Raw genomic sequence first — 144,179 nt, forward strand, 5'->3', positions numbered from 1 at the left:
GAGTTACAGAGAAACGCCACACTCTGAGACTAATTTAGGAGTCCTTTATTGCCGGCGACTGAGAGACAGCTAGAGCCTTCTTTAGAGGCACATCTTGGAGATCAGGTCGGCCAGTTTCCATAGTCTCTAAAAGTTCTTGGCAGTCATGGACAGGTGTGGTAAGGTCTGGATCAGGGAGCAAAGTAGCTGGATTTAAACACCCTGTGGGAGAGAAAGTTAAATGAGGCTGATATAACAGTAAACTCTGATACTGCAGGATGCGAGCATTCGACATCCATTTGCCAGAGGCACTTCACAGCAAAGTCTCTATGGCATGAGGAGCCGTAAGGGTTAAATTCTGGCTCAGAGTCAGTTTATCAGCCTCCTGGACCAGGCTTGCCATTGCCGCTACAGCTCACAGACAACTTGGCCACCCGGAGGCCACAGGGTCCAGTCTCTTAGACAAATAGGCCACTGGGCATTGCCATGGTCCCAAAGTCTGAGTGAGTACCCCTTTAGCGACTCCCTGGCTTTCACGGACAAAACAGTGAAATGGTTTTGAGCTATTTGGAAGGGTGAGAGCAGGAGCCTCAGTTAATGCCTTTGTCAAGTTTAGAAAAGCCTGTTCTTCTTTCTCATTCCAAACTAGCGGGCCATTACCTCCAGTAGCAGTGTACAGGGGCTTGGCGATTTCTGCAAACCCTAATATCCATACGCGACAGTATCCTACGGCCCCCAGGAATTCACGTACCTGTCTTTTGGTGGTGGGAGTGGGGATTTGCAGGATGGCTTTCATTCAAGCACTGGTGAGTGCACTTTTTCCCTTGTTTATCTCATACCCCAGGTAGGAAACTCTGGCAAGACAAAGCTGGGCATTCTTGGCCGAGACCTGATACCCGAGTTCCTGAGGGAGGTAAAGTAGGTCCCTAGTATGTTTCCAGGCAGCTGTCAGTAGTTTCAGCAGCCAATAACAGGTGGTCTAAGTCCTGTAGAAGAGTACAGTTAGGGTGACTGGCCCGGAATGGTATAAGATCCTGTTGGAGGGCTTCCCCAAAAAGGGTGGGGGGATTTTTAAAAGCCTGGGGTAACCAAATCCAAGTTAATTGGGTGGTGTCTCCTGAGCCAGGATCTGTCCATTCAAAAGCAAAGACAGGTTGGCTTTTGGGGGCCAGAGGAATAGCAAAGAAAGCATCCTTTAAGTCAAGGACAGTGTACATTGTATGTTCTGGTAGGAGCAGGCTGAGTAAGTATAAGGGTTAGGGACAGTTGGATGGATGGTAACTGTCCGCTTGTTAACATCCCACAAATCCTGTACAGGCTGGTAATCATTTGTTCTGGGTTTCTGGACTGGCAAAAAGGGAGTATTCCAGGCGGGCTGACATGGTGTGAGTATACCAGCTTGTAATAGTCACTGAATATGGGGATTGATTCCCTCTCTAGCCCGCTGACTCAGGATATTGTTTACCTGGACTGGCAGGGTGGTGGCCAGGAGTTCTACAACTACTAGTGGATGGTGCTTTGCCAGTCCTGGGGGATTTGGCTCCGCCCAGACTCAGGGAAGGAGAGTCTGTAAATCCAGTAGGAGAGGATTAGTTGTATTTCCCAGCAGTTGTGAGGGTGAAACTAAGAGATATTCCTCTGACAGAGGGGGTGTTGTGTCCCCTAACGTGAGGTGAGCTTGTTGGTCCGAGAAGGAGATGGATGCCTGTAGCTTATGAAGTAGGTCTCCTCTGAGGAGGGGGAAGGGGCACTCTGGGGCTACAAGAAACGAGTGGGTTACTCTTTTCTGTCCCAAACTCACCTCTCGTGAGTGGGTGACAGGATATTCCTGAACAGCTCCCGTAGCCCCTTACACAGCTCGCTTTTTATTAGAGACACTGCCCAAGGGTGTCTGCAGTATCAAGTGTTCTGCCCCGGTGTCAATTAGGAAGCATACAGGCTGGCCCCCCACTGGGGCGGTCACCAAGGGCTCCTGGGGGCCAAGGGAAAGGGAGCCCCGGCCCCATGAGTCATCAGATTCCTCTGCAGCGGGAAGGGTGAGGACCTTTTTCTCTTCCAGTTTTTCTTCTGGCTTTAATGGGCATTCCATTTTCCAGTGTCCAGTCTGCTTGCAATAAGCACACTGGTTTCTTTGTAGGGGAGCCCGCTCACTTTTTGGCCTTTCTGGCGGGGACCCAGGGTCCCCTGTGATGGGGGCCCTTCTGTCTTGGCTTCTTGGATGGCAGCCACTAAGATTTTTGTGTGTCTTTTTGATGCTTTGTCAGCAGCCCTTTCAGCTGCCCGAGCTGCCTGTTTTTGCTTTTCAACCTCTCAATTGTCAAAAACTTTCTGAGCTATTTCTGAAAGTTGGCTGGTGTTCATTCCAGCAAATCCCTACAGCTTTTGTAATTTTCTTCTAATATCAGGGGCTGCCTGAGCCACAAATGCCAAATTAATAGCACGGCTATTCTTGGGAGCCACCAGGTCAAAAGGGGTATAAGTCCGATAGGCCTCTTGGAGGCATTCTAGGAGCACTCCTGGTGACTCATCGGGCCCCGGACCACTTCAATTGCCTTAGATTCATGGGTTTTCGAGTGGCTCCCTTGATACCTGCAAGGAGATACCAATGGAAATTATCCAAAGCTCTCTTCCCACTTGAGGAGTTTGGATCCCAATCAGGCCAGGTAGAGGGAAAAACCTCCTCAAGGAGGTCTTGGGCTTCCTCCTCTGGTCTACTGGCTGATGTAAGGAAATACTTTCTGGCCTCTCTTTGGATATGGTCCCTCTCTTCAGAAGTGAACAGGTTTAAAAGGAGTTGCTGACAGTCATCCCAGGTGAGCTGGTGGGTCCAGAGCATGTACTCCATCAGTGAGGTCAAGACTTGGGGCTTTTCAGAGAAGGGGAGATTATGAGCCTTCTAGTTGTACAGGTCAGAAGTAGAGAAGGGGACATAAACTAAAAATGGAGCAGAACACTCACTGCCCGGGGGGATTTGGGCCTCTCTTAGTGGGAGGAGGGGGGCCACCTCCTCTGGCCGAGGCTGTAATTGGGTGGCTATAGGCAGAGAGGCCACAGGGGATGTAGTCGAGGAGACAAGGGAAGATTCTGGGGGAGCAGGAGGGTTACAGGGCGGCAGACATGGGTGAAGAAAACTTTCCTCTTCTTCAGAAGGAGGCAGTACAGGAGGAGCCGAGGGAGCAGAGGGTCGGGCCAAAAGTGTGGTCCGGCTCAAAAGGACCTTGGAGGTGGGATCATGAATGGTGCATGAGCAGAGCCATGGAGGAGGGCTCCGGACCAAATCTAGCCATTGATCAATGTAGGGAAACTGATCGGGGTGTCTGGGAGTTCCAACAACAACCCGCTACACACCCTGAACAGTTGTGAGATTCAGTGACCCTTCTGGGGGCCACCCGGTGCCAAACTTTGGCCATTCTACTTCACAGAGTGTCCAGAGTCTGCCTTTTTTAAGGTGGACTCCGTAATCATCTGAGAAGCCTACAGAGAAATTTTGCAACATATATTGGAGAGGGCTGCAATCTCTACGGGGCCGGGAAGAAGAGTTTCCCATTCTGGAGGCAAATTAACAAGGTTTAAGCAGAAATATTAAACTCAGCATGGATAGAGATATTCCTGGTCTGGGGGCTGCTGAATTAGAAGAACAGAAGTATTATAACCAGAAGAAGTAGGAAAACAGCTATGGCCAACGCTTCGTTGCCACATAAGGCCTGTCTTCTCAAGCTTTGGGATCTGGGGAGAGGACAAGAGGCGGATCCGAGGGATCCTCAGCCAGTGGGACCTAGGGGACGCCCACCTTCTTCTTCTTGACTTATGGCCCAAATATCTTTGGTGTTTCCACTACTCAAAGGCAAAAAGTTTGAACTCGGCCCTTTCTTTCAAGGGTTTAAGAAGGGAGAACAGAGCCAAGTCTTGGAGGCACTGGACTTGCTGCGACACAGGGAAACGAGACATGCGGGGTAAAGGATGCGGATGAGGAGGAAAGGGGCTACTCGGATCTACCCAAAGGTTGGCGAGTAGCCATGGAGGGGTAAAATAAGAGTCCAGATGGAGTAAAGCAGTATGGGCGTAGGTTTATCTGCACAGTGCCTTATTTAAGGGCATGGGAAAAGTTACAGGCTGACAGAAAAGGTGAGCAAGGAGGTCAGCAGGGTGGCTATGCTGGATCCACCACTAGTCTAAGGAGGAGGTGGACCAGTCATTGGGGCGTGGGGTATGGCAATCCAAACACCAGCAATCTTTATGGTGCCAGAAATTGCGAAGAGGCGAATGTCTTCCATACCCTTTCCTGTAACAACACCTGATTTGTTTCTGACAGAAAAGACAGGACTGGGATGGCCAGCCCAAATGACTGATGAGAGATTTGACCTCCCGGGATAGAAGATCTGTACTGAGGACCTTGAAGAAGTCCTTGCCCAGTCGTCTTGGGCGGTGTCGACGACCTGACATACGAAATTTAGACAGACACCAAACAGGACAATAGACACTGGGGTATAGAAACAAGTATGGCAATTTTTATAGACAGACAAGGGGAGTGGGTCCCATGATGGGATCAGTCATGTGCCCTCCTGGCTGCTCCCCTTGTGGGGACTTAGGCTCCTCCTGGCATTGGCAGGCTGGTATAAACCCCTGGCTCAGATTGAGCTATGCCTGATGCTGCCCTAAGTTTTATGAGGTCGCCACGGAACTGCAGGTGAGGGCCCTCTCAAACTCCATAGCTTTCGCCATGGAGCTACAACCTGGAAATTCAAGCACAAGCCCTTGAACTCCACATTTACTCACTCACACAGAGTTTATTACAATTTTTTATATCCGTTTAAAACCGAGGTCTCCTAGAGACCTGAACGAGAGAAGGAGAAGAGATAGAGAGAGACTAGACTTAATAGAGAAGCCTGACAGAAACCAGGACACTGTCCTCCAGCATCCTAGAGTGTGGACAGAGTCTGAGGGAGAAACCTCGTCAGGGCCATTTCCCTCCCACGGAGACAGAGTCAGATCTGACTTACCTTCCCGGGACCCGAGACTGAGTACTCAGGAGTTGAATTTGGTTGGGCATACCAGCAGTTGATCTGTTCACCTCTGGAAGACGGTGGCCTACAGGGCCCTGGAGCATCTTCAGGTGGTGCCTCTCCTATAAGCCCCCCGTTGCTCCTGGGGATCCCGAAACGAGTCCGGCCCTCACCCGGTGGCGGATCTCGCTGGGGCCTCCAAAATGTCATAACCGAGCGAGTTATAGAGAAATGCCACACTCTGAGACTAATTCAGGAGTCCTTTATTGCCGGCGACTGAGAGACAGCTAGAGTTCAAAAATTCTCTCGGCCCTGAAGAAGGGCCTAGATTTCTTTTTATACCTTGGTCTAAAAAGGGGAGGAGGAGCCTAGCTGAAGCAATTTTACAGAAGCAGAACAAGCAAAAAGTTAAAAGATAAATGGTTACAGAAACAGTTACAGAAAAAATAAACAGTTCCAGATGCAGGGGCTTAAACTATCACGAGGAGATAAATGCAGGGGCTTTGGGTACCATCAACCGAGTGTGTTCCCAGGGGCTGCTGGTACAGCTTGCCTCAGTATCTTATCAGTAATTGGATTCCTGGATGTGCTTGGAGTCAGCTTGCACCAGTTATGTCCTTAAGGGAGGGGGATAAGGGGCTGCAAGTGAATAAACCAAAATGGAGTCTGTCTGGCTCTCTCAGCTAAGTGAGAGTCAATCAGGTTAAAACAAGGTAAGGTATCGCAAGATTACTTTGGGCCCAAACAGATAATTCAGCATAATGTTTTCATCACAGTGTCAGCTGATTAGCAACCTAATTCCATCTGTCTCCTTAAAATCTCTTTGCCATATAACCCAAGAAATTAAAAAATTCCAGGGATTAGAACGTTCATACCTTTGGGGAAACATTCTCCCTATTATATAACCATTCTGAGGCTCCTACTAAATCATAAGCTAAAACTTATGATGATTATCTGGGTCCATCATCCTTGGGGGGCATTTCAATCACAATCTTTCTTTTCCCAACTATGCAGAAAATGATTAACAGCAGGCCAAGGTTGTTCAAACCCTGTACCTTCTAGATGAAAGCTGGTTTTCAGAACTGGGCCTTGCCCAGGCCCCTGGGATATAACGTTTGAGCTGTTGGGATATTCTGCCTGATTAGATTGTTTTTGTATTCCTGATTCCTTGGGCCACACTGAACCGGTGTTACCAGATAACTTTATCCTGTGTGATTCATGGTGAATGCCTGTTTTTGCTGTGAGAGGGCTGGAGTCTGAATAGATAAAGTCAGTCATGCAGGCCCCACACATCTATGTGAATAATCCCCAATAAAAACTCTGGACTCAAAGCTTCGACATCTCTCCTGGTTGGCAACACTTTGAACATGTTGTCACACACAGATGCTGGGAGAATGCACCATGTCCTTGTTTGACTTTACTAGAGGAGACACTTGAAAAATGCTCCTGGTTTTTTCTGGATTTCTCCTATACTCCTTTTTCCCTTTGCTGATCCCAAAGTGTATCCTTTTACTGTAATAAACCATAAGCCTGAATATAACAGCTTTTACGTCTTGTGAGTCTTTCTAGTGATTTGTTGAGCCCGAGAGTGGTCTTGGGGAACCCCACCAACACCAGTATTGTGAGACTGCAGAAAGTTGCGTTGGGCTGTCTCTTAGCATCAGCTTTCTGCTTGCCTTCTCATTCTCTTGGCCCCATTCTACTTATAAGTCAGCAAACTCCTTAAGGATAAAGTGCTGCTATCAGTCTCCACTTCATCTCTATTCTTTCTGAATTTTGACTCCTTAATCCTAGCTTCCTTTGTACCTTGAACTTCATTTTTTTTCTTCCAAATTTTATAAGACTGTAAAAATTCTGCTCAGGTAACATGCTTCCTGGTGGTTTATTTTTATTCAGTTTCTCAGTTTGTTTGCACTGATGAAAAATTGACCAATGTAGAGCAAAACAATGCAGAATATTGGACTCACCACAAGACATTTCTCTTTTCTATCAGATAACATCCACTCAAGTATTGTCTTCCTGCTGCTCTCTGATGACCTTTGGCTGATTTTGTTAGATGGGTTTATCTGATACAAGCTTGTCCTTCATAGGTGAGATCACATATCTCTCTATTCCTATCTATTTCTGCTTGTAATTTGACCAGTTCATTCCTGAGCTCATTCATTTCTTGTAATTCCTTTCAAATCTTGCCAGTATCAGAGCTAAATACACTCTACTACCATTCAACTGTCTACCCTTTTTCCCTAAAAGAACAAGATCATTAGCTTCATAATCTGTGCCCCTATTTACCTTTCATGACAGTTTTCTTCCTGCATTCTCAAATTGCAGTTTTCAACCTTACATCTAATTCCTTATTCAATGCCACATAATTTTAGGTTTATCCAGAGTAGTAACGCATTCCTGATACCAATTTCTGGCTTAACAGAATAAAAGTTGATTACTCACTTGTGCTACATGTTGCTTTTGATTTGATTGAGATATAGCTTTGTTACACATAATTACTCACAAAACAAGGGTGATGACAGCTGTTCACTCTTATAGTTTCACTATACAAAATGCCTTCTTTTTTTACTTTTGTTGACAATTTTGGTCATAGTATATTGGTTATAACTAGTCACATGGCAAAGCCTAACTGTAAGGGGGCTGGGAAATATAATCTATGTTCCTGAAAGGAAAAGAACTTGGATATTGGTGAGCACTAGTAAAGTGCACCTCGGTAGCTGACATTTATTGAGTACCTATTTACGGCAGACTCAGTGCCACGAGACCAATATATGGTCATTTTATTATATTCTTTTTTGTGTATGTTTTTGAGATGGAGTCTTGCTCTGTCGCCAGGCTGGAGTGCAGTGGTGCGATCTCAGCTCACTGCAACCTCTGCCTCCCTGGTTCAAGTGAGTCCCCTGCCTCAGCCTCCTGAGTAGCTGGGGCTACAGGCGTGTGTCTTCACTCCCGGCTAACTTTTTTGTATTTTAGTAGAGATGCGGTTTCACTATGTTGGCCAGGATGGTCTTGATCTCCTGACCTCGTGATCTGCCCGCCTCAGGCTCCCAAAGTGCTGGGATTAGAGACGTGAGCCACCGTGCCCAGCCTGTTATATTCTTATAAAAACTGTATAGCATAGCTATTAATAATTTTACAAGGCTGATGTAGATTTAGTGTTTGCCTACAGGTCACACAGCTAGTTAGTGCGGCAGCCCGGGTTTGAATCCAGAGTCTGACTCATTCTAACTCTCTGTATTTCCCTCTTGTGCATAAAACATTTGTGCTGTAAATATTTGTTGAATGCATAAATATTGTGTTATGGTAGTTGATATAGTTTCATTCAGTTTTCTATTGGGAAAATATTGTTATTTCAGAACTTTATTTGTGAGGGACATCATTAGAGAAATATGTCATGTGTCATATGTCATCTCTCATCTCTGAAATATGTCATCTATCATGTCTTTAAAAACTGCTAGCTCAAAAGGGCTACATTCTGTAATTGGTTATTCACGTCTATCCATGTATCATGTTAATTATCATCATCATTGTAGTTATCTCCCTTTTCATGTCTATGACTTTAGAAGAGGAATCTGCCTTCTGTAGCAAATATGTCTATTAGTTTGAGTTGTAGGTTGCAAAAGTAGGTACAGTAAAGAACTACTCATTCTGCTTAATAAAAATAAAGTATGTATTTTATAGATTTAATTGATATACTTCATATGGGATTTTCAATATCAGTAGTATGGTATTACATTAAATTATGATTGGCACCATGCATATTTTAGTAGTAAAATCATAAAGTTATTTTGCTTAAGAAATTGGTCTTGGAAGAAAACACCTTTTGTGTCATTTAGTTGTATATGCTGTGTGGGGCAAGACTGTGTCTTATAAAAATATCTTAAATCTCTCATTTTCATGGAATGTGAACTTAAATCTTATGTATGTGAGAGATGTGAACTGACACATAATACCTAGGACTGTTTCCCCTAAACATTTATAATTTATGTCAAAGAACAGTTGTCCTATTATACAATACAAAATATGGTATATTGGTATATAAATATGAAATCATAAATTAAGATGAAATGCATTATTCATATATTAGGAAGAGAGTAGATTGCCTATTATGTGCCAGACACTGCAAGCTGCTATAGGGTGATGCTTCATATCTGTTTAAAAGAAATTGGTAAGTTTACATAACCTGAATTTAAAAATGGATACTTTTGCTCCCAATTTTTATGTCATTATGAGCAATCCCTGCATGGTAGTACCTCCTAAGCTTCTAAAATGAATAAGAAATGCTTCTAAAGGATGAGAATATTAAGTTTAAAGAAAGGTGAGGGAAGTTTCTGTGAAATTAATCTTATGTCAAGAACGTCCTTGGGAGGAAAAATGGAAAATCACTGCTGCTATCACCCTTCCAGTTATAAAAAGAGGTTCATCATTTTGGAGTTAACTTGCAATGAAGAGTCTTAATTAGCAGGTGTTTTGTATAACCATTTTTTTTTTACAGAAAAATGTTTGTAACTTTGTGTGTTTTCCCTCTGAGATGAATGTGCTTTCTCTGCTAATTTTGGAGCCCTGCTGGTTCCTTTTCATCATTCAAATAGGACACCGCAGAGAGTGGCTGTCAATAAAAGAGCAATTTGTCTTTTAAACAGAATACACATAACAGCTCCTTTGCTGTCATAGCTATTGATTGTAACTTGAAGGGTTTGCCCCTCTTTTCAAGAGTCTTAAGATCATTGCTTCATATTGTTAACAAGGTTAAATTCCACTCAATTCCTTTTGCATAACTCAGACCGACATACAAGATTGAAAGCTGGCCAGGCGCGGTGGCTCACGCTTGTAATCCCAGCACTTTGGGATGCCGAGGCGGGCGGATCACGAGGTCAGGAGATTGAGACCACGGTGAAACCCCGTGTCTACTAAAAATACAAAAAATTAGCCGGGCGTGGTGGCGGGCGCCTGTAGTCCCAGCTACTCGGAGAGGCTGAGGCAGGAGAATGGCGTGAACCCGGGAGGCGGAGTTTGCAGTGAGCCGAGATCACGCCACTGCACTCCAGCCTGGGCGACAGAGCGAGACTCTGTCTCAAAAAAAAAAAAAAAAAGATTGAAAGCTAAATTTTTTACTTCTTGATGTTGCATTTCATAGTTATTAAGAAATTATACATAAAGAGAAACTTGAGTTATCTTTGTAGGTTGTTATTGCAACGGGTTTTTTTGTTTACAAAGTTAGTTTTAAATTACAAACTCAATTTTAGAAGGGCCATTTTGGTATTGACATATATTTTAAGAAAAGGCATAAGAGCTTCTGATTTGCAAATAAGTCAGAGATAGTGAGGTAATGCTGTGATAATGAACAATCTCTAGAACTTAGGGACTTAAAGTAGCAAAGGCTTATTTCTTGCCCACGTAGCATGTCCATCCTAAGCTACCTCAGAGCTTCCTTCACGTCCTTCTTATTCCAGGACCAAGGACAATGTAACCATCATCTGAAACATTTCAAGTTGCATGTCAGAGAAAAGTAAAATGTAATACAGATAAACTGGTTTTTAAGGCTTTCCTCTGGTAGTGATACACAACACTCCTGCTCACATCTTCACGGGCCAAAGAGAGTCACATGGCTATGCCAAAATTCAAGTGCATACAAAAGTTTAATTCTGCCATGTGCTCAGGAGAAGAATCAAAATATTTGTTAATAGTCCTAAAGTCTACCACAGAAATCATATACACATTTTGGTATATTTTAAGAATGTGTATTTTTGGAGAATTTTGTGATTTAGAAAATTTTTTCTAGGTTCTTTATATTATCTCAATTTATGGCAGAAATATTTAGAATTTATCTAAAGAAGTCTAAATGCACATGGACTATAATAAACTTTTTTGACAAAGTAGCATCTGTGTAATGTCCTGACAACCAGACCTTCTAATCTGGATATCATTACCTTGTTGTAGTTACTCATACGGTTAATCTTCTTTTGATGACAAACTAATTCTTGAAGGAAAGCTTTAACTTGGAACTTTAATGACCACAGATAATTAACTGAGAGTCATTAAACATAGAGTCTACCATGGAAACCATGCATAGTTTCTTGAATTAATTAATTTGATATAAGCCTCAAATAATAACACAAGTTAAGGCTAGTCTTGTTTAAAACTTCAATTCTTATAAATCCCAAATTGCAAATTCAAAATCCTCTCCTGACTGCAAATATTTCAGTGCTGTTATATAACTGTTCTGTGGGTATTATGCTATTATACAATTGTTAAGTTTAGCCTAAAGCTCCCTCCTTGCATATTTTAAGTTTAGCGCAAAGGCTTCTCCATAGGTAGTGAACCACAAACTAACTGGATGTGTTAACATACTCTTGTGCCAATCACTGACGTTCAGCCAATCAAGGATGGACAACTGTTCAAACCACGTTCAAATAAGGCAAACAAACACTGAACTATAACTGACCCAGCTGTCTCTATTCCTCAGTTCTGTCTTCTATACACCACTTTCCTTTTTCTGTTTATAAATCTTCCTCCACGCAGCTGACCAAGCTGGAGTATCTGAATCTGCTGTAATTCAGGGCCCTGCCCAATTCACAAATCACTCTTTACTCAATTAAACTCGGTTGGATTTAATTTGTCTAAATATTTTCTTTTAACACAGTTTTCCTAAAATTGATATCATTTTCCTATTGAAAAAAGCTTTAAATCTAGTTCAGTGGTTCTTGAATTTGTTGAACATTAGAATATCCAAAGTAACATACTAAACCTTTTTTATGGGTTTGTAGCTCAGGAAATGCCCAATGAGGGGATTTGGGAGGAAGCCTGAAATGTGTGTTACTCTGGAGATGATAATAAAATAGTATCTTCCAATAAATATGTCAAATATTTTTGTAGATATAATGTACTAACTAATTATTGGGTGGTCACTCTTGTAAATAGAGAAAATGAAGCTCAGTCAGGTGGCAAGCATGGAGATTAGGAAAGTCAGTGAGACAGAGGTTATCCTTTGTTTTTACTAATAGTGTGATTTTGGACGAATTAGAGTTTTTTCTTTAAAGGTACATGACAGAAGTAAGTAATATATGTAATATATTTCTTGGCACACAGACTTTAAATGATATTGGCTTATATTGTGATTGATCTTTTGGTTTATTATTATTTTTGCAACTTTTGCTCCTGATATTATCTTAATTGAGCTTTATGTAAGTTTTGACATTAAATTTAAGTTTCATAAATAGTAAAAGAAAGATGTCAGAATTATGAGTTCTTTTTCTTTTCTTTTTAAAAAATGTTCCAGGATACAAGAACCCTTTGGCTTCTGGGTTGATGCTAATTAAAATGAACTTTTTGGAAAGTCATTTTTCAGGTTATTTTGACATTATATTTCAAAATAGTTTGAGAGTTTTAGGGGGAAAATCTTTTAAGATTGTGCCATTAAAAACATTTTCTATTTAATGTTTACCATTATGGTTTGGTTTTTTTTTTTTTGAGGTGGAGTCTCGCTCTGTCACCCAGGCTGGAGTTCAGTGGCGCAATCTTGAGTCACTGCAACCTCTGCCTCCTGGGTTCAAGCGATTCTCTTGCTTCAGCCTCCCGAGTAGCTGGGATTAAGGCATACACCACCATGCCTGGCTAATTTTTTTGTGTCTACTTTTAGTAGAGACGGGGTTTTGCCATGTTGGTCAGGCTGGTCTCGAACTCCTGACCTCAGGTGATCCACCAGCGTGGGCCTCCCAAAGTGCTGAGATTACAGGCATGAGCCACAGCACCTGGCCAAAGGTGGCATTTTAAAAATCTTTTTTATTGTACGTATTTAAGATGTAAAACACGATGTTTTAATAGACATCTACTTAATGTAATGATTATTGCAGTAAAGCAAACTAACGTTTTCATTCCTTATATGGTTACCATTTTGTATGCTCATGGTAAAAGAACCTAAAATCTACTGTCAGCAAATTTTCAGCATATATTACAGTATCATTAACAATAGTAATCATTCTGCACATTAGCCCTTTTCATCCTGTATAACTCCAACTTTGTAACTGTAAGGGGGAAGATAATTTCCTTTCCTTCCTTCTGAAGGATTGATAACTTGAGTCTATAAAACAAACTGATAATAGACAGATTAGCGGAAAAAAAGCACACAAATTTATTATGTGCACGACAGTCCTGCAAAATATGAAAACTTAATGAAAGTGCCAGATGGCTCAAGTTTTCGTACTATCCTTAGGTCATAGAAAGAATAGGGGCTTGAAGCACTGCAGGACAGTTTATGGGAGGGAGATAGAAGGAAAGGCATGGAGCAAAGGTGGTCTTGTTATACAGATGAAACTTCACAGGTAGCAGCTCTCAAAGAGCATGTGGTTGCCTTTGGTACAAGTTTCTTTGTCAGACCCTTAGTCTCCTTTTCCTGTGAGATAATTATTCCAAGATCTAAGGAGGGGAGTGTTCATAAAAGGCCTGTTTGCCTCTGCTGTTTATTTCACTTTACTAATGTGAATTTCCTCTGCAGATACAAATCTGCCCCACAAATAGACAGCCTTTCAGCTATTCTTGTGTTTGCAACCCCTTTGAATAGCCATCTTGAAATATGCTAAGACATATACTTTGGGGTAAAATATTTTGTATTTTGTTCATAATTGTGCATTTTTTTATATTAAGATAATTTATGCATTCCCTCATGGAGCTTATAAATGGGATGAGGCAGTTGTAGAAGTTTGATGGTGTTTTATCAAATGTATTAAAAATTTACATGATTTTAAAAATATCTCTTGATAGATGGGGGAGAAAAAATAAGTCTGTTTTTTTGTCATTAGAAATGATATTCTTTAGGCTGGGCATGGTGACTCACACCTGTAATTCCAGCATTTTGGGAGGTCAAGGTGGGCAGATCACTTGTGCCCAGTAATTCAAGACCAGCCTGGGCAACATGGCAAAACCCTGTCTCTACAAAAAATACAAAAATAGCCAGGTGTGGTGGTGTGCACCTGCAGTCCCAGATACTCAGGAGACTGAGGTGGGAGAATCACCTGAGTCTGGGAAGTTGAGGCTGCAGTGAGCCATGGTTGTGCCACTGCCATCTAGCCTGAGTGTTGCAGTCAGACCTTGTCATAACATAATATAACATAACATTACATTATTTAGATAAGCTTCTTCAGACACTTACTTTACAGCTCAAGAAATGGAGGCCTAGGGCATTTAAGTCACTTGCCTAAACAAGAAAAGGTAAAGAAAATGGAAGGTAATAGGAGCATAATAGCTAAGTCACTGAAATCAGGCATTTTTCTCAAATACTAATAGATTGGCTATAAAAGAAACCAAAATATTTCACCCCAAAATATTTTCATGATATCCTTGGGGTATCGCTTTGCCAGCCCAAAACCTCTGTGACCCGTGGCATCTTCTGCATGAGTATTGCTCACGCCCATTGGGCTTGTTCCACCCACTCGGTCTGGCAGGCTGTGGTTGGCTTGTGCTACTGGCCCAGATGCCATGCCTCCCAATCGCAAGCCAGGCACGGAACAGTGAGGGGTGTGTGCACAAGTGCAGGGTCCAGCCACTGTGCAAAGTCAGGTGTGCCAGCTGCAATAGGGTGGGCAGTTCCAGGCACCCATACAGCTGCTGACAGTCAGAGGCTACATCTGGACGAGATGTACTACACGAGGCTTCCATTGTGGGCACTCACATCTGGATGAGGGGAATGCAGTGGTACCCAGAAGCTTGGAGATGCCAGGAACGACAGAGCCACAAAGAGGATGTCACAGCCCTGTCTTGGGGAGCCCCTAGGTCTGAGGTCCATGAAGGGCAGCATCTCTTCTCTCCTTCTCATTGCCCACAGTGTGTTGGGCCAGGGGGTGGAGGGCAAAGTTTCAGCCCTGTTTTTGTTACAGCCCTTTCAATCACGCCATTCAGCAGGTCCCATGTTCTTGTCCCGCATCCAGGAAGAATGAGGTACGCAGACAACTGGAGAGTGAGTAAGGTGGAAAGAAGCTTCATTGAGCGACAGCTCTCAGGAGACCCAAAGTGGGTACCGCAGGCAGGTCATCCCAATGAGTGTCCAGCTCTCAGCAGAGGAGACTGACAGTGGGTAGCTCCTTTCCATAGGCAGGTTGTCCTGATGAGTCAAGGAGACCCGACATGGGTAGCTCTTTTCCATAGGCAGGTTGTCCTGATGAGTCGAGAAGACCTGACATGGGTAGCTCCCTCCTGCTGCTGGTAGTCCTGGTGAGTCAAAGAGACCTGAAGTGGGTAGTTCTTTCCCGCATCTGGTGGTCCTGATGTCTGTCTGAGTCTGACTCAGTCTGTTCTTTTTATGGGCTCAGAAGGGATAAAGTGTGTGCTGATTGGTCCATGGGTAGCCATGAGTGGGCCCAGAAAAAGCACCATAATTTCTCAGTCCAGGTCACTGACTTCACCCAGAACTAGCAGTCCAGCCCACAGGCTTCAGGCTGGCCCTGGCTTGAAGGTGGGGTTTCACTGGAGACCCGCTCCTTTCCACCCAGGAATCTGTCTGCCTCCAGCTATAAACATGCCATTCATGGCACCCAGCCTGTTTGCACCAAGGGGCACCTGCAGCCCCATGCAGAGCTGCCCTTAGTGCCCCCAGGCCTCCCTCCCGCACTTGTCAATGACCAAAGTCTTGTGGGGGCCCAGGTGGCAAGGGGGCTGCTGTGTCAGCACTGCCCTGAGCACGCACACACCCAGCAAGTTTGCAACAGTGCACGGACTTGGTTACAACTTTGCTCCAAAATCAAAGTGGGCACCGGGAGCAGGGAGAGGCCAGGGAGTGGGAGCAGGCACTTTTGAGCCTGCAGGGGCTGGGGGGCTTCCTGGGCCCCGGAGAACACAGGGATGCTGAGGTCTGGAGACATGGCTGGGTGGTTGTGGCTGGCGTGGGAGCATGGGGCTCCTGCCCTGCCAACTCGGTAGGGGGCGGGGCTCCTGCCTCTTCCTGGCTCGCTCTGGCCCCAGAGCACACAACCCAGCCACAGCTCACCGGCTGCAGCCAGCCTCTTACAGCAGCTCCTCCAAATAGGCTGCTGCTGCCATCAATATGGCTGAACTAAACAAGCAACTTCAGGTCTCTCTGATTACTTCCCCTTCCCTTAACCCTTTGTCTCTTTCAAAGCACAGAATGAGGCTGTTCTCTTCAGTTCCCTTTTCTACCTGGAAATCCCCCAAAACAAACACAGTTGCCTTCCTTGTCCTCCCTGAAATCTCATCTATCTCAGAAAGACGACTGAGGAATACAACCACACCTGGATGGACCTGTTACAAGATACTGCCTGCCTCTCAGGCTCGTTCTAATTTCAAAGAGAATAATTTACAAGTTAATTTCTGTACCCTGGGCCTACTCATTGTCCCTAATAATCATTCACTGCTCCTCAAAGAGTTGTCTACATTCCCCATCTTCCATCCCCTATGAGGAAGGGTATATAAGCTTTTATACTCCATTTGATTATTGGATAATCATTATCTTACCCTGTGATTCGCCCCATGCAATGCACATTAAAATGAATTTCGTATGCCTTTTCTCCTATTAATTTGCCTTTTGTCAACTGGTTTTCAGCAAAACTGCAGAGGGGGACATGGATGTTTTTCCTTGGCCCCTACTGCTAACTTGCTAAAATTTGTTTTATCAGAAAGAATCTGAATATATGCATACGAACTCTCATCAATGATTATGGTTTTTCACTAGTCTAAATATGATTGTTTACCATATAATATAGCTGCAATAGCATGCTCATTTGAAATAAAATCTTTAACATGTTGAAATAGAATAGAACAATACTATAAAGTTAAATAATTTTCATACGTGTAAGAGCTTGAGGAAAGCAGGCTTAATTGGAAATTATGGAAATTTTCTAAGATTTTGAAGAGATGTGGTGGTGAAAGATGCTGGCTTTCCTTTTAGCTGTCACTTCAAAATATATAGCTCTCTCTTACCTATCCACAGATGCAGTACTAGATCTAACACTAAGAAGCCACACTTAAAGTCATAAAATGAACAAAAAGGTGCTAGAGATGGACTGAGAGAGAAAACTGAAATAGGGCAGAGAGAGGGAGGAAAACAGAGGCAAGAGATTGATTGCCTGATGAAATTGATGAGAGTCAGGAAACCACAGGCAAGCCTTAAAGTGGGTGTATGTCTGTGTGAGAAGTGTTGATGAAAAAAGCCAAACTTTGTAAAATATTTAAAGAGGTTTATTCTGAGCCGAATGTGAGTGACCATGGCCCGAGGCACAGTCTCAAGAGCTCCTGACACCATGTGCCCAGAATGGTTGGGTTACGGCTTGGTTTTATACATTTTAGAGAGATGTAATTCACCAATCAATACATGTGAGGTATATATTGGTTCAGCCCAGAAAGGTGGGACAACTCGAAGCACAGGTGCTGAGGTGCTTACAGGTCATAGGTAGATTCAAAGATTTCCTGACCCGCAATGGATTGAGAGTTAAGTTATTACCTAAAGACCTGGAATCAATAGAAAGGAGTGTCTGTCAAAAGATAAGGCATTATGGAGTTCAAGGTTCTTATTACATAGATGAAATCTTATAGAGGACCAACCTTAGAGAAAATAGATGGTCTATTTAGACCTTTAAAAGGTTCCATACTCTCAGTTAATCTCTTTACAGTTGGGAGGGCCTGGAAAATGAGAGATCTATTTATATTAATATAGATTCTTTACAGATGTGTATTTCCCCCCACAGAAGACAGTTTTGCGGGACCATTTGAAAATAATGGCAAATAAACATATTTGAGGTAAAATATTTTGATTTCCTTCTTTATCTGTCCTGTGATGTTAGACTAGAGTCAGGTTGGAATTCGGTATCTTATTGATACAAAGAGTCTGTTTTGTCAGTCTTAAGATCTCTGTTTTAAGATATGCAGACACCTGAGAGTAAGACAGAGTAGAATTTTATTGAGCTACAGAAAGAAAGCTGTCAGCCAACTAATGCTGATCAGTTGCACCTGAACTCCAAAAGGAAGCGAGTAGAAAGAAGCATGTCTGACCCTCTCTTTGCTGTCATGGCCTGACCAACCTTTTCAGGTTTCCTTGGGTTTGCTTGGCTCAGAGTGAGATCCATTCAGTCAGTTGAGGGGCTTCAAATTTTATTTTTGATTTACAGAGGTATTGCCAGAGACAGATCAACTAGTCATGAAAGATCAAAAGGGAGTTTATGAATAAGTAATTCAAAATAAAAGCTGTTGGAACTTTAAACTATTTTGAGCCTTAAAGGAATGTGATTATGGGACCTTAGTCATGTGACAAGCAGCTGTAACATAGGCAGCTGTAACTTTTGTTCCTCTGATTATAGATTAGGCTTTTGTTTATCTACATTGTTTTGCAAAATGTCGTAAAAGACTAAAGGGTGCCAGAGAAGACCTCCTTCCCTTTTCACTGTTGATTTTCATTATAGATTAACTTCCTTTCGTTTCTTTTATACAAAGGCCTCAAAACTATCACATCATATTGTCTATGATGGAATCTTAAATATATTCTTAAATTAGAAAAGGAAAACAACTGTAACTAATCAAATTGCTGTAACTCATAAACCAGCCTTTTGTGAAAAATGTTGTAATCTTGTCATTTCTTTGTTTTCTGCCTATATAAGCAAGACTTTAAGTTGTCAGCTTTGGAGCACTTACCTTGCTTCTTTGGAGTCTGTTAGTCAAATGGCTATTCTCAGCTTTGCAATTGAATAAACTCTTTTAAACTGGGTTCTGATTATTATTTCAGGTTGAAAGGAAGAAGCAAAAACAGCAGGCTAGAAGAATTCCTAACAGGAAACAATATCTGGGTATTGAAAGAGGTGCAGTTGGAGAAAGATATGGACGGCTGTCAGTTGTGTGTGTATCTGGAGTTTTCTAGGTCAGGAGTTTATTTCTCAATGAACATATGTACAGGGGTTTAATGGTTCTGGTCTATCTTTTAGAATATAGCTGATTAGTTATTTATTTTGTCCTAGAAATATCTACATATGTTTTAATCTTGGAAGAGACCTAAAATATTTTTAGTGGTAAACAAATACATTTACTGCTAAAAGTGCAAAAATCACACACTCTGACTTTCCTAAGGTCACAGAATCTTTGGCTATAGAACTGGGGACGCCCACCAGGTTTCCTAACACCACATCCAGAACACTTTTTTCATTCTACTTTTCATAATATTGCTTGTCTTTAAAATATTTTTTTTAGAAGTAGAAAAAAGTATGGAATATTGAAATGAATACTGAATGTGTAAGATGCTGTGAAATGTGATAAATGTATTATGAAAAGAACTATTATTTACTTTTTGTTCATGCTTTTTCACTTTTTCATCTTTTGTTTTAGAATCAGGAGTTAGATGTGCAGATTTGTTACAAAGATATATTGTGTGATGCTGAGATTTGAAGTGTGAATGAATCTGTCACCCAGATAGTGAACATAGTAACCAAAAGTTAGTTTTTCAACCCTTGCTTCCCTACCTTCCTCCTGGTCTTGTATTCCTCAGTGTCTATTATTCCCATCTTTATGTCTATGTGTATCCAATGTTTAACTCCTACTTGTAAGTGAGAATATGTGGTATTTGGTTTTCTCTTCCTGAATTAATTCATTTAGTATTATGGCTTCTAGCTGCATCCACGTTGCTACAAAGGACATGATTTTGTTCTTTTTTTATGGCTGCAAATTTATTTCAATTACAATTTTATTATCTATGGAATAGGTACCCTAATACTCATATATGAGCATGAGTATTTGGAGGAATTAAGGAGGTAAGGGAGATGTTAGAAAAGAAAAATAGCTCAGAGCAGTCTGAGCTATGTCAGGCATGAAAAAATTTTCAGGTCCAGAAATACATGAGAGTGGGACTTTACTTATAGCCCCCCACCCCCATATCCTCACACATGCATGGGTGTTTAAAGAATTTCTGTTTTTGATTAGCTGCCTCACCCGTTATCTTTATGTTCCTGGAATTTGTGATGCAAATAATGATGTATAGCCAATCAATAGCTTCTGTAAATTCTTGGTAAACAATTTAGGAACTGCATCTTCTTTTCCTTTAAAAAATCACCTTTTTTTTTTTTTTTTTTTTTTTTTTTTTGAGACAGGGTCTTGCCCTGTAACCCAGTCTGGAGTGCAGCAGCACAATCACAGCTCACTGCAGCTTCAACATCTTGGGCTCAAGCCATTCTCCTACCTTATCCTCCTGAGTAGCTGGGACCACAGCTGCACAACCATACCTCGGTCATTTTTTTTGTAAAGATGGGTTCTCCCTGTGTTGCCTGGGCTGGTCTTAAACTCCTGGGCTCAAGAAATCCTCCTGGGCATCTCAAAGTGCTGAGATTGCAGGTGTGAGCCACTGCACGCGGCTTTAAAACCTGCTTGTCACTGTTGTTAATCAGAGTGTGTTTTCAAGGCTACTTAAATTTATGCTCCCAGGTTGCAATTATCAGGCTTGACCCAAATAAACTCTCTGCTTATATTGATCTTGCCTCAGCTTCTTCCTTTTAGTTGGCATGATATTTAACATTGTGTCTGGCATATAGTAAGTACTTCATAAATGGTAGCTGTTGTTAATTTTTTGTATTTGCTCTGTGTCAGAACTGCTGTTTGATTTCTTATTGTAGCAGCTGACAGAACAAAAGCATTCATCCTTCTTGGATTTGCATTTTGCAGTGTAAGCAGGTGGTAAATATATGCCTTCAGGCATCCCCCTTGGGTACATAAACCTATATTCCTGGCCTGAGTTCAGTTCCATAGATTTTATCTCCCAGAGATATTTGGAGAGATAAATATATAACAACAAAGAAATAAAGAAGAGTTTCTTCCATAGACAAGTTTAGAACTGCATTTGGAGAACAGTGACAGCTATCCAGTACTCCCTTGGGCTAACTGACTTAGAAAAGACATTAAAAGGAAAATAAATGAAATTGAGAAATTTCAGTAATTATTTCTAGAAATTCCTCTACATCATAGACCACTAGTTGGCAAATGATTCTGTTAGAAAGATAGAATGGAGGAAGACATTGTGATACAGAAACCTGTAGCTGTCCCTTCGAAATTCACTCTTTCCTTACTAATAGAAATAGGAGAATATTGGCTGACTTTCCTTATAGTTCATGATGGCCATTTGACACCATTCTTTCCAGTAAGATATATGTGAAAATTATACTTCTGTAGGGGCAGGAAAAATAATAATTTTGGACAGGAGCTATGGCTCATGTCTGTATTCCCAACACTCTGAGAGGCCAAGGTGGGAGGATCATTTGAGCAAGGAGTTTGAAATAAGCCTGGGCAACATGGTGAGACCCCGTTTATACCAAAATTTTAAAAAAGTAGCCAGATGTGGTGGGACATTCCTGTACTCCCAGATAGTGTGGAGGCTCAGGAGGGAGGATCATTTGAGCCCAGGAGATTGAGGCTGCAGTGAGCCATAATTATGCCACTGCACTATAGCCCAGGTGACAGTGACACCCCATCTCAAATAATAATAATAATTTTCTCTCTACTAAATTCTCAACTGAGAACACTGTAACAAAAGGCAGTTTAATAAGAGAAAAACACAATTTTATTTACATCTATACCTCGTATATGCATGTATAAGCTAAAAATAAAATTCTAAGCCCCTTAGCTGACTGAAGGGACCGTCTCTTGGCCAAGGGAACCTCAAAGTAGATTTGAAAACTGTGTTCTAGGCCATGATGAGATGGGAAGGTTGGACATGCCTCATTATACCCCACTGCTTGCTTATTGCAATTAGGCTTTCTTCACTAAGGCCTAAACAAAAAGTAGCCCTTTCAAAAGACTCCACCACTAATATCCACCAACTGCCTGGTGCTGCCCCTCCTTTTTTTACCTGTTAAGAGACCACTGACCGTTGGAGGAGTTCTGGCCAGTCTATGAAGGATGCCCAATAAGAGTTTTTGTGTCCTCTCCTTTATTTTTTGATGTCAGAGGGCTGAAAACTCCACCCTCAGATCACTGCTGGTTTTTGAACATGGAGACTCGTGAAGCTGTATTGCACATGTGCACACACATGCACACACACACACACATTTCTCCTTTCATAAATATTTATGACTCCTCCTATTGCTTACTGAATATGTATATGTGGCCACCCTACTCAGCGTAAATCCCTGTTCCCTTTGACCTTTCCTCAAAGTATCTGTTTCTGGCTTCTGGCTGGAGGCTATGCTTCCCAGTTATCAGAATGGCCACCGGCAAGCTATAATCTTCTATAAGAAACAAAGTCTCCTCTTCTCCTTTTCTACATTTATAAGTTGTGTTTTTCTTTTAAGCTAACACATGGGAGATACCTAGGAGAAAATGAGGTGGCTTAGAATTCAGGCTTGAAACCATTTTCAGCTAAAGACAAATGGAATTGTCACAATATACCCCAACAGACTGACCAAATGGACTTTCTGTGGCTACAATGAGACAAAGCAAAAAAAAAAAAAAAAAAACCCTAAAACAAACAAACAAACAAACAAACAAAAAACTCCAGAATTTCATGGCTAGTAGGATGAAGGATTGTTCATGTATCCTGTTGTCGTTAATTTACATAAGGTTTCTTTTCCGTAATTAAACAGAAACCAGCTCCTGAAAAACATTGCCAAAACAACTATAATTGAAAAATTTTCCAACCAATACTAATAAATCACTGGACTCCAACTGTCAGTGCCCTTTCCTTGCCTTGTGGTCCTGCCAGCACTCTGATTGGACAAAGACCGTTTTTATCACATTCTTTATTGATAAGTGACCATAGACCTTAAGCCAGTTTCAGTCAGCTTGTAGAGACTATGCCCACATTCTTTTTGCCCTAGAGTTTACCTTTTGACATAAACAATCAAATCCCAGCTGAAACCTCACCTCCAAGTCAAAATGGAATGTATGTTACATACAAGTTTATCCAATTTTCAAGCACATGACTTCCCCTATAAATATTCATAGAACTTTCCCAACCGTGCTCAGTATGTATGTATTTAAGACTGACTCTGTGAGAGTTTTTTGGTGGGCAGGTCTATGCAAACCAACCCCAAAGTCCCAGGAAGCTGAGAGGCTGAAGAAAGAGGCTGATAAATCTGGTATGTAGAAACATTTAATAGGGACTTAGAAACAGAAGCCACACCTGTGGCTTGTGCAGCAGTGAGGCAAAATGATGGGTTCCCACACTATTAGCCCCCAGACCCAGAGGGATTTATCTATTACAGGGGAGATTACATGTAGAGGAGAGGCACACATGCTTCAGAGGGAATGGGTAGAAATTTGCCCTAATAGCAGGATTTATGTTAAGTACTTGCTCTTACACAAGGGACAACAGATAAATTGGAAACCTCAGAGGCCTTCCAGAACTGGGGTTAATCAGAAGCCAACATGGCAGATTAGCATCCAAAATGGAGTTGCTTTAGCTTCCAGATTCCACTCCCCTAATTTGACTTTTATAGTCTCACACCCTCTCATCTTCTGTTATGGTCTCTGAGCCTTTAGGGAGAGTATTTGATAGGATATAGGTTTAGTAGAAGTGTATTGGTGATGGTACACAGATCAGGCCCGGTGGGGTTCCAAATGAAGAAGATTCATAGGCTATTGAATCACCTCTAGTCTTCAGAATATCATGCCTTCAGTTTCTTAGAAGAAGTAAAACAATGAGAGATACATACTATTAATAATTAGAATAGTAGAAATATAATGCACACAAGGATTATAATTGAAAGGATTTGTATGCCAGTTTTTAAAGAGCATGAAGAAAACTAAAACCCAGCTCTTTTTTAGAGACCTCTTGTAGCCAGCAAATAGTTCAGAATTTAGCCTAAATTGTAGGCAAATAATAAAAATTCATAAACAATGATCAGGACCTAGAATCCAATTTTTTCTCTCTCCAATTTCTTCATTTCTACCAAGGATAAATTATGGCAGGAACAATTTATTTGCAAAATTTTAGTCTTGTTATAGTGAGACATAATAGACCAGCTCCCCTTTCCTTCTGTGAAGCATGTGCTTTAAAATTTTCCCAAAAGTCACATTTCCCTAATTTTGGTGTTTCAATTTTTTCTCTTCTATAGTTCAGTGAGTGGGAGGGAGTGGTGCCAGTGGCTTCTCTCCTGTTGTTTGGCAAGCAGGAAAGAATGTTACTGCTCTTTTACTCCCGATGCTCACGGCTCGGCAAGCAGGAGCATTACAGGTCTTTTGCTTCGACGAGTTCCAGGTTCTTGTCCTGCAACCAAGAAAAATAAGATATGCAGACACCTGAGAGTGAGTAAGACAGAGTAGAATTTTATTGAGCCACAGAAAGAAAGCTGTCAGCCACACAAGTGGAATGAAAGTGGGTAGCTGTCTGTGAGGCTGAGTCCAGGGTTTTTATGGGCTTAGAAGGGGTGAGTGTGTACTGATTCATCTGTGTATGGTCTTGAAAAAATCACTTTTCAATTGGCTAAAAGGCATCATTCAGAAGGAACCAATTGAGAGTGGGTAAGATGGGAATAGAAGTTCTCACTCTGGTCATGGACTCTATCTGGAACTGGCAGCTCAGTTTTCAGGCTTTAAACTGTCTTTGGCTTAAAGGTTAGGTTTCACTGGGAATCCATCTCTGTCTGCCTATGAATGTGTCTGTCTCCTGCCGCTATCAATCCCCCATCTGAAGAGGTACATCTAGCTGTTAGGATAGGGACAATGACCATTCTAACTGCGTCATACTGACAGGGAGCATTGTTTTGGGAAAATGGCAGTCATTCAGAGACCTATAAGTGTCCCTGATAAAAAGGGAGCCATCATCTAAGGCTCCATTTGCATGACCCTTTGGAGTTTGATGGCCTTTAGGCAAGAAGAAACAAATTTTACAAGGAGGTTAAGTATGCATGGACTAAATATAAGTATTATACAAAGAGGAGCTAAAAGGGAACATTTAGTGCCAGAGATAAAAGAATAAAGTAGACTAATTATTCTGAAAACAATGTTGTGGCCAGAACTGTTTCACCCTTGTGAAGGAAGCTAAATCTTGTATGGGGGAGGACAGTTACATTTTAGAAGAGAGATAGTCGTTTAAGGGAGTAGATAATCCCATGGCTGTTCAGGATTAAGGGGTCCTTGGCAAAGACACCTTATAGTGAGGAACAGAATGAAGATAAGAACAGCAATCATAGACAGGAGTATAAAGAGGATATCCATGGAAGGTTAATTATAAACACTTACCTTTTATGATTTTTAGCTTGAGGTCTCTGATTTCTGCACACTGGTGCTTTCAGTGCTCTTCTGGGTCAACAGAGGTAATTCCGTCAGTTCCCCAGGCCTTTGCTTGAGTGTAATGAACCTATTCCAGTGACCTTGACTGCTGAAGGAGCAGAAAGAAGTACAGTGTAATGTTCCTCCCACTTTAGGCATACTGGAATATTAATATTTGAAGAGGAAACAGAAGTTATTCATCTAAGCATTGCCATTTCTAGCCAGAATTTTGAGGGAAGGCTCTGGGTTTGGAGTTAATAATTTAGTTTTACATTTCATATTTGCCATTTTGTAGTTTTATGATTTGGGGTAGATTATTTAACTTTCTCACATAAAATATATTTTACCTAACCTGCTAAACCTTACCTTATTTATTTATTTATATTTTTGAGACATGGTCTCATTCTGTAATTGATCCTGGAGTGCAGCGGTATGATCATAGCTCACTGCAGGCTCCACTTCCCAGGCTCAGGTGATCCTCCCACCTCAGGCTCCTGAGCAGCTGGGACTACAGGTGCACACCACCCACACCCAGCTAATTTTTTTATTCTTTGTAGAGATGGGTTTTCTCCATGTTGCCCAGGCTGGTATCAAACTCTTGGGCTCAAGTTATCTGCTTACCTCAGCCTTCTAAAGTGCTGGGATTATAGGTATGAGCCACCACACTCAGCCTAGTCTGAACTTTCTTATATATAGAATGCTAAGGAGAGCTGATGTGCTGTTTATCTTTCAGAATGGAATTAATAGATGAGAACCCTTTATATGAAAATACGCAAACAGAAGGACAAAAAGTTACTTCTGTACCCTCTGTAGTCCCTTAAGGCAATAACTTATTTTTTGTTTGCTTTACTAGGAATTTATATTCTAACAGTTCCTCCTTATTGGCCATTAGTAAAATTCCCAGGAGTCTATTTCAGGGCTTCAGTCAATCAAGTACTTATTAAGAACTTACATATTCTTAGTATTTTTGTATTAGACATTACGATTTTATGTTCCACTTAGAAGATTAAGAATAATAGGTCTAAACATACTGTAGCACATACACTTCTTTGTTCTGAAAGGCCTAACCAATCATTTGTTACTGTTTCTCTGTTTTTGTCTTGTGTAATAAAAACACCTAAAAATAAACACATAAACAAACAGAAACCAGTATTAGATCCTTCCATTGCAAGGAAGTAAATACTTAATCAAGATAGTAACTGCTTCTTAAAATGGCAGGTATATGTCATGTGCTCACACTCCTACCTTGCCTTAAGTTGTTCATTCTCAGAAGTAAATGAAAAGCCAGCCAAGGTCTCAGATTTAATATCAATATTCTATTTAGACTCAAATATGTGTACCTTGGGTCCAAGTAGGCACATCTAAGCCTATGTATTTTCTTTTATAAAATGATCATATTGCAACTCTTTGCTTTCATATTATGTATTTCAGAAATAACAAAAACATCAGATAATGACTTTCCAATGTTTTTTCCTGATGAAAAATGTCTGGATTTATGGAACTCACTTTAGTTTCCATATCTACATATCTAGCTATGTAACAAAAATGTGTCACACATATATGACTTGGAAATTAGATGTGTTAAATATGAGGCTGCTTTCTGGTTTGCTATTTTATCTTAATAGTATATAGACATACTCTCATAAATCTTTAAATTTTATTTTTATTTACTTATTTATTTTGATACAGGGTCCAGCTCTGTCACCCATGCTAGATTGCATTGCACAATCATGGCTCACTGTGGCCTCGAACTCCTGGGTTCAAATGATCCTCCCACCTCAGCCTCTGGATCAGCTAGGACTATAGGTATGTGTCACCATGTCCAGCTAAATTTTGTATTAATTTTGTAGAGGCGGGGTCTCGCTATGTTGCCCAGGCCAGTTTCCAACTCCTGGCCACAAGTTTTCCTCCTACCTTGGCCTCCCAAAGTGCTAGAATTACAGGCAGAAGTCACGGTGCTTGGCCCACTTATAAATTCTTAGGTGAGTTATGGGGGAAAGTGTTATTGTCTCAGTTGATGTAGGGAAATCCACATGCAATCTAAGACCTCAATGGGATATTAAACTTAACCTTATTCTCAATATGAAACCAGCCCAATTGTCACATATAAATGATATTTACGGATTTTTGAAAAAAATAGAAATTGATCCTCCCAGTCTTAAGACATGAAATTTACATTTGTGTCATCTGAGTTCCTTCCTCAGGAAACTGACCAGATCACAATATCCAGACAATGAGAAGCCAGCCCCTTCATTTGCTTCCTTATCACTCCCTAATTCCTTTCCATAGGTAGCTATCCCTTCCCCCACATAGCTCTTCTTTTCCCCACTATATAAACCTCTCAATTTTAGCTAGTCCAGGAGATGAATTTGAGACTTATTTTCCTTTCTCCTGGTTGGTGTCACCTAAATAAAAAGACTTCTTCCCTGGCAATACTTGTTGTCTCGATAACTGGTTTTCTGTGCGGTAAGCAACAGGACCTAGGTGAAATCCCTGGAGTTTCAGTAACAGATACTTGCACCACTCTCAGAAACTTCCTTAGGTTTTCTTGAGAAAAACTGAAGGGAACACATATATGAATCTGCCTTACAGAATCCAAGAAAATGGCATTTATCTTGTTTGTCTACAATGTCTGAAGCTGAGGTCAAAGAATTGAACTTTTATGAAAGTAACAAGATTTTCCTCTCCACTTTTGTAGCACTCTTCATTTCTTTTTCAATTAGGTACCCTCTCCCACTCTATTACTTTAATATTCCTCCCTTAACATAATTGATGAGTTGAGAAGTTGATATAGAGTAGGGATGGGACTCAGCACTTACCAGACCTGGCCCTTTCACCCTCACACATGCATTTTTTCCATACCCACCAATTATCACAGCTTACACCACCACCTCTACTGGAGCCATTCCCGATGATCACAAGACCTTGAAAAAACTAAGATAAGCAGCACCCTACCATAAATATTAAGGGAGTTAAAACGCAGCTTCCCACCACAACCCTTGCTCAGAGGAGTTGACCCTATTGCCCACATGCACACAAGAGCAGAAGAATGACCTATCTTTGTGCCTGGCTGCATTATAATACCAAAATCCACACCCAGGGAGAGGCTTATCTGCCATTTTGTGATAATGTAGTGTATGTACTAACATGATTTCTCACTGTGCTTGTGTACCCTGAGCTCCATCCTGCACATGTAATGATTGTCACATACCTCATACATATTCATGTCACCTTTCTAAAAACACAGCAAAGGCCTGCCCTTAGCGAGCTGACTGGAGAACTCATGTGCCTACCTTGGCTCCCTGGTATTGGAACATAAGCCACTAATAAAGGGCCTTGTCTGGGAAACTTGCTTGGCTTTGTGTCAATTTCTATTGCACAGGAGCCTAAGAACCTGTGGTCAGTAACTGAGGCACCTGTAAACATACTCTATTGTTCCTCCAGTTTTTCCTTTCTTCCCAGCAATGGATTCAGACAGGATATATTAGTGGCTCTGTTTAACCAAAAACTACTCAGTTTTTCTCTATACCCTTATGAGGATTAAATGAATGGAGATAAATCATGTCTACAGTGGAATCAAAAGTTCTCAAACTTGCCTGTTCAGGATAACTCTTTCTTATAGAAGCCAGTTTTTTCATATTTTTTTTATTTCTGCTCTCCTCTTCCCACACCTTCTACCTCTAATTTCTATTCACTTTATTTTTATAGAATTTTCTTTCTCCTATGTAGTTCTGTGAAGGGGGTCTGTAGCGGATATAATCAATATTTAGTACATGATTAATTTTGTCTTTGCTGAGTTTTGTTTTTTTTTTTAACAGCAAGCTTATCCTTAATTTGCTGAGTTCTTGCCTATATTTTGTTATGTCCCAAATGTGCTGAAGTCTCCTATCACTCCTACAACTGCAAAAGACACATCATTTTATAGTTTCATCCTTTTTTTTTTTCCCTACATTGTAGAGACTACAGAAGATGAATATACTGCATTTTTTTCTGAAATTTCTAACCTAACTTATTGTCCTTTTTTCGGTTTTCACATTCTATGAAAGTCATGCATACATGTAGTTTGAAAAGTTGTAGTTTACACTGAAGACTTAAACCAACAGTCTAATGTCCCACCCATCTCCAACTTTAATTCCCTCTTCCTAGAAATAACCACTCAGTTTTTTTACCTGTTTTCTCTAACATCAACATCCATCTTTCTAAATACAATTTTGGTCCTATTTTTTTGTTTTAGATATTACATACTGATATCTTTCTCTGGAAGAGAACTATGTAACTCAGATACGTTCCTCTTCCAATATTCTAACCCTTTATGTCCTCCAATTTTCCCCCATATAACATACTATTTGCTTAGAGTAGTATGTATAGAGATTTTTATTATGAGTACGTAATTTGTACTCACATTTAAACCACAAAATGTACCATTAGTATATTCCCTTTTCTATGATTTTTAGTTGTCTTGAAGTTAATAATTGCATCATTTCCTCATTTTCCAGTTTTTTTTATGTTCTGATTAATTCTAAAAATAGCCTCTGGAATTGTTAATTTTCTCTAAAGTACATTCAAAAAATTATTTTGTCCTTTTCCTTCCTGCCTGCCTTTTTGTCTTCCCCCCTTCCATGTTTTCTATCCCTCCCTCCTTTCTTCTTTAATTTTTCTGGAATTATACACCTTTGATTCCTTCACACTCCTTCTTTGGACCGCAGTATTCTCTCTCATGGTGTGCTGCATAAATCACACTTGGATGTCACTTCACCAGTAACCTTGGAGATTTCCTTAACCTCTCATCTGTGATGATGCAATGTCCTATTCTCTGCCTTGGTCTGGAGTAGTTATTTCTAGAACGTTGCTGGGAAGGGTATATGAGAAATATATATTTTTTGATATTTTATTTATAAGGTATCTTTACTTTCTCTCAAAATCTTCAAAGCAGTACCCTAGTTTCTTCTAGCTTCAGTATTGCCTCAGAGAAGTCCAATGATATGCTGATTCCTGGTCCTTTGCATGATATATGATCTTTTTTAGTCATGATTTCTTCAATGTTAATTTGTGTTGTAGTGCATATTAGTAATTCGTTCCTTTTTATTGCTTAACACGATTCCATTGTATTGTTTTGTTTATCCACTCATCAGTTGATGGGAATTTAGATTGATTGTATGAATTTCGCTTCTGCAAATGTTTATATACATGACTGTGTGAACATACAGTTTTGTATTTCTTAGGCAGATAACTAGGAGTGGAACTGCCAGGTAATATGTTAAATGTAGGTTTAAATTTTTAAGAAACTGCCAAACTGTTTTTCAAAGTAGTTGTACCACTTTACGTTCCCACCAGCAATGCATAAGGGTCTCAATTTTTCACATCTTTGCCAATACTTACACTGTAAGTCTTTTTCAATTTTAACTATGCTAGTGTGCATGAGGAGGTATCTTATAGTTTTCATTTGCATTTCTTGATGACTAATTCTGTTGAGCATTTTCTCATGTGCTGCTTATCATATTTCATAATGTGTCTATTAAAATATTTTGGCCATTCTTATTATCAAGTTGTAAGAGTTTTTTATAGAGTCTGGATTTAAGTCCTTACTAAGATATGCGATTGGCAAATATGTTCTCTCAGCTGTAGCTTGTCTTTTCATTTTCTTAATGAAGAGCAAAAGTTGTAAATTTTGATGATGCTTAACATCAATTTTTATTTAATATATCATGCTTTGATGTTATATTCGAGAAATCTTTTCCTAATACAAAATTATAAAATTTGCTGGGTGTGGTGGGTCACCCCTGTAATCCCAGCACTTTTGGAGGCTGAGGCGGGAGGATTGCTTGAGGGTAGAAGTTGGGGAGCAGCCTGGGCAAAAAAGTGAGACCCTATCTCCACAAAAAATTAAAAGTTAGCAGAGCTAAAGTTGGGAAGATCACTTGAGCCTAGGAGGTCTAGGCTGCAGTGAGCTGTGATCATACCACTGCACTACAGCCTGGCAGATAAAGTGAGCCCCTGCCTTGAAAGAAAAAAAAGAAAAATTATACAATTTTTTCCTGATGTTTTCTTTGGTAAGTTTTTTTTTTCACATTTTGTACTTATTTTTAAGTCTGTTATGTATTTTGAGATTAGTTTCTTATGTGGTATGAAGTGTGGGTCTAAAATAAATTCATCGTTTTGTATGTGGATATCCAGTTGTCTCAGTAGAAATTGTTGAAAATGCTATCCTTTTCCCATTTAATTATCTTGGCACTTTTGTTGAAAATCAATTGACCTTTCATTTAAGGATTTATTTTGGGTCTCTATTCTGTTCCATCGATCTACATGTTTATTTTTATAACAATACCGCACACACTCTCAAATACTTCAGCTTCATAGGGTATTATAAAATTGATTATGGTAAGTCCTCCAGCTTTTCTCTTCTGTTTCAAAATTACTTTGTTCATTTAAGGTCTTTTGCTTTTCCAAATCAAGTTTAGGGTCAGCCTATGAATGTCTGCCAAAAATATGGGATTTTCATAAGGATTGAAACTGTAGATCCATTTGGGGAGAATTAACATCTTAACAATATGGATTACTTCTGCCCATTAATATGAAATGTCTCCCATTTATTTTAATATTTAATTTATCTCAGCAATATTTTATAGTTTTCAGTATACAGAGTTTTCACAACTTTTGTTACATGTATTACAAAGTATTCTACTCTTTTTAATGATGTTGTATTGTTTTCAAAACAAATACAACAAAACAAAAACAAAACATTGTATTGTTTTCTTAATTTTAATTTTGAACTTCTGTTTCTAGTATATAGAAATTCAGTTGGTTTTGCTGTATCAATGTTACATCTTGAAAAATCTGTTAAAATTTTTTTTTATTAATTCTAGTAGTTATTTTGTAAATTCCTGAGGATTTTCTACATGAGGAATGATGTCTTCTGCCAATAAAAAAAGAAAAGTTTACTTCTTCCTTTTTAATCTAGAGGAATTTACTTTCTATTTCTTGCTTTATTGTACTCGCTAGAACTTATAGTACAATATTAAATGGAAGTAGTGAGAATGGATATACTTGTCTGGTTCTTGATCTTAGGGCAAAAATGTTGTCTTTTATTCTATGTATTTTTTATAGGCTATAGGTTTTATGTAGATACATTTTAATTGGTTGAAGATGTTTCTTTTTATTCCTATTTTACCGAAAGTGTTTATCATGATTAGATGTTGGAATTTGTCAAATGTTCTCTCTGCATTTATAGAGATGACCTTGTGGATCTTGTGTTTTTTGTTCTTTATTCCAATATGGTGCGTTAATTAATGAATATTTGATTTTTTTGCGTAATCCATGAGAAGTAAAACGATGTTATATTAATCTTAAATTTCTGGGATAAATGACACTTGGTCATGGTGTGTAATTCTTTTTAATATATTGGTGATCTAAAATCTATTTTGTGGCTGGGTGCAGTGGCTCATGCCTGTAATCCCAGCACTTTGGGAGGCTGAGGTGGGTAGATCATCTGAGGTCAGGAGTTCGAAACCAGCCTGAACAATATGGTGAAACCCTGTCTCTATTAAAAATAAAAATTTAGCCAGGTGTGGTGGTGGGTGTCCATAATCCCAGCTACTCGGGAGGCTGAGACAGGGGAATTGCTTGAACCTGGGAGGCAGAGGTTGCGGTGAGCTGAGATGATGCCACTGCACTCCAGCCTGGGCAACTGAGCAAGACTCCGTCTCAAAAACACAGATAAACAAAAAATCTATTTTGCTCAAGATATTTATATGTATACTCATGAAGGATATTTTTCTCTAGTTTTTATTTTGCATGATTTTACCCCCTAGCTTTAGAATAAAGGTAATATTGGCCTCTTAGAATGAGTTGGTAAATATTCCCTCTTCCTCAATTTTTTTCTTCTCAAACTTTATTTATTGGAGATTAGACCTCCTGAACTAATATTCTAAACTTATTATCTCATTTCTCTTATGCTTATCTTATTTTTGTTATTGTCATAAAATACATATAATGTAACGTTTTCCCTTTTAACTATTTTGTGTATGGTTCAGTTTAAATACATTCACACTGTAGTGCATTCATCACCATCATGCATTTCCAGAACATTATTTTCCCAAGCTGAAATGCCCTATGCATTAAACAATAACTTCCCATTCTCCTCACCCCAACCATGGCAACCACCATTCTACTTTCTGTCTCCGTGATTTGTACCTGTGTGCCCTATGCACCTCATGTAAGTGGGATCATATAATATTTGTCCTGTTGTGACTGGCTTATTACACTCAGCATAATGTTTTCAAGATTCATCCATATTGTAGCATGCATCAGCATTTCCTTCCTTTTTAAGGCTCAATAATATTCTATTTTATGTTTATCCCACGTTTGTTTATTCATCCATGGACGTGTGGGTTGCTATAACCGTTTGTCTATTGTGGATTATGCTATAATGACCGTGAGTATACAAAAATCCGTTCAAGTTCTAGCTTTCAATTTTTTGGGGTGTATGCCCAGAAGCGGAATTGCTGAATTATATGGTAAACTTTTGAATTTTTGAGGAATTACAACATCATTTGTTACATTTATTACAAAGTGACTGTACTGTTTTACATTCCCAGCAGCAACACACAAGAGTTTCAATTCCTCGGCATCATGCCAACCATTTTTTTTTTCTTTGAGAAATGGTATCCTTCTATTACCCAGGCTGGAGTGCAGTGGTGCAATCTCAGCTCACTGCAACCTCTGCAGCCAGGGCTCAAGTGATCCTCCCACCTCAGCCTCTTGAGTAGCTGGGACTATAGGCATGCGCCACCATGCCTGGCTATTTTTTTTTTTTTTTTTTTTTTTTTTTTTTTTTTTTTTTGTAGAGAGCAGGTTTCACTACATTGCCCAGGCTGGTCACAAACTCCTGGGCTCACGTGATCTGCCAGCCTTGGCCTCCCAAGGTGCTAGATTATAGGCATGCACCACTGTGTTCAACCTCCAACCATTTTTTTAAAATTAATGATTGACATTTGAATGGATGTGAAATGGTATCTCAGTATGGTTTCGATTTGTATTTTGCTATTGATTAGTGATGTTGAGCATCTTTTAATGTGCTTTCTGCCATTTGTGTATCATTTTTGGAAAAATGTTTATTTATTTGCCCATTTTTTAGTTAGGTTTGTTGTTAATTCTTTGAGATTTTTCAAAGTTACATATTTAGATCTGTTATTGCAACTTTTATTTCAGCTAAAATTTAAACATATAAATATATATAGTTTTGCTATTTTCTATCCTGTCCACCTCCTATGGTGCAACATTTTCTATCTCTACAGGACAATGAGTTAGAGGTTAATAATATTGTATTTATTCTTTGTATTGCCTATATTAACTAGGCTATGATTCCCTTTAAAGATTTTTATTTTGGACTCTATTTTTTATGTTATCACTACCAATGATTTTAAGATCTATAATTTTCTGTTTATATTTAACAGCGAGTCTCTAAATACATTAATTTAAATTGACATACATATTTGGCCAACTGATAGGCTTTGTTTTGGGTGATCTTAATAGTCACTATCATTGGAGGATGCCTCCCTCCCTATACCAGACTTTATCTGATTTTTATCTTTTTTTAGAACCATTTTCCTACAGGGGAATCTTCTTTTCTGCTTCTGAGGAAGGAGCCTTGAGTCTGGAGCAGAGTTATAAACCTAGCTGCATGTGCTCTTGGAGATGAGTCATCTCACTATTTAGAATTCAGATTTTCACTCAGTATCTGTATTTTGATTACATGTCTTGCCTTTAGCTGTGTCTGATTTTCCTGAGTCTAAGGATTTTTTTTTTTTAAATAGAACTTCCTTCTTCTGCCAGGTATGTGGGAGACGTGATTCCCAGTGCACAGGATAGTGAGAATGTCTGGAGTTCTATCTCTCTCTTCTTTTTTTAAATATGGAATTTGAGTCAAGCCACCAGCTTTTAGCCCAATTTGGCATACATTAGTGGTTCCGCCATTGGCTGAATATTAGAAGTGTCTTGAAGATTTGAAGGAAAACAATATCCAACAAACAAAAAGGTGGAAAAGATAGAAAAAAGAAGGGGAAATCATCATTTACTAGCCAGAGATTCTGGTAGATAGCAGGTTTTTTTTTTTTTTAGAAACACCTGATGTGACTGTACAGGGTTTGGAATGGCTGCCTTTCTTTTCATCTCTAAGCCTTCCATAGTCCCTGTCTTACAGCATCTCCTGCCACTGTTCACTTTTATAATGAGGATCTAGCCACATTTTTGCTGTTTCAATAACACTCTATGTCTAAGCTTTTATAGGGGATGGTGGGGAGAAAATTGTTGCCATTGTTTTCCTTTTGATTTGAATCTCATGATTAAGATTTCTGAATTCTGCTTCCTTGCCTTCTTCAAGAATCTATTAAAATATCCGAATTTTTGCTTTTTTTCTAACCATCTGATTTTAAATAGCAGCACTCAATTTCTTGTTTTTCCCTTCATTCTGTGCTTCATTTTTCTCCATAGGGTGTTTGTTAATTTTAAAATACTACAGTTTATACTTTATTTCTTAATTTATCTTCCCTTGCTTCTTCCAGTCAAGTAAATGTTCTATGAACCAGGAATTTATATTGGTTCCATTCCCAGTTTTTCCTCCAGATTCCCAAAGAAACCTAGGTATAATTCTATGTTTAATAAAAAGTTGTTTACTCAAGAAATAAGTGAATGAGTTAACATATAGTAATATTTCAAAATATGTGAGAACAGTAGAGAAAAACATAAATATAACACTCGACATTTTATTTCTCAGCTTTTGATAGATCAAACAGACCCCTAAAATTAGGGAGATAGTAGGTATCTGAATAAGATTAGTACTAAATTATTTTATGTTTCCAACGGTAAAAATAATATGAAAGATTAATAAAATCTTTATAGCTAATATAAAAAAATTTAAAAATAATAACAGAAGTAGAATCGAACCTACAAATACTTGAAAACGAAACAAAAATAAAACCCCTTCCTAAACAATTCTTAGTCAATGCAAATAATGATGAAATATCTGATTTTAAACTTCTTAAGTATGTGTCTCTATGGATTTGACTAAAATAAAAAGTAAAATAATAAAATAACTTCTTAAGTAAAACTATAAGCAAACAAAAACTCTACATTTTGTCAGTAATAAATAATATCACAATCACCTTATTTGACCCAGGGACTTTGTATTATAAAATCAGCCAGAAGAAAAAAGCACTTGCAAGTGTATTGAAATTCCTTGAAAACATAGAGATACAGTAGCTTCCAAACAACCAAGGAATCTCAATATAAAATAAAAATATATTTAAGTACAAATATGTTGGAAAAGTTTAAAAGTATATTTTTCGCATGTATTCCTTTAAAATATTTATAAATTCTTTACCATTGTATTCGAGTGTGTTTTCTTATTACATCTCATACTTAGTATTTCAATAAAAACATTTTCTCTAAGGCTAGTGATAAAATCAAGTTAATATCTTTTCATAGACTTTTATTCACTTTTCATGTTATGAATCTCCTTTTGTTGTTAAGAAAAGTACCCACCTGCGGTTCCGAAGAGCCACAACTCTCATCTTCAAACAGGTCAATGCTCTAAGCAATAATCCCACAACTGGAGACAATGTATAAGGCAATAAACTCCTGTTTCATAAACAGTGAGCCCTGAAAGCTGAGTGTTTATGACAGCAGGAGCTTTACTGCTGAATGACTTTTTCTACTACTCTGGAAATATTGTGGAAGTGAACAGAGCAAGATTATCATTGCAAAGATATAAAGATTTTAAAATTTTTACTCTTTTTGCAGAATTTGAAGATAAATAGAATTGATAAGCAAGAAAGTATGTTTATTGCATACAAGAATTGTGTAAGCTATTTACTGAGTATCAAAGGCAGGCCTTTGGATCCGCTCTGGTGAGAGTAGGTCACTCAAAACAATGCCACTGGATTTAGGAGCATTCTCTACTGCCTAGAAAATATTAAATAAGGAAAAAAAATAAATAGGCAAATAATGTGTGCACCAAATGGTGGATCACACTGTTCATGAAAAAAATATATGTTAGCTGGGCGTGGTGGCTCATGCCTGTAATCCCAGCACTTTGGGAGGCCGAGGCGGGCAGATCACGAGGTCAGGAGTTCGAGACCAGCCTGGCCAACATCATGAAACCCCATCTCTACTAAAAATACCAAAAGTCAGCCGGGAGTGGTGGCGGGTGGCTGTAATCCCAGCTACTTGGGAGGCTGAGGCAGGAGAATCACTTGAACCTGGCAGGCAGAGGTTGCAGTGAGATGAGACTGTGCCACTGCACTACAGCCCAGGTGACAGTGAGAGACTCTGTCTCAAGAAAAAAGGAAAAATATATATGTTGATAACTTTTTGCTTTTAAAAGTAATAATGCTTATTGGGGTAAATACAAAAATAGAAGAAAAATTTTAAAACTGTGTATACAATCATGACCCAAAGACTTTTCCCATTTTAAAGTGTCTCTTTTTAATATTTTATTTTAACTTATTTCTTTTTATTATTTTTATTTACAAATATAGAGTTGGAGTCTCACCATATTGCCCAGGCTGGTCTCCAACTCCTGGCCTCAAGTGATCCTCCCGCCTCAGCCTCCCAATGTAAACTGGGATTACAGGTGTGAGCCACTGTCCCTGGCCTGTTTTCAGTATTTTTCAACATGTGTATATGTCTTGAAACTTTAATTTTTAAGTTATTATTGAAATTCTTGTTCATTTTAATTTAAAGCTGCCTTAACTCCATAAGATGATTGAAAGACTCTTCTCCAAATGTCTCAAATCAGAAGAAAGTACTGTTGAAAGTGTCAGTTGTATTCTTCTCCACACTTTTCTGTACACATGAATAATCATATATATACATAAATGTGGATATGTAAACAACTTTATTTGTGAAATAGGCAAAATTTTAAATCTGTACACTGTTTACAAAAATTTAAATTCTCATTTTTTTTTACTTATTATTGATAGGAATTGATATGAGCATTTCACATTACTATATGGTATCAATAATTGTCATTTTTAATAGTTGTACTAACATTCTATTGAAAGAAAATGCCAAAATGTAAATAGTATTTACTTACTGTTATATACTTGGATTATTTGAATTTTTAAGCATGTAAGTTATATTTTGACAAACAACTTTTTGGAATTAATTTTTTTAAATATTTGAATTGGAGTTAATGAAAGAAAACTCTTATCCTTTAGCATAAAGTTGCTTTTCGAGTGTGTTATACTATTTTTATATGCCCACAGCAATATGTCAGAGTCATTAAAACTTAATCATTGGAGACTTGTAAACATAGAAATGACAATGTTATTCACAATTTAGATGAAAGAACTAGTAGGCAGAACTAGTTAGAAATTGAGTGCAGCATTTAAGGCAAGAAAAACTATGTGAAAACCTAAAAATATTTAATAGCACAAGCAATTATTTATGTACACACACACACACATATGCACACACGTGTTGTTTGTTTTTTTGAGGCAGATTCTCACTCTGTCACCAAAGCTGGAGTGCAGTGGCATGATCATGGCTCACTGCAGCCTCAACCTCCCAGGCTGAAGAGATCCTTCCACTTCAGCCTCCCAAGTAGCGGTGACTAAGGTGTATGCCATCACTCTCGGCTAAATGTTTTTTTTAAATAAAGATGGGTTTCCACTATGTTGCCCAGGCTGCTCTGGACCTCCTGGGCTTGAGTGATGCTCCTTGTGCCTTGGCCTCTCAAAGTGTTAGGATTACAGGTATGAGCAACTGTGCCCAGCCTAAATTATATATTTTTAAATACTCTGTTCTAAGAATTGTCCTAAGTCTCTGGCAGGTTCTTGAGACAAGGTCCAGATACTCTCTTCTGAATATATATAATTAAAATAGTTTATATACATACAAGTGAACTTGACATATTTAGAGCATAATGGGGAAAACTTGGTCAAAATGACTTCATTTTCAGGCTTGATGACTAAGTGAATGATAATATTATTTATTTCACCCTTTTTCTTGCTCTGTTGTTGCAACATTCCCCTCCTTCCTCCATCATTCTTAGCACCATCTCAACTAAATGACTCTTACTCATTTTTCAGGACTAGGAAAAATGTCTATTCATCCAGGAAACCTTCCATGACCTAACCACATTTAATACAATGCTGCTCTTTGGTGCTTTCTTATTCCCTAAACAGACAGAAGGGTGATGTCTTTTATTTACTTATTAAATTTCAGTACTAAATTCTTCTGTTAGTAATTCTAAGTTCTATTGTTCCTATACTTCTGAAGGAAAAGAGTGGCAAATCAGAAGAGAAGAATTGCAAGCATAAGAAAGCCAAACCATCCTGACATTCATAGGTTTCAGTCATTTCCTTAGAAGCATTTTTCCCTCAATCATCTCTTCAATGACAAGGTCCAGTGTAGAATAGCAGCTTGCCAGCTTGACATGTACTTATTCTTTGCCTTCCTCACTCTCTCAATTAACAAGTTCCTGTTATTTTGCTCTTCCATCAAGTCATAGACAATACTATTATGTGGTTGAATTAATTTAATGTCATGCAAGGTCATAAATGGCTGTAGAAGTGTCATCTTATATCGATTTATGCACCATTTGCCATGAGCTTGACTCAAAAAATTCACTTACTGCTGTTTCACTTCATTTGGAAGAATCATAACTGCTTAGATCTTTTAGAATGGATAGTCTCTTAGGAAATAGACTGAGGTATATTTTTGAAATTCAGTGCTATAAAACATATAAACTAAATCATAATGTAGTTCTGTCTAAAAATGATTTGTTTTCCTTGAAAAAAGCTATTCTTCATAGTTAGAAAACAAAGAAACTGTTTTATTCTACCACTTAGTTGATTCTACATAAGTTTCATAGGTGTAATATACGGGCATTTTGCATGTGGCCAGTGCTCTTATGGGCTTTTCCCACAATCATAATTTATTTTTGGCTAAATTTTCTAACTTAATCATGACAACATTCTGAAATTATTAGAAATCTCATGAAAATAAATTTATTTCTTTATTTCTTTATTTATGTTTTTAAAGTTTCCTCTCAAGAAAAGAAAATGTTTTATTTTTGACAATATGTGTACATATTATATGTTCACATCTTTGCCATTATCTTATTTGGACACTGAGACAATATCTTATTTTCAATCAATTCTAGATGTCAAAATATGTGAATTCACATTCTATTAGGAAATAGAAAAGTAAAAATGTAAAAATTCTTTAAAATAAAGACTCACTTTTTTCTAGCTTCTGTGTTTTCTATCTTAACAATGTCATCTTGCTCTATAAATGTTCACAAAAATATAATTAACATTATTAATTTTTCTTTGTTTCTAGGTGAGAGTTGTTTTACAGGCACTTTCAAACCTAGGGACATTGGAAAAATTTACAATATTTGTTTTGTAAAATTTTCTTAAAATATGTTCAGCACCCAGCTCAACAATATATTCTCTATGAATTTCTTCCCAAACTGTTTAGCTAATATTGAGTTCTGGCTTCTCTGAAGTTGAGGGTGCCAACTTCTTCCTTTGTATCATCTACATTAGGGATCTGTACAGTTTCTGTAAAGGGCTAGTTATTAAGGGTTTTGGGGATGATATGGTTTTGTTGTAACCATTCCACCTTTACATTGGACGTGAAATCAGCATATGTAAGTCCATGAGCATGATTGTGTTCCTGTAACACTTTATTTAGAAAAACAGGTGGTGGGCTGGATTTGGACAATAGGCCATAGTTTACAGACCTGTGGTCTATAGCAAACACTAGTAATGAGAATACCCCCAGTGGCTAGATGGGTAGCATGAATGCAGCAAGCCAGGTGCATTCCTTTGACAGATTAATTTGTTTTGTCTATTAAGGAGGTGGAGCTTCTATAAGAAAAATATGTGCTTTCCTGATTTTTATAAATAGATGTGTTAGTTCATTTTGCATTTGTTATAAAGGAATACCTGAAGGTGGGCAATTTATAAAGAAAAGAGGTTTATTTGGGTGACAGTTGTGCAGGCTCTATAAGAAGCATGGTTCCAGCATCTGCTTCTGTTGAGGACCTCAGGAAGCTTCCAATCAGGACAGAAGGCAAAAGGGAGCTGACATGTCATGAGGGAGGGAGCAAGAAAGGTGGGAAGTGCCACACTCTTTGAAACAATCAGCTTTTGTGTGAACTAATTGAGCAAGAACTTATTGCCACAGGGAGGGCACCAAGCCATTTATGTGGGATCCACCCCTAGGATTCAAACACCTCCCACTAGGCTCCTCCTCCAACACTGGGGGTGGCATTTCAACATGATATTTGGCAGGGGAAAATATTCAAACTATATCAAGAGATTTTTATTGTGTTTTCTCACTTCTGATAGAAAGAGGCATAAGAAATATTTAATTATTTTTCACTTTACTACATAAATAAGGACAATGTCACAATAGACTCTATGCTTTGATATAGGTAGAACAGCAAGGAGTAGTGAGGACCGTGAAATAGAAATAACGCCATATGGGAGAGAGGCACAATGTTTCAGACATTCCAATTTTTCAAATTTAAAAAATTATATTAAAAATTCTCCCAAATTTAAGTCTTGTAAATAATTTTAAACATTATACAGGTCAAGAAAGTGTGGTTTGTATAGAACATTTCTACAGGCTAAAGTTGAACCAACTATTGGCAGGATTGGTCTGACAGCACACGGCATAAAAATAGTGTGTGAGAAACAGATGCCGGTTTACTAGTTTACTATGCTCTGTTGGGGGTCATGTGTTAGATAACTGAAAAAATATAAAGCCTGTTAAATTAAAAAGACTAGAAATATCAAGTATCTCATTTTCTCTTATAGACACAAACTAGTTTATCAGTTGATCATTGGCCAGAAAGATGTCTAAAGGGCTTCTTTGATCAGAACCTATGTTATTCAATTATTATCACTAGAGGAGTCCTTTGTAGTGGTTTTGTTTGGTAGCACTTTACCTGCTTATTCTTTAATATATGCCTATCAGCTATTTGAGCAGATAAGATCTAGTTGATAATCACAAGTGCTATTTATAAAAAAAAAATAAAACATCTCCAAACCTATCCAACTGTGGTTAATAGTGAATGTTGGTGGCCCTGTGTGGTGGCTCATGCCTGTAATCTCAGCACTTTGGGAAGCTGAGGCAGGCAGATCATCTGAGGTCAGGAGTTTGAGACCAGCCTGGCCAACGTGGTGAAACCCTGTCTCTACTAAAAACACAAAAATTAGCCAGGTGTGTTGGTGGGTGCCTGTAATCCCAGCTACTCAGGAGGCTAAGGCAGGAGAATCTCTTGAACCCGGGGGGTGGAGATTGCAGTGAGCTGAGATTGTGCCACTGCACTACAGCCTGGGTGACACAGTAAGACTCTGTCTGAAAAAAATATAGTGAATGTTGGCTTAGCCATAGCATGACGTTGGGTGCTGATAGTTTGACCACAGTTCAATAATTAAAGTCCCAAGATTCTCATTTTTTTGAAGAGGGACTGGGCAGGGGCTATCTTGACTTGTGCATTAGATGAGAAATAGGATGATGAAGGTTCTATTGGACATAATGAAAAGAAGAATCCTCATCTTGGATAACAGGAGGCCCTAAGGATGGAGGAACATCTGTTCAAAGCTTAAGACCAAGTTGATGCAGAAAGCAAATGTAGAAAGAAGAGACAAGAAAATGACCATATTGAGTATGTTGATAGACTTGAGAGAAAAGGTGGATACTAAAGTTAGGTAAAAAAAAAGTATTAGAAGATCAGGATTAAGGAGCAGATGAACTGTGAGTGAAGGTAAAACTCAAATGAGTCTAGAATTTGCCCCAGATAATACACAAAGATTTATTGTCTTATGGGGAAAGATATAGACATAAGAATTAATGTTTAAAGGTAAAAATCATTCACTATGAGCCTAGTGAATTCTGTGGCAGGGATTTAAAAATGGTTACTTCATCAGTTTCCTAAACCATTATCCCTTCAAATGTTAATGGAGAGAAATGAGCCATGCCCGAAACCCAGGCATTAGTAGCCAATTGTAATGAGGAACTCACCATGAAGCATTCTTCACTGGGAGAATTCTTCCTGGAAATTTCTAAGTACTTTAACATATTTGTAAGCAAGAAAGCAACACCACTGAGAGCAGTTACCAGATGCTAGTGAGGCTCAGGGAGAGCTGGAGTGATGATGGCAGTGTTGCAGCTCTGCAGTCAAGGCAGACAAGATACAGGAATATTTTACTCTTTGAATTTAATCTAATTAAGAAAGATTAATTTTGTTCTAATTGTTTCCCCATTGTAAGAAGTTAACTACAACTCAACTCAATCCAAGGTAGATTTGGCACAGCTTTTGGATGAGTTCCTTATTTCATATGCCTAGTAGCAACATCACTGGATGATGTCTCAATTATATTGCAGGAGGGATGTGTGACTGTTATAGACTAAATTTGGGCACAGCTATTCATAGTTCATAAGTCTTTGGAAGGTCTAATAATTTGTGTAAAGTGAATATATTAACACAGTGAAATTCTCTGAGCGTCTTCTTATGCACTGTATTCGTATCCACAGGTTTTTAAGTATATTTTCTTTCCTCCCTTTCTCTTTCTCTTTTCTTTTCTCAGCAGCAATAGCTATGATCCAAATATGGCAGGCACATTTCTTTGAACACGCGAATTCACAAGCATAGTTAGTGATGAATGACAATATTGAAAGAAGAGTTTATTTTTTTAAATGCCCACTAAAGACAGATGATTAAAAACTTCAATATGATTTAACATAAATTTTTCAAAGCTATATTTTGAAAATACTCGTACATTTAAATAAGAAGCTCTAAAACACCACAAGAAGCCTTGTAATATTTTACATAGCTGCAAATGCATATATTATTTGAAGTCAAATTAAGCCATAAAATATAAATGTTAAATTGTAAAGGAAGCATAAAATTCCATCCTAGATTGATTGTATAATATCTTAGCGGAAGACAGAGGTATGTGATCCAGGTTCTGATGAAAACAAAGATTTTTGGTTTTGATAAAGATTCTTTACTGATCAAACTTAGGCTCCTGAAGCTTCTCCTAGGTCCATCTGTGCCCTTCAGGTTCAGTAAGAGCCCTGCTAAGTCATTTTAGGAAGAAACTTTCCCATTCTCAATACTTGATTGGATTTTCAACCCTAGCCTTCCCCAGGTGATGTTTGGTCTCCCTGGCTTGCCTTAAGCAAGAATGCTGTTAGGTTGGTTTGACAAGAGTCCCCCAAACTAAAAGCATTGATGTTTGCTTATAGTAATTTTCTATCCACTCACCCTCTCTCCCACTACTCCCGAATCCTCTATTCCTTGGTTATAAATTCCCACTTGCCCATGCTGTACTCAAAATTGAGCCAAATCTGTCTCCGTGATTGCAAAATCTCATTGAGCTCTGTGCTTATTGTAATGGGGCTGAACAAACTGTGCCTTGCCATGCTTTAAAAAATATCACTGAATATATATATATATAAAATATATATTATAAATATATTTAAATATATTATAAATATATAATATATAAAAAATATATAATACATTATATATTATATATTATTATATTACATATAATATGTATTATAATATATATTATAATATTACATATATAATATGTATTATAATATATATTATAATAATATATTTTATATTATAATATATATTATAATATATAATTATATTATATATTATATATTATAATATATAATATATAATATATAATTATATTATATATTATATATTATAATATATAATATATATTATATATAATAATTATATTATATTATATGTTATTATATCATTATATTATGTATTATAATATATATTATAATATATATTATAAAATATATAACATATTACATATTATTATTATATATTATAAAATATATTATATATTATAATATATATTATAAAATATAAAATATATTATATATTATAATATATATTATAAAATATAAAATATATTATATATTATATATTATAATATATAATAAAATATAAAATATATAATATATTATAATATATTATATATTATAAAATATATAATATATTATATATTATAAAATATATAATATATTATATATATTATAAAATATATAATATATTATATATTATAAAATATATTATATATATTATAAAATATATTATATATTATATTATATATAACATAATACATAATATCATTTTATAATATATATTACTATATATTATATTATTATATATTATAATAATATATATTATATATTAATAATATAATATATATTACCTTATATATATTATATATTATTATAAAAATATATAATATATATTATATATTTTTATATATATATATATATATTTTTTTGAGATGGAGTCTCGCTCAGTCGCCCAGGCTGGAGTGCAGTGGCACGATCTCGGCTCACTGCAAGCTCGGCCTCCCGGGTTCACGCCATTCTCCTGCCTCAGCCTCCCGAGTAGCTGGGATTACAGGTGCCCGCCACTACACCCAGCTAATTTTTTTGTATTTTTAGTAGAGATGGGGTTTCACCATGTTAGCAAGGATTGTCTCTATCTCCTGACCTCGTGATCCACCCGTCTCGGCCTCCCAAAGTGTTGGGATTACAGGCATGAGCCACTGCACCCAGCCCACTGAATATATTTTTTAACACCTGCAAGATTAACAAACAAGTGGAATCATAGTGTAGACCATTTTGAAATTATAAGAATAAATAGTCTACAGAAAATCTGTGCATGATCAGAGATTATTTTTCTCGGTGTTGTAAATTGGTTTTGAATTATGCTAAGTATGTTACAGACTTTTCCATTTTTTGTTTTCCCCACCTACATGGTCTAATTAGAATACAAATTATCAACAGTGAAGAGGAAACCAATTTATTGTGTATTATAGAGGTATGGAAAAGATAGTGTATCATTAATCACCCATCTACGTGTTTTTTACCTCTTGTCTAGATAAGGAATTTCTCAGAAGAAAAACTTTTTTCAAAGGGTATCTGTGGCTTGGAAGGCATTGAAAACCTATTCGTTTGACTTATTCTCATAGGGAAAATTGTCAAGGTTGAATTCTGTCTCAAAGCATCTTTTCAGAATCAAGATATTCCCTGAAGAAGCCTCAAGGGGGAATAACCCATTTGGCCCCATCCAGCAGAGATAAACCTTTTCTTAACATTAAAAGTAGGCTTTTTATTTAATGGGTAATTTTTCTTAAAACTTGGAGCATTTCACCTACTATTTTACCTTTAAAAACACCCTTACAAAGAGGGTTGCCAAATTTAGCAATAGTACAGGATGCCCAATTAAATTATTCATAATTGTCTGTGTGTATGCTGAATGTGATAAAATATTCTATAAGCCACATTTCTACTAAAAATTATTAATGTGAAATAAATTATGTCTTTAACTTTCATACATCTTTCTTCATTTGTTGATTTCTGTCTCCTTAATAGTTCCTTATTTTTCAAAATTTGCTTATAAAAGTTTATGCAGTTACATGTGTTCCATTTACATTGTAATGTATCTTCTACAGTAGTCACATTCAATTTATTTTATTCCATTGCCCATTAAATATTTATCAATAAGGAGACACCTCAATATTAGCATTATGAGCCAGTATACTGAATATGCCCTGGTTTAAAGTGAATAACACTGAAAATTGCTCTATAAATTTGATTTATTAATACACATAATACCACCTTTCATGACATAATTTGTTTTTCCATTCTGTGGAATTACAGTGCATCTCTTGATCAATGACCGTATTAAATGGTGTCCACCAACAAAAAAGAACACCATCAATTTTTATTCCTATCTTCTTTTACATGACACATAGAAATAAATACTCTTCCTTCTAGCATGTTATCAAATGGAATTATCATGTGCGATTTTGATAAAACTACAGTGTTTCAAGTAAACTCAAGTGTCTCTCAACTATATTTGTTAAAGAGAACAAATGGATTTTTAATGGAAGAAATTGAAAAATATTGAATGGCGCACAAACACAAAAATACTTTGCTAAGTTTTAATCGTAAAATTCCTGAAAAAGGAGAAAAATTTTATGATAATAATGTCAATGTCAATTAAAAGGACATCAGATATTCTTTGAGCCACATTACACAAGATATGGGCAGGACAACAAACACCTTCCATAGAATGAATCAGGCTTTGTTTCAATTGTGAATGAACACGTCGTCTGCCTGTTTACATAAACATCCACCACAATTTTATTATCTTCACCAAAAGCAATACAAATTTTCTCATTAACTTCTAACTCAATATGAGAGTCTCCACAAATATTTGCTATTGTTCTGGAGTCTCATAGGGATAAGATTTTGTTCACAATATCCTTATAAGAAGCCTTCTTCAGAAGAAAAAATATTACACTACCAAAATAAATAATGACTTCTGCATTATTATTACTTGTACCCTTGAATGTGCCAAAAAAGTGAGCCATTTAGATATTTAATAACATCTGTAATAGTAAATGGGGCTATCATCCTTTTCTGTTTCAGTACATTTCTTTCTGGCAGTTGAAAACTTGATTGCAAATTTGGAATTAAAAATATTTCTGGTAGCAGTACATCCAAACAGTCTCTTGAGCTGAAAGGCTGATAATATTATATAGTGCAGAAAGTTATTATTGTATCTTCTTTGCCTGAATTAAACTATCAAAAATTCTAATTTTGGTAAGGATGTGAGCAAGATGGTGGAATAGGAGGTTCCTTGATCACAACCCACCCCCGCAGCAATAATTTTTCAGCTGTTTATAGACACAAATGTTCGGTGGAGTTTGGGGATTCAGGTAGAAGGTTATAAAAACATGGTAGAGCTCAAGACCTAGAAGGGGCTGGGCACAATGGGTCATGCCTATAATTCTAACACTTTGGGAAGCTGAAGCAGGAGGATTGCTTGAGCTCAGGAGTTCAAGACCAGCCTGGGCAACATAGCAAGACCCTGTTCCTATTTAAAAAATTACACACACACACACACATACACACACACACACACACACACACACACACCTAGAAGGGCTCTTTTGAGAAGACAGACCTGTGCCCAGGTGGCCGGATCACCAACTGTGGTGTTAGCTCCAGATCCAGAAATGGCCCTATCCCACTGTGAACATAGCTACAGCCAGGTTTTGTCTTGGTCTTGTTACCAAAACCATCTACCAAGAAACCTGGGAGGAGTCACTCTCATTTCTGCCTCTGGTGACAGAACTGCTGATGTCAGTACCAACTGAGGACCCTGAAAAGGCAACTTGGCTCCTGACACTTTTAGCTGAAGTTTGAAAGCAGTCCTGCCCATAAAGGGTCCAGGAGAAAGATATTCTTGTTTGAGTCCCTGAGGCATACTTGCTAATCTTGGCAACAGAGCAGATCCCAAAATGGCCATATAAATGATTCCAGCCCCTCTTAGATGTGGTCTTCTGAGAGCAGTCCTGCTTGTATGGGTACATGCCAGGAGACACATTTGTCCCATGCCCTAGAAAGCAGGCCTGCAGACCTTGGTCCCAGCTGTGGACCCTGAAGCAACCCTGTAACTTTGTTCCAGCCCCTCTCAGCCATACTACAGCAAATACTGCCTGCCCAAAGATCCACTGAGTGACATAACATAAACCCTCATAAAGTACCTGGAGGAAGACACACCTGTGTGCACACCTAGTAACAGTCTAACTGTCTGCAGACCCTCATTCCAGCACCAGCCCTACTGACCAAGGTCCTATAGGCAGTTTAGCTCACTCAGTCCAGAGAGGATTCACTCCCACTTGAGCCCCCGGCAACAGTCCTGACAACTGCAGAACCCACTATGAACCCGGCAGCAGCCATGTGACCTGATTCTAACACTACTCAACCACAGTACCAAAGGCAATCCCAGTATGCTAAGGACATGACAGAATAAAGTCTTTACCTTCCAAAAGCAGTGTTTGAAGATTGAAAGGAATGTTATTTCCCTTCAGATGCACAGACATTAATGCAAGTCTATGTGGATAACAAACCATCATTTGAAATTAGACAATAAAAGGAACAACAAGAAAATTAAAAAGAAGAAAACATAAGGAACCCATGGGACACCATGAGGCATATGAATATACAAATTATGGGAGTCCCAGAGGAGAAGAGAGAAAAAGGCAAAAAAAAAAAAAAAAAAAAAAAGTTATTTAATGAAATACTGGGTAAAACCTTCCTAAATTTTGAGAGTAATACGGACATCCGGTTTCATGAAGCTCAAAAGATCTGAAGCATGATAAACTCAGATAAGTATATCCTGAACACATTATATTCATTTGTTAAAAAAAGAGAGAGAATCTTGAAAGCTGCAAGAGAAAAGAGATTTGTCACATGCAAGGAAACCCCTATGAGGCCATCAGCAGACTTCTCAGCAGGAGCCTTGCAAGCCAAGAGGAAATGAGATGATATATTTAAAGTACTGAGAGAGAAAGAACTGCCAACTAAGAATACTACATCTCACAAAGCTGTCCTTCAAAAATATAGATAAAGACATTCCTAGAGAAACATAATCTGAGGTAGTTCACCACAAGGACACCTCCATTACAGAAATGCTAAAGGGAGCTCTTTGAGTTGAAATAAAAAAATGCCAAGTAACAACATGAAAACATATGTAAGTATAAAACTCATTAGCAAAGGTAAATGTATGCTCAAATTCAGATTACTGTAGTCCTGTAAGGGTAATATATAAATAACTTTTTATATTACTATAAAAATTCAAAGACAAAAGTATTAAAAATAACTATAGCTATAGTAATTTGTTAATGGATACACATTATAAAATCATGTAAACTGTGATATCAATAGCATGAAATATGGGGGAGGAGTAAAAGTGGAGTTTTGCATGTGATTGAAGTTAAGTTGTTTTCAACTTGAAATAGAATGTTCTAAGTGTAAAATAATTTATGTAAGCCCCAACATAGCCACCAAGACAAAAACCTCTCATAGATACACAAAGGATAAAAGAAAAAAGACTACAAACATATTATTATAAAAAAATCAAATAACACAGAAAGCAAGAAAGGAAGAAAGGAACAAAGGAACTACAAAACTGAAAACAACAAAATTGCAATAATAAGTCTCTATCAATAATTACTTTAAATGTAAATAGATTATGTTCTCCAATCAAAAGACACAAAGTAATTGAATAAATACATAATAAGATTCATGAATATGCTGCCTATAAGAGAGACTCACGTAAACTTAAGGACACACATTGGCTAAAAGTGAAAAAACAGAAAAAAAAATTCCATGAAAATGGTAAGCAAAGAGTGCAGGGGTTACTATATATATATTATATATAGTAAATATATTTATATATTTTATATATATTATATATAGTAAATATATTTATATATTTTATATATATTATATATTAAATATATTTATATATTTTATATATATTATATATAGTAAATATATTTATATATTTTATATATATTATATATAGTAAATATATTTATATATTTTATATATATATAAAAAATAATTGACGTTCAGTCAAAATTTGTCACAAGACACAAAGAAGGTCATTACACAATGATGAAGTGATCAGTGTATCAAGAGGAGAATATGACAATTATGAATATATGTGCACCCAACATTTTAGCACCTAAATATATAAAACTGATATTAACAGAGCTGAAGAGAAAAATAGCAATACAGTAATTGCTACAGTAATTGCTTAAGAGATACAGAGAAAATAAAAAAAAAAATAGGGAGGCTATTACTCCTCTGGCTCTTCTTCCATATTATCTCCCGGTTAGAAGAGTGTGGAACCAAAAATTTAAACTCTGAAAAGGTAATGGCTTTGGAGGAGGAGCTAGAGAAGTGAGTAAATTATAAAGAAGTACAGCAGTAGCTTTAGCTGTCAATAAGTTTATTTGCTCTGGCATTGGCAAAGTCAATAACAATCTTTGTTGGTGTCAGTGAATAGGCATTTTTTTCAAAGAAGACAAACATATGACCAACAGGTCCATGAAAAAGTCCTCAATATGCAAATCAAAATAACAATACGATATTATCTCGCACTGTTAAGATGGTCATTATAAAGAAATAGAAGGGATAACAAGTGTTGGCAAGGGGGTGGAGAAAAAGGAACCCTGCCATTGTAAACTGTTTGTAGAAATGTCAACTAGTACAGACATTATTTAAAAAAAAAGTATGAGAGGTTCCTAAAAAAATTTAAAAAGCAGAAGTACCATAGGATCTAGCAACCCCACTTCTGGATAAATATCCAAAGGAAATGAAATCAGCATCTCAAGTACATATCTTCTTCCATACTCACTGAAGCATTGCTTATAATAGCCAAGATATGTAAATAACTCATTGAAGCAGAGTAAAATGGTGTTTGCCAGGAAATGAGGAATGGGGAAATCAGGAGATGTTTGTCAAAGGGTGTTAATTTATGACTTTTTGGTATTAGTTGAATAAATCAGACATCTCATATGACTAGCTGTTAGTATATGCTGGTTTATATCTTACTTTCTACCATTTTTGATATTGAATGATATTAAATGAACAATTGCATATTGTACAAATTGCTTCAAAATAATTTTTCCTTGTTTAATAAATTACCACCTCTTAGGTTATTTGTCCAAACATTTACACTTTTTTTTTGGCATTGGGGGTTCAAATACGCACAACTTTAGGAGTCCAATGTGCTGTCTATTACACTACAGAGGCACCTTCAAATATATACAATTTAAAAAAAGCTAACGGTAATTTCCAGAAGAAATGAAGAAATTAAATTTGCTCATCTCACAGTGTATAGGCCAGTCTGTAACTCACAAGTCGAACTCATAAATAAATGTAAACGGGGGTTGAACTGTCGAAAGACTGGGAATATGTGAATGAATGAATAGAATTCACACCTGATGTAAAAAATGAATTTCCCATTTGCCTGCAAGGGAGACCTGTTCTTGGAAGGCACAGCTTTGTTGATTTTATGTAAGGTTTTGGGAAGGTCAGTGTTCTGGAATTGTCGCATTTTCAGGAGCAGAAGTGTTTAGAGATTGACAGACTTGCAGCCGTGTTAGTAAGGTCTTGGGAGAAAGACCACTCTTTATGGCTGACTTTCAGTAACGCAGTTGCAGGAGCGAATTACTCATTGGCTGACTTTCAGAAGTTTGGGACTATAACTGATTTGCTAACTTTCCAAACTACAGTTACTATTGTGAGGCTGCCGCTGATTGGCTGATTTTCAGAGCAGGTTTACTAATCTGAGGTTATCTCTAAAGATGCTTTCTTGTTCAGAACCTAGGATTTTAGCCAAAAGAATAGTCTTTTTCTTTCTTAAATATGAAAAATTAGTACATTTAATTCTCATTCCTTCATTTTGGTCTTCCCACAGCCAAGTGTGCAGGAGAGATCACAAGGAATTGTTCAAATTTTTATTCTCAGTGGTATGATATTCACCTAGTGTTGCCATGTTTTAAGTAATTTAAACTCTAATTGCTACAGTCTAAAAATATCTCTAACTGCTGACTTTTTTAAAAATTTAACATAAGGGCCGAATAGAGGGCATTTAAAGCATTCTGACAAAGTCAACATAGGATACAGGAAAACATCATTAATTATACAGCATGTCCTGTGTATATACAGGATGTTCTGCAACACTACTTACAAAGTTATTTCTCTAATTAGGTTTTATGTATATATGGGGAGCACATCGTAATGGTATTCTGAATACAAAAATGTCCAAACACAGATTGACACCTGCTTCAAACTTTTCGTCTTAATGTCACAGTTATGTTTTTTAGATTTTTAATCAGAATTTTAAGAAATGTCCTCTATTTCAGGAGATAAACACATAAGCACCAGCAAAGCTGATGCAGAAGGTCATTAGTCTCCAAGCAATTGTAAGCTTTTTGATCCTGGATAAGAATAACAAAAAATTAACACTGGAAGAGACAGGAGAAATTTGAGGCCCAGATAAGTGAAATAATCTCTGCTCAGGATCATATTGTTAATATTAGAGTTAGGGCTGAGTTTGGATTCCTGGTGTCCTGGCTGTCATTCCAGGTTGCTTCTTCATGCTGTAGTTTAGTGAATGCCATGGACTTGACAGTTAGTCCTAGTTCAAAACTTTCTACTTCCTGAATATGGGCAAGTTATTTAATGTCCTTGAGCTTCAATTTCCTGTCAGCAAAATAGGAATAATTATGTTTTCCTCATAAGGTTTGTTGTATAAATTGAGATAAATTACATGTTGTACCACTTGAAACAGTGCTTGGTATATAATCTATATTCAATAAATTTTAGCTATCATTGTTATTTCTTTGTATCATATCACACTATTGTATAAGAAATCATATGACAAAGATAATGACTCTATGGCAGTTGAGTTTATGTGTGTAACCATCTTTCCATTTATGGTAGTAAGGTCTGTTACACACATTTATCTGAAAACCATCTGAATCTGAGAATAATTATTTGCCTACTTTTGGGGGGCTATCGGGGAGGTGGACAGGGTCTTACTCTGTCTCTCAGGCTGGAGCGCAGTGGTGCCATCATGGCTCACTACAGCCTCGACTTCCTGGGCTCAGGTGATTCTCCCAACTCAACCTCATAGGTAGCTGGGACTACAGTTACATGGCACCATGCCCGGCTAATTTTTTATATTTTTTGTAGAGACAGCATTTTGCCACGTTGCCAAGGATGATCTCGAACTCCTGGGCTCAAGTAATCTGCCTGCCTTGGACTCCCAAAGTGCTAGCATTACAGGCATAAGTCACAGCATCCAGCCACCTATGTATTTTTATTTATTTATTTTAATTGACACATTGCAATTGTATATATTTATGGGACACAAAAAATTTTATGCTGTGCTTTATTTAATGCATTCCTATGTTGTATAATAATGATCTAATCAGTTCCTGATGCTTGTTCTAATTCATGGGTGTACAATCTTTTGGCTTCCCTGTGCCACACTGGAAGAAGAATTGTCTTGGGCCACACATACAATACACTACCACTAACCATAGCTTATGAGCTACTAAAAAAAAAATCACAAAAAAACTCATAATGTTTTAAGAAAGTTTATGAATTTGTATTGGGCTGCATTCAAAGCCATCCTGAGCCACATGTGACCCATGGGCTGTGGGTTGGACAAGTGGCTCCACAATCCCCTAAGGTCTTGGACTCCTCCACTGGGTACTCAGCATTTGATGCTGCAAAGAGGAAGGGAGAGAGATCGTGAATGAGTGTGCTGGTTTTGAAAAACAAGGCCTGAGAGTGGCATTTATCATTTTTGAAATGTTCTCATGCAGAGAGTACCGATAAATGTAGTCAAGTTGTGAGCCCACAGGGGTAAGAGAAATAGAGAATTTGGAGAGCATGGCCAACACCAACAGAGAGACTGTAACATGTTGATTTATATGAGACAAATAGGAGGATCTGAATAACCTACAGATCGTTTATTTGCACCTAATAGCATGAGTTAATTGGCTATGTGTCATCATTCCATAAAACAGATGAAGAAACTGAGGACATAAGTGAATTATTCAGCATTACCCACTGAGACAAGGACATAACAATTCTTTTCCAGGCACTATGAAATTAAATCTAATGTTCTTGATTCTATATCCATGCAAATACTTGGACTAGAACCCTAGATTAATGTTTCAGTAGAAAGGTATTTAAATTAATTGGGGTAACTAACTTGCCAGTCATTGAAAACCCTTCTTATGTTTTTAATTGTTTCAAAATTAAACTTTGATTCTACATCATTATTTTTTGGAGGCAACAAGACAGATTTTACGGGTCCATTATTTTTCAGATTATTCTTAACTGCTTTTCTAGGGCTAAAAGATTAATTTGCATTTGTTTTTTAAATAAAATTTTAGTTTGGTAAGCAAAATGTCCCATTTTTCTAAACCTCATTAGCTCTGTGAATATTCATAATGCCTTAATATTTCTTTTAAATTCTGTGCTTACTTAATTAAATAATATTTTTCTTGAGGAATTTTCTGAAAGCAGCAATACTATGCCCTAACATATTAATGAATTTTATGCAAGTGTTTTGTGTATGTTTAAATCTTTTAAGCTATTATTTAAGCAAAACTTAGATTATAAATAACAGCAATATTTATTATAAAAAAGCAATAATTTCTGAAATGGGAATACTGGATATTTTTATACAGATTATCTCAATGATACTTTTAATGAATAAACTTGGAACTTGGTGAGCAAAAGCCTGTAGACGTTATTTTAACCTTCAGTTTTTCTTTTATTAACACTGGATAATCAGAGGACATTTGCTTTTAGCTAATGTATATTTACTGGACTTTTTGAAAGGTACTGAGGATAAAGGCCAATAACTCAAACTCCTAGTGAGACCAATTTCATTCCTGTTAGGTTTTTTTATGTTTCTGCTGAATAAATGTTTGTCATATGAGTAGATATAAATTTACCGATTAGAATTAGCATTCATTTCCAAAGCCAGTTAAACTTTCATATTGATATTGTTAAAGAAAAAATATTGAATGACATTTGTTACACATAGTAAGACAGGCATTATTCAGGATGATTGCAACAGGTAAAAGGACCATTGCAACAGAATTTTTCAGTGGGAGAAAGAGATTGGGTTCAGTTCCTCATACAGTATGGCCAAGTAGGAATTTATAGCTAAGAAACAGGGTGGATCCACAGGTCAGAGGATGAGAAATTGTGAAGAGGAAACATCAAGGGGTAGGCATGCGGAAGTCAAAATAAAAGTGTAGAGATGAATCTCTAATATTTTATTTGACATGAAAGAATTGCAGTTTGAACCATAGATACAGACTGGAAACTCTTTGGTATATCTGAAGAGCAAAGAGAAAGTTGGGGGTTTTATAAAAAAGGAGTAATGTTACGTGTGGTCCCGAGAGAAAGTTCATTGGTATTAGTAAAACTTTGGGGGTGGGGGGTGGCAAGCTCTAATTGGTAGGCAGTGGTGGTGAGCAAAATTAGTCCTAGAGTTTCAGCAAATTATCTCAGCAGCTATAGATAAAATTGGTTTCAGGTCAACACAGGCAATTTCAGCCATCATATGTGCAGAGAATTACATTTCTAGAGCAATGTTATGTACTCTGAGTGCTTTTTCCCACCTGATTTAGTTGGGTATGAGAAGAATGACCCAATTCAGATCATCAACTGTCACAGGGTGTTTTGGCTAAACTGACCTAACAAGATTGTTGCTGAAGGCTGACCTGGGAGATCAGACATCATCTGGGGGATGATGGAGGATGAGGAAACTGATCATATAGTGAGAGTGATCAGATATGAAGGGTGGGGTGAGGGGTTCATGTTAAACTGATTTAACAGAGTTCTTGCTAAAACTGTATTTTTAAGGCAGTGCACAGATGGGCCTACAAGAAGGTCTAGGAGCATGACTAAGTAAAGAATCTTTTTCAGTACTTTACAATAAAGTTTCAGTTTATACTAAGTTCTTCTTGCATTTATCCAACCAGGCTAAGCTAGTTGTCCTTTCATAAATGTCACCATCTTGATTTTCTGACCTATGATTAGGGAATGAGCTTTCAAAATAAATTTCTTTAATATTTTTTTCAAGTGGCTTCTTTTTTTTTCCTTTTCTTTTCTTTCCTATAGAGCTGGAAAGAGGAAAGAGCGATAGAAATTAGAGCATACTCTCTATCTTTTTGTTCTTTTAAAAATTTAGATGTGTAGTAGGTCACCAAAGTTAAAACAGCCATTCACTGTTTTAAGCAAATCTATCTTATGTTTAACTGATTTTTTTTAAGGTGGAGTGCTTCAAGCCAGAAGTCTTAGTTTCCACCCTTTTTTCTACAAAGAAATCATGTAAAGATGAAAACCACAGTATCTTTTGTATAGAATTGTCACTGACAATCCCTTTTTACATGTTATAAGATCATCAAAAGGTGCCAAGTTTACCAGATAAAATAGAGCATTCTCAGTTACATTTTTATTTCCTCTGAGCAACGAATAATGTTTTAGTGCAAATAGGTGCTGACAGTTGCTGTTTATCTGAAATTCAAGTGTAACTGAGCACTCTGTATTTTTATTTGTTTAATCTGGTAGCCCTAAAGCATACTGTTCTCTCTTTCTCAGTCCCACTTCTCAAATTTTGGAGTAAGGAACTGGACTGACACAGTTTAGGTCATGTGTCCTTTTTGAGATTCAAGGTCCACTGCCCGGACAAGGAGTTACATTTTTTTTTTTAGAGAAATAATAACTGGTCTTGGGTTAGATACGTAGACAAACAGAAGAGGACCTAAGCAGGTTTAGAGTTGGGCATATACGGAAGATAGCAACATAGTTATGATGGTGTTCTGAGCTCTGGTTTCTAGCTGTTGCTATGACTCACTCTTGTTTGTCTTCTTGAGTTTTCTCAAGTACCTTAGCTCCTTAAATTCATTATTAAAGCTGCTTCAAAATGGTTACCTCTAATTTGTGACCAAAAAATCTTAACTACATTATTCTTAGTGGTAATTTCAGATACTATAGAAATATTTATTGTAACAATATCTGCCTAATAAGAACATTGATTGTTTTATTTTAAAATGTTAGCATGTTGGAGCTTACCAGGGCTTTCACTATACTTCCCCTCTATTCAATCAAAGACTCAGGATTTGACAGTGCATCCAATTAGAGGAAAATAATCTTGACACTATGCAAATCTGGTAAAAAGCAACACTGGAGAAGAAAGGATGGTAAATCCTGTTCATCTACTGCTCTTTGGTAAAGGATATGGATTCCTCTTGTCAAAGTGAAATAATTGAAAGGATCAGAATCAAGTATAAAAGAATTTATTTAATTGCAAAGTTAGGATAGCCATATGGGAAACACAGACTCCAAAGGAATGGAGTCAGTGCTTCAAACCTGAAAAGTTAAGCTCTTGCTTACATAGGCAGAAAACAAAAAAAATGTAATAAGATTACAACATTTTCCATAGAAGGCTGGTTTATGAGTTACAGCAATTTGGCTGGTTAAAGCTGTTTTTTTTTTTTTTAACATCTTTTTTTGGTTCAATTTAAAGAGTCTATTTAACATTCCATCTTAGACAATATGATAGTTGTGAGGTTTTTGTGTAAGAGAAGGGGAAAGTTAATCTATAATGAAGATCAACGCTTAAGAGGGAAAGGGCCTTCCCTGGTGCCCTTTAGTCTTATAACATTTTACAAAACAGTGTAGATAAACAAAAGGCTGATCTATAATCGGAGAAATAAAGGTTACAGCTGCCTATCACATGACTCAAGACCCATATTTTCATTCCCTTAAGTCTCAAAATAATTTGAAGTTCCAACAGCTTTAATTTTTAATTACTTGACACTCTTCAGTCATTTGAAGGACATGTCTTCCTTTTCTGTCTAAGATTGTTATCATTGAAAAACAATACATCCAGACAGAAGAAATATGTTTTATACAAAATATTTGGAAACCACTATCTTACAGAGCATACTGCTCTGTATGTTTTGTAGACACAAATGAAGAGGAAGCTAGTCCCTGACTTTGTGATGTACAGAAATTACCATATAGAAAACAAACTTTTAAAAAGCTTTTCCTTTTATATAAGTCATGAAATTTAAAACCTAGATCCTTGAAAGGGTGGATTATTTCCCTAGAATATCAGAGGAAGTGAGACCATTTTTTCTGGCCACTGACAACAAGTTGTAATTTACAGAGCTAGAGATGAGAGAGCTAGCCTTTGTAGCCATTTTACATTTAATGCTCAGTTATATGAAGTTACATGCTTCAAACTCGCATACATAATATGCTATTATAGACTGTAGTTCAGATGTTGTTTACATGAGTGAAATAAAGAAAAATCTGTCATTCTGTATTACTCAGTACCTTGCTGGTAGTCACAAGAAGAAACAATTAGAAGCATAGAAATACTGTAAGACTTTTGTAATTCCTGCTATTAAGAAGTCAGTTTAAAACCAATGATTTTGATTTTTATTAATAGAATAAATAAATCTAGTAGTTGGCATCACCTAGAGCTAAATGAATTAAATAGATTTGTTTTTAATCTGCTGTTATGAGTAAGGACATTAGATATATTTCACTTTGATGCTTTTGTTAACTGCAAAAATCTTTGTCAGTATTTTACAATAAAGTCTCAATTTATACTAAGTTCTTGCATTTATACTATACTATATACTGTATAGTATATATACTTCTTTTTTTTTTTTTTTTTTTGAGACAGAGTCTCAATGTTTCCCCCAGGATGGACTGCAGTGGCGCTATCTCGGGTCACTGCAAGCTCCGCCTCCCAGGTTCATGCCATTCTTCTGCCTCAGCCTCCCGAGTAGCTGGGACTACAGGCGCCTGCCACCACGCCCGGCTAATTTTTTTGTATTTTTAGTAGAGATGGGGTTCTGCACTATAAATCTGAGAGCTTTTAAAGAGTAAGTTTTTAAAGTAGTGTTCTATGGAAGTGTGGGGGCCAAAGGAAAACTTCTCCTTTGCTCTCTGAAGGTTCACTGAAAAATCAACTGACAAAAGGCAGATTAATTGGAGAAAAGGCATACAGATGTATTAATGTGCACATGGGGGAGAACAATAAAATGACTGCCCCAACCGCCCTAGTGGGGCCCAGATACTTATATATAGCCTTATTTCAGAGGGGGTGGGGAATATATGTAATTTTCTTGAGGGGCCATAAGTTATTACTAGGGAGAATGAATGAATTAAGGAACAGAGATTAACCTGTAAATACTTCTCTTTGGAAATTGAATGAGACTAAGAGACATATTATCTTGTGAGAGTCTATTGAGGTGTGGTTACATTCTTGGTTTTCTTTTCTCCAACAGATAATGAGATAACAGGGAGGGTGTATTAATCTGTTCTTACACTGCTGTAAAGAGCTACCTGAGAATGGGTAATTTATGAAGAAAAGAGATTTAACTGACTCACAGTTCCACGGGCTTAACAGGAAGCATGACTGGGAAGCCTCAGGAAACTTACAATCATGGCAGAAGGCAAAGGGAAGCAAACACCTTCTTCACATGGCAGCAGGAGAGAGAGTGAAGGGGGAAGTTCCACACACTTATAGGCCATCAGATCTCATGAGAACTTACTCACTATCATGAGAACAGCAAGGGGGAAGTCCACCACCGTGATCCAGTCAACTCCCACCAGGCCCCTGCTCCAATATGATATGAGATTTGGGAAGGGACACAAATCCAAACCATGTCAGAGAAGAAAAAGCAATTGTTATCTTTGTAGGGTGGAGAGGGAAGGATCTGATCTTTATGTAAATAGGGGAAAAGCCTCTTCCAGTGTGTACTGATTTTTAAGGGTCTTTAATTCAAAATACTCATTATACCTGGGAGCCATATTTTGGTGTGAACTTCCCCATGCTCCTTCAGAAGACAAAATTTTAAATTGCAAACCTTCAATTAAATTTCCAATTAAAATTCCGAACCCTAAAATGGGTGGATCATACTCAGTATGTTTAAATTTTCTTCTAAATTAAAGATAATATATTCAAAGCAGCTTAATGACCACAAACTGGCTAATTTTAAATAATCATCAGCAAATTGAATGATTATGTATTTTCTGTATAGTTTCTCTCAACACAAACACAAATCACTCTTTTAGTCTTCTGTCTATTCTAATGAAAAACATGACTCTACTAGATTTAAATTGTTAACAACAAACAATTTTTTTCCTCAAAAAAAGGTTTTCTGTATTTTAGTGTCCATTTTCTAGCAGACTGACATCAACCCTAATATACTCTTCATTTGTTAATTCATTCATTCAACAGATATTTATTGAATGATACTGATACTGTGCCAGGTCCTGAATGGATATATGAAAATAGAAAAAATATCAAGCAGGATGCATTCTCTACACTTATTGAAGGTATTGGTGGTACTGGGATTTAGAAATGTACAACATAAATTAGCTTTTAATTTTTTAAAAAATATGAAATCTAAGCTGTGGTTTATATTAGCAGAGAGATTTAATAAGAAACCTATGTGAACAGCTGGGAAAATTTTCCTCCAAGTCATAGCCAGAGCTTCATATCCAAAGGATTGGCAGTGTAGGACAGATTTTGAGATAAAATAGAAAAAATAAAATAGCTGGGGAACCTGCATTTTGGCTGGCCAAGAAGCAGTGCCAACACATATGGCCACTTCTGAAGGACTAAGAAATTTTAAAAAAGGGACGAGAATTCTGTTCGTTTGACCCTCTTAGTGCTCACTGTATGTGAAAAACAAGTATATATTTATCTTGGCTCAACAGTATTTTGTGCTGCTTGACGAGGTCAAAGGATTACAGTGTTCACTGATGGAACTTTGTGAAACTGTTTACATCCCAAATCACAAGTAATTGGCCCTACTAATTGGTCTAGAGTTGCCACGTTATTTTCTGTGCACAGTAGGTGGCATATTTTTAAAGCAATGCACACAGATTAATGAGGGATTTTATTTTCATCTGGTTATGCTTCCATGCGTCGGAAATCTGGCAGAATCTCTTTGAAATTCTCTTCCTGTTGAGGCGATTAGCTAAAACAACTTTAGAGACAAATGTTAGCCCATATTTATCTTTTGTGAGGCGTGATGGAGAAGCCAGCAGATGTTTCAGTTCAATAGTCCTAGGCATTGAAAGAATGGGCTGAGGAAGAGAGAGCCAAGTCAATATTGTACAAGCTAGAGAGAATATTATTAACTATTTACTCTTCTAATTTTATATATTTAAGATAAATTCTTCAAGTTTAGATTCACTGGTAGGCATATTCTTGGCATTTAAAGAAGGCACTTCATTGTGAGAATGAACAGTATGTGTAAGGTCATTCAAACTGATGAAATACAGTTAAATTTAGATTTAACTCTCTTTTATTTCTCACCACTTTTAGAGAAGGTATACTTTCCAAATTTAAAAATGTGCAAACTGAGTTGAACCAATTTGCTAGTGATAATAAAGGACAGTAGATTCAGGAAAATGATAGCGGTTAAAAATTCAGAATTAAAATTGACACTGCCTACCTTGAATCTGAATTATTTAACTTACTAACTGTTGTAGCCTTGGAAAAATTCTCTAACCTCTTTAAACATCTACTATTATCATCTTAAAATACTGAAGTTATTACTACTCAGTGAGATGACGGATGAGAAGTATATACCACAGTGTCTGCCCACAAACAGTGAAAAGATCCTGTTGGAGCATTCATCATTTGGTTCAATTTAAAGAAGTCACGTTTCTAAATTTAGGAATTTATTAATCATCTGAATTAAGATTCTCTCTTATGAGACTACCTTTCTCATGGACACAACAACAGGTTATTATTTATTCATTTCGTGTTGAATATCACATCATTGATGATTGGTAAATCGAGAACATGATTAAATGGGAATGGTGAGAATGAGCGTCCTAGCCTTGTTCTTGATCTGAGGAAATAATTTTGTCTTTCACCATTAAGTATGTAAGTTTAATGTAGACTCCCCTTTTTAGTTTATTGGTCACTCTAGAGATTATAATGCACATTCTTAAGATTTGTTATGTTTCTAAAATTACTATTTTTTTTGGAAAATTTTTGGAATACCTTATTAATTTTTAATCCTTTCTCTTTAAAAGTTATTTTACAAAACTATATACTTAAAACCCCAAAATATTATTATTGTTGTTTTACAGCCAGTATTTATTTAGACTAATTCAGATTAATCGATATAACCTGTGTTATACCTCTACATTTCCCTGAAGAGTACTATTTAGTATTTAGTATTTTTCTTAACTTGGGTCTTTCCATATCACGTCTCTCAATTTTGATGTAAAATTGTTATAATACAGTTATCCCCATTCAGTGGTTCGAAGACATCATTCTATAGTCTTCCAGCTACAATGATTTCTGTTGAGAAGTCAGCAGTTTGTGTGCTATTCTGCTATTCGTGAAGTAATATATGTTTATGTTTTACTTTGGTTTCACTTAATTTTTTTGTCTTTCATATTAATAAATTTTCTAGAATATTTATGGTTCTTATGATTTTATATGTATCTTGTGCAAGGTGTTTTTTTTTTTTTTTTTTTGAGATGGAGTCTTGCTCTGTTGCTGCGTAGGCTGGAGTGCAGTGGTGCAATGTCAGCTCACTGCAACTTCTGCCTCCTGGGTTCAAGCCATTCTCCTACCTCAGCCTCCCGATTAGCTGGGACTACAGGCATGTGCCACCATGCCTGGCTAATTTTTGTATTTTTAGTAGAGATGGGGCTCCACCATGTTGGCCTGGCTGGTCTCAAACTCTTCACCTCAGGTGATCCACCCATTTTGGCCTCCCAGAGTGCTGGGATTATAGGCACGAGCCACCGCACCTGGCCTATAATGCTTCTTGAATCTATAGTTAATATATTTAGTTGATATCTTTTAAAAGTTATCTTCTTACTAACTTTGTAACTAATATCTTTCAACAGTTTTTGAAAATGGTTAGCAATTATGCCCAATACCTTTGTCTTCATTCCTTCCAATATGATAGGCCATTTTTCCATGTCGCTAAGTCCATTTTGTTTTTTACTTTATTTCATCTTTTTGAGACATCTCTTTCTCTTCAATCTCTGTATTTTGACTTACTTTTCAGTTTAATATTCTTCTTTTTATTTTATTTTTGTCTGCTGGTAATCTCATTCATTGTATATCTAATTTAGTTATTTTGTCATTTCTAGAGTTTTCATTTGGGCCTGTTTGATCATTTCTCCCTCTTGTCTTTTAAATAGTGAGGGCCTTCATTCTATGACTTCAAGGAAGTGAATTTGGCCATGTGAGCTTAGAGATGACCCTAAGCCTCAGATGAAAATGCAGCCCTGGCTCTCAGCCTGTAAGACTATTTGTAGAAGATCCAGATAAGAAGTCTCCAGACTTCTAATCTACAGGAACTTGGATAATATGTGCGTGTGTTTTAAAGCTTCTAATTTTGTGGTGTTTAGTTGTAAAGCAACAGAAAACCAATACACTCACCATGTCAATCATAAGTACAATTAATAAATAGTGAAACTGAATAAATCTTAACAAGGCAGTCAAGTACTAGTAAAGAATATTTGCATTGCACAAAGGTAACTGCTTGCTAAGCCATGTTCCTTCAAGTGCTGCAGTAACTTTATGGGAGACCATTTTTAAAAAATCATCCATCCTGGTGCATAGCTTTTTATAACAAACAAATTCCATAAAGCCCACCTGCCAATAAGGAAGAGCCGTGCTAATATTTTAAGACAAACAGAAGGGAAGATGTTGAGTTTTCTAGATAAGGAAATCCAAGATTTGAGGACTGTTACCATTCCTAATTCTGGAGAACAATGAGGAAAGAAAAGAAATAGAGAAGTTTCAGTTGTGTGACTCATCTCTTAAAAGGGAAGTCCAGATTGTTTTTCCCCAAATCTAATTGAAGCCACCCATAGCAGAAACCTTATTATTGTCCCAGAGAAAGTGTTTATAATTAACAATGTTCTGCTTCTCTTTCCAGACGCTAAAATAGCAATATCTTTTAATAATTATGCCTGTGGTTTTTGAAATATTGTTATTTGTAGTTTCTGTCTGGTAGCCTCATTAAGTTAAATTACGTAACTTATATAACCTCCTTTTTTTGTCTCTCCAGACAGAAATACTGATTGCTTCTTTCCCCAGATGGCTGAGTAATCTCTATTTCACTTTGCTTAACATTGTATTGCATTTTTCAAATGGATATAAATGTAAATGGAGGTAATGATTGTGAGAAAAGATGTTGCCTGAAAGATTTAAAACAAAAGAAGAAATATAGGCTTGGCATCCATATAGACAGAATAACACTGAAGTCACTAAAATCTAAGGAAATGACAGTTCAAAGCTGCAGAAAAAATTGGGATTTAAAGGAGGGATGCCTAGTGTGCATTTGGTCTTCTTAAAGACCGAGGTCTGTAACTTCTGCAGCTGTGCCTTGGCAAACTTGTTCCTGAAAAACGATTATTTATTAGTGAAAATAAGTTTGAAGAACATTTCACAACAAATGATGCTTTGATCAAACTAGCTCTTCACTCTGAAAATCTTTAGAAGGCTGAGCCAGACTCATGCATCGATAAAATGATCGAATAAATAGATGTTAATATTGGTAGTAGCAGGGTGTGATTCCAGAGACTCTCACATAATTTTCGCAAGAGCATCCTGTTAAAAAAGAATGGCTCCTACTCATGTCTGTGGAAGAATATTATCTTCCATAAAATTAAAAGGTTAACTGTAGGTTCGTTAACAGCTTCATTAAAGGTCTGACACTAGCTTTAAATCCAAATAAAGACACCCTCAACTGCCTGAAAGTCAGAGTAATCAGTCTCACAATGAGAAAGCAAAATATCTAATTGCATCTTTAATGAAATGAATCATGTGACCCCTTATTCATCCTTGATAGTTACAAGTGCTAAGAAGGAAATCTGAACTAAGAAATAGAAACAAAAAAAGACAATGACAAGAGTATGACTTGAATACACTGCCTCTTTTTAGAAATCAGTGTTTTTGTATTCACTGGGTTGTAGGTATATCTGGAGCTAATGGGTGTGTGTGTGTGTGTCGGTATGTATGTCGGTGTGTATTTTTTTTTAAAGGGAGCTATATGGTTAGACCTAAAATATTATAATATATACCTCTTAGTTAAGTATTTATGTGCGATTTATATTATTACATAAAAAATTTATACTTGTGCAACTTACATTATATGAGAATTCCAGAATAAAGTTTAAGCAGTGTGGAAGTGTAAAGAGCAAGAATCCCCATTGGTCATTTAATGCTTTTTTCCTTAAAAAAATTTATCTCTTTTTTCTTTCTTTTTCTTTTCTTCCTTTTTTTTTCTTTGTTACCTTCAAGTTCCTAGTGCAGCTCTAACCCATTCTTTTAAAATATGTATAACATGCTATGGGTGGTGGCCCATGCCTGTAATCCCAGCACTTTGGGAGACCAAGACAAGAGGATCACTTGGGCCCAAGAGTTTGAGATTAGACTTGGTACCATAGTGATACCTCGTTTGTACAAATAATAAAAAAATTAGCCAGGCATGGTGGAGCTTGGGCAATTGAGGCTGCAGTGACAGAGTGAGCAACAGAGTGAGACCCCATCTCAAAAAAAATAAAATAAAGTATTTGTAGCAGGCTTATTAGCTTTTGTCTTTTTTTTTTTTTTTTTTCCCTGAAACGAAGTCTCACTCTGTCACCCAGGCTGGAGTGCAGTGGCCCAATATCTGCTCACTGCAACATCTGCCTCTCTGGTTCAAACGATTCTCCTGCCTCAACCACCCGAGTAGCTGGGACTACAGGCACGCACCACCATGTCGGGCTAATTTTTGTATTTTTAGTAGAGATGGGGTTTTGCCATGTTGCCTAGGCTAGTCTTGAACTCCTAACCTCAGGTAATCCATTCGCCTCGGCCTCCCAAAGGACTGGGATTACAGGAGTGAGTCACTGCACCCGGCCCCATTAGGTTTTGTCTAATGTCTTTTTTTTCTTTCTTGTAGATTCTATACTTTGAAAGTATGTAGCCAATAATCTTGCACATAATTGCTTATTAGTTTAATGCAAATTATTCTATTTCATTTTTTGAGTATCCTAATCCTTTTATTTGTTGCATCTTCTACTTCTACTAATGGTATTGTGTTTCATTACATATTTTAAAAAAATTTTCTGTGAGCTTATTTTTAAGCACACATTTTTTTTTCTTATAGGATTCTATATGATGTCTGTTTTTGAAGTATCATGCTAGAACAATTTCTACTTTGATTTTGTCCGGGGGCATCATTTGTTTGGAACAAGTTTTTAATAATGGTTTTTGACTTGGTATTTCTTTACAACAACAGGGTAGAGTATATTTGGACTCTAAACTCTGTGGAGTATGATTTCACTTGTCCATGGGATAATTTCTTTCTACTCAGATTGACGAGAAACATTAGATTTATTGTATACTTTTTTGGGTTCATATATCAAATTATTGATTTATTCTTTATCCAGAATTACATCCATCCAGCAGTCTTGATTTTTTCAGAGACTTAAGTTGTAACTCCATACTTCCTGTGTATCTGAGCCTTAATCTCCTATTCCTGGAGGAATTGAAGATTGAAACCTAAAATATATAGCGATCCTATGAGGTAGATGCATTTATCATTCCATTTTACATTTGAGGAAACTGAGGTTTAGAGTTTACTTAAGGTACTTAAATCACATAGCTGGTAAGTAGTGAAACTAGAATTTGAGTCTAGAAAATCTAAATTCAGGTCTGGATTTATAATAACTCTGTAATACTGCCTCTGTATCTTCTCTTATCCTCTTGAAGCTAAAATTATAATTTCAGTGTTCAGTAAGCATACCACCACCATTTTAGATAGACTTTCGTACACTATAAGAATAACATATCTAAATAATTTCAATAAAAAGAAAAGCCAAAACCTATTTATTTTCAATTAACTCTTGATTATCTATCAACTGACCGTCAGTGATATCAAGGTCTATTTTTTTCCCTTATCTGGACTGGGGCAGAGCCATTTTGGGGATGGTCAAATGAAAAGGAATTCAAAGCAGTGTCACAGGTCTCCGAATGTATATCTCCTATCAAATAATGGTAATTCTAGCATTAATACTATTGGATCAGGAACTATACTTAGAGTACAGTCAAATAATATATTTCAATAACTCTTTTCCACATGAATAAAGCAAAACCTGAGAATATTAAGTGACTTCACAAATTTGTGCAACTAGTAAGTAGGGGTTCCAATAATCAAATCTTATGTAGTATTCAATTACTTAATTCAATAAGTACTTATTAAGAACCTATCAAATGTCAAGGACATTTCTATATAAATGAAACTGAAAAAATTTCTTGCCCTTTTAGAGTTTACCTTTTATTGGAGATATATAAGTGGATAAGTTAAATGTATTTTATGTCCACTAGCAATAAATTCTGTGAAAAAAAACATGTAAAATGGAAAAGGAGAATAGGGAGAGTTTGAAGAAAGGTGGGATGGAGGTGTGTAGGTTACAATTTTAAATAAGCTGGTCAGGAAGGTACTCGCCAAGAATTGAAGGAAGTGAGAGAATGAAGCATGTGGGGGTCTCTGTCTTTGATGGTTTGTGTGTAAACTTGGCTAGGGTATGGTGCCAAGTTGCTTTTTTAAACACCAGTCTAGATATTGTTGTGAAATTTGTGTTTGTTTTTAGATGTGATTAATTTTTAAATCAGTAGACATATGTAAAGCAGATTAACTATCATAATGTGGATGGACCTTAGCCAATCAGTTAAAGGCCTTTAGAGAAAAAACTGTGCTCCCTTGAATAAGAAGGAATTCTGTCTCCAGACCGCAACATAGAAATTCTGCTTGTCTCCAACCTATGAACTTAAAGACTGCAGCATCAACTTTTTTTTAGAATTTCCAGCCTGTCCTATGAGCATCAGACTTTCCTGCCTTCCAAATGACTTGAGACATTTCCTTCAAATAAATCTCTTATCTATTATCTATCTGTCTGTCTATCTATCTATCTATCTATCTATCTATCTATCTATCTATCATCTATCTATCTATCTATCATCTATCTATCTATCTATCTATCTATCTATCTATCTATCTATCATCTATCATCTATCATCTCTCTATCCTAATGGTTCTTTTTTCTGTTTTTCAGAATCCTAATACAGTACTGCTATGGCCTGAAATATGTCCCTCAAAATTCATTTGTTGAAATTTAATGGCCAATGATGATAGTGTTAAGAAGTGGATTCTTTAGAAGGTAATTAAATCATGAGTGTAGGACACTCATGGAAAGGATTAAAGCCCATATAAAAGGGCTTGAGAGAGTGTGCTCACGGCCATCTTGGTGAGGTCTTCATCATACACCTAACGCTGACACCTTGATCATGTGCTTCCCAGCCTCCAAAGCTGTATTATTTGTAAATTATCCAGTCTCAGGTCTATTTTTATAGCAGCACAAATGAACTAAGATATTTTGTTCAATTGATTCACTCAATAATATCTTATTTTTTAGGTTTAATAGGTGTGAGCTGCCATATTAAGGACTCGTAATGCAATGTTGAATAAAAAAGTGACATGAACCTTGACCACATGGATTTTCAAAATAACAATGAGGACAGACAGAATAAATAAGATAATCATAAAAGAATAAAATATTAAGACTGTGACAAGTGTTTGAAGGAAAGGAATTGCTGTCATTAGGGTAAAGGATAGATATAGCTTGATCTAACTGTGGACAGTGGTAGATCAGGGAAAGTTTCCCTTCAAAGTACAATCTGAGCTCATATCTGAAGGAAGAATCGAGCTAAATTAAGACTATTGAGAGCTAGGGTTTGGATCATGATGCTAAGACTCAGAAATAAAGTATGTTTTGGGTATAGAAATACAAGAAAATATGATGATCAAATGATCATCTGTCATATGATAATCAAAATATATGCAAAAGTCATTGGCAGGAGGATGTATGATTTGAGAAGCAGAATGAAGGCATGTGTGTCTAAAACCAGAGGTCAAGGAGCAATGTGGTATGAAATAGGATTTATAAGGGTGAATAAAGGCCAGACCAGGCGGGGTCAGTACCTTTATTGCTACTGACTTATGGTTGGGTAGTTGCTATGGGCCAAATGTTGGCATGTCCCCAAAATGTAACTTAACTGCCAATGTGTTAGTGTTAAGAGGAAGGGCCTTTAGGAGGTGAAGTCATGAGCAAAAAGCACTCATGAATGGCATTAGTGCCCTTATAAAAGGAATACAAGGGAACCATTTGCTTCTTTTGCCGTCTTCCATCCTGTGAAGGCACAAGAGGAAGGCACTATTTTGGAAGCAGAGAGCACGTCCGCACTAGACACTGAATCTGCTGGCTCCTTGATCTTGAATTTCCCAGCCTCCAAAACTGTGAGAAATAAATTTCTGTTGCTTACAACTAACCCAGTCTAAGTATTTTGTTGTAGCAGCAGGAATAGACTAAGACAATAATCTACTAACATTGTCAAAATATGTTCACCTGTAGTTTTCTTATTTTATTTTCATACCATCCATCTGATACAGATAGTTTAAACTAGAGTTGACAGATGGAGTCACAGGTTCAATTTAATGCCCAAGGTCCCAAAACAAGTTAATGTTGGAATGGGGAACCAAATATTATGAATTCCCATGCTGGGTAAATTATCCCAGGCCATGCTGAAAATTTAATTTGATTTCCAGATCTCTTCCTTCTTACTTGATTTTTGGCAATGATATTTGATTGTGCATCTAAAACCAAATAGCAAGTACATGAAATTGGTGTAGTTTTGTAGACTAGAGATTTCAGACCCTTGTCTTTTTGTCTGGTACTTTGGGTTTAATGTTAAACCACTATCAATAGAAACTGCAGCAATTTTTACTGATATGCTGAAACCAAAATTTTTAAATAATTATATATTTTTTCAGTTCTTTATATTATTTTAAATTATTGTTGTATTTAATACAACTGTGAGACTCAAGGAGCTTGATTATACTCTGTAACTGTGAATCTCTCTTTATATATTTATTTATGTAAATGTTCCAATGAGATTGCCTTCACACAATGTGATAAATTCCATATACGTGAAATGTCTTCAAAAACTAAGAAATATTTGTGGGAATTCTTTGAAAGTATTTAACAAGACCAACTTGTGCTGGTTCAATATTATCCTTTTGTGATAAAAATGATTCCAAACCTAAGCTCTAAGAATCATTCCTCTGCAAGTCCAACATTATATGCTAGCTCTAATTTAGCACGGGAGGTAGATTTATAGGGGAATTGTGTATGGCATTATAGGGAAATTTCTCACTCACTTAGTATCAGCTAGAAAGTTTTCCAAAATACAATCAATATTCATAAATGCTTACATACACAGTACACATTTGGCTCAATTTAATCCACATTCCTGTCAAACAGAGAATTCCCAGAATAAAATAAAGCAATAATACCAAGACCAATTATGCCATGGGGGCTTTAATATCTCAGAAAACTTTCAGACACATATTTCTATAATTTAATAATTATTAACACGATATAAAATTCATATATTCATATTGAGTATTTCTAAAATAACTTTAAATAGTATTTGTTCTTTAAATACATGTAATACTTTGTGTTAAAAAATAATAAAATGTATATTTTACAAATCTCTAGCCCTTCTTTTGCTCAATAATATTTTCATAGGAACTGTTTTATTTGAGGTGGTGCTTTGTGATTATTTTGTTCTACTTCCCTGTACCTTTTAATAGTACCTCTCAGCACTAATAAATAGCCATTTCATTTGGTGTTTTTAAAATTTGATATATAAAACCTTACAACAAATTCCAGTCCCAACCCACTCCTAATTATATCCCTAAATATTTCAATTTATTTGATGGCCAGAATCTCTTGGAATACTAGTTACATAATTCTGTGTGGCAAATAGGGGAGCAGTCAGGGAAGTATCTCTTAATACCTGTTGTCCTATTTTTAAAGTGGTCTGTAACAGGTCTTAAGCCACAAGAAATGGAAATACCTTCATTCTATAGATAGAGACATGAGGGACTTAACAAAAACTTTTAACCAAAAGATTAAAAGAAAAAAAAGCAGAGATAGGCTAGTCATGACAGTTTTATAAATGCTCTGTACTTAAACATGTTAATTAGAGATATACATCAAATGTGTTTTAGTATTAGTGAAGGGGTTATGAATGTATAGGTTAATGAAGACATAAAAACAGCTTGTTATAACAAAAAAGGGTGCAGTGAACATCTCTTTTCATAGGGGTATATACAGCATTTTGGGAAATACACAGAAGATGCAATACTAAAACTTTCATTGTTAGAGTATGTGGTTGCAGACATAAGCAGGAAGGAGAGCACCCCCGCACCCCACCCCAAGGAATGTCATGTGATCATCAGGTGATGGTCAGGCAGTTGCTAAACTGTCTCTCTGAAATGATAATTTGTTGCAGCTGGCATCAGGGGAAGACAATATTCCAAGAGAGAAAAAATACCCAGAGTTGGTGATCAGCAGTTTCCCAATAAGATCTCAGGAGTTGGGTGAGCAGGTTCAAGCATGTGTACTGAGAGGCAAAATGGCAAATGTATGACTTTCCTCTGGAGGCATTGGACTGGTACAGGAAAATCACCCCTAGAGAACACGTGCACAACCTCAGTAAATGCAATATGCATGTAGTCACCTTCCCAAGTGCTGACTGACACTGGGCTTGGGTCAGGTGAGCAACAGCCTGCCTCAAGGGAGGAGAAACACAAATCCCAGAACCAAGCCAATTATAAAAATCCCAAGCCAAAGGCTGGATGGGGCACTTGTATCTCTCCAGTTACCAGCATGGCCCTTCTTCAAAGTGCATGAAACAGCCTTTGCAAAAATCATAACTGCGGAAATTATGACAGTGAAAGAGATCAGACCTAACCAACCCATCTTGCTTCTAACCTCTAAGTTGTCTTGGTGCATTCCTGGGCATAGGCCGAATTACCCTTGGGAAGGAATTTATGGATTAATCTCTGAAACAAAATTGATAATAGCTCTTTCCTGAAAAAAATAAAACCTTTCTTGCTGGGGGATGAGCCTGGCTTTGTAGGACTAACAAATTGCTAGAAGATTAGAGGTTATGGTTTAGGGGCCACGCAGCCTCTGGCTGCAAAAGTCTGAACCTCTGCAAATTGCTCCTGGGACTAACATCACTGTTGTAAAACCTAAAATCAGTACTTATTTTGCAAGACCCTGCATTCTGATGCAGCAGATGACACCACCCAGACCAATAATCTGGCTCAACCAGTTCTGCAATCCCACCCAGGAACAGAAGTGAGCAAGAAGATCTCACTTCAACACTTTATGATTTCATTCTCAACCCAACCAATCAGCACTCCCTACTTCCCAAGTCAATATCTGCTAAATTATCCTTAAAAACTTCAGTCCCTGAGTTATCAGGGAGACTGATTTGAGTCATGATAAAACTCTCATCTCCCGCACAGCTGGCTCTGTGTGAATTACTCTTTCTCCATTGCAATTCCTCTGTCTTGATAAATTGGCTCTGTCTAGGCAGTGGGCCAGATGAACCCATTGAGTGGTTACATGTACTTCGTTCCCTTTTGCTCCTGCTCTAAAATTTGCCTCAGTCTCTCCCTCTGCCTTAAACCTATTTCTGCCCCTCGGCCAGATTCTTCCCTTCAAAGAAGCAAGCATTCAAGTTTGCTGCAGATTCGTATGGATTCACTGCTGGTTACATCATCATTGAAATAAAAATTTAGTTTCTATTAAAATTTAAAACATCTGCTTTGCAGAAGACACTGTCAAGACAATCAAAACACAGATTAGAAAAAATATTTTTGCAAAATACATATCTCAGAAAAATAATTTGTATTCAAAAATACAAAGAACATTTAAATCTCAACATTATGTAAACAAAAACTCAATTAAAAAGAGCAAAATATCTGAACCGACAGTTCACCAAAAAAGGTGTAAAGAGAACACATAAGCATATAATTTTTTTCATCATTTGTCTTTAGATAATTACAAATTACAACAATAAAAAGGTACCACTGTAGGTTGAAAAGAATGTCTAAAATCCAAAAATTCTTATTATATCAATTGCTTACAGTCACTCTGATTCATTGCTGGTGAGAATGCAAAATATTATAATCACTTTGGAAGACAGTTCAGCAGTTTCCTACAAGGCTAAACATAGTACTACCATACAATACAGCAATCATGCTCCCAGGTATTTACCCAATTGATTTGAAAATGTTTTTCTGGCTGGGCGCAGTGGCTCATACCTGTAATCCCAGGACTTTGAGAGGCCAAGGCAGGTGGATCACAAGGTTAGGAGATCGAGACCTTCTTGGTAACATGGTGAAACCCTGTCTCTACCAAAAATACAAAAAATTAGCCAGGTATAGTGGCATGTGCCTGTAGTCCCAGGTACTTGGTAGGCTGAGGCAGGAGAATCACTTGAACCTGGGAGGCGGAGGTTGCAGTGAGCCGAGATCGCACCACTGAACTCCAGACTGGGTGACAGAGCGAGACTCCATCTCAAAAAAAAAAAAAAAAAAAAGTGTTTTTCTGCGCAAAAATATGCATATGGATGTATATAGCACCTTTTTTTCCCCATGATCATTAAAAACTGAAAGCAACTAAGATATATTTCAATAAGTGAATTTTTATAAACACACTGTGGTATATCTGTAATGCCTAAGGTTCTTGCTTAGCCATGCCAAAAGATTGGTGTGGCGGCTGACCATGGCAAGTGATTAGAGACACAGAACCAGAGCGAGAAAAAGCTGTAAGCTTTGTTAAGCAGAGTGAAAGTACAAAGCTTCCACAGCGTGGAAGGGGTCCCGAATGGGTAGCCACTGTTGGTTTTGGGTGATTGCCTTTTAAACTTTTTAAGGCGGGAGATACGTGATGCGAGAAGCTTGTTACAAGAGCGAGAAACAAAGGCAGTAAATTATTTTGTGACCTGTCTTCGATTTTGAGGAAAACCTGAATTGCAATTTAGGTTTTATCTACTTTATGACTTTGCAGCAGCATGGTAAAGGAGATAAGATCTTACAGGACTTCACAAAGTATGTTTACAAGGAATTGGAATTGGGAGTATAGATAAGGTCCACTAGTCACAGAAAAACAGGCAGTTAACATTCCTTTTACTTTAGTTTCGGGGGAGGGGGAAAGGAGAGAGGACATAGGGAAACTTACAACAAAATTTTCACTGTTTATAGCTTTCTTGGGGGAGAAAACACATGCACAAATCCTGGTGTTAGGAATATTTTAAGCATGTATCTTCAATATTATTCATCCAGGACTAAAGTAAGTCCTGATGCAGGAAATGAGTGAGTTTCACAGCTTTCTGAGCCCCTGCTCGACCCAGGAAGCCCAGCTGGCACCTCCTCTCAGTCCCACCTCTAAACAGGACACCCCAACTGCTGTTGGGAACTGGGCGACAGTCATCCTGGCTACTTCCTGCTGGTTAGGGGCGAAGAAGGGGCCTTGCAGTTTGGTGTCCTCCAGACGGGAACGTTCTAGGCTAATCGAGGGACCAGCGGGTCAATCCACGGGTCGTCGGTAGAAGCCATGAGTTGAGCTCATTTGAAGTTCCATTTGTAAAATCATTTGTAGCTTGATGGCTTCAATCCTGGAGGGAACAAATTTGACAAAGAGGTTAAAAATGCAAGGCCCAAAGGCGTGTAATAGTAGGATGGCTGTCACAGGTCCTAGAAAGGGGAGGAGCAAAGGTATCCATTGGTTAAACTTATTCCAGGGTCCTGAGTGTTCAAGCTCCTTTTTCCTACTTTCTATCCGTTCTTTTATTTTTTTGACCTTTGCAGTAATGATTCCCAACTGGTTAACGAAATAGCAACATGAACTGGGAGTTAGAGTGCAGAGGAATGCAGAAGAAGACATCTTCGAGGTCCAAAACAGTGAACAACAATAAAAAGGTACCACTGTAGATTCTTCCTCTGGTATTTGAGAGAGCAGCGTATAAGGGTTGGGTACAGCAGGATATAAATGAATTACTGCCTCATTGATGATTCTGAGGTCTTGCACTAGTATCCACTGACCATTTGGTTTTTGTATTCCTAGGATTGGGGAGTTGCAAGGACTGCTGCATTTTGTTACTAATCCTTGAGTTTTTAAATGTCTAACAATATCCCATAATCCTTTGTGAGCTTCAGGCTTTAAGGGATATTGCCTTTGATAAGGAAAAGTGGTGGGGTCTTTTAGCCTGATTTGAACTGGATGGGCATTCTTTGCCCTTCCGAATTGTCCTTCCAAGGCCCAGACTTCAGAGTTGATTCCTTCGTCAAGGAGGGTACAACAAATGGGTAATTTGTTCCCCATATTCATGTAGATAGTAGCCCCAGCTTTGGCTAATATGTCCTGCCCTAATAAGGGTGTGGGACTTTTAGGCATAACAAGAAAGGCATGTGAAAAGAGCAAAGCCTCCTAATTGCAGCTGAGGAGGCGAGAGAAATACCTGGTTACAGTGTGTCCTAAGATTCCTTGGATAGTAACGGACTTTGAGGACAGTCGTTCAGGACAGGAGATTAAAACTGAGAAGGCCGCGCCAGTGTCCAGGAGGAAGTCCACTTCCTGGCCCTCAGTGGTCAGACTTACCCGTGGCTCTGTGAGGGTGATGGCATGAGCTGGCACTTGCCCTGGGCACCCTCAGTCCTGTTGCTGAATCATCTGGTTGGGTGCTTCTGGCCTAGAGGGCCTTCGTCCTCTGGGGCAGTGCACCTTCCAGTGATTGCCTTGGCATATTGGACATGGGCAAGGGAGCAGTTTGTTTCTGGTTGGACAATCTTTCTTAAAGTGTCCTTGCAAATTGCACTGATAACAAGCCCTACTAGGCAATTGGCCTGCTCCTCTTTTGGTTCCCTCTGAGCCACCAAGGTCTGCCTGTCTGAGGGCCATGACTAAGCCTGCAGCCTTTCTCTTATCTCGCTTTTCCCTTTCAGCATGTTCCTCTTGGTCCCTGTTATAGAACACTGAGGTTGCCAGGTTTAGTAATGCCTCCAAATTTTGTTCTGGGCCTAAGGCAGACTTTTGGCGTTTTCTCCTAATATCGGCTGCTGCTTGGGTGATAAATTTATCCTTTAGAATAAGTTGGCCTTCCAGGGAATCCGGAGTTAAGGAGGTGATCTTTCTTAGGGCCTCCCTTAGCCTTTCTAGAAAAGCAGAGTTTTCCTCTTTTCCCTGTGTAATTGTGGATATCATTGAGTAGTTCATAGGCTTTTTCCTGGTCTTCCTCAACCTTTCTAAAATGCAAGTTAGCAAATGCCTGTGGCTCCAATCTCCATGATCTGATTCAGTATCTTAATGAGGGTCTACAGTGGGGACTGCCTGTTGCCCTGTGGAGAATTTTTCCCTCTACTCCAGGGCCATTCAATCGTTTACCTGGCTAAGGTACCACAGATCCCCAAATTGCTGGGCTGCTGTTAAAGCTGCTTCCTTTTCAGCAGGACTTAAGGTCTGATCAAGAAATAACAACATATTTCTCCATGTTAGATCAAAGGACTGCCCCAATCCTTACAGGACATCTGTATAGTTATCAGGATCATCCAAGAAGTTCCCTAAATCTGCCTTTATTTGTTTTAAATCTGAGAGTTAGAAGGGGGCATGCATGTGAATGGGCCCAAATTCTCCTCCTACTGCTTGTAAGGGACATAGTTTGGGTGCCTGGCTCACAGAGTTTATGTTTTCTTTTTGGTGTGCTTTTAACACTTCGATGGGGCCAGATGGAGGAGAGTCAGTGGGGGAGGAGAGTGCAGCTGAGGGAAGAGGCCCTGAGTATGGAGGCAATTGTGGGCCTCTGTCATTTGGGCAAAGCTTGCAGGCTTGGCACAGGGCAGTATTGTCATGAAGGGCAGAGAAAGCCTGTACATAAGGGACTTCACTCCATTTACCTTCCTGTTTACAGAAAAGATCTAGTTGTAGAAGGGTATTATAATTAATATTTCCCTCATGGGGCCAAGTTTCTCCATTTTGTAAGGAACACTGTGGCCAGGCAGTGGTACAGAAGACAATCAGCCACTTCTTTTTTAAGGTTTCAGGGTTGAATTTGTCCTAGTTATTCAGGATACATCTTAAGGAAGTGTCTGGTTTTGAAGGTGTGGTGCCATCTGGAATTTTAAACACAGGGATGTCCGCACCTCTGGTTAGTCCTGGGACTCGTTTTCCCTTAGGGCATCCCCTAAGGGTCAGGTCCAATTGTGCTCAAATCTCATGGCCACTTTTCCTGAGCTCTCCATCTACCAGATTTAACCATGCTTGCTGGTGGGATGGAAACTTCCCTTTTCCCCTGCCATGCACCCATTAACCAGAAAATGGGGCATAAGGACTGTTGGATTTATTGTGGTCCTTCTGCCAACATGTCCTACCTGTTCCAGAATGGCAAGGCCTGGGTTGGGGGCACCACTGATGCTTGCCTGCTAAGGCCCAATTTATGTGGGCCTGGCCATAAAACTGTCCTTCAAGTAGAAATCTCTGAATTAGTGACAGGAGGCTTAGCAAGCTTAAAGGGGGTGGTGGATGTCCTCTAGGCCAGGGCTGAGGGAACAGCTGCTGTACTTTAGCTTTCTGTTCCCACTTGCCATCAAAGGAGTAAGCCCTGCTCTCAAGGCGGTACCAGTATCCTGCATCCCAGCTGACTATATTTCTTCCATCCAATAGCAATTATTGAATAGTGGAAACAATTCAATGGCTCTAAGACCTGTGCCTATGCACCACATACTGTACTTGAGAGGCCCCAAGGAAGGGGAAAGTTTATCTGGGGAGCAGTGGAGAAAATGCGCTAAGGCTTCTAGTATCCACATGAAAATTACAGGCCTGTCTTTAAATTGTCCTGATGTGGGGGACCATACACTATGGTGGGGAACTGGCCCTTCAAAATAGCCATCAAATGGCAACACCTGCCTAAACCCTGGAAGGCACCATGAACAAGGATCTTCTGGGCACCACCCCAAGAATTTAAGACTTCTAAATAGGGAATCTTGATCCTGCCTGGTGGGAATAACTTTGCTTACAAGATGAAGAAAGAAGTTTAACCAGCAGACAATAGGACCCAGGAAGTGGGAGTCAGAATATGTGGCTGTCTCACGCTCAGCAGTCCATGCAGGGGGAGCCTCTGGTGGGGCCATGGTCTCAACCAGGATATCTGGGAAACCAAGATGTCTGCTGAGCACTCCCTGGTGTACTTCGGGGCCACCACAGAAAGCAAAGAGTTAGAACTGGTTCCAGACAAACCAATGCTCCCAGCCCCAAAGGGTTGGGAGTTGTTAGAGAACCCTTTCCAAGACAGCCTGACACGTGTGTCTTTAGTCCGGTGGCCACACTAATTGCTTTAAGTGGCCCACAGGTGCCCAGTATTCAGCCTCCTAATTCTAAGGAAGGACAGGACAGAATGGCAAGCAAAAGAGGTCCAATCATACTCACTGTGTGACGATCTAGATGCCTTTCCTGGAGTCTCCTGTCTGGCTTGCCAAGATGTAACGCCTAAGGTTCTTGCCTAGCCACACCAAAGAATTGGTGTGGAAGCTGACCGCAGTGAATGAAAGAGACATGGACTGAGTGTGAGAAAAAGCTGTAAGCTTTGTTAAGCAGAGTGAAAGTACAAAGCTTCCACAGCGTGGAAGGGGTCCCGAATGGGTAGCCACTGTTGGTTTTGGGTGATTGCCTTTTAAACTCTTTAAGGCAGGAGATATGTGAAGTGGGAAGCTTGTTACAGGAGCAAGAAACAAAGGCAGTAAATTATTTTGTGACGTGTCTTAGATTTTGAGGAAAACTGGAATTGCAACTTAGGTTTTATCTTCTTTATGACCTTGCAGCAGCATGGCAAAGGAGACAGGATCTTACAGGACTTTACAAAGTATGTTTACAAGGAATTGGAATTGGGAGTATAGATAAGGTCCACTGGTCACAGAGAAACAGGCAGTTAACGTTCCTTTTACTTTAGTTTCACAGCAGGGGGAAGGGAGAGAGGGAGAGAGGACACAGGGAAACTTACAGCAAAATTTTCACTGTTTATAGCTTTCTTGGGGAAGAAAACACATGCACAAATCCTGGTGTTAGGAATATTTTAAGCATGTATCTTCAATATTATTCATCCAGGACTGAAGTAAGTCCTGATGCAGGAAATGAGTGAGTTTCACAGCTTTCTGAGCCCCTACTTGACCCAGGAAGCCCAGCTGGCACCTCCTCTCACGTCCATACCATTGATTATGATTCAATAATAAAAAGAAGAAATAGGCCATAAGAAGACATGAATAAATTACAAATGCTTATTGAAGCCAATCTGAAGAAGCTACATACTTTACTATTAAACTATAACATTTTGGAAATGGCAAAACTATAGAAATAGTAAAAAGATTAGTATTTTTCTAGGAGTTCTAGGAGAGGGGCAGTGGACTGAATGGGTGAAGCATAGAAGATTTTTTTTCTAGAGTGGTAAAGCTAATCTGTATGATAATATAATGGTGCATAAACAACCCTATACATTTTCAAACCGTAGAACTTTACAACACAATGTAGGAGCCTTGATGGATGCAAATTTTAAAAGTAATTTCTGGTTAGGCACGGTGGCTCACGTCTATAACCCCAGCATTTTGGGAGCCAAGGTGGATCACCTGAGGTCAGGAGTTCAAGGCCAGCCTGAGCAATCCGGTGAAACCCTGTCTATAATAAAAGTACAAAAATTAGCCAGGTGTAGTGTTGAGAGTCTGTAATCCCAGCTACTTGTTAGGCTGAGGCAGGAGAGTCGCTTGAACCCAGGAAGTGGAGATTGCAATGAGCCAAGATCGTGCCATTGCACTCCAGCCTGGGTAACAGACTGAGACTCTGTCTCAAAAAAAAAAAAAAAAAAAGTAATTTCTGAGATTGGGATATTTCAGTGTGGAATGCAGGAGTGACAACACAATCTCCTTCTGTTCAACATGTATGAAACAATCTCACTGAAGAAGGTGCTGGGGGTATGGTGTCAATCTAAGTAACTGGAAATGAGTATCATGTGTAAGATTAAAGGCAAAAGAAATCATATGAACACTGTAAATATTAAACTGTGTTCCATGGGGATACAGAGTCACAATTCTGAAACCATTATGTATAGTTCAATTATAGCACATATATATGCTATAATCATATATGTAAGATATATAATTATTCAATTATAGCACATATATATGCTATAATCATATATGTAAGATATATAATTATTCAATTATAGCACATATATGCTACAATTGTATATAATTATATATTTGAACATAATATATACATATATAATTACATATTATATAAACATACATATAATTACATATGTATGTATAATATATACAATTATATATAATTGTAATATATAATACATATAATACATAAAATATATTCAATTATAGCACATATATAATAATTATATGTGCTATGATTGAACAATTAAATACATAAATGGTGAACTGTAAGAGCCAGGTTTCTCATTTTTGGAATGTTAGTTTATAGGTAAACATTTAGTAGAAGCTAGAATAATTCATGTGATAATACAATTTTTAGAGTTAGGGGCCCACAAATAAACTCATGTTTAGTTCAATAGAGATAGTTTCACATAGACATGTTTATCGATATGTGTGCGTACATGGGTTAGTAGTCATACATATATTTCCTTGCTCTGTCAGTTGAGAACCCCAGAGGCAATGACATTCCAGTATCAGTGACCACACCAAGTGCCTAAATCTTGGTTTTTAATATTATTCTTTAAAAAAAGAAGGAGGGAATCTGGAGAGAAATGGCTGATTCCAGGATTGAGAAAGAAAAGTTATTTAAGATGACCTTGAGAGAAGAAAGTGCTCAAATAAAAAATGAGCTCATAATAATGAGTGTGTCAAAGGAACACAGGACCCAACTAAGAGAGCTATCGATGGCCAAAGCTGAGACAGTTTCAGCAGCAAAATATGTAATTGTACTGTTCGTTTCTAAACAAAAGTATAAAATGAATATGCATGAGTCCATACTGACATAAATAATTGAATGAATAAATAAATGGAACAGAAGAGGCAAATTTGTGCAGAAGAATTACAAATAACTTATGTAGACATTATGCTGCATTAGTATTGTGCGGGCTGCTTGTAGTGACCTCTTTCCAATGAGTACAGTAAGTAAAAGATATAAAAAGGAATAACTATTCAGTAGAGAAACATGACAAAGTACCTCAAGCAGGTGATGAAGGTCAACGTAAACAGTGATGTCATGTAAATATTATGTACCATTGGTATATGATGGAATTGGTAATTTATCTCGGTCATCTTCTTCTCAAAAACCCGTAACCCTAAAGTAATCATGAGAAAAATCAACAGACAAATCTCATGTGAAGAATATTTTATAAAATACATGACCATGATTCTTCATAGCTATCAATGTAATCAAAAACAGGAAAGGCCTGAAAAACCTCACAGTCAAGAGAAGACAAAGAACACACGATGGCTAAATGTAATGTGGCATCTGAGATGAGATCCTGAAACAGCAACAAAAAAAAAATTAGGTAAAAAATAAGAAAACGTGAATGAAGTATGGATTTCAGTGAATAATAATGTGTCGATATTGGTTCATTAGCTATAACAGATGTACTACAGTAATGGAAGATGTAATGATAGGGAAAAGTGGATATGGAGAATGTGAGAACTCTCTGTACTATCTTTGTAATTTTTTGGTAAATCTAAAATTGCTCTACAATGAAAAGGTTTTATATTAATATAAAAAATGAGCTAGGACCTGAAGAAGAAAAAGAACACAGACTATTCTAGGTAATTTTTTTCAGGCAGAGAAAATAATAACAATAAAGTATCTTAGATGAGCATAGTGTAGCAAATTCAAATAATAGAAATAAAATTAATTGGTCTGGAAAGATGGAAGTAATATAAATATCTCCAGGTATGTAGATGATTATGAAGAACTTAGCATATTTAACCAAACCACTGCAACCTTGCATGATGTTGCCATTTCTTAACATTCATTATGGGATCTCTTGTCATAACAGACAAAACTCTAGATTCTTGATTTTATATTTTAAGTTAATAGCATCCAAAAGTTTGATGACTCAATAAGCCATATTTGTTATGCCAGAACGAACAGATGGTCTAATGCTTCAAAAACATGATGGTTCACTTAGACAGCATTCCCTGATGGCATAATTCGTATTTCAATAATTTGGCAAGTTAATTGAGGAATAACTCAGAATTAACTATTTAGAAAATTAAATTAGCATCCAAATTGACACAGCAAAGTAAATCCTAAAAGAAATGAAAGGCAGTGTCTGAGAGGATCATAAAAAATGCTGACAAATGGGATTATGTAGCAGCTTTGCAGTTTCCTGTTATTTGGCAAGGAAAACCTAGAGGGCCATTTTTATGTCTGGGTCTAATAGTAGATATATAAAATTACATGGATCAAGAAGTAGGAAACAGCATAAATGTTTGATTCAACTCATTGTAAATAATTCTCTTCATTTTCTAAAAAATAGTAAAATTTTTATGTAATTTTAAACAAGTATAGCCTGGTATCATTGGGTAATGTGTCACAAATAGAAATTAATATTATTCTCAACAACTTGTAGTCTAATTTCATGTGTTTTCTAGAATTGACATAACACGACTTGAACTCCTGATTTAACGCATCTTATGGTCTTGCTTATAGTTGTTCACAAGTTAATTTATTTGAAAACGTGTTAATAAAAATTCTGAAAAGGCAGAAGATGTGATTTGGAGTCTGAGAATAATATGACATGCTTACAAGCCAACAGATATTCTTCTGAGCTGGTACATATGTTTTATTAGGTTACTGGAGTAAAATACATTTTTTCTTTGTAATTTTATGCATTTTGTGAGATTATATAATTCATTCATTTCTATTTTTTTCCTAGTATTTTAAGTATTTTACTTTTTATGTATAGGTTCATATTGACATAAGAAGTAATAGTGGAATTCCAATTCTTTTTCCTACATTATTGTTCAGCTGCCTCATTACCATTTACTGGGCAATTCATACGTTCAAATAACCATGTAATGCTTCCTTTATTATGTAATCAGTGCCCCTCTCCCATGTCTTTTCATCTGTCCAAGCACTACTTAGTTAAAGCCTTTAAACTTCAGTTCCTTTATTGTGATAACCCAATGAAGTGGTCACTATTTTTAGAATTTTCTTACAGATGAAGCAAATGAGGTATAAAAATAATAATTAATATATCCAAATTCATAACTTACAAAGTGATGATAAACTACTAATATCTCTTGAATATTAGTCATTAGTTACATTAGAACATTTTTAGATATTGGAGTTTCTCTCTAATTTAATTTTTAGATATCGGAGTTTCTCTCTAATTTTTAGTTTATTTTGTTTATTTATATGACAACCACGTATCTGTCACCAGAAACTATTCTAAGCAACTAACAAATATTAACTTACAGAAATCTTATGAAATCTACATTAATTTTATTTCTAGTTACTATGGGGACACTGAGGCATAGGGAGGTGAAAAAGCTTTCCGAAGGTCATGCATTCAAACTCAGGGAGGTAGACTACAGTCTGTGCTTTTAACCATTATGATCTGTTGCCTCTGATCCTTTGATTTGTCCAAATAATCAAGGTAATTTATATATCTAAAGAGAATGAAATAAGAGACGTCTCACTTATAATGCAGAGTGTTTATACTCTTCATAAATATCACAACATAAGAATTTGCAAGGCCAGGAGTGGTGGCTCACATACTTGTAATCCCGGCACTCTGGGAGACCAAAGCAGGAGGATTGTTTGAGCCCAGGAGTTTGAGACCAGCCTGGGCAGCATAGTGAGGCCCCATTTCTACAAAAAATTTTAAAAATTAGCTGTGTATGGTGGCATGTGCTTGAAGTCCCAGATACTCTAGAGGCTAAGGTGGGAGGATCACTTGAGCCTGGGAGGTGGAGGCGTGAGCCATTATCATGACACTGTACTCCAGCCTGGGCAACAGAACAAGGCCTTTGCTCTGAAAATAAAAAATATGCACGATAACTAAAGACATTGGTATAAATTTCTAAAAATGATATACCTATATGTCAGCAATAATTAATTATTAAAATGCAATGAATAAGTACTCTAACAGAGGAATTTAAAACATCATAAGATAGAAAAAGTAAAAGAAAGGATCTAGAAAGAGATAAAACATATGTAAAGCATGGAAGCATTCTTTCTTCGTTCAAAGATAATTATATGCGAAATTAAAATTTATCTTTCCTCTGTTTTTTTCTCCAAGCCTGAATTAGATCTTGTATGGCTTGAAATGGAAAGATGTTCTATAAGAAAAAAGAAAAACATTTTAGATAGCATAGTTTCCTGCAAGGGGATACTCTCTAGATTAAAGTGATTTTCCCACTACTAGTTTAGATACAGAAATCTATTTTTCTTTGAAGGGGTGCATGCAGCTATCTCCTGAAGGTTATACACTATCCAGAGGATCTTTTGGTTTCCCATATTGAGATGTTTGGTTCAACATAGACCAACCCTCTTCTATATAATAAGGAGACACATGGGTTAATGCTCATGTATCTCATGTGTTTCTATTTATTTATTTATTTAGAGAAGGAGTTTCGCTCTTGTTGCCCAGACTGGAGTGCAATGGCGTGATCTCGGCTCACTGCAACCTCCACCTCCCGGATTCAAGTGATTCTCTTGCTTCAGCCTCCAGGGTATCTGGCATTACAGATGCCTGCTACCACGCCCGGCTAATTTTTTGTATTTTTAATAGAGATGAGGTTTCACCATGTTGTCCAGGCTGGTCTTGAACTGTGGACCTCAGGTGATGCACCCACCCCGGCCTCCCAAAGTGCTGGGATTATAGGCGTGAGCCACCACACCCGGACCCCCATGCGTTTCTTTAAAGCTAAGTCTTCTCCAAGAACTGAAGGTCTGGAATGACAATGACTAAGACTAAATACTTAAAGTAGCAATTTTACATATAATGTCTGTAAATGTAAATACATACTTACAGGGGGAGATTGTTAGCTAATCAACCAGTCTGATTCCTCTTCTTCCCGAGTATGAAATTGGACTATGTTTTCCAGTGTCTCTTATGTAAGCTGTGGCCACTTGCCTGGGTGATATATACACTTAAGAACCTCTGTTTTGTCTGTCTAGCATGGGGACAAATTTCAGAGCTATGTTATGAGCTATGAATTGAGGATAATGAAATCACAGGATAAAATGACCCTGGGTCCCTAATACACACATGGAGGAGAACTGCTCACCACTTATGGACACCTATTTAGAATTTAAGGAGTCAGAATGAAATTTTTATTATGTTAAATTACTGACTCCTCGGAGTCTGTTGGAGCAGCCAGAGTTACTTTCAGGGGTAGATTCTTTCATATCTAATTTCATATTATACCATGTTATGAATCAAGAAACTTAAGGTCAGGCATTAATGAGCTGCTCATCAATATTCTACGTGGAAAATCTGAGATTTATAGCTAGATATTCTGAATCCAAATTTTTGGTGTTTTTTCCTATGCCAAATTGTCAAATGTTCGTTTCAAATATGTTTAAAAGCTCAGGTCCTAGGGCCAGAGAAGCAGTGTTTAAATAATGATTCTAACCATTAGTAAGAGTATGAGCTTTCAATTATTTAACTTTTCAAGCCTCCATTTCTCTATTTGGGGATAATAATAGCTTTCAGCATATGTTGTGAGAATTAAGAAAGGTACTTCAAGTAAAAGCTTATTAGAATGATTGAACATAATGCCAATAAATAGTGAAATAATAGCAGTCCCTTTGGTGCTTAATGATGAGTTTTCTCATGCTGAAAAATTTGGGAACTTACCCTCTCTTCCTCTCCCTATGAATACATTCTCTTTTCTTCTGTTTTTAGCCCCAGATTTTTGTACAAATAATTAGTTTTCAAACTTGGTACTATCAAAAGTTTTCTAACATTAGTACTAGCTCTTTATATAAATCATTAGTTTCCAAACTTGGCACAAAATTATCTATTGAGCTTTTATTTTCCAAGAAACAGACACATTGCACTCAAAAATAATCTCAAATTATAAATAATATACATAAACTTATAGAGTAAAAATGAAAATTTTCCTTTTGTTTCTCATTATAAGAATTTGCTATCATAATGCTAATAACAGAGGTATATCATGATATATATACAGTGTGTATGTTTTTATTTTTATTTGAATTTTTTATTTTACTTTAAATGTATATAAATTTAAAAATTCACAAATTTTAACAGTCCAGTTTTTTCTTATTAAAGCAATTTCAGCAAAATTTTAAGTTTTTTTTCAAATCAATTCATTATTTACAAGACATTTTACCAAACAAAAAATGTGTATGTATTTATAATAATTACATGTATGGATATATAATTGCATATTATAATGATTAATTAAATGTTCATAGAATATTAAAATGTATAATTACATATATTTATAGATATAATCATGCATATTTCAAGTAAGATAAAATATTAAAACAAAAATAAATATACCCTTATATACAATTTTATTGTTTAGTAGGAAGTCTTGTAATAGTAAGGAGATAATGTGGAAAACATTAAAAACTTAAAAAGAACTGTATATATTATGCTTAAATTGTTTAAATTAAGGAAGGGCTGCAAACTGCAGACTGTTAAACTTTTGAGCTGATGTTTTCATCAAGGTAATTGAAGTTCTACCTGCTGTTAATGACTAAGTGTTAACACAACCACATCAAAATAAAATACAGTAAAGAGACAGTAAGGGTGAGAAGTCTGGAAATGAGTTTGAGAAAAGTAACAAAGCATACCCAGAGTGTAGTGTTTGTGAGCTTTCACCATGGCCTACCATGGCCAGGGCCACAAAGTGCAGAAGGTGATGCCATAGCCCAAACCTCACTTCGGGTACTTGCAAAATAGTGCCTGTGTGGCTCTGTAAGCAAATAAATATGCAAATAATGAGCTATATTATTGGTTTCAATTAACATATGAAGCTTGCATTAGATAATGAGGAAGATTATTTTAAAGCAGTCGAGAAACCAACTAGATTACATTATGCTAAAAGGAGATATTATTGCTCTGGTAGAAAGTGTCTCCAACTGTTATAGAAATGATCAATGAAGTGAGAAATTGTTGAGGAGGCAATGCAGTTTTTGTTTGCTTGTTTAAGGTGTCCTTTGTTGCAAATAGAGTTCATTGTAAAACATTTGTTTCTATTGTTTTGATTAAATTTATATCATCAGATCACAATACATGCTGTTATTTTATTTTATTATTTGTTTTAAGTATAGTCATAGGACTGGATTTGGGGTTGGAAATTAAAGTGAGAATGCTGATCCATTATGCTGGAGTACTTCTTAGGTTCCCCAGATCTGCAAAATATTACTTACTGGGCCATGTGTGTAAAAACGTAAGATATTTGGTATATACTCATTGCTTCCCTTGTCCTACCTGAGTGGGAAGGAACCTCAGGGTTAGGAGATGGTAGAACTCATTTTTCCTGTGTGTTAAATTTGTGAATTACCCTGTATTTTGCCCATCCTTAAAAAGATTAACCCAATCAAAAGACTTAACATGGTTGAAAGTAAAATCAATGAACAAACCTCAACCTTGACTGGTTCTCACTCTACGTACTACAAGGAATGACTGCTAACAATTTGAAACACCTATCAATATTTTTTCTATGCCTTTTTATACGTACATACTTTGTGTATAAATGTGTGTGTATGCATATTAATACATATATACATATTTTGTAACTATTATTACATCATATATTGCTATGCAACCTACATTATTTTATGATATGTTTTAAAGGTATTTCTGCTGTAAATGTAAGTCTATGCCATTCTATTTTTACTTCTGATGTAGATTTCATATCATGTAACCAGTCCCCTTTTAATGAGAATCTAAGTTGTTTCTATATTTTTACTATTTCAAACAACGCTATGAAGAGTAGTTTTGGGGCTTGGTGTAGTGGCTCATGCCTGTAATACTGGCACTTTGGGAGGCCGAGGGGGGCGGATAACTTGAGGCCAGGAGTTTGAGACCAGCCTGGCCAACATGTCAAAACCCTGTCTCTACTAAAAAAACAGAAATTAGCCCAGGCATGGTGGCACATGCCTGTAATCCCAGATACTCAGGAGGCTGAGGCATGAGAATCGCTTGTACCCAGGAGGCAGAGGTTGTAGTTAGGGGAGATCCTGCCATTGCACTCCAGCATGAGTGACAAAGGGAAACTGTCTCACAAAAGAAAAAAGAAAGAAAAAGGTTTTCATTGGCAAATATATGAGTATTCCTATAGTATAAAATCCTAGATATAGTAGAATTGTTAGACTGTAGATCATACATGCATTTCACATTTTGAAAAATGGAATAAATGGCCTTCCAAAGAGTGGTATTTATTTACATGTATAGTTATCAGTGCTAGATTTTAAAAATATTTTAAATGTATACAAATCTAATTGCAAAAAAGGGAAATAACATGTTGTTAATTTGAAGAAACATATTAGAAATTAATCCTTTGTGTTTAATATTTTCAAATAATTTTGCTAGTGGTTGTTTACTTTTGAAATTTATTTTATTTTATTTTTTATAAATATCTGGACTATATAATAGCTGCTCCATTTTACATTCCCACCAGCAATATATGTGGGTTTTATTTTTTCCCCAACCTTACTAACACTTGTATTATCCTTTTCCCCCCATTGTAGCCATCCTACTAGATGTAAAGTGGTATTTTGGCGGTTTGATTTGCATTTTTCTAATGATTAATGATGTTGGGCATATTTTTATGTGCTTATTTTCCATTTGCATATCTTGCTTGGAGAGATGTCTATTTAAATCAGTTACTTAATTTTTAATTGGGTTACTTATCTTCTTATTTTTTAGTTTTAAATATTTTTATATATCTGGATATACGTCCCTTATTAGATATATGATTTACAAATATTTTTTGAAATAGCTGTGAAGAATTGGTGTTGTTTCTCCTTCAAACATTTTAAAGAATTTGCCAGTGAAGACATCACTTTGCAGGCTTTTCTTTGTGGGAAGATATTTTAAGCTTTTCCTGTTCATCTTGTTGGTGAATAGGACTAGACTCCTGTTCTAGTGTCTTGGAGGTAGCTGAACTCATGAGATCTAACACTGGGAAGATGAGATCTGCAGCAGTTTAGTAGTCAGATAGACCCACATCCTGAGGGAAAAGGACATCTCACATCATGCAGGACCACATGGGGGTTACATTCAGAAATAGAGTAAGCAACCAGCAGCTGTAGTATCAATAGGGTGAGATGCTCCCTGGCTTCCAATAGAGGATGGGATTGGCTTGCTTGAACAATTCCATAGGCCAGAAGGGAACCAAAACTCAGCACTCAGGAATAAGCAGGAACTGTGCCTGCCTCTTTGATAGTGAAGGTTGTTGGGCAAGGGCCTTTATCTCCAGGAGTAGAGTGAGGAGGGAAATTGTAGTTATATCATTGAAGGCTCTCCAGATTTTACCAAATATCAAGGAAGCACATAGTATTGAGCCTTAATTTTAAATCTTACACTACAGAAGTTTTGGTTACTAATTCATTTCTCTTATGTGTGAAGGTCTGTTCAGAAATTCCATTTGTTTTTGCATCCTTTTGGATGATTTGGGCTTTTCTAGGATATTGTCTGTTTCATCTACTTATCTAACTTGTTGTCAATTTTTTTCATAGTATTCTCTCATCATTATTTTTATTTCTGTAAGTTTTACAGTAATAACCCCTCGTTAATTTCTGATTTTTGTAATCCAATCCTTCTCTCTCTCTCTTTTGCCCTTTTTTTATGGCCTGTGTAGCTAAAGGTATGTCATTTTATTGATTGTTTCAGAGAACTACTTTTCTGTTTCATTGTTTTCCTCTATTATTTTAATATTCTGTATTTTACTTATTTCTGTTTTTATATTTCTTTCTTTGCTTTGCTTTCTTTGTGTTTACTTAGCGTACATGTTTCCAGTTTCTTAAAGTGGAAGTTGGTTTTTTTTTGAGATCTTTCTTCTTTCTTAATATAGACTTTCACAAAAATAAGTTTTCTATTAGTACAGCTTTTTAAAAATATTCTACAAGTTTAATATGTTGTATTTTATTTTTTCTAAAGTATATTCTAACTTCTCTAATAATTTATTCTGTGACCCATTAGTTATTTAGAATTGTGTTGTTTAATTTTCATGTTGACAGCCTTTTTCTATGAGTACTGTGAATATGTCATTGCACTGTCTTCTGGCCTTCATAGTTTCTAACAACTTAAATTCCAAAAGTGTTTCTCTCCCCAAATACATTTCAAATGTTTGCAATCATCTGGATTTGAAGAGGGTTATTTACTGGAACATGGGCTAGTGACCAGCTTGAAAAGCATTTCATTTGGTTACACAGTGGTGCAAATTGATGTTTTGTGCTGCCTTGGATGAGCTGCCCTGGGTGAGCTTCTAATTAGTGGTCAGGCCTGTGATACCTAAATTGCCAAATCTTTATCTGTGCCAGAAGATGAATATGCTATATTATGTAGTTTCCAAATGTATTCAAAATGCTATTTTATTTAGTTCTAAAGTCTTTATTCCTTGGCTCCTAATATGAATAATGAATAAATCAATACATCTAAAATAAGCAAATGTGTATCATTCTGCATTTTGCACTGACTTAGCTTTGTTAATTGTGAATTATTAAATGAAAATGAGAAATGTTTTAAAAGTACAATAACTTTAATATTAAAATCAGGGTTCTTTTTTCTTTTTTTATGTAAGCTACATCTAGAGAATAAAATTAGGTTTAATCCCCATGTTTATTATTACATTTTTACTTTAAAAATGGTAAAAATTCACATCACTTTGTGAAATAACCATGTTAGAATCATAGCACTACAGAGTTATTAAAGCTATAAAACCCTTAGGAGCATGTGATAAGAAAGGAGTGTCATCAGGTAATGAATTATTTCTTTACAAAATATCCTAAAATGTCTTTAGAAAGGAAGGCTTCAATATAGGTTTTCAATTCAAGGAGCGTGGCTTTTTTTTTTTTTTTATAATGACTTAAGATGTACTGGTTTTTAAGTCTCTCTTAGAACATTTGTTTATTTATTATGCAACTCTAGAAAATGTTTATTTCTGGGGAATGAATGAAATGGCCTATATTTTGTTCATAACTATGTCAGTACAGCAATCTCTAGGGTATTTGGAAAATTTGATATGATAGCAGTAATAATCCATAGCATTTTAGTCATCAAATGAACAGAATCTTGCTGTATCCTGATTGAACAGTGATACATAATAAAACTTTTTTAACATTTGAATTTCGCAATAATGTCACCTGAACACTAGATTATTAAATTAAACTGGAGTCTGTTTTTATCTTCTTGTAAATGAGGTCACTTCTTTGGAGGCGACAATGTATTTTTTTATAGCCTCTTACTAGCTGTGTGACCTTGAACAACTTGTAGAACACAGAATCTCTGGAATAAAAGGAATTTTAAAGGTTATTCACAGAATGCATAAATCTTCTTTCTTGAGAACTCCTACAGAGTAGTCATTTTGTTTCTACTTAAATATTTTCAATAACGGGAATTTACTATGACCAAATGAACTCAAACTCTTTTCAGACAACTCTAAGTAGTAAGAATTCTCTTTGTTCATTTTGTTCCTTTTATTCTGTTTCCTTAACATTGGAAAAGGTGATAACAATAGGTGCCTATTTAAGGATAAAATATATACTGTATGTAAAAAATAAAATATACACAGTGAAGCTGGGATACAACTGTGAAATACTCTAATTGCATCAAGTGTAATAAACAACATTGTTATTCACAAATATTTGCCTCTATTCTCTGGGGAACAATTACACTTCATCACCCATTTATATTAGTCTTGGCCATCTGACTTGCTTTGGCCTGTGGAATAGGAATTGAAGTGACAGGTGTCACTTTGGGGAAGAATCTTTGAGAGCTAACACATGCTCCTATGTTCCCTTTTCCCACTGTCCTGATGACCAGCAATGCTTCAGATAGAATGCTCCCACATGCTGGATCCTGGAATGAAGACATTATGGAGTCCAGCTCTAGTTGGTTCCAAATGCAGCTGTCACATAATTCTCTGAAATTTTCGGTGTTGTAACAAAAAAAAATTATTCTTTTTAGATAATCTTTTGCAGACTTCTCATCGCTGTGAGGAGGCCCTTTTCCTTAGTCCCTATATGAAGTTGATCTTCTGCATTGAAGAAGACAGGAAAGTTCACTTTTTTGGGCTGGCCACATAATATTTCGATAACTATATTATAGGGTCAAGTGGGTGTTTATTGGATGAATTGAGTAACTTTTCTCTAAATAGTGATATTTTATGATATTATTTTGATAAAAATTCATTTGGACTTGCTATACTCTTTCTGTAACTGAAGAGGTACAAATAAGGCTAACCTTCAGGTCTGTGTTGAAAACACGGCAATATGTGGTTCCACAATAAGGGAGCAGAAATCAGCACAGTGAGGTTAAATAACTTCCTTAGAATAAATTAGAGACCCTTGGAACTGGAGATTCTACTAAAGTGACAAGACTGTTTAGAATTCACTGCAGTTCTTATAGGAAAAATATGAGATGGCTGAAAGCAACATGTCTCAACTGTCCTCGGATGAATTAACCATTCTCACGATTCATCAGATGACTTAACAGCATCAGAGGAACTCATAAGTCTCTAGGGCTAATGTTGTGATTGGACCTCCTGCCTATTAACATATTCCAACAATAGTGTCAACAAAATATTTTTTGCATCATTTTGGCTTGAAGGAAGTTCAATACTAGAGAATGATGTCAACACAATTCCGAAGACATCGATCGCATAAAGACAACTTAATTGATGAAACAGCTGCGAGTACATGTAAAGATGTTGCATGAGAGCCCATCTTCCTCAGGAACCCCAGAGAAGATGTAGGCTTGATGTAAATTGATTTCAAAGGGTAGGAGTAAGAGGTGGGACTAATAATAATGAGATTAACTGAAACTCTGTGAGCAAGGTAGCTGTGTGCTTTAGCTACCTTATATAGTCTCCCTTTTTCTCGTTTCTTTATGCAGTCTGGCCCTTGCATTAAAAGCAACATAACAAAAACAAACACAAACAGATGAAAAAGAACAAGAGTCCTTCTCACTAAAGAAATTTAAATAATCTCTTTCAAAGAGCTAGGGATATTAGCTTGGGTGTTGCCACCTTAGAGTAAATAGCTCCTCAGGTGGTGCCTGGGGTGGTAGGAGCCGGCTGACTTGTCAGTTGTCTTCCTGATCTTGCACCTAAGGTAAGCCTCCCTGTGCAGGAGAACCCTCCCATGTGTCCTTGGACATTCCCTCCAGCTTTTCCATTCAGGGAAGAGATGTACAAGGGGAACAAAACCACTTATACCACAGCAAGCAGAACATAAATCAGACACCTATAGAATAACCTTTTTATTATTTCCTTTATAACATGAAAACAATGTAAGATCTTCAGGCAGACCAGAAAGATTAAAGTTAAAATAAAACAGAATAACTTACATTAAAGGACATATAAGACTGACAAAACTGAAAAGAAATACAACCTAATTCCTAGCCTCAGTTATTTGAGAAGATACTGCATTCATAAAAAGCATAATATGCTAAGAAAAAGAAAAAGTCAAATAATATATAAGATTTCTTGAAAATTAAAAATATAATTGCTAATGTTTAAACATGTATTACATGAGTTTACATTTTAAGTTTAAGAAACTTTTCTGAATATCAATCTAAACACAGAGTTGAAAATGATGAGAAAAAGATGGAAATTTAAGAGGTCTATTCTGAAAGTACAACTTTCTACCAATTAGAGATCCTATAAGAGAGAATAAAGAAAATGAAAGGGAGGGCTTACTTAAATAAATGACAGGATACCTCCTGGATTTGAAGAAAGGCACACAACTTTATTTATTTAGAGACAGGATCCCATTCTGTCACCCAGGCTGGAGTGCAGTGGCACAGTCTGCTCACTGCAGCCTTGACCTTCAGGGCCCAGGCAATTCTCCCGCCTGTGCCTTCGAGCAGCTGGGACTACAGGTGCATGCCATCATGCCTGGCTAATTTTTGTATTTTTTGTAGAGACGGGGTTTCACCATGTTGCCTAGTCAGTCTGGTCTTGAACTCCTCGTGTCAAGTTATCTGCCTGCCTTGGCCTCCCAAAGTACTGAGATTACAGGTGTAAGCCACTGTGCCTGGCCTAGGCGTGCAAGTTTAGATCTAAAAGGGAATTTTAAAAAATCAAATTCTAGACTTAGTATGATAGAGTTTCCAAACTCTAAGCGTAAAGAACATAATTCTGAAAAACTTTGAAAAAACATCATCCACAAAGAAGAGAGTTCACAGTATAGGATACCAGAATTTAGTGGTAGTAATCCCTTCAAAGTAATATGGGAAAATAATTTTAAGCCTAAAATTATATATTCATAAACATATTAATCAATATAAAGACTTAACAAAGCAACTTTAAGGTTTCAGAAAATGTAACTCACGTATTTTCTAAGGCAGGAACTGAGGATGAATTCCAGCAATACAAGGTAGAAAGCAAGAAGGGAAATATGGATTCTAGGAAATAGTTATCTTGATTCAGCAGAGAAATAAGTGGAAATTCTCAGATTATAGTGAGAGTACAATATATCACTAGTAAGAGAATAGTTATTTCATCCTTAATCTAAACATCAAAAAAGGGGATTTGGGGACAATAGATATATTAAAGGATGTGACAATTTCAAGAATTTAATACAATCATTTGTTCTTGTCAGCAAGGAGAAAATAAAAGGCCATTGGCGATTTGTGAGGGAAGAGAGGAAATGTGCAGTTAAGTCATTACCCAAGTCATTAAGAAGTAAAATAAAACATGGCATGATCCACTGAACAACTGGAGAAAATAAAATCTGCTTGACTTTGCACTTAGGAACACTTCCCTTCAAATATAATAGCATAGGTTTCCTGACCTTAGACCCTTAGAAAATATTATGCAGTATTAACAAACCCCTTGATCCTTCAGTTATCAATATTTGTACAGATATGTTAATGTAAAGTCTTTTTATTGATTTTAAACTTTGGAATCAATCTTTAGTAAAAACATGTATTACATATTTGTTTATAAAAAATTAATATGTTATCAGCCTTACCAATGTAAAAAATAAAGGTAAAAACGGAAAGAAATTAGGGGTCAAATGGCTAGTAGAGATGGAAGGAAGGAATCAAAATACTATTATCTTATATAATGAACAGTTATAAATTATTAAATTATTGCCTAGATAGCAAAAGAAAGTTTTGAGAATATTATTTAATTTTACTAAGTTAACCAAAAGAGAAGTTTAAACTAGTAGAATCTTTCAAAAATAAGAGCAGAGGAGGAGGAGGCTCAGATCATATAATGGATAGAAACAGAAACATTTAAAAGCATTTATCTTTGAGGAGGAGCTACACTGGTTATTCTTACTCTAAAATCTTTACTCTTTTACTGTTTGATAGTCTGAATCACCAGTTTAATATATTATGTTCTTTAAAATATTTTATTAATGTTCAGATAATTTCTTCATTGTATGGGTAGTCTTAAGAATATATAGTTTGGATTTCCCAATTGAAAATGGAATTCCAGCTCCTCAGAGGGCTGATATAGGGGATCACTTGAGGCCAGGAGTTGGAGACCAGCCTGGGCAACATAACAAGATCCTTGTCTCTTAAAAAAATTAAAAATTAAAATATGTCAATTTTTATTTGGATTTTAAAAATTAAAATATGTCAAGTTAAAAAACTTGACAGTGGACATGATGTTAATATTATTATGTTTACTATAAAATGTGAGCAATTTGAGCTACTTGTAAAAACCTGTTCTGAGCAGAAATTACTTTGGGGACAGCTAATAATTGGCTTAGTGGTATTACTTTTCATTTGTTAGCTTTTTGCGTATCTTTCGAGACAACAATTAATAATATAGATAAATCAATGATCCTATCATTATTTTCACATCAGTGGTCAGTAACAGACATATAATAACACTGAAATTGGTTGTAATTCTCAGATCATTATAGTAAAATTGCTTAAAAAGTGAAACCCACATATTCTTAGCTTTAAGGCATGCCAATAATATATTGACTTAAACACTGCCTTATGGTTTGAATAAAGCAGTGTTTTTGGTTAGACAAATATACAAGTGTAAAGTCAAGACTTTATATCATGTATTTGAAAGCCTGCCAAGATTTGACATTTTGTTTGTATTACATTTGAGAAGACACTATTATTTTTTTGTTAGAATTTGAGGGAGAGAAAAAAAGCTATAAAAATTCAATTTCTCATAAAATTGTTTGAAATTGCCTTTCACTTGGCTAAATAGATTAGTGATTTTGCCTTTTATAAAATAAAAGCTTAATAAAATTACACAACTTTTATTTCAAGGAGAAGAAATATATATCACATAGTCTGATACCCTTCCTTTGGTAAAACAACAAAGGTTAGTATTTACATACCAAATCTGTGAGCTGTTATGATGTTCTCCTAGAGAATGAATCATGCCATAATTAATGATTAGGCCAATTTATAATGATTGCTCTTTTGCATTTTAGGTGGGTGCTATTTAATGTGGAGGACCACAATGGAGATAGATGAAGAAAAGCTTTTTATATCAATTGATATAGGCTGAGAAAATGATGAAAGAGGCAGTATTTTAAGATTTGTATTGCTATGGACAGTAGAAAATAGAAACACACATGGGCAAATTGAAGTGTAATATCACAATTTTGCAGACTATACCAATAGTTTTCAAAGATTCTACTGGTTCAAGGTAGAAAGTTTCATACAACTTACTGTTTTGCCATTAGCAGAAGACTGGAACAAAAATTAGTTTTGTCTGGAGGATTCTGAATGAAAGTTGTTGAAATTGCTTTGTTCTAAGTAAAACATACCATTATCGAAACATGATTTCAAGAATATCATCAATATTTATTATTTATATAGGCTTTTTCAACAAAGTTGTACCTGCTTTATATGTGAAGTAGAAGAAACCATTAAAATAAAGAACTTCGGTAAATAAGAAAAAAATTATCTCTGAAATGTTCAGAAAATTAGTGTCTTTAAAAACAATTTTCTTCATTGCAAATAAGAAAAAAATTATCTCTGAAATGTTCAGAAAATTAGTGTCTTTAAAAAAATTTTCTTCATTGCAAATACTGTTTTTTTAGTTCATGATCTGCTGAACACTTCATTTCTTGAGTGGTTCAAGAAAAGTTTTCTAATTTCAGTTACCAATAGATATTTACACATGGATCTCAAAATCATTTACAGCATTTCTTTGTCCATACTGCTTGTTAAGTAAGAGATATTTTATATCCTTGGAAACTTTTGATCAAAAGCAGAGATAGAAAGCAGGGAAGCAGAAGATTATCGCTGTGCTGTGGATGGATCAGACTACACAGAAAATTAGCATTAATTTGTGAAAACCTCTTTTTTATTTATTCACTTTGGAAACAAATTTACATGGCATCCTCTCTTTGACTTTTAAACCAAAAATCACTGTTACAAACCAGAGGAACCAGTCCAGATTCATTGTGGCCTGAAATTAAAATGTAGGAGGAATATGATTTAAAACAAAATCCCCTCTTACTTCAGAAAACCTCTCCACAGGGTAGAAAAGGAAGAAAACAATTTTATTATTGAATAAACATTAAATCAGAATGTGATACACAGCACAGGCAATCCACTAAAAGATTGCAAAGACAAAAAGACGTATTTCCTTTTTATATAGCAAAGCAGATATAACCTATTACATGCATGTTATTAAGATAAACAATATCTAGTTCTCAAGAGGACTTTACAGCACCGTTTTTCACCATTCAATGGATGACCACCCCTGGTAATTGGGGTGGTCATCTGTGTTTGTTAACTTGCTTTATCCAAAGAAAAAATACATTTCCTGTATCTTTATGGCAAGAGTTAGTTTTGAGCAAGGCATTGGCCAAAATTAGACTCCTGCCCTCCCACAGAAATTGGGAGGTAGGGGCATTATCTTCCTTGATGATTACATTTCAAGAGATGGTTCCCAGGTCCTTGATTGAGACATTCCTGGTCATCAATCTGGCAAGGGGCTTATTTAGCTTTAAAAATCATTTACGTCAATTTCAAAGAAGCAGAGAAAGAACTTAATTAAAAGTTTTCTAAAATAAATGCTTTCAACAAGCAGCATTAAACCTCGTATCTTTAACTTTTATTCACCTTTATAGCTCTTGGGGGAAATAAAAAGGACATCATGAGCTGAAATTCTCTTCTGAATCACTAATACTGGTTTTTGAAAAAAAAAAAAAGCCATTGATCTTGGTAAATGAGATTTGCAGCTTAAGGATATGCTTACTCACTGAGGTATAAGCTTTGCTGTGCCTAAACTTATTCAAATAACGAAATATTGAGCAAGTATATCTGAGATAATATTGAAAAACTTTAAGTGGTCTTTAACTGATATTTGACTGAAATTGCTTATACTTACATAGCAGTGATAGAAATTTGGAAGATGTATTGGTACTGTTATATTTGAGTAGTCTTTGAGGTAAGGGTTCCAGATTTAACAAATGAAAATTCAAGACATCGAGTGAAAAGTGAATTTCTAATAAATTCAAATGTAATGGCCTGTCTTGTTTTATCTGTCAAATCCACTCTGAGGTGCAATGGTTGAAGCAATAAGGCATTCAAATTTTAGTGAGCTAAGTACTAAAAGTGTGACTGCCAGCAAGAGGGACAGTATTCTTTCCATCTATTATCTATAAACTAGCTTAGAAATTTTAAGCTTATCAAGAGACTTTATTGTTTCCTAGGTAGAACATTAACCTGGAAGTCAGGCTAATATTAGAAGCTGGTGGCAATTAATATTTATTAAATGCTGGCAAGGTACCAAGCTCAGTTGTGTTCTGTAAGTATCATCTCATTTAATTCACACAACATTTTTATGAGCTATAGAGTAATATCATCCTGTTTTACAGGTGAGGAAATGATTTTAAGATAAGCAATACTAATAATCAAAATCATGCTTTAAATCCCAGTTTGGTCAAATTGAAGGTTTACTTTCCTAAACCATACACTCTACTATCTTCCAGGTGACATAGCTTCTAGAATCTGTTTCTTTTGTTTCTAAATTTGCAGCCTTCCTTGGATGAGTCACTTAACCTCTGTTTTTCCATTTTTACGTATATGAAATCTGAGTATTAAATTGGATAATTTCTTGATTAGTACAATTATGTGATTTTGTCAAGAAATTAGAATTCTGCTACTGAAGTATGGGAAATAGAGATGTGTTTAATTTGCCTTTATATAGATTCTAAGGTCAAATATGGCACACAATTTTTTTCATACCCACGTATTTCTTCCCAGTATGTACTACAGCATTTTATATAGACTCTCGGTGGATGCATGAGTAAGGGTTGGGATCACTGAGTTGTGTATTTCTTCCGGCAATATGGAATTCAAAAGGTCATTAAGAAGAAAAGAAATTCTCAAGTTCCTTCTGAATTTCTAATAACATGGGAAATGAGGTAAGGATACAGGAGAGTAGTATGCTGAAATGATAGTGGTGAGCCATTCAGGTTAGTTAACAGGAACTAATGACTGGGCTTCTAGAACTCTGTATATGAATGTGAGGCTCTTTTGGCTGTCTTAAAATTATCCTGTTCCTATGTTCTGGAACAAACATTTTCTTCCACCTCCTAAAGTTTTGTTCTTTACTTGTAACTTCACTGGTCCTCATTATTCTTCAGAGCAGAGAAGGAGCATTCTTCAAAATAGGCATAGACTCTCTCTCTCTCTCCCTCTCCCCCCACCCCCCTGCCCCATCTCTTTCAGGCTTCTTTTTACTAAAATAACAAATTCACAGACATGTATGTAAAAAATCCCAAAGTGACTCACTTAAAAGGTGCCACATATAACTATATAGAAGCATAGTTTCTGAATAGGAATTATAGGAGTTACAAATCAATAAGACAGGAGGAGGTACACAAAAGCAGACCAGAATATAGACCAGTCATGACACTGTGGCATAGTTATCAAAAGGTATAGTGACATTTGTAGCTGACAAGAAGGTGATTGTTGTGCATTTAAACTCTGAAACTCTAGGAAGTGTAGATCTGAGGTCATGTATTTCAGGCTTAGAAACTTGGCATTATCAGCAGGTAGGCTGGATTTAATAAAACCTATGTGTCTAAAATTCAGAAAATTGAACTTCAAGAGAAGATTAGAGGGACAAACAATATAAATTGCAATGCAGTGATGCATTACCAAAAGGTGAGAGCTAAAATAAATGTTATGGTAGTTAATATTAGGAAAATAATGCAGACCAAAATACATAAACCATAAATTACTAAAGTATCATAAGGCTAGGCCATGCTCATGAAATGAAAAAAAAAAGTGGGATCAGAAGAAAGGACCGTGTCTCTTCCTATGTTTTTTACATTCATAAATTTATTCTACAAATATTTTAAAAGGCTAATTTGAATAAAATTAATGTAATATAAGAAGGATTGGCAACTAGAATTAAAAATAAAGGCTTAAGCATATGATGTGGTGTACCTAAGGGAATCTTTGAATATGGTTGGTACTATTTTACTAGAAAGTAGGTAAAAACATTTATAAGAGGTTAAGTGTGAAGAAGTATGAAGAATGACATTTATGGGTCATTATGGAGAAGAGAGATAGATGGAGGAATTCTCAGAGCATAGAACAGCAATGGCAGAAATTGCCAAAGTTGATTTCATGAAGTTGGTGGCAAAACACTGAAAAAAAATGTACATAAAATAAAATGAGTTAAGGGGATTTTATAGTACACTCTTGCCTCCTATAACTTCCAGAACACTGTGGAAGCTATTTATAGAGAGATTAGGAAGTCTAGGGAAAAAAAATGTTTATTTTTTCATGAAACTCAGAATGTACATACACCAGCAATTGCCAAAAGGACTGCCAAAAGCAGAGGATCTTCTAGGTCAGAATGAAATGGAGAACCTCTTTACGTAGATGTAGATTTCAGGACTGTATTAGTTAACTGTTGCTAGGTAATAAAATACCTCAAAATTTCACATTTTAAAACAACAATCATTTGTTATCGCACGGTTTTTCTGGATCAAGAGTCTAGGTATGGCTTAGCTTGTCCTCCTGTTTAGGATCTCTCTCGAGGCTCAAATCCAGTTATCAGTTGGAGCTGCTCTCATCTAAAGGCTTAAAAGAGGAAGGATCCATTTTCAAGCTCACTTACATGGGCTGTTGGCTGGCTCAGAAGATTCACTTCCAAGCTCAGTCATATGGCTGTTGGCAGGCCTAAGGCCCTTGTTGGCTGTTGCAGGAGACATTATTTCTTTGACACGTGGGCCTCTACATAGAGCAGCTCACAAATGGCAACTGGCTTCTCTCAGAGGGACAAACAGGGAAAGCAAGATTTCAGAAGTCACATCCCATGATTTTGACATATTCTATCTGTTAAAAGCAAGTCACTAGGTACAGTCCATAGTCAGTGGGAGGAAGTTACACAAGGGTGTAAATACCAGGGTGCAGGAATCACTGAGGCGTATCTTAGAGTCTGCCCAGTACAAAGACTTTGCTCTATGCAACAATATTAGATGATAAACAGCAAGTGGTGAAAAGTAGAGTTGACTGCCTGGACTCAGACTATCCAAGCATAATGATCTTTCATTCTCAGAATAAATTTTAGTTCATAAAGATTAAAAAAATTCAACACAGAAAAACAATCTCTTCTCATTTTTTTCATAATATTAATGTCTGGCATAATTAAGGAACTGTGGCGTTTAGTGATGCTCTTTAGCTTAAATAAGATTAAATCGGGACAGATTAAACTGTAACGACTAGAACTAAGGAATTTAACCTAATGTTCTTAACTGAACAGTAAAGAACTCCCAAGATTAGTTTATTTAACCACATATTCTAGTTTTTTGCATTTTCTTTTGTGAAAGATGTGCTTTCTTTATACATGCTATTAGACAAGGACATTTTCCAGCAAAATTTTTATCACCTGCCTGAGCAGGTTTCCTTTATCAAAATTTAACAGGAACAATTGTATGGCATTAAATATATTGATAAACTAAGCATAACTCTGAGCAGTTTCACATTTAGGGAAAAAAGGATAAATGTTTATCTTATCTGCATGATTTAAAAAAAAGGATTAAATGCAATAGAGTAGGCAAAGCAAAATACAGAAAAGAAGTCCTGTTAAGTAAGTCTACCATATTATAGATCCTGATGGGATGAATGTACAATCTATATAAAGAAGTATGTCTATCTATCTATCATCTATCTATGTATCTATGTATCTATCTATGTATGTATCTATCTATCTATATCTATCTATCTATCTATCTATCTATCTATCTATCTATCATCTATCTATCTATCATCTATCTATCCATCAAAGAATGGATTTTAAAATATGCCAAACAAGATGCTTTATAATTTAGGCATGTTTCTGTTTTGTGTTTTCAGCTTTACATTCTTACTCTCTAAGGTTTGAGTGTTTTTTAAGCAAAGAAATTTGGTTTATAAATGAGAGTCACTTATGTCTAGATACTGCTTATTAAATAATTCTTCTGATAGGTAATTTTAGATTTGCTGTAAGCAATTAATCAGTGTTTTTTGAGATTCTTAGACATTGGTAAAACAAAGTGGAGAGGGAAATTAAAGAATCACGCAGTCTATGTTGGAAGAGAAATGGGTGATTCTTTAGTTTATTCTTTATCATCTCCACCCTCAAGTGCTCCTTCCAAAGCATGCTGTAGCCTTTATACATTTCCAAAGATAGAAACCTCTTCACATTGCTTATTTTATTGTTAAATATCTCCAATTTATTAAGAGATCAACTTATATAATGCCCATATCTACCCCTCTAAAATTTCCAAAAATCAACCTTTGCTTTGCTTTTTGTACTAGCATAGAGAGCCTAATCTCTCCCTAGATGGTGACCTCCTTCATGAACAACATCATGTCTTTTTCTTGTCTCTAGATACCACATGCCTTGTAAATGATAAATATTTCAACATGTATTTTTGAATGAGTAAACTAAAATCTCTGAGCAAACTATGAGGAAAGACTTAGTATTATAGTTTTCCTTCTAAATTATCATATGTATAAATGAAGGCAAGTGATTTGTTTTCTAGGGTCAGGATCACTTTGTCCCCACAAATGCATAGGAGAATAGATGAACTATTTGTGCTTAACTATGTGGACCTTATCTCCTATGCTGCATGGAACCAAATTTCTTCCTGTAATAAATTGCCCTCTTGGCATTCTTAACTTTGCTTGTCTCCTGATTCCTTCCTTGAACTTCTGGTTTTCAATCTTAACTTATTTTTTGACCTGTTTGCACTTACTCTAGCCAGCCCTAAGAACGTTTCTACCAATCCTATCCCTCACCTGATTTGTTCTCCCTTGAGGCCATCTAAACTCTAGAATGGTGGATTCTTCTTGTGTAGTGTTGAATTGGGTTGAAATTTGGTCACTTTCTTTGTGACTGTTTACTGAATAGAAGTGAATGCCTAAAACATAATGTTTTATGGTGCAGACTAGTGTATCATGGTGAACGTTCCATGTGAGCTTGAGTACAATGTGCATTCTGATGTTGTTGGGTGCTAGTCTATAGATGTCAATTATATACAGTTGATTAATGATGTTGTTTAGTTCAACTATGTTCTTGCAGATTTTAGCCTGCCAGATCTGTTCATTTCTCATAGAGGAGTACTGAAGTCTCCAACTATAATAGTGCATACTTCCATTTCTCCTTGAAGGTTTATGAGGTTTTGCCCTACATAGTTTAATACTTTCTTAATAGGCAGGTACACATTTGAGATTATTATATCTTTTTGGAGAAGTGAGCCCTTTTTCATTATGCAATGTCTTAATTACTCTACTTATTTTGAAGACTCCTGTGTCAGAAATTAATATAGTCTTGCTTTCTTTTGATTAGTGTTTCCATGGTATATATATATATTTCATCCATTTACTTTAATCTACATTTGTCTTTGTATTTAAAGTGAGTTTCTTGTACACAAGTATATTGCATCTTGTTTTTTGATCCACCCTCACAATCTCTATCTTTTAATTGGCATACTTTGATGATTTGTGTTCAAAATGATTACTTATATATTTGAATTTATGTCTACCATATTTATTACTGTTTTCTATTTGTTGCTCTAGTTTTTCATCTTTATTTTTTCTTCAACTCTTTTTCTACCTTTTACTGTTTTAGTTGAGCATCTGATAAAATTTCATTTTTCTACTTTCTTAGCATATCAGTTATACTTTTAAAATTTTTCTTTAGAATTTGAAGTATATATTTACAACAAATCTAACTTCATTTTGAAATAAACTAAACTGCTTTAGAAGTAATGTGAGTACCTGATAATTATAAAATAATTCTAATTGCTCCCTCCTGTCCCTGGTATCACTGATGGCATTTACTTCACTTATATATAGAAATACATAAGGTTATATGTAATATATATCATTATATATGCTTATATGATATATATGGAAGCATACATAATCAAATTAGTACATATACATATATACATAATGCTTAGTAAAAATACATTGTTGCTTTTATTATTTTGAGAAAACTGCTATGTGTTAGATAAATTAAAAATAAGGCAAATAAAAATTTTTATTTTACCCATTTCTTCTTTAATGTTTTTTTCTTTATGAAGATCAAAATTTCTGACCTATACTATTTTCCTTTTCTCTGAATAATGTCTTTTGACATATCTTGCAAGGCAGATCTACTGGAATAAATTTCCTCAATTTTTATTTGTCTGAGAAAATCTTTATTTCTCACTTACTTTTGAAGGATAATGTTGCAGGGAACAGAATTCAGTTTTTTTTCCTTTGTCTCAATGCTTTAAATAATTTGCTCCATTCTCTTCTTGCTTGCATGTCCTGTGAGGAAAAGTCAGATATAAGTCTTATCTTTGTTCCTTTACAGGTAATGTTTCTTTAGCTTTTTTCAGGATTTTTTCCTTTGATTTTCTGTAGTTATAAAATGATATGCCTAAGTACAGCTTTGGTTTTCTTTTTTTTATTTTTAGCCCACCTTCAGCATTTATCCTACTTTGTGCACTCGAAGCTTCGTGGATTTGTGGTTTGGTGTTTGATCATAATTTGGGAAAATTCTCAGTTATTATTATCTCAAATATTATTGTATTTTTTTCTCTCTTTCTTCTACTTCTGGTATTCCCATTACATATATGACTGCCTTTTGTAGTTGTCCTACAGCCCTTGGTTATTCCATTCTGGTGGTTTTTATTCTTCATTATTCTCTCTGCTCTTCAGTTTTTATTTTTTTATGCATATCCTAAAGCTCAGAGATATTTTCTTTAGCAGTGTTCAGTCTACTAATAACCCTATCAGAAACATTGTTTTTGTTATAATGTTTTTGATCTCTTGCATTCCTTTTTGGTTTCTTCTTAGAATTTCAATCTCTCTGCTAAGATTACACATCTGTTCTTTTATACCATCTATTTTATCCATTAGAGCCTTCAGCATATTAATTGTAGTTGTTTAAATTCCCAATCTGATAATTTCCATAACCTTAGTAGAGTTCTGATGCCTTCAAATTGTGTTTTTTGGCTTTTAGCATGCCATGTAATTTTTTCTTGATTGACAAACATGATGTGCTGGACGAAAGAAATTGCAGTAAAAAGGTTTTTGCGAATGCAATGGTAAAGTGTGGGGGAAAGGAAGTGTTCTAGAGTCCCAAGGTTAAATTTCAGTCTTTTAGTGAGTCTGGGCCTTTGGACTGTGAACTTCACAAGTGCTGTCAGACATTGTTCTTTGGGTGGAACTGGGTGGCTAGAGATGGGCTAGAGTTGGCTACTTTTCCTAGATCAGTCAGGTTCTGAAAAAAACCCAGTAGGTTAGGCTCAGCTTACAGTTTCTCTTGAGTGCAGCCCATGTTAAGAAGAATAGAGCATTCTGGTGAATTTAGAAATTATTTTTTCTTATTCTCTTGCCAGATATATGCAGATATTTTTCTCTTATATTCACCATAAGAACCTGCTCAAACCACTGGAGATAAAATTCACAAAACGTGGGAGACTGACTGCTTTATAACTGGATGCCCTGGAGTTTTAACCTTCGACTTGCCCACACTGAGCCTGTAGTGAGTCATCAATTACTGTTCAGATTTTCCTGTTCTGATGTTGGTTCTTGTGTAAGTTTTCACTCACAAGTCTCTGTTCTGGTAAGCCTTGACTCCCTGTATTCATCTCCACAATCTTGGGGACAGCAATTTATGTGTCTTCACTTCTCTTAAGGATACAAGAAGAATGGTTGATTTTTCATTCTCTTCAGCTTTAGACTTGTTGTTAGGATGGAAGTGGCAACTTTGAATCTCCTTAGATGTAGAATTGGAAACTGAAAGTCTGTTTCTATAATTTTTAACTTTAGAAAAGTAAGGCAAAACAATTATTAAGAAACTGTGAATATAGTAAGTATTTCCTTTTGTAAATATAATTTTGTGGGTTTTATTTGGATTCAAATTCTTATCATGATGCCTTATTCATTCATGTATTGAGTATAACTGATATGCCATGTAAGTTTAACCACCTAAAGTCAATTTGACATTTCTAAGCAAAGCCGAGGGTTACAAAGAAACTGGTTGTCATATTTTTATGACTTGACATTCAAACTAAAACTATAAAATGACCTTCAGAGTTAAGAATGTAGAGTACTTTGGTTTCATGGGTGAAAGAGGAAGATCTTTGATCTCAATTGCTCTTGAAGGAGTTGCTGCAATAATACTCAATAATGTCTGGTGTCCTGATGTATTTGAGAATATTTCCCCTAGATATTCCCTAATTAGAATATAGCCAATTCCTACTGCCTTTAACTCACTACCACTAGGCAAGGAAGGAATAGCAGAGCAATCTGGTAGTCATTAAGAATATTTGAAGATAAATGTGTTCTACAGGGATTAAGCATTTCATTCTCCTGATAATAAAATTATATTAGCTTCACAGGTATTCACAACATACTTTAGGCTATTTTAAAACAATTAAGAAAATAAAGAATATTCACTTCCTTGAGTATGTTATTGTTGTTGTTGGTCTGTTTAATTTGTAGCTTGGAAACAGAGCAGACTCAGCTGAGAAAATTAAAAATGATAATAATATAAGTTCTTTAAAACCTTAAGAACGAAGGGTGAGAACTCAGTATGCTTCAGGATGAATTTTATAGCTACAATGTATTACAAAATATCCCTAAAGTGAGTCATTACTTAAAAAACCAAAAGCAAGCTAATTAAAAATACAGTGTAATTTACCCTTAAAATATGCATTTTATTTTGTAGGCACTATGAAAATATGCACTCAGGAGTTAAATATATGAATGAAAAATAAATAAATTAGCCATCAAGGTAAAATATCAACCATGATTACATCCAAATATTTGCCTTTCTTGTGTTTCTATATGTGTCACTAGGCAGGACTAGTGAAAAACACATAATGAGTGCTGTCTGGTATAACTTTAACTATTTAGCTTTAACTATCACTAAACTCAAGGGGGTTCTTTGAGTTTATATTTCACTATATTTCCCTAGTTAATTTACTCTTTCCCTCTGTTGGATATTATAGTACCTTTTCAAATCTTCCATATTTTCTCTCCATCCTTACTCACAGGTGATGATTTATTACTTTGAATGAAGTGTTCATGATCCCATCTCAGGCTAATGCCTCCACTTATGTATAAAATATACTCCATTTATTTTGTCTACTCAGGAAATCAGCTCTAACTATTCTTCCTTCCCTCTTTCACATAAACATGTTATCTTTATCATCTTTTAAAAATGGTCTTCTTAAAAAATTATTTTATTTCAACAGTTTTTGGGGAATAGGTAGTTCTTAGTTACATGGATAAGTTCTTTAGTGGTGAGTCCTGAGATTTTGGTGCACCCATCACACGAGCAGTGCACACTGTACCCAATGTGTAATGTTTTATGTCTTATCACCCTCTCACCTTACCCCAAGTCCTCAGTGTCCATTATATCATTCTTATGCCTTTGCATCCTCATAGCTTAGCTCCCACTTGTAAGTGAACACATAAAATATTTGGTTTTCCATTCCTGAGTTATTTCACTTAGAATAATGGTCTTCACATGAACCCTAGAACTTAAAGTATAATTTAAAAAAAAGAATAATGGTCTTCAACTCCATCCAGGTTGCTGCAAAAGTCATTATTTCCATCCTTTTCGTGGCTGAATAATATTCCATGCTATATAACTCTGGGTAGATACCCAGTAGCGGGATTGCTGGTTCAAATGGTAGTTCTGCTTTTAGTTCCTTAAGGAATCTCCATACTGTTTTCTATAGTGGTTGTACCAGTTTACATTCCCATCAGCAGTGTAAATGTATTCCCTTTTCACCATATCCACACCAACATCTGTTATGTTTTATTTTTAAATTATGGCCATTCTTACAGAAGTAAGATTAACACCACTAATTATCAGAGAAATACAGGTTAAAACCACTTGTTGTGAATGGTTTTAATTCACACTCATTCATAATGAGTGGTTTTAATTTGTATTTCTCTGATAACTAGTGATGTTAACTACTTTTTCACATGTTTGTTGGCCATTTGTGTATCTACTTTTGAGAATTTTCTTTTTTTTTTTGCAACCTTCAATATCATAATTTATTCAAAGAGAATTGTCAGCTTAAGCTAAAAGAAATTTTATTATTATTATTACTATACTTTAAGTTTTAGGGTACATGTGCACAATGTGCAGGTTTGTTACATATGTATACATGTGCCATGTTGGTGTGCTGCACCCATTAACAAGTCATTTAGCATTAGGTATATCTCCTAATGCTATCCCTCCCCCCTCCCCCCACCCCACAACAGTCCCCGGAGTGTGATGTTCCCCTTCCTGTGTCCATGTGTTCTCATTGTTCAATTCCCACCTATGGGTGAGAACATGCAGTGTTTGGTTTTTTGTCCTTGCGATACTTTGCTGAGAAAGATGGTTTCCAGTTTCATCCATGTCCCTACAAAGGACATGAACTCATCATTTTTTATGGCTGCATAGTATTCCATGGTGTATATGTGCCACATTTTCTTAATCCAGTCTATCGTTCTTCGACATTTGGGTTGGTTCCAAGTCTTTGCTATTGTGAATAGTGCCGCAATAAACATACATGTGCATGTGTCATTATAGCAGCATGATTTATAATCCTTTGGGTATATACCCAGTAATGGGATGGCTGGGTCAAATGGTATTTCTAGTTCTAGATCCCTGAGGAATCGCCACACTGACTTCCACAATGGTTGAACTAGTTTACAGTCCCCACTGTCAACATTAGACAGATCAACGAGACAGAAAGTTAACAAGGATATCCAAGAATTGAACTCAGCTCTGCACCAAGCGGACCTAATAGACATCTACAGAGCTCTCCACCCCAAATCAACAGAATATACATTTTTTTCAGCACCACACCACACCTATTCCAAAATTATCTACACAGTTGGAAGTAAAGCACTCCTCAGCAAACGTAAAAGAACAGAAATTATAACAAACTGTCTCTCAGACCACAGTGCAATCAAACTAGAACTCAGGATTAAGAAACTCACTCAAAACCGCTCAACTACATGGAAACTGAACAACCTGCTCCTGAATGACTACTGGGTACATAACGAAATGAAGGCAGAAATAAAGATGTTCTTTGGAACCAATGAGAACAAAGATACAACATACCAGAATCTCTGGGACACATTTAAAGCAGTGTGTACAGGGAAATTTATAGCACTAAATGCCCGCAAGAGAAAGCAGGAAAAATCTAAAATTGACACTCTAACATCACAATTAAAAGAACTAGAGAAGCAAGAGCAAACACATTCAAAAGCTAGCAGAAGGCAAGAAATAACTAAGATCAGAGTAGAACTGAAGGAGATAGAGACACAAAAAACCCTTCAAAAAATCAATGAATCCAGGAGCTGTTTTTTTGAAAAGATCAACAAAATTGATAGACCACTAGCAAGACTAATAAAGAAGAAAAAGAGAAGAATCAAATAGATGCAATAAAAAATGATAAAGGGGATATCACCACTGAAACCACAGAACCACAGAAATACAAACTATCATCAGAGACTACTATAAACACCTCTACACAAATAAACTAGAAAATATAGAAGAAATGGATAAATCCCTGGACACCTACATTCTCCCAAGACTAAACCAGGAAGAAACTGAATCCCTGAATAAACCAATAACTGGTTCTGAAATTGAGGAAATAATTAATAGCCTACCAACCAGAAAAAGTCCAGGACCAGACAGATTCACAGCCGAATTCTACCAGAGGTACAAAGAGAAGCTGGTACCATTCCTTCTGAAACTATTCCAATCAATAGAAACAGAGGGAATCCTCCCTAATTCATTTTATGAGGCCAACATCATCCTGATACCAAAGGCTGGCAGAGACACAACAAAAAAAGAGAATTTTAGACCAGTATCCCTGATGAACATTGATGCAAAAATCCTCAATAAAATACTGGCAAACAGAATCCAGCAGCACATCAAAAAGCTTATCTACCACAATCAAGTTGGCTTCATCCCTGGGATGCAAGGCTGGGTCAGCATACGCAAATCAATAAATGTAATCCATCATATCAACAGAACCAAAGACAAAAACCACATGATTGTCTCAATAGATACAGAAAAGGCCCTCGACAAGATGGAACAGCCCTTCAAGCTAAGAACTCTCAATAAACTAGGTATTGATGGGACACATCTCAAAATAATAAGAGCTATTTATGACAAACCCACAGCCAATATCATACTGAATGGGCAAAAACTGGAAGCATTCCCTTTGAAAACTGGCATAAGACAGGGATGCCCTCTCTCACCACTCCTATTCAACATAGTGTTGGAAGTTCTGGCTAGGGCAATCAGGCAAGAGAAAGAAATAAAGCGTATTCAATTAGGAAAAGAGGAAGTCAAATTGTCCCTGTTTGCAGATTACATGATTTTATACTTAGAAAACCCCATTGTCTCAGCTCCAAATCTCCATAAGCTGATAAGCAACTTCAGCAAAGTCTCAGGATACAAAACCAATGTGCAAAAATCACAAGCATTCTTATACACCAATAACAGACAAACAGAGAACCAAATCATGAGTGAACTCCCATTCACAATTGCTTCAAAGAGAATTAAATACCTAGGAATCCAACTTACAAGGGATGTGAAGGACCTCTTCAAGGAGAACTACAAACCACTGCTCAACGAAATAAAAGAGGACACAAACAAATGGAAGAACATTCCATGCTCATGGATAGGAAGAATCAATATTGTGAAAATGGCCATACTGCCCAAGGTAATTTATAGATTCAATGCCATCCCCATCAAGGTACCAATGACTTTCTTCACAGAATTGGAAAAAACTACTTTAAAGTTCATATGGAAACAAAAAAGAGCCCGCATTGCCACGAGAATCCTAAGCCAAAAGAACAAAGCTGGAGTCATCACACTACCTGACTTCAAACTATACTAAAAGACTACAGTAACCAAAACAGCATGGTACTAGTATCAAAACAGAGATATAGACCAATGGAACAGAATAGAGCCCTTGGAAATAATACCACACATCTACAACCATCTGATCTTTGATAAATCTGACAAAAACAAGAAATGGGGAAATGATTCCCTATTTAATAAATGGTGCTTGGAAAACTGACTAGCCGTATGTAGAAAGCTGAAACTGGATCCCTTCCTTACACCTTATACAAAAATTAATTCAAGATGGATTAAAGACTTAAATGTTAGACCTAAAACCATAAAAACCCTAGAAGAATACCTAGGCAATACCAGGTCATAGGCATCAGCAAGGACTTCTTGATTAAAACACCAAAAGCAATGGCAAGAAAAGCCAAAATTGACAAATGGGATCTAACTAAATCCCATTTAATTAGAATGGGATTAATTAGATCCCAATTAATCCTACAGCAAAAGAAACTACCATCAGAGTGAACAGGCAACCTACAGAATGGGAGAAAATTTTTGCAACCTACTCATCTGACAAAGGGCTAATATCCAGAATCTACAAAGATCTTAAACAAATTTTTCAGAAAAAAATCAAACAACCCATCAACAAGTGGGCAAAGGATATGAACAGACACTTCTCAAAAGAAGACATTTATGCAGCCAACAGACACATGAAAAAATGCTCATCATCATTGACCATCAGAGAAATGGAAATCAAAACCACAATGAGATACCATCTCACACCAGTTAGAATGGCCATCATTAAAAAATCAGGAAACAACAGATGCTGGAGAGGATGTGGAGAAACAGGAACACTTTTACACTGTTGGTGGGACTGTAAACTATTTCAACCACTGCGGAAGACAGTGTGGTGATTCCTCAAGGATCTAGAACTAGAAATACCATTTGACCCAGCCATCCTATTACTGGGTATATACCCAAAAGATTATAAATCATGCTGCTATAAAGACACATGCACTCGTATGTTTATTATGGCACTATTCACAATAGCTAAGACTTGGAACCAACCCAAATGTCCATCAATGATAGACTGGATTAAGAAAACATGGCACATATACACCATGGAATACTATGCAGCCATAAAAAAGGATGAGTTCGTGTCTTCGTGGGGACGTGGATGAAACTGGAAACCATTATTCTGAGCAAACTATCGCAAGGACGGAAAACCAAACACCGCATGTTCTCACTCATAGGTGGGAATTGAACAATGAGAACACTTGGACACAGGGTGGGGAACATCACACACCGGGGCCTGTCATCTGGTGGGAGGAGGGGGGAGGGATAGCAGGAGATATACCTAATGTAAATTACGAGTTAATGGGTGCAGCACACCAACATGTTACATGTATACATATGTAACAAACCTGCATGTTGTGCACATGTACCCTAGAACTTGAAGTATAATTAAAAAAAATTAGATCTCATGAGATTTATTCACTATCGTGAGAACAGCATGGGAAAAACCTGCCCCCATGTTTCATTTACCTCACACAGATCCCTTCACATGACATGCAGTGATTATGGGAGCTATTATGCAATTCTAGATGAGATTTGGGTGGGGACACAGCCAAACAATATCAGACAGTATCTGATAAAGGACTGTTTTCCAAAGCATGCAAAAATTTGTAAAAGTCAGCTGTAAGAAAACTACCCAATTAAAAAATGGGCAAAAGGTCTGAAAAGATACCTCACCAAAGAAGATACATGGATGACAAATAAGCATGTGAAAAGATGTTCAGCATTATATGTCATTAGTGAAATCAAAATTTAAAACAATAAGATACCATCACACACACTTAAGAATAGCGAAAATCCCAAACACTAACACCAAATGCTGGCAAGGTTGTGAAACAACAGCACTTCTGATTCGTTGCTGGTGGGAATGCAAAATGGCACAGCTGCTTTGAAAGGCAATTTGGCAGTTTCTTATAAAACTAAATATACTCTTACAATAAAATTCATGTATTTCGGCCCTAGATACTTATTTACTCAAATAATTTGAAAGCTATGTCTACACAAAAACCTGCATATGAATGTTTATAGCATGTTTATTGATAATTGCCCAAACTTGGAAGCAATCCAGGTATTCTTCACTTGGTGAATAGATACATTCTGTTAAATCCATACTGAAATATTATTCAACACTAAAAAGAAATTTGCTATGAAATCATGATGAGACATGGAGGAAATTAAATGCATATTATTAAACAAAAGGAGCCAATCTAAAAATGATATACACTATATTAGTCAAACGTTCTGGAAAGGGTAAAATTATGAAGACAGTAAAAAGATTAAATGGTTGCCAGCTGTTAGGGATGGATGAATAGACACAGCACAGAAAATTTTTAGGTTAGTGAAACAATTCTGTATGATACTATAATGGTGGACATATGTCATTATACATTTGTGCAAACCTATAGAATGTACAACACCAAGAGTGAACCCTAATATAAACTATGGCCTATGTGTAAAAATGAAGCATCAATGTAGGTTCAAACCCCAGAGATCTGACTCCAAAGCTTGTGATCTTAACTATGAAGCTGCATGCTTCTGCAAATAAAAAATTAATGAGTCATTTCTCCCAAACCTTAGCCAATAATTACCAACAGAGTAATTACTGAATTCCTTGACAAATAATAAGTTTTATGCTGGATTATCCTCTAGTGCATTTTGAAAGGATTCACCTGTAACTCATTAGTTTTCTTGGAAATTTTGAACATTTCTTAGAAGGAAATTCACTTCATTTCTTTTTTAACAACAAAAAAGAAAAAAGATGCTAAATTAATTATTGCTCTTTGTCTTCCTTTCTCACTTGTCTATGGGACATATCTAGTAAAGAAGAACTGTGGTCAAGTCTGGATAATTTTAAGAATATGGCTTAGGCATTTTTCAGCCATTTAAAATATAACTGATTAAATGGTTGGTTGAGTCTTTGTGAGTTTGAGTCCACCTAGTTATTTATACTAGTGCAGTCCAAGCACTCTATGTGAGTTTAAGCAATTTACTTAATCTTGTTTAAGTTCAGTTTTATCATTTCAAAAATATGGATTATTCTATCAGATCACAGATTGTGAGGGGAAAAATAAAAGAGAGGTAATGCAGATCAAACATCATTATTGGCATCTTATGATGCTCAATAAACTATTATTATCACATTATATTCCTAGCCTTTTACTGAATTTCTTTTATAAAAAACACTTATACCAAGTGTGATAGAAGAATAATGTTCCTCCAAAGATGTGTATGTCTTAATTTCAGGAATCTGCAAGTAGGTAAGTTACATGGCAAAAGGAAGTTAGGATGCATATGGAAATAAGGTTGTTTTATCAGCTGACCTTAAGACAAGGAGATTATCTTGAATTAGGTAGGTAGGCCCAATATAATCCTCTGGGTCCACAAACATGTAAGAGGAAATAGAAAGGGAAAAACAGAGATGACAGTGTGAGAAGGACTTTGCCAAATGGTACTGGCTTTAAAGATGGAAGAAGGCAGTCATAAGTCAAGGAAAGTGGTCTCTAGAAGCTGGAAAAGGCAAATAAGCAAACTGTCCCATAGAGATTCCAGAAAGGAAAGCAGCCCTCTTGACACCTTAATCTTGGCCCAGTCAGACCCTTGATCTTAGCCGTGTAAGACTGATCAACAGAACTTCACAATAATGAATTGTGCTATTTTAAGCCACTAATTTTTAGTAATTTGTCACAGCAGCAATAGAAAACTAATATTCTAAGCATCAAAGAATTTAATTGAATCTAGCAAATTGTTGATAGGGTTCCTTAGAGGGTTTACACAGTCCAGGGCATACCTTCTCTTTTCTCATGGCTTTCTCTTATGTTTTTCTGTTTCTGTTTCTTGACTTTTATGCTTTCTTCTTCATTGCTCCAGTAGCTACAAATTTCCACCTAAATGTCAAGCAGCTTCCTATTACTCTGAAGTCTTGGTGTCACACAGTACCTATGCCACTGAGGGCCATGTGTTCTACTTAAGCAGTTATTCAAGTATTTGTTGCAGATCTGACACTCTCCATTTGAGGAATCCCAGTCCCCACCCATATGGCACACAATTTCTCCATCATATTTTTTTAATTACTAAATAAAATTAAACTTTAATTTAAATAAACTTTCGATTTTAATGTCACTCCTCTGCTCAAAATCCTGTAGCTTCACTTGGAGTAAAGTTAAAGTCCTTGAAATGGTCAACATGATCTATGTGATCTAGCTTCCTATGGCATCTCCCATATCCTCTCCTACTACTCTCACCATTGCTTACCCAGTCCCAGCCATACCATCCTCCTTGTGGCTATGTAAACATGCCAGGCAAGCTCCCTGTGACACTTTGCTCTAGTTTTTCCCTCTGTCTGAAACACTCTTCCTCAAGATATTGCTTGGTTAACTCCATTGTGTCTTTCAATTTTTTGCTGAAATCACCAGGTCAATGAGACCTACCTATTCTGACATTTTTAGTTGGCTCTCAGTCACCCTTTCTAATCTTTTTTGCCAAAATTTTATTTTTCTATATTATTAGGTTGGTGCAAAAGTAATCATGGTTTTTGCCATTACTTTTAATATTTACTAATTTTTAACATATACATGATGTTTTTGTTTATTAAGTTTATGTTTATTGTTAGTTTCCCCTTGCTGAATGTAAAGTCTTTATTTCTTCACCTTAAGCAATGCCTAGAACATTTGCTCATTTGCCAAAGGTAAGGCATCACTATAAGTATTATCCATGTAGAGTTTTTGCAAATTAGAAAACTGGCTAATGGAACCAAAAAAGAGCCCACATTGCCAAGACAATCCTAAGCCAAAAGGACAAAACTGGAGTCATCACGCTGACTTCAAACTATACTACAAGGCTACAGTAACCAAAACAGCATGGTACTGGTACCAAAACAGAGATATAGACCGATGGAACAGAAAAGAGCCCCCAGAAGTAATACCACACATCTACAACCATCTGATCTTTCATAAACCTGAATGAAATGGGGAAAGGATTCCCTATTTAATAAATGGTGCTGGGAAAACTGGCTAGCCATATGTAGAAAGCTGAAACTGGATCCCTTGGTTATACCTTATACAAAAATTAATTCAAGATAGATTAAAGACTTAAATGTTAGACCTAAAAACCATAAAAACCCTAGAAGAAAACCTAAAAAAAAAAATTCTCTCTTCCTTGAAATGATAAACTTGAGACTAACTGCTGAGGACTTAATTGCACCCCCCTTCTTACCCTCAGTTAATATGTTGAATTCCTAGTTACCCAATATGACTGTATTTGGAGATAGGGCATTCAAAGGGATAATAAAGGTTAAATTCAGTCATAAGGGTGGGGACCTAATCCAATACAACTGGTGTTCTTATAAGAAGAGAGAGATACCAGGAATGTTTGCACTTGAACACAGAGGGAAGGCATGTGAGGACATAGTGAGAAGGAAGCCATCTGCAAGACACGTAGAGAGGCCTTCAGAGAAACCAAACCTGCCAACACCGTGATTTTGGACTTCCAGGCTCCAGAACTGTGAGAAAATAAATTTCTGTTTTTGAAGGGTCCTAGTCTGTGGTGTTTTGTTATGGCAGCCTTAGCTGATGTACACTAACAGATATAAAGTTTTTTCTATGTGGTAGACATATTCTAAAGCATTTTACATAGAGTAGCTAATTTAAATTACTTAATGACCTTATAAGGCATATAGTGGGATTATTTTCACTTAATAGACCAGGAAACTAAGGCACAAAGAGAATAAGAAAATAATACAGATTAAATAAAACAGCACCACTCTGGAGTGTTACATTATACTGCTTCTTGCTAAAATAATTTCTTTTGCATCATGTGTGGGAAAGCCCTTTATGAAATCAGGATTTCATTCATTCGACAAATCTTAAACATCTGTTATGTGCCAGACACTGAGTTAAATCCTGGGGCTGCAATAGTGACAAAGATAGATATGGTTTGTGTCCCCCTTCAACTTAAATTCCTTCCAATGAGGAAATTTAAGTTTGGTGGCTCAAAGTTAGATATATATCACCAATAGCCATAATATTTGGTAGCTCAGAGAAGCCCTTTCATAGGGTGAAGTGCTGATGAATAAGTAGAATGCTATTTCCTCTCTCTATTCATATATTAGTATCATATCTATTTATAACAATTAATTCATAAAAGTTGTTATATAAATTTTAGCCGTCTTCTTTAAAGCAACCTATTTCAAACGTTTAATGTTGAATTTCAATTAGTATAAATTTTACCCATCTGGATATTTATTCTGTTAATATTAAAATGGCCTTATATTGCTATTTTACTATTTCATATGTGACTATCCTATTTATTCAGAATGGTTCTAGTATTTTTTTTTTATAGTAAAGACTGCATTTTATAGTTGTATGTTGTCTCCCAAGTGACTTTGAAAGTGCCTGTGCAAAATTATGACAGTAAGAGAAATCTGACTTAGTTTACTTTATCTTGCTGCTAATCTCCAAGCTGTCCTTGGTCATTCCTGGACAGAAGCCAAGCTAACCTTGGGAGGAATAGAGTTTATAGTTTAAATTTAAAGCAAGGATAATGATCGCCCTTCCCAAAACTAAACCACCTTTGTAAAGCTAATGAAAATCCACAAGCTTAGGATTATGAGAGGGCCCTAAATTTCACTAAGATGCAGACATAGCTAAACAATAACCAGCTATTACAGAGATTACAAGATATATAACTTCCCCAATTGCTCTATAGAAAACATCACTATTGTAGAACCTAAGATTTGTTGTTTGAGATGTCTTTGCAGACTTTTTCATTCTGGCAACCAGTGGGCCTCACCTGGACTTGCGACTCATAATTTAATCAGTCCTGTAGGTCCTGACCCAGAGGCGGACTCAGTGCACAAGGACAGTTTTCCACACCCCTATGATGGAATCCCCAGCCAATTAGCAGTACCCAATCTGTAGTCCCTTGCCCGACAAACTGGCCTTGAAAAACCCTCACCTCTGAGCCTTCAGGGAGATTGATTTGAGAAATAACACCATCTTTTGTGTGGCTGGCCTTATGTCAATTAAACTCTTTTTTATTGCAATACCATGGTCTCAGTGAATCAATTTTGTCTGTGCAGCAGAGGGGAAGAACAAATTGGGCACTTACAACTTAGCATATTTTAGAGTAGACGCGAAGTATTCCATTAAGATGCACCCATATTTATGTCTGAGGATAAAAGTACAGGCCTTGTGCATGCTGGCATTTCAGCACACATTCTTTGGATTGTATTGAAGTAAAACCACTTTAGTTGCTATATAAGATGTTTTCTTTTTTGCAGCGTGGCTTCTTAAAGTGCTGTATGGACTTATGTCAATAAGAGATTAAGGTTAATTATCACATTTTTGTCATTATTAAGATGAAGTAACATATCACTTGAGAGAAACTAACATATGTTTAAAACTGGGTTTATATTTAAAACAAAGTAGGCAGGAAATACTGTTAAGTGTTTCATCAAATTTGCTGCCAGGAGCCAAGGTGTAAATTAAATAGAGAAGAGCAAGTCTACAGATTTTTCTAACATATATAAAATAATAGCCAAGAAAATAAGTTAAGACACAGGAAACCAGTTGAAATTAAAGACATTTCTTGAAAAACTAAAAAGCCCCCACAGTATGAAAAAAATAAAATAAAATAAAATTGCTTCTCAAACTTAACACTTAAAAGATAGTTACTCCTTTCCTGAACATTTTCCTCCTAGTAACAGAATTACCATGTGTCACCAAGAGCTGATTTACCTACTTTTATTTTATTTTTTTGAGACGGAGTCTTGCTCTGTTGCCCAGGCTGGAGTGCAGTGGTGTGATCTTGGCTCACTGCAACTTCCTTGTCCCAGAGTCAAGCAATTCTCCTGCCTCAGACTCCCAAGTAGCGGGGACTACAGGCACATGCCACCACACCTGGCAAATTTTTTTTTTTTTTTTTTTTTTTTTTTTAGTGGAGATGGGGTTTCACCTTGTTGCCCAGGCTGGTCATGAACTCCTGAGCTCAGGCAATCCGCCCTCCTCGGCCTGCCAAATGGCTGGGATTATAGGCATGAGCCACCGCACCTGGCCATACCTACATTTTTATGTTAAATAGTGTGAACAAAGGCAGAAAGGCAAGTAGCCATTTGGCCAGGATTTCAGAACTGGCCTCTACTCACATTCTAACTCCATTGTTTCAAAAAGAGTTGCATTAGTGAAGGGAGTCAAAAATGATAAATGATAGAGTTAGAACAATATTGCTGTTGAACTTCACATTGTCTGACCTTTGACAGAAAGCAACAGAAAAAGGACCTGCTTTTATTTCCTGTCTCAGTGGATGATATATTTTGAGAATTTGCTTTTGTATTTCTTAACTTCTGTTACTTTATGTGTAAGTGGTTTGAACATACCATGTGTATGTTGTAGGCAGCATTTGCTTCATAAAATGTCACAGTGATGTATTTCTGGCTTACTATATAAGTGAATTAGTAACTGTAATGAGTTATTGTGTTCCATGTGTATTTTTTAGTTGTTTTGGTGATGAAACATATGGTTTTACTTTCTACCCATTGAAATCCTGTGAATGTAAAAAGCTCTGCCAAAGATCAGTGGGTGAGTCTGTTAAAGGTGTACGTATTTTTCATTTTTAAAGTTTACAGTCAAATATATTTTGACTGTATGAATCAATAATAGTGCTTGTTAACTTAATTCATATCCTTCGTGAACATGGTGAAATAGTGATGCATATGCCTGTGGCCTTTACGCTTATCTCAGGGTTGAGATGCAAAAATAAAACATCTTTGCCATATTCATGACTGATTGACCTATAACCAGTGTCTATCCTCATTTTTCTATCCTTCCTTTTCTCTTCTTCCTCCTCTTTTCCCCTTCCTCTTTTTTTATTCTCTTCTTTATCTGTCTAGTTTTTCTCCAGTGTCAATAAAGTCAACATTAGCTCACTTGAAAATCACAATTTGAGAAATCTTTCATTTTCTTAAGTTTATAGGTTTATTATAAAGAATATTACAAAAGATATCAACGAATAGATGCATAGGACAAAGTATGGGGAAGGGGTAAGAGCTTCCGTGTCCTCCCCTGGATGTGTCACCATTTAGGAACCTCCATGTGTTCAGCTATCTGAAAGCACTCCTAACCATGTCTTTTTGGGTTTCTGTGGAGACTTCATTATATAGACGTGCTTGATCAAACCACTGTCCCTTGGTGATTAACTTAACTTTTAGCTCCTCTTCCCTCCCTGGAGATTACAAGGGGGCTCAAAATTCCAAGCCTCTACAATGCCTCAGTGGTCTTTCTGTTGACCAGCTCCCATCCTGAAGTTACCTAGGGGCTGCCAGCCTTCAGTCCATCATTAGCAGGCAAAAAGACATCACTGGGCCTGGCATGGTGGCTCGCATTTGGAGTCTCAGCACTTTGGGATGGTGAGGTAGGAGGATCACTTGAAGCCAAGTGTTTGAGACCAGCATGGGAAACATAGCAGAATCCCATATCTACAAAAATTAAAACAAAAACAAAAAGATATCACTTAGGAGATTCCAAGGATTTTAGGAATTGTAGGACAGGAAACTTGATCAGAGACCAAATACATATTTTACATATTTTACAATAACACTGTCCCCACCCAACCCCTCCTTTGAGCCCTTATCCCTTATATTAAAGGGATATAAATATCAAAAGATGTTTTTATATTTATCATTAGCCTAGTCTACCACATTATATGAATGTCTCCCAGGGTGAGGACACTGAGGTTGGCAGGTTTCACTTCCATCAAAAGCAAGAGTGGTTTTGGCAAACATGTAGCTTCACCCACTCAGAAACTTGTATATTTGATCTAAGAGACAATCTCTTGCTCTGAGCCTCTTTCAAGGTGTTAATGTAATATTAGATTGCCCTGAATTCATAACCCATTTATTTATCCCTTTACCTTCAGGTAATATTTATTCTTTTGATTAATACATTTGGAAGGGATATTGGAAGCACCACCATGCTGATCTAGATTACAGGCAGCAGTTCCAGTGTGGGTAGTGCCTCCTTCTCAGTCCACTCCCGTTTAGGTAGGGTAAGACTACATAGGTGTCAAACTAGTGGCTTATTTTTACCACCAGGCAATATAACTTCATTTGGTGTTAACTGTATTTTTGCACATCCCACCTCCATCAAGCCTTTAGGAATTCTGGCATAAGGTTTAAAAATAGAGTTTCTTGCTTAGGAATAATCTCTGCTTCTACTTGCACTTGCAGCTCTGACCTTAGGATCACTGCATCAGGTAAAGGAAAGACAAAAAGTTGAGGTGATATGAGAAGAAAGAAATAAAACAAGAAGTATAACATTTATATCAGCATACTCCTTCTTTGTTAAGAATTGCATAGTAATACCAGCATCCTTCCTCACCCCTTCTTCCCCAGATCAACCAGAAAAATGAAGGAGACATTCCATGAGCACATATACTTGTGAAGGCTTGTAAGCCATACCTTCAGGTTTTTATCTCCACCTACCTTAGAAAACCAGTTTTAATTGCCTGTTCCACTTCTCTATCAATTACTCTGAGGAGATCTCTCTGCCCATTGGTGGACACTATGGGCTGTTGTGTGTTCCTTACTTCCTTGCTTTGAAGAAATGACAGTCAGCTGTCCAAATTCGTGCAATAGTTTCTGTTCTAGTTTGTTTTTTTGAGATGGAGTTTCGTTCTTGTCGCCCAGGCTGGAGTGCAATGGTGTGATCTCAGCTCACTGCAACCTTCGCTTCCTGGGCTCAAGTGATTCTCCTGATTCAGCCTCCCAAGTAGCTGGGATTATAAGCATACGCCACCATGCCCAGCCGATTTTTTTGTTTCATGTTGGCCAGGCTGGTCTCGAACTCCTGACCTCAAGTGATCTGCTCGCCTAAGCCTCCCAAAGCGCTGGGATTATGTTCTAGGTTGTGTTTTTTGTTTCTTTTTTTAATATAGCACTCTGAGCATTTGCATATTCCAAATAAGCATAGCCCAGTCCAGAATCAGTGTCCATTCTTGTCAAGAGCCATTTGTAGTCCCTAAGGGCTACCAGCATCAGTCTCACTTGCCAGGTTTTTTCAGTATCTTCCTACCAGAAAATCTGCTCCAGAACACTGGCAGTCTCTGTCTCTCTTGCTGACAAACAGAACAGTTCTTACTGGCATTTAGACTCAGTCCATCTCCGTATTGCTGCAGTAGCCCCATATCCACTTGTTTCGTGGACCAAGGTGGCCACTCAGATGAGCACATGGGGATATCTGCTTGTCAATTTCGGTCACTATCTGAACTTGGAAGGGCATTCTTCTCATGGGTATCCACATGTCCTAACTTATTGTGCCCCTCAAATTTCCCTAGTGCTGTGCCCCTTATGAACATCCCTTTAAAAGGCTAGATTTCCACTGTCTGACCATGTGGTCAGGTCATTGGCCACTGCCCACAAGTTAGTAAAAACCCAAACACAAGGGCTTTTACCACTGTTCAATTCTTCCACCACCACTCAGAAAAAAGCATGCAATTCAGCCCACCAAAATGATTCAATTTTACTTTCCTTGTTTAGAGTGGCACCCTTCCAAATAGAATACTGTCCATTCACCCCAGAAGTGCCATCCACAAACTAAGCAGCTGTTTGTCAGTCAGTGGAGGGCTACTCATAAGAAAAAAGGGGCTCCCTGCTTGTATGGATCTCCTGTTTCCACTTCCCAAGTAGCATGATCCTTATCATTTCTATTGTATTATCGAGTTTTTCTGGGAAGCACTATTCCCATTAGAATGTTTCTCTGACATCACCTGAGACACCATGGTTATTTCAGATGCCAAGATAATTTTATGTCCTTCAGTAGATGAAGACATGCATAGGCCAAGGTACAAGAAAGGACACATAGCTTCCACACCCTCCCCTGGGTGAGACACCCTCCAGGAACCTCCACTTGTTCAGCTCTCCAGAAGCTCCAGGTATCTGTTATCTTTAACTTTCATTTGGTTATTTTCACAAATTTTCTTATCTTTAAATTTTTTTGTGTTGAGGGGTACTTGAGGAGTAGGTCTCATTTGTGACCTATTTTTAGTTTTAAAAATAGAACTTTTCTTAATAAAGAGTACACTGGGAAGCCTTACTCCATTTTGGATGGAGAAGGTCATAAGAGACTATCACTCTCACTCTAGTAACTCAAACAATTTAAATTGCATCATTACAGTTTATTCTTGAATCAAAGACAGCTGAGGGTGGAAAGAAACTAAATTTAGGAAGTGGCAAGATGCTCACAAGAGAGAAGTCATCCACTGCTGTGCTCATCCCTGACTGAACAGAGGGAAATAAGGCTTCCTTAGTAGTACAAGCTAGGGGAAAATCAGCATATGGTCCAGCGTGACAGCGCTACACTCCCCTATCCCCAGCACTTTCCCACAGGTTTCAGTGAGTGCTGGGAGTACTGGCCCCCCAGTGGAGGCAGCCTATGAGATCTGAGCGAAACTCCTGTTGGTACTCTGTGCTTCCAGCCAAGGAAGACAAAAGGAAGAATGAACTGAGAGGAATCTCTTTGAGGAAATATTTGCCTTCACAAAGCATGGTCTGCTTTACAGTTATAACCACCCTCTCAGGGCCAAGCATGGGGCAGCAGGACTGAAAGAGAGCTCCCAAGGTTCGGGAAGTAGGGGCAGGGGTATAGATCAAAGAGAACATCCCAGTGACCTAAAAATAATGTCAATCAGGCTCTAAAGAAGTGACAGATTTCTCACAATTCATAAGGCAGGGAGCTCACCTGTGAAATATTTACACGTTGCTGGAAACTCACCAGTGTTCAGATCCCAAGCCCCGCTGAGGGAAAAGTCTTGATCCTATAGTCAAAATGGGGTGAAACTGAATTGAACTAAAGCTGCAACAAAGTCCAGAGATGGCCCAACTACAGAGCATACTGTCTCAACCTCCATTTTGACCTGATAAGAAAATAGGTGTGTCTCTTTGTAAAGAAGGAAGTAATAATAACAATAATAGTAGTAATAGTAATAATGAAATCACAATTTAATGAAAGATATATTATTTCTATATGAAACACAGAATAACATATTTTGTCTCTTTATTCTTTTCTATGATTTATATTATATTCTCTTCTATTATTAGATAAATCCTACTGGATAATTGACATATAAGAACATAAGTACTGAATTGCATGAGATATGCATGAATGCTTATCTAGAAGCTAATTTTGTTATATATCAAAACAGAAGAAATAAGAGTGTAAAATAATCTTGGTATAAATTTTAAAAAGACCATTGGTTATCAAATGTAAATGTAAAAATTTAATTTTTTGCTAATAATCCTTTATTCTTGATTATTCCACTAGCTTGATGAGCATTCAAATAAAAATAAATGCCCCAAGTGAAAAGGAATAGGGCTCAAACATTTTTCACATACTATTGTTCAGTCTGTTTTAACATAGGTTCATAGATTTAGATTTTGTATCCTACAGGCTATACTAACAATTTTCCACAGGACTTACTGAAGGCCAAGGATAATATATTTACATTACTGAGGAATGTATAGGAGAAAAAAAGGATTTTTAAAATCCTCTTTCTACTCTTTCTCCCTTCCTTTCCTCTCTTTTCCTCCCTTCCTTCCCTCCTCATCTTCCTCCTCCTCCTTCTTCTCCTTCTAGTAAGTATAAATGCAACACATATTCTTGGTAATATGTTTGAATACACAGAATGATAGAGAAAACTAGAAATAATCCATAGTTCCATTAACTAGAGACAACAACCATTAACATAATTTTTCTTCCTATTATTTTTCACAATGAGTGTTGCCTGCATCTTTGAACCTTAGGCTATTATTTTTAATTGTCTGAAGGCAAAGGACAAGATGAAGGTGAATGGCAGAAATAATAAATGGAAAGAAACTGGGTTCTTGGTATTGCTGAGCCAACAGATTAGCCAGCTTTGAAATTTTTTTTTATAGTTTGTAAGTATAGGCATATTTTATTGTTATTTAAGCCTTTGTGAGTTAGGTTTCTGTTGCTTGCACCACATTCTCTTAGAATGCATGTGCTTCTTCCTTATCCCAAGCATCCACTCAATTTTGTTGTTATTGTTGTTTGAGAGGGAGTCTCGCTCTGTCACCCAGGCTAGGGTGCAGTGGTGTGATCTTGGCTCACTGAAACCTCCGCCTCCCAGGTTCAAGTGATTCTCCTGCCTCAGCCTCCTGAGTAGCTGGGATTAGGATTACAGGTGCCTGCCACAAAGCCTGGCTAATTTTTGTATTTTTAGTAGAGATGGGGTTTCACCGCATTGGCCAGGCTGGTCTCTAATTCCTAACCTCAAGTGATCCACCTGCCTCAGCCTCCCAAAGTGCTGAGATTACAGGTGTGAGTCACTGCACCCAGCTGCATCCACTCAATTTTAATTGTCAGCTCCATCATCAGACAGTGTTCTGCAGTATTAGCAGATATCAGAATCACCTGGAGGTCTTGTTAAACCACAAATTGCTGAGCCCATCCTATAGTTTCTAATAGGTCTTGGTTGAAAATTTACACAGGTAACTCCAATATGTACTGTTGGTCTAGGAACCACCTGTTGAGAATCACTCATTAATGTTAGGAAACTCAGGAAAGAAGTACAATTTTAGTTGCCAAGACTTTTGAAGACACAACGATCCTAATAATGGGCCTTCCTCACTCTGAAAACTATTTTTTTTTTGGCGGCGGGTGCGGGGGGAATGGAATGTTTCTGATATGGTTTGGATCTGTGTCTCCACCTAAATCTCATCTTGAATTGTAATCCCAATGTGTCAAGGGAGGGACCTGGTGGGAAGTGATTGGATTATGGGTGTGGTTTCCCCAATGCTGTTCTCACGATAGTGTGTGAGTCTCACGAGATCTGGTGGTTTTATAAGTGTTTGGCAGTTCCTCCTTCAATTAACTCTCGCACTTGCTCTCTCGCCTGCCGCTGCGTAAGACGTGCTTGCTTCCTCCTCGGCTTCTGCCATGATTCTAAGTTTCCTGAAGCCTCCTAGCCATGCTTCCTATTAAGTCTGCAGAACTGTGAGTAAATTATACCTCTTCCCTTGATAATCACTCAGTCTCAAATAGTATTCTTTATAGCAGTGTGAAAAGAGACAAATTCATTTTCTCTTCAGTTGTGGATTATAAGAAGCTTATAATCTGATGATAAAGGATAATTGAGGCATAATGAGTAATGGCTGGGAGAAATCTTATTTAGTGCTCTGGGGGTTATGTGTGTGTGCACTCAGTAGAGTCCTGGGTTACTTCAGGGACCTAGAGGATGATAGAAAAGGAAAAAAAAATCCTGCAATTCAATTGAGTATATTTACACATATGCCCTCTCTCTCTGTTTATTCCCAATCCATACCCCCAAATATCAATATATCTATTCACCTGACATGCAGAAAACAAATGCACTTCAATTTATCCATGAATGCATATCTCTCGGCTCTTTTCAACAAAGGATTTCTTTGTAAAAAATAAAGGATATGTAGACAATTTTTGAAATTTTCTATTAAGTTAGGAGAAAAAAACCCCACAATATTGGTGTGTGTGTGTATACGCCTTTCTGTAGATCCTTTAGGAAACTAAAATGTAAGATGGAAAACAATCTGAATTCATCTCTCATGATGTGGTATTGGGTCCATTTATTGTTGTTTTCTGTACTTTTTCAATGTTATTCAATTCTATCCATTTTATCTTTGGTAACAACTTCAATACACATTCTTCATAAAGGTAGTTAGAGTAATACTAAAAATGCACAAGTCACGTCACAATAAGGCAACTCGTCAGGACCTGAGGTAATTCACTGGCATGTTCTGTCTGTGGAAAGGAAACTATTATTGGTTTTGACAGATTGGCTGGCCCTATGCAAAATTCATATCCAAACTCTGTTTAAAATCCAAGTGAGTTGTCCAAACATTAATCACTGAGGTTAGATGAAGGCTTACTTCATCAGTATTCAGCACTTTGCCTTAAGATGAAAGCAGGGAAGAAATCTCCTCGGGTGGAGAGGAAATAGTCTTATCTGAGACCAAAGACTGACATCATTTGCTCATACCTAACTCCCATTGACTTCAATCAACTTCAACTTCCTATCAGAAAGAATTTTGCTACAGGTTAAAATTTTGAGCTTCACTAATAGTATTACAAGAGGATCAAGGCTTGTAATAATGAGTTTAATATCTTGGATGCAGAAGGAATAATTGGTTTCTGGCAAGTATTTTAAATGTTATTGGCTTAGTGAATTTTATTTTTATTATAGATTCTAAAGTAGATATATATATGCAAAGATACCTAAAAGGGGTGCACAATATTATTTCAGTGTTGCATAAAATATTTCAAATTATTCGTTGAAGGAATTTGGCATACTTGTCAAAATAAGCAATATGTATTGTGATTAATTTGATTTTAACAAGAGCACCAGGTTTTTAAATTTGGCCTGTTTGATCATATTTGTTTCTTTCCTCTATCTCCCCTTTGTCAATCCTTAAAGTGAATTACAATAATATTATTATTTCATATAGTTAAGTTATTGTATGCCAAGTGTGTATGGCCCAGTACAGGGTGGATAGTTTCTTTATAAATGTTTGAGAGAGAGAACATTCATTCTTTCCTTACATTACTCATATATAAAAAACGCAAGGCTTAGAGACATAAAGTAATTGCCCAAGCACCAACAGCTTATAAAAATATTCATAAGCCCACAACTCATGTCTATTGAATCTTGGTTTAATGCTACTGTTATGTAGTATTTTCAGTTCTTAACACAATTATTGGGATGAATTTTATTATTTATTTGCTTTTAGGATCCATAGTGGTCAAATGAACTGATCACGATCACATGTTTATTCACTGACATCTACAATTTCAATTTGACTTGTTGGCTTTAAATATTGTATTTGACTAAATGCTCCTTTTAGACATCATTTTTAAAGGCTACATAATGTTCCTCTAGGTATATGTACCAGAGTTGTCAAACCATGTTTCTGTCTGGAGAATTTCAACACCTTTTAGTTTCTTCTTAGTAAACCACAGTTGCTAATTATAATAAATGAAATCCTTCCCTTCCCCCACCTCTGTTTTATGTGTGTGGTGGGGGAAGGGGATATTTTAACCATCACCTACACAGCACTGTTCTAAGTGCTTTATAAATCTGATCTTATTTAATTTTCATAAATGACAGTGAGGTATATCCTGTAATTGTTCTAACTTCACTGTTGACAAAACTGGGAGATGCAGTACCACAGCTAATACAGAACAATCTCCAAATTTCTAATCAAGCCCTCTAGACCCAGTCTATGCTTTTAACCATTACTCTGTGCTGCCTAGTCTAATCGTAGATCATATAAAACTTTTCATTGAAAAGTTCCAGACACTAAAATTGTGTTTTTCTGTCTTCATAGTATTTATAGGAAGGTGATTTAAATTCCAGGAGGGTTTCATAGTGAACTCCATGATGTCAAAGATAATACTTAATTCAAAAATATCTATGTAGGTGCCAGAATTTCTACTGTTAATTTTTCCTTGGTATTATGGCTTTCCAAAATGTTAACGTGAATGAGTTTATGAGATAAACTTGCTTCATGTAGTACAGACAACAAAGTATATATAGGGAAAGTAATCTAGAAAGAAAAAAGGAAAACTGTAAGAAAAGTAAGGTTTACCTCCTTCTGCATCACATTCATGAGAGTTTTCTCCTTCTTTGACAAATTCTTTATCTTGAACATTTCCTGTTGACTAGACCTTTTCTCCTCTTTTCAAAACTGAGGGTATGAGCTTTCAAATCAGGCAGGTGGAACCAAAGAATGTATTAATGGCCCAATCCCACATTTCTCCTTCTGGCTTACAGGGAAGTGAAGCCTGTGGAGAAGTGGTAGTAAGCTGCCTCAGCTTCCCACTCTGAATCTGTTTGGCTGTAATCAGTCTACTCACTGGGCATATTTCTGTATCGATTTTAGAACATATTCAAACACTGTTCGGCAGAGAGGTCTTCTACAAGTCCTACTTTCCCTGTGTCTCATTTATTCTATAGTATCATCAGTAAATGTTTAACCTGGCTGTGGTGTTTACTGAGGCCACCTGTGGTCAAAGAACAAGAGAGAAGTTGCTGAAGATAGTGATGATTCTGAACAAGTTAATTTGTCTCCAACCTGCTCATATTTTAGGGTTTGTGAAGCTATCTTATCACATATTTTTGTAACATACATGCTCTTTTGTTTTTGTTGCCTTTATTTGTTTTTTGTTTTGCAACTTTAGTTCTGTTTTTATGGGGGAGGGGGTTGGATAGATAAACCAAAAAATGACTGTTCTCCTTTTTTTCTGTGCTTGCCTGCCTTTTATCCAGTTCCCCCCAAAGTATTCAGTAGACCTTGCAATGTGTGCATCAGGCTGTAGTTTTCTGTTAGCCTTTCCCTTGCTCTGCACAACACAGAGCCAGTCAAGAGGTACAACCCTACATCTTGTGAGCCTCCATCCCTCCACAATACTCCAGCCACACTAGTCTTCTTTTGGTTTGTTGAACATGCTAAATTCTCTTATGTCAGGGCCTCTCCTCATGTTTTTTCATACTTTTGTAACTTTTTTCCCCTAACCCTTCACATGATGATTGTCTCTCAATCCCTGGGTGTTTGCTTTCCATTGCAAGAGGCTCTTCGCCATTACCAGAAATCTGGGCACCAAGCTACAAACACATCCAACAAGATGAGATTTGTTTTACTGCAACTTTAGAAACCACTGAAAACATATCTAGAAGAGAACCTTTAGTTTCAAATACCACCTGACAGCTTTATCCTAGAAGGTAAAATGAAGGATCCAAGACTGACTGAGTAAAGACCACAGCAAAGTCTTTAAGAAATGGCATGAAGCACAGGAAACATAATAGGAATACTGGTAAAAATTGAGAAACTGCTAAACTTACACTTACTGTAGGAGGGCAAAGATCCTTACTTTGTTTACGGTTATAGTTTGGCAATGCCTAGCATAAAAGCCCTCCTTCACTTTATCATACCTTATGTCCCATGAACTTTTCATATAGTTCCCTAGGATATATATAAAAGCCTAGTAAATATATAGGTAAAAACTTACGGATTTATACATCTCTGGGAGTTGTGGGGATTATGAATAAAATAATCATTCCTCCTTAATGGTAAATATGATGTGAAAAATTCTAAAACCTTAAAACTGAACTAATAATGTACAGTTTTTACTTTTCAAATGTTTGTCTCCTTTCAGTTATAATACTCTATTTACAGTGACTTCTCATATTTTAATAATGTCCGGTATATTTAAATCTCAAAATTTATATTTTACCTTGTTTTCTCTTACTGTTCCTGCTTTCAGAATGTGAACACTTGTTGAAATTAAACTAGAGGCTTATTTACTTGTCAGTAGGAAGGCCTCCTAGCTGAATTGTTTCAAAACAATTTCTGGAAATGTAGGTGGGTGCAGAAGTGGGATCTTGAGTTCTACTCTTGGAATCCATAGAACAGCTGTGTAAAGGAGTGAGGTAAAGTCACTCAGCTTCTGGCTGGTACATACTCTCGTCATGTCTTCCCGCATGTAGATATTTCAGTAAATGGAAGAAGCCATGTTTCAAAGTATTAATAGTCCACAACCTAATTTTCATCATATTGGCTGGCTTCTTCTCACTCTTCAGGTTTTAGTCCGTTCTTCAGGTTCTTCCTCAGCAAGATCTTCCCTTACCTAATTTCAATCCAAAATATTTGTTGACAAATATTCATTATAGCTTTATTCATTTGTAGTTTATCTACTATACTATATCATCCAGAAGAGCAAAAGTCTGTTTTTTTTCTGTTTCATTATATCTCTAGCACTGATACTAGGGAAGCTGAATAAATTATTAGGAGAACACCAGATGTAAGTCTTGATATTTTAGCCCAAATCTGACATCCAGCTTCAGCTTCAAATTCACCCTTAATATATACAATTTTTATTGGTCAAATATACCTTCATAAAGCTGTAAAGAAAAATGAGAAATTCAGCCTTAGGCTGAGGAAGGCTGAAGAGCTAAATGACAAACCCTCTGTATCATTTTTCACATCCCTAAATTTGTTCAAGATAATGATAGTTTGATCATGTAGATTAACATGCCACTTAATTGGCATTAGACAGTGGCAAGTATGCCATTTTTATGTCAGTTGCTGTTTTCAGGAAATATATTCTTTATTTTGAGGAATTAATATCTTTGAATGATATATCACATTGCCTGAGCACCTAGGGGCCATTCTTTTATACTTCTCTGGATATTTAATTACTTCAGTTCATGTAAAGTTTTTCTACCAATTTTTACCTCACAATCTTCAGTGTCCTGCTTATAGTTGAAGTACAAATATGAATTATTCTCCATTTGCCTCTGAATTCCAACAAGCTGATTTATACTTACTTGGATACATTAAGTTTGGGATGGGGTTCAGGAATATGCCTTTTTAATATGCACCACACAGTGGCTTCTCATGAAGAACTTTTGGGTGATGATTGGCTGCTGCTAATACTTACCTGACTTTTTTCAATTTTTAAAGTATTTTATTCATCTAGAGAGGGGTCCTATTATCAAAAATGAGTCTCAGTCAACAGTTGCTCCATTTGCTCAAAAACAATCAGGAAAAGTTTCTTGTGTGCAGCCTCAATTCAGGAAAGGCCAGATTTTCAAACAAGGGCAAATATGTGTTTGAACTGGCAATCTGAGTTGTTTTCATGGATCCAACCTGAACAGAGAATAGCAATATGATTATCATAATAGGTTGGCAATCATCCTCTAGATGTGTAAGCTATGTGGGATGCCATAGCTTCATAATTCAGGAAGAAATAGGGTTTGTGATCAGATTGAGTGGGATGAAGCATGTTATACACGACTGCGAATAGGCAATTGATTTCAGAGGCAATTGGTACTACAACCTGCAGATGGTTATTATCCCAGGGCAAGAACTGCCTGCCTTCTGCCATGGGTTTAAGCAGCCATGAACATATGGCTAAAGACAACTAGCTCCCATTGTTCGCCTGACAAGACACAGTTCTGAGTAGAGATAATGGCCCTGGAAGTCTAGTTCCTTTGCAGGTTTTTTGTGGTTAAGACTGATCATTAATGACATTGCCCAAATTATCTCCAGCTTCTACTCTTGCCTCCTCAGTATTGCATCTTATATTGAATAAGTCAATGCCTAATGACTGTACTATTATTCATTTTCAAGAAGTTGAACCAAAAATACTTTGCCATTAATAATTAATAATGTTTACTGCCAACTATTTTCTTATTTGGCTTAGTTTTGAATTCACTGAAAACCGCCACTTCTCTGAATTCATAGCTCTAAATTTTATGAAAAACATGTTTGAAAATTGTTACCAGCTTAGCCTTACATCAAAAAAACAAAAATTATCTATATGAAAATGAGTCATTAATGAGTATGGAAGTCTGGAAAAATAGTAGGACAGAAGACTGAGAACTGTAAATGTGTAGAAAGTAGGGCTGGATAAATTCTAAATTTTTTTTCCATTCATACATTCTATAATACTGTGATTGTAGGACTTGATTGCTTTGTTTTGCTTGTTAGCAACCTAAATTTTCGTATCATATCATATGCTTATCAAAGCAGGCCTAATAAAATTTCTTTGTTATTGTAATGCCAAAGGTTCTTGCCTTAGCCACGCCAAAGATTTGGTGTGGCCGCAGCCCGCGGTGAGAGAGAGACACGGATAGGACCGAGAGAAAATTGCTGTAGGCTTTATTGAGCAGAGTGACAGCACAAAGCTTCCACAGCATGGAAGGGGTCCCGAACAGGTAGCCAGTGTTAGATTCTTTGACCATCTTTTAAACTCTTTAACGCAGGAAATACGTGCGGTGGAAAGATGTTACCAGAGCGAGAAACAAAGACAATTAACATGTCTCAGATCTTTAGGAAAACTGGAATTGTAACTTAAGTTTTATCTACTTTATGACTTTGCAGCGGCATGGCAAAGGAGACAGGATCTCACAGGATTTTACAAATTGTGTATAAAAGGAATCGGAATTGGGAGCATAGATAAGGTCTGCTGGTCACAGAAAAATGGGCTTTTAACATTCCTTTTAGTTTCAGGGGAAGGGGAAGGGAGAGAGGACACAGAAAAGCTTACAACAAATTTTTTGCTGTTTATAGCTTTCTTGGGGAAGAAAACACATGAACAAATCCTGGTGTTAGGAATATTTTAAGCACATATCTTTCAATATTATTCATCCAGGACCAAAGTAAGTCCTGATGCAGGAAATAAGTGAGTTTCACAGCTCTCTGAGCCCCTGTTCAACCCAGGAAGCCCAGCTGGCACCTCCTCTCATTGTGTTCTTTTTCTAATGCCTATTATTGACTAGATAATTCAATCAGGAAAAGCAATACTTTGTTTCTGCTGAGCTATATTCTTTTCTTATTGGTTCTGATCTGAAGGACCAAAATAAATTTTTTTTTTTTTTTTTTTTTGCTTCCTGCCAGTTGTTTTACTTTATTTTCCATTTGATTCATCACATTCTTGAATTAATTTCTTCTTTGTTCTGTTTGGTGCATTCTGCTCTGATCCTCTATTTCTTGAAAATATTTAACCAGGTAACAACTGAAAAAGGAAGTTCATGATTTACGTCTATCGCCTGTACCTCAGAATTTTACCATCTCCTATTTTCTCATTGCATCATGTAGTCGAAGCCTTCCTGACATCAAGGCTGGTACCACCAGTGTTTCTGAGTCATTGGATTTGCTCCAGTCCTCTCATATAGACTGAACAGGAAATCATTACAAAGTCTTCACTGCTTCTTATGTTCTCTTGCTGGGGACAACTTGAGTGTGAATGTGGTCAGTTTCCTGAGTACAAATGTGCTGTCAAAACTCAATTATAAAAGATGAATACCTGATTTCAACCTATATCCCTTCCCCACCCCAATACTGTTTTAATTGAAAGCACCTTTGCAAAAATTATAACAATGAGGAAATCATGACAGTGAAAGAGATCTTACTTAACTGACTCTTTCTCCTAACCTCTGAGTTGCCCCTTGTTCATTCCTGAACATGGGCACATGGGCTGAACTAAGTTTGAGAGAACCTTAGTTTAGTTTAACTTTGAAACAAATATGGTAACAGCCCTTTCTGAAACAAAATCCCTTGTTTCCTGGGGACCAGACTGTCTTTGTAAGTCTAACAAATTAGCCACAAGATTAGAAATTACAGTTTAGAAGTCATGTAGCCAGAGGCCACAAGATTCTCATCTCCTCAATTGCTACTAGATATAACATCACTGTTGTAAAACCTAAGATGGGTGCTTGAGATTTTTTAGACTCTGCATTCTGATGCATTCGTTGGCATCACCCAAAGCCAGTCATCTGACTCAACCAGTTGTGGTATTCCATCCAGGAACAGAAGACAGCAAAAAGAACCCACTTTGGCTCCCTATGACTTCATTTCTGAGACAACCAATCAGCACTCCCCACTCCCTGGCTCCCTACTTGCCAAACTATCCTTAAAAACCCCAGTCTCCAAATTTTCAGAGAGACTGATTTGAGTCATAAAGCTCTGGTCTTCTGTTCAGCCAACTCTTCATGAGTTAAACTCTTTCTCCATTGCAATTCGTTTGTCTTGATAAATTGGCTCTATCAGGGCAGCAGGCAAAGAGAACCAATTGGGCAGTTAATGCTAACATAAAAGTATCTGGGGAAGAAAACTTAATTTTTCTCTGATATTACCTAAAAAGCTAAAAAATAAACCCCGAATATACTTACTGATTAGTATCCATACAGCAGCAACTACTTTTTCATCTACCACTGGTAACCTACCTAGGTTTGCTGTTTGTCCAGCAAAAAGCAAAATATGTATCTAAGAACATAAATAGCTGCTTTGCTACTTATTTTTCTTCCTTTTTTCCCACCCCCTTGCTTTGTTACTTACTGATCTCCAAAACGTGGAGAAATTAATTTCTGATTAGAGATTTTAGGGGTGGGAGGGACTTTCATATACAAAATGTATTTCTACTGCAAATTAAAGGATAAATAAAATTTGAGAAAGATGAAAACAGTAAATATGGAGACAGAAAATTCCAGATAGAAGATTCTAGAACAGGGTTCCCTAACCTCCAGGCCACAGAGCGGTAGCATTAGGAACCAGACCGCACAGGAGGAGGTAAGCAGTGGGTGAGCATTGCCACCTGAGTTCCGCCTCCTGTCAGATCAATGGTGGCATTAGATTCTCATAGGAGTGTAAACCCTGTTGTCAGCTGTGTATGTGAGGGATCTAGGTTGCACGTTCCTTATGATCTGAGGTAGAACAGTTTCATCCTAAAACTATCTCCCCAATGTAGTTTTTCGTGGAAAAATTGTCTTCCACAAAACCAGTCCTTCATGCCAAAAAGGTTGGAGACTTCTGCTCTAGAAGACAGTCTATGAATAGAAATGGAATGCTATGCCATATGCATCCAGATTAGTGAGTACAATCTTAAACTATACAACATAATCAAGGAATTTATAATCAGTGAAAAAAGCCTTATTCTTTTGAATTAATTCTTCATTATAAGAAAATGAACAAACCAAGTGATATTGGCAAATGATTTCAGGGAGAAGTCGATGTCGACCAAAACAATCTCACAAGAACTTTGTGGATGTCTTAAGCCAGTCTTGAATGATGGGTAAGTTGAGGATGGGTTATAGCAGATAAAACCATAGAACTATTTTCCTCTCTTTTTCGTGATCTATATATCCCCTAGGATTCTTCATGAAATATAATACTTTATGGTCAAATACATTTTAGAAACACTTTTACTCATCCCTAATTAATAATCTCCATGAAATTTGGAATATTTTAATATAAAAACATGCCAGAGAAAATTAACTTTTTCATCTTTAATATAGTGGTTACTTAATATGTTTGTTTATGCAACCTTCTCCTCCTAATAACTAGTTCTGAGAAACTTTGGAAAAAGCCTCCCTACACTAGATAGCAGAAGCTGTGCAATTAGAAAGAAAAGCTCATAAGAGAAAATAAATTGTAGAGTAAGACAAAACAACTTGTACCACACATATTTTACCTGGGCCACCTGAATTTTCATTGCCAGAGTCTTACCACTGGCTTTAAAGAAAATGTGATCAATTCTTTCTGTGGTTTGTCATCTTCCCCATTATGAGTTAATGACAAATGAACCCCTGTGCTTAGGAATGTTATCTCAAATTTTGAACTATAACCTTTTACAAGCAGCCATAGTCAAATATTGCAAATGTCTCAAACAAGGCAGCTAGTCTAATGGTAGAGATTAATGTCATTTCCTTATGTCTGGAAATCATTAAATCATGACACTAAAACTCTCCAGAGAAAAAAACTTTATTGGATACTGTTAACAATTGGCATAGCAGTAGAACTCCAAGGGGGGTCTTAATTAAGGATACATGCAACTCCCATAACTCTGGAAAAGTTTTGCAGCCAGAAACTTCAAGAGAAGGATTCTTAGGAATACTCAAGTATCAGGCAGTCATTCAGTTGAGATCTTAAAATCAAGTGGACAATGGCATGGGGTAGATAGCATCCACCCAATACCCACAAAACAAGATCCAGATGACCAAACAAAATGATTTGTAATGCTTATCTTCTAGATTTGTAAATTTATCTTTCTTCTATGTTGGCTTATGGTTTTAGCATGTTAATAGATACCTGTTATTTTTTAAGTATGATAGCTATAAAGATCCTATCCTTAATTTGCTTTGTGAACCCTCAGTCATACTGTGGTTTAAATTGCACACCTGATTTCAATTTTCTCATGATTTTGCTAAAACATGCAACCAAACCCACTATTGGTTTTGTATTCATATTCTTCTGCTAACAAATGAGTTTAAAACTCTTTAACATCACATACATAGAAATGAAGATTACAATTTCTACATGAACAGCACTATGGTACCTTTTGTAGGAGCTAGTTTTTGAAAGCAAACTCACACAGAAGTAGAGCTGGAGAACAGATTCAAATGCTCTTTCAATTTTACAGACAGTACAAGGAAGGCTCACTAACTAGGCTCAATCCCTAGCTCCTTTGATTGAGATATAGCCAATGAGATCTCTTCTCCAAATTTTATCACTTGACACTGGAACACAAATTTGATGAGTGGGTGCAAAATATTATAATACTATTCAATAATTGCATAGGGTTCTTTTCATCTAAAAATTACCAGTTGATCAATAGTAAATATACTTTCTTTGCAACACAAAAAGCTATTAGCTACTAATAACAGGGTAGGTAGAGATGGATATCTATAATCAAGGTGATTCCGGATATAAGCTAGGGCATATTTTGGCCCTTCATATTCCTGTCTATGGAAAAACGAGATCCAAAAGTGATTTAATTAAACAATTATAAAAAATGAGCCACACAACTTATTTGCAATAACTTTAATGCCATAAGGGAAATTTTGCTCTGCTTTCTTTTGCCCCAAAGTCGCTTCATTTTATGCTTTACAAGAAGCCTGAAAATTAGGATAATATATCAGGAAATGGTAAAAGTACTAACAATGTTACTAATTCAATAACATTTCTTGCCTAAGAGGTTCATGCATTTGTAAGGTTGGCAATTTAAAATAAATTTTCGTTCAATATAATATTAGTTACTTGGTGTGCAACATATGTTGCCTTAGGAAAAAGTTTGTATTTGTACCACTATATACCTCTGTGATATCATTAGTATTACTAAAAATAAACACAAAACTAGAAATAAAACATAAGTTAGTAATTTGGTCAAATCTATACCATCATATTTTGTATAGGAATTTAGTATTGAGAAAAAAAATCTGTTCTTAATTAATTTACTTGTGACATCTGGCTTAGAAGTAGATTAGAGACTCTGATCATACTCTTTTAGTATTTTTCTGTTTCATTGCTAGGAAGTGTGATCTCAGATGCTACTGCATCATTTCTGCCCCATCCAAAGATCAACAACTAAGTACCCAACATAAAGAGCAAGAAAATTTGATTCTTAAAGAGATCAGAAAGGCTATGATCAGAAATTTTACTCACTAGCATGATATATAAAAGGTTATCTAGGGAGTCCTATTCCAAGGCATTACTGGATTTATTCTGGGGATGAATAAAATGTTCTAAAATTAGATGGTATTGGTAGCCACACAACCTTATGAGTATATCAACATATCACTAAACTGAATACTTCAAATGGGAGAATTTTGTTATATGGTTTATAGATCTACAAAGCTGTTTAACAATTTTTAAAAATAACAGTAAAGGGACCAGAAATGTTTTTCTGTGACTCTGTTAAACAATACTGTATCAGGCATATTTTCATATTATATCAATATTTTCGATAATATGAGACCAAACAAAAACATTTAGATATTTCCTCTAGGGAAAATTGTTCTTGGAATATAAGACTGTGCACAAACTAAAACTCTTTAAATCTCTTTAAAGATTGTATAATAAAATTAGTCTTGTTTCTTATACTTTCAACTTTTATTTTAGATTCATTGGGTACATGTGCAGATTTGTTACATGGGCATACTGCATGTTGCTGAGATTTGGGGTATGATTGATTCCATCACGCAGGTAGTGAACATGATACCCAATATTTAGTTTTTCAAACCTTGCCCCCCTTTCCTCCCTCCCACTTCCAGTAGTTTGTAGTGTCTATTATTCCCATATTTATGTCAGTGAGTACCCAATGTTTAGTTCCCATTTATAAGTGAGAATATGTGGTATTTAGCTTTCCATTCCTATGTAATTCACTTAGGATAATGGCCCGGAGCTATATTCATGATGCTGCAAAGGACATGATTTCCTTCATTTATGGCTGTGTAGTAGTCCATGATGTATATGCACTACATTTTCTTGATCCAGTCTACCATTGTTGGGCACCTAGGTTGATTCTGTGTCTTTGCTATTGTGAATAGTGCTGCAACGAACATATGAAAAATGAATGTGTCTCTTTGGTAGAATGATTTGTATTTCTTTTTATTTAAGTTCTAGGATACATGTGCTGAATGTGCAGGTTTGTTACATAGTATACATGTGCCATGGTGGTTTTCTGCACCTATCAACCCATCATCTAGGTTTTAAGCCCCACATACATTAGGTATTTGTCCTAATGCTCTCCATCCCCTTTCCTCCCACCCCCCAACAGGCCCCATTTTGTAATGTTCCCCTCCCTGTGTCCATGTGTTCTCATTGTTCAACTCCTGCTTATGAGTGAGAACATGTGGTGTTTGGTTTTCTGTTCCTGTGTTAGTTTGCTAAGGATGCTGGTTTCCAGCTTCATCCATGTCCCTGCAAAGGACATGAACTCATTCTTTTTTATGGCTGTATAGTATTCCATCTTGTATATGTGTCACATTTTCATTATCCAGTCTATCATTGATGGGCATTTGGGTTGGTTCCAAGTCTTTGCTATTGTAAATAGTGCTGCAATAAACATACTTGTGCATGTGTCTTTATAGTGGAATGATTTATAATCCTTTGGGTATATACCCAGTAATGGGATTGCTGGATCAAATGGTATTTCTGGTTCTAGATCCTTGAGGAATCGCCATGCTGTCTTCCACAATGATTGAACTAATTTACACTCCCACCAACAGTGTAAAAGCACTCCTATTTCTCTACATCCTCACCAGAATCTGTTGTTTCCAGACTTTTTAATTATTGCCATTCTAACTGGCATAAGATAGTATCTCACTGTGGTTTTGATTTGCATTTCTCTAATCACCAGTAATGATGAGCTTTTTTCATATGCTTGTTGGCTGCATAAATGTCTTCTTTTGAGAAGAGTCTTTTCATACCCTTCACCCACTTTTTGATGGAGTTGTTTGTTTTTTTCTTGTAAATTTGTTCAAGTTCCTTGTAGATTCCAGATACTAGATGTTTGTCAGATGGATAGATTCCAAAAATTTTCTCCCATTCTGTAGGTTGCCTGTTCACTCTGATGATAGTTTCTTTTGCGGCGCAGAAGCTCTTTAGTTTAATTAGATCTTATTTGTCAATTTTGGCTTTTGTTGCAATTGCTTTTGGTGTTCTAGTCATGAAGTCTTTGCCCATGCCTATGTCCTGAATGGTATTGCCTAGGATTTTTTCTAGGGCTTTTATGGTTTTGGGTTTTACATTTGAGTCTTTAATCCATCTTGAGTTAAGTTTTGTATAAAGTGTAAGGAAGGGGTCTAGTTTCAGTTTTCTGCATATAGCTAGACAGTTTTCCCAACACCATTTATTAAATAGGGAATCCTTTCCCCATTGCTTGTTTTTGTCAGGTTTGTTGAGGATCAGATGGTTGTAGATATGTGGTGGTATTTCTGAGAGCTCTGTTCTGTTCCATTGCTCTATATATCTGTTTTGATACCGGTACCATCCTGTTTTGGTTACTGTAGACTTGCAATATAGTTTGAAGTCAGGTAGCATGATGCCTCCAGCTTTATTTTGCTTAGGAATGTTTTGGTTATATGGGCCCTTTTTTGGTTCCATATGAAATTTAAAGTAGTTTTTTACTAGTTCTGTGAAGAAAGTCAATGGTAGCTTGATGGGAATAGCATTGAATCTATAAATTACTCTGGGCAGTATGGCCATTTTCATGATACTGATTCTTGTTATCCATGACCATGGAATGTTTTTTCATTTGTTTGTGTCCTCTTATTTCCTTGAGCAGTGGTTTGTAGTTCTCCTTGAAGAGGTCCTTCATGTCCATTTATAAGTTGTATTCCTAAGTATTTTATTTTCTTTGTAGCAACTGTGAATGGGAGTTCACTCTTGATTTGTCTCTCTGCTTGTCTATTATTGGTGTAGAGGAATGCTTGTGATTATTGCACATTGATTTTGTATCCTGAGACTTTGCTAAAATTGTTTATCAGCTTAAGGAGTTTGGGGGCTGAGATGATGGAGTTTTCTAAATATACAATCATGTCGTCTGCAAATGGAGACAATTTGACTTCCCCTCTTCCTATTTGAATACTCTTTATTTCTTTATCTTGCCTGATTGCTCTGGCCAGAACTTCCAATACTATGTTGAATAGGAGTGGTGAGAGAGGACATCCTTGTCTTGTTCCGATTTTCAAAGGGAATGCTTCCAGCTTTTGCCCATTCCGTATGATACTGGCTATGGGTTTGTTGTAAATAGCTCTTATTGTTTTGAGATATGTTCCATCAATTCCTAGTTTATTGAGAGATTATAGCATGAATCAGTGTTGAATTTTATAAAAGGCCTTTTCTCCATCTATTGAGATAATCGTGTGGTTTTTGTAATTGGTTCTGTTTATGTGATAGATTACATTTATTGATTTGCATATGTTGAACCAGCCTTGCATTCCAGGGATTTATATTCTTAAAAATATTCTTAACATCTTGTTTACTGATACTCTTTTCAAGACTCTTATCTCGCTATCCCTATTAATAAAAAGCTATTTTGTTATTTATCCTGCCCACTCACAATCAGGTTCCTACCTTGCAAGACATGCCTTAGTTCTACCTCCATTAATCTCTAAGACCCTCTGTTCCTCCATATTTTCCTCATTTTGGTTTTCTTTATTTGATACTACAAGACACAATCAATCTAGCATTCTGCTTTAATTCATTATGTCTAATCAACTTGATTTTTCTTGACTGACAGTTTTAAGGTGCTCATTTAGAGAGATATATTGAGGATTACTGCATGTAAGTAAAAAAATAGGAATTAATTGTGTCACTTGATCTCCCAATATTAGCTTGCACCCTTATATTTTTTTAAAATTACACTTACTTTTCATCTGATAACCAAATTAAATAAATGAATACATATCTACTCTCTAAAATTTATTTGCTGGTGTTTCCTTTTAGAAATAATTAGCTAGAATATTTATAATGTGAATTATTGTTTGATACTATACACATATGTATTCCATTTCTTTTTTAAAAATGTTTTACTCATAGTGTACTGATTTTTGACTTTTCATATAGAGTCACAATTTATGGTTTATGTGGCTACAAGAGTATTTTAATACAATGCATACCCATATAATTTCTAAGCATATGTCTATAGAATTTTTTGTGTATTTAAATTGTAGTCCTGAAGTCATTAAAATATTTAGCCATTTAATTTTTTACAACTAAGCTGTGGGCTCACATTTATAGATACCTAGAACTCTAGAATTATAATAGGCCTTATCAGTTTGTTCCTTTTAATAGTTTGTCTTTGATTTTCAAATTGAATTTGAACTTAATTTATATCATGAAAACCCAACTATATCAGAATTATCTGGAAATGTAAAAGGTAATGAGGGATTTCTTATTTTTCTAAATCATAAAGACTAATATTTAGTCATTAAACAAAATATTCCTTTTACTTTGAGGAGCTATGTTCATTCATAATGTATTCTGAAAATAAGTTTGTGGTACCACTAATGAAATATCTGCAAACTGTCTATTTGTACATACTATCCACTTGTATTACCAGATATTAAAGTGAAAATGTTAGCTTTTCTCTTAGATTTGAAAACTAATAACTCGTTGATTCAATTTAATTTCATTTATTTGAATGAGATCATGCTAGTACTGGTGTTGTAAGTAAATTAGCTAGACTTGAAGACAATATTAAACTAAACCAGGTAGAATTTGCAGAGGTGAAAGAAACAAAGGAGCAAGAGTTGGCTTCTCCTCTCTTCTCATTAAACCTAAAATAGGGGGCTGTCTAATGGTGGCTGTCCAAGGGGAGCAAAAGCTTACATGAGCCAGCTAGAAGTAGAAAGAGCCAAAGGGAGAAAGGGCTTAGTTTTCAAAATATGAACCTTGGACCTGAAGTATTATCTGGAAATTAAGTGGGAACTTGTTAGAAATGAACAGTCTTAGACCCAAACTAGACATTATGAATCAGAATCTGTAGGTGATTCAAATATACACTTATAAAGAACCATGTTAGATAACACTGAAGGTCAAGCTGGGTAACAATGAGAACAAAAGGAAATAATGATCTGTAACACATTTAAAGCTTGAACACGAGAATAGGCTGCTTTACGTTGCTTTACCATAAGTCCTATGAATGAGCCATGAGCCCTGGCTCCAAGAGAAGAACTGTCCTATGAGTATAGG

The sequence above is a fragment of the Symphalangus syndactylus genome, chromosome 4 (assembly GCF_028878055.3).
Source record: "Symphalangus syndactylus isolate Jambi chromosome 4, NHGRI_mSymSyn1-v2.1_pri, whole genome shotgun sequence".
Lineage (NCBI taxonomy): Eukaryota > Metazoa > Chordata > Mammalia > Primates > Hylobatidae > Symphalangus > Symphalangus syndactylus.